This window comes from Megascapheus bottae, chromosome 2 (assembly GCF_031878675.1).
Source record: "Megascapheus bottae isolate mThoBot1 chromosome 2, mThoBot2.hap1, whole genome shotgun sequence".
NCBI classification, from domain to species: Eukaryota; Metazoa; Chordata; class Mammalia; order Rodentia; family Geomyidae; genus Megascapheus; species Megascapheus bottae.
In genome coordinates this window covers 93772647-93875272 of record NC_143510.1, presented here as the reverse complement: position 1 = coordinate 93875272, position 102626 = coordinate 93772647, and the positions used below count along the sequence as shown (strand labels likewise).

The 102626-nt window shown below is 58.2% G+C and overlaps 3 protein-coding genes and 1 pseudogene across 5 annotated transcripts; 1 reads left to right on the top strand and 3 right to left on the bottom strand.

Annotated features, from left to right (window-relative positions):
• Nucleotides 1–5969: 5969 nt before the first annotated feature.
• Nucleotides 5970–18368, bottom strand: Arhgap8 (Rho GTPase activating protein 8). Its single transcript, XM_090328872.1, has 10 exons — nt 18250–18368; nt 15464–15683; nt 14832–14918; nt 12469–12567; nt 11647–11757; nt 8826–8899; nt 8158–8235; nt 7316–7444; nt 7081–7184; nt 5970–6468 (listed from the first exon to the last, which is right to left on the bottom strand). The coding sequence occupies exons 1-10, from the start codon at nt 18326–18328 to the stop codon at nt 6160–6162; spliced, it is 1290 nt and encodes a 429-aa protein (XP_090184998.1). The 5' UTR covers nt 18329–18368; the 3' UTR covers nt 5970–6159.
• A 14654-nt stretch (nt 18369–33022) lies between these two features.
• On the bottom strand, nt 33023–64236 carry Prr5 (proline rich 5). Of its 3 annotated transcripts, XM_090328875.1 has the most exons (9): nt 64154–64236; nt 49541–49651; nt 42925–43005; nt 41412–41460; nt 39359–39416; nt 36377–36468; nt 35973–36113; nt 35041–35176; nt 33023–34452 (listed from the first exon to the last, which is right to left on the bottom strand). In XM_090328875.1, the coding sequence occupies exons 2-9, from the start codon at nt 49639–49641 to the stop codon at nt 33983–33985; spliced, it is 1128 nt and encodes a 375-aa protein (XP_090185001.1). In that variant the 5' UTR covers nt 49642–49651; nt 64154–64236; the 3' UTR covers nt 33023–33982. The 3 variants fall into 3 exon arrangements, with proteins under 3 accessions (XP_090185001.1, XP_090184999.1, XP_090185000.1); XM_090328873.1 differs by lacking the exon at nt 64154–64236 and having other exon boundaries at nt 49541–49833; XM_090328874.1 differs by lacking the exons at nt 35973–36113; nt 64154–64236 and having other exon boundaries at nt 49541–49833.
• Nucleotides 64237–67186: 2950 nt separating this feature from the next.
• Nucleotides 67187–69518, bottom strand: LOC150067675 (mitochondrial amidoxime reducing component 2 pseudogene; annotated as a pseudogene).
• Nucleotides 69519–95390: 25872 nt separating this feature from the next.
• Nucleotides 95391–99084, top strand: Rtl6 (retrotransposon Gag like 6). The gene has a single exon (XM_090328871.1). The coding sequence runs from the start codon at nt 95416–95418 to the stop codon at nt 96166–96168; it is 753 nt and encodes a 250-aa protein (XP_090184997.1). The 5' UTR covers nt 95391–95415; the 3' UTR covers nt 96169–99084.
• Nucleotides 99085–102626: the final 3542 nt, after the last annotated feature.

The following is a 102626-nucleotide window of genomic DNA, read 5'->3' as shown; positions in this document are numbered from 1 at the left end:
ACATCGGCCCTCATCAGACGAGCATGGGGGGGGGCTGACTGGCAGGGTCTGAGGTGGGACTCCACCATGGCTTTAGGGAACATGGTGCGGTCCTACTGTGGGCATGCTGTCCTACTGTGGGCACACTGTCCTACTGTGTCTGAGTGTGTCCCTCTAGGTATCACCACTGTGACAGGGCCATCAGGAGGCCACAAAAGCTCCTTCTACAGAAATACCACCAGGGGTCTGTCCCTCCTTCTGGTCCACGCTGCGAGGTGTGAGGACTGTACTTGCTCCCTGGGGGAAACTGATGGAGGCCAAAGGCAGCTCTCACCAGCAACCAACCAAATCCTGCTGCCTTGGCTGGCATCGCCCCGAATGCGGAGAGCATGAGCTGTGCTTACCGAGTCCACGCTGGTGCTGTGTCCCAGCATCCGGAACACACGAGCCAGCGCCAGATACCCATCTTGGGTTTCTTGAAACCTCAGATCTCAGCCTCTAAAGTAGCAGGATGATTACACGGGTAAGCTGCCTGTGCCCAGTTCTACATACGTATTTTTTTCTCCACCTATTTTTGTAAGAGAGAGAGAGAGAGAGAGAGAGAGAGAGAGAGAGAGAGAGAGAGAGAGAGAGAGAGAGAGAGAGAGAGAGAGAGACTTTGTATTTGCTGGAAATCCATACGGGGCAGATGTTTTATTTTTTATTTGTAGGAAGATTTTTTTCCCATTTGTTTTCACTTATTTAATATGCAGGGCTGCTAAGAGACTTTTATTTCTCTGTCAGTTTCAATAACTTGAATTAGTCAAGGAATTTGTCACCTACATTGAATTTTGTACAACATTGTTCATAATGTTTTTATGATCATTTTGCTCTCTGTAGACTCTGAAGCCATAATTAAGTTCTCATTCTTCGTTTGTGGTTTCTTCTTATCTTGATCGTGTCTAGCTAGGAGTTTATGAATTATACTTATTTTCATAATTAAACTTTCGGCTTCCTGCTTTTTGTCTGGGGACTGAACCAGCATTCTACCTCTTGAGCTGTGCCTCCAACCCTCTTGATATTACTTTGGTTTTGAGATAGGGTCTCATGCTAATTTTCCCTTGAAAATCTGAACTTGCAACCCTTCTCACTGGGTTTACAGGTGTGAACTTCCACACCAAATAGGTCCCTGTTGTTTACTTATGTTCATTGCTTCTGTGTTGGGATTTACACTGGCCATGGATGGTAGTTTCTTCTTCTCTCTCTTTCTTTCTTTCTTTTTTTCTCTCTTTCTTTCTTTCTTTCTTCTTTCTTTTGGAGTACTAGGGTTTGAACTTAAGGCTTTGTGTGTGCTAGGCAGCTATCTTATCGCTAAGTCACAGTTTAAGTTTTTTGGTTTTTGCACTGGTTATTTTTGAGACAGGGTCTCCCTGCCTGCCTCGCAGTATACCTGGGATGCAATCATCTTGTTTTGTCTTGTTTTGTTTTGTGGCTGTAGTTGAGGTGACAGGTGTGAGCCCTCGCACCAGAATCTTCCATTGAGATGGAGCCTAATGGACTTTTCCTCCGAGCTGGCCTGGAATCCAGATCCTCATGATCTCAGGCTCCCATGTGGTCTGGATGGCAACTGTGAGCCACTGCACCCACCGTACCACAGCGTCCAGCTGGTTTTTTGTTTTGGCCTTGGCGTGGCCTGGAATGACAATCCTGCACAGCTCAGACTTTCACCCGTGAGAAAGAATGACAGCCGGGAGCACTGGCCGTCTGAGCCCCTCTCTTCCCTTTGGGTGAGGCTTTCATGCCGTTTCCCAGGCGTGGACTTGTTAGAGTGGCAGGCATTTGCATGGAACTCAAATTCCATTCTTTCAATATGAACTTCTTGGATTTATATCCAAGTGGGGTTCTTTTTCCTTTTCCAAAAATGTCTATGGGCTAAGTGTTTTCCTAGAGGTCTTTTTTTTTTTTAAATTCTCAATTCTATTCTGTTATGGTCCTTGCTTACTTTTGATTGCTTCCGATTTACAGAGGCTCATTTTGTGATCAAGAGTGTGATCTGTCCTGGTGGGAGCGTCGTGAGCATAGGAACTGATGTCTTCTCGTGCTGTCGGTGTGCCGTTGTGAGTCGTGTGAATAACTGTTCGGTCAGCACACATCTGCTTTATCCCGGCCGTGAACCACAGGCTCGAGCCCATGCCAGCTGCAGCAGCACTGTCTTTGCTTTCCATGCTGGATCCATCGATCTATCATCGATCTATCTATCTATCTATCTATCTATCTATCTATCTATCTATCTATCTAATCTACCTACCTACCTATCTAATCTGCCTACCTATCTACCTACTTATCTAATCTATCTATCTATCATCTATCTATCTATCTATCTATCTATCTATCTATCTATCTATCATCTATCTAATCTACCTATCTACCTAACTATCTAATCTATCTACCTATCTATCTATCATCTATCTAATCTATCATCAATCCATCTATCTAATCTATCATCTATCTACTATCTAATCTATCTATCTATCTATCTATCTATCATCTATCTATCATCTATCTATCTAATCTATCTATCTATCATCAATCCATCCATCTAATCTATCTATCTATCTATCTATCTATCTATCATCTATCTATCATCAATCCGTCTATCTAATCTATCATCTATCTATCTATCTATCTATCTATCTATCTATCTACCTATCCATCCATCTACCTACCCACCCACTTCTGGCTAGTTTGCCAAAGCAGTTGTGCTCATTTGCACCCCACCAACAATCTGGGAGCAGACTGGTGGCCCCAAACATGACCAAGTCCAACTCCAGAGCTGGCCCCGTTTCCCTGTGTCATTCATTGTCCATGGCAGCTGTGGGCTCTGGACAGCCTGCTGAGCCTCTGAGGCGGCTTCCAGCCTCTGTCACTTTCCACAGAAGTGAATGCCCAGACACTCTGCCCTGTGCATCCTGGCAGCAGTGATGTCATGTTGCTGGTGCCGTCTGTCATGGTTTTAGAAAGACTGGTTCCACAGTCACTGCCCTGACGGCTTCCTGCTCTGTGGGCAGGGTGGGGAGCCAGTGGTATCCTACCACTGCTTGCTAATGAAGGGTGGCAGTGCCACCCTCATAGAGCTGTCCCCGAGAGGCCAGGGCAAAGAGCCGCAGGCCAGCGCCGGGACGCCTTTCAGAGTCAGGAAGTTTGCTCTCACCGGCAGCATGTCCCTGTAAAGCTCTGCATAATGCGTGAGCTCTGATTTAATGTCGCTGTTAATTCTGGGGCTCACAATGGTGGGCTCAGGGGAGAGCCATCATTTGTCTCTCTTTCCTTCATGTCCTTTGTGTTTTGCTCTCCTTCTTTCTGGCAATGGACTTCTGCTGTCGTGGTTCTGCACTGGGTGAGTGCAGATGCTTCCCCTGGGAGGGGCGGCTTTTTCTAGTGCTTTGCCCGGGGACCTGGGTTTGGATGCGGGGACCTGCTCAGGCCTAACCATGCTGGGTCTGAGATGGAGGGTTTGGGAGGATGAAAAGAAAGGGAAAGAGAAGGAAGGGAGGGAGGGAGGGAGGGAGGGAGGGAAGTGAGAGGAGTATGGGTTATTCTTATAAATCTAGTTACTCAGAAGGCTAAGATCAGAGGACTGAAGTTCAAGATCAACCCCAGCAGAAAAACATGAAACTCAATCTGCAAAATAACCAGCAAAAAGCAGGACTGGAGGCATGGCTCAAGTAGTAGAGTGAACTGAAGCAAGAGAGCTGAAGAGAGCAAAGCCCTAATTCCAATACTGAGGAGGAAATACATAAAGGAGGAAGACAGAAAGAAGAGGGAGGAAGGAAGAAAGGAAGGGAACATGGGGAAAGGAGGGACCAAAAGAGACATGAGGAAACAACAAATGGAGAAAGAAACCAAGAAAGGAAACAGGACCAGCGGTGCAGCAGAACAGAAAAGAAACGGAGTAACTAACTGTACCTCCACATGGTTGTTCCGGGGAAGAGTTTATTGTAAGAACCAAACCAGATGGAGGTGGCGGTGGAGAGAGATTCTAGAGGGAGAGGTGGGAGAGGAGGCGTGGCCCCAGGGGATGAGGAAGTGACCTCAGAGCTGGGCCCGCCCTCTGCCCCAGGTGCTCCCGTTCCCTGGGTCACATGTGCCAGGGCGGGTCTCTAGAGAGCCACGTGTGTGCGTGGAAGGAACACAGAGGGGAGGGGACGTTATCCCCGTGGACCTGACAGTAGCCACCTGCTTTCATGATGCAGCAAATGGATGTGGTGGCCAGCGTGGCTGTGAGTGACAGGGAGGGTGGGTGAGTGGGCACCGGCCTGTGGCCCTCTCAGAAGACATGGGCAAGGGACGGCCATCCGGGAGGCAGAGTCCGGAAGAGGGGCCCACCTCTGTGCCAACAGGGGCCGCAGCACAAGGCACTGGCGGCCATGGGGGAGGTGCACGTGACAGCCCCCGGGGCACAGGTGGCCACGGAGAGGTCAAAACCCCCTTGAACTCAAAGATCTGGAGAAGGGCGTGAGGTGTGTGCTCGGGACACCCAGGAGCAGAGATGTGAAAGCAACAGACTTCGCTATGACACCTGCGGCACTCGGGTTGACAAACGGTCCTTGCAGACCCCATGGACCCTGGGGGACCAGGAAGCATCCACGCGAGATCCGCGAACCCCTCCACACGGGGGGGGCAGCCCCGCTTTCCTCCCCTTTCTGTGAGCAGACAGGTGACCACAGAGAGGAGGCCACCCTCGTCGCGGCGGAGGATGTGTTCCGGCATGGAGCAGTGCGGCTGCGTGGATCCATGCCACCCTGCCCTCACCAGCTGGGTGGCTTTGCCTGCTCGTTCACTTCCCTGGGCCTTCGGGTCAGGCATCTGGCTTCAGTTGCAGCCTCCCAGGCCTCTCTCTCAACTGGTTTTGAGCTGGGCAGGAGAGGGGTGCTGTTTCTGTGTTGTTCTCTTGAACTTGGGGCGGGGCGGGGGTGCCGTGCCTGAGCTTTCTTGCTCGAGATTGGTGCTCCATCACCTTGAGCCACAGCTCCACTTCCCATTTCTGCTTTTTTTTTTTTCCCCCTGCCAGGGCTGGCTTTGATCCTCAGATCTCATTCTCCTGAGCCACCAGTGCCAGCTGGGAGGTGCTGTTTCCTGGGGCTTCCTTAAGTCCAGGGCCCAACAGGGGTGACCGTCTGTTTGCCTCGCCAGGCAGACAATGGCATTGTGGCCTTCTCAGGCCACAGCACAGAGGGGGCCCTGCAGGAGCGGGTGGCCGTGCTTCACTGGCCACGGCTCTGTGGAGCCCAGAGAGCTGTCCCATCTGGGAAAGGAGAAGTCAAGACGCATTCGGTGAGCAGCCGCCACAGTGCTGTGATGACTTGGTCCATTCCATAGAGTCCAGAACCTCCCTCCCTCCCTCTTTCCCTCCCTCCCTTTCTCTCCTTCCCTCCTTCTCTCCTTCCCTCCTTCTCCCCTTCCCTTCCTTCCAGCCTGCACTTTGCTAAGAGGCACATATGAAATGGAATAATAAAACTTGTTGTTGTGTGTTTTTTTCTCCTTTTCTGCTTTTTACAGGAGGGTAAAGGGAGCGCAGAAGAGGCACAAATGCAGGCACGAACTCCCTAGACATTATAGGGAAAATGAATTTGTGGGCAGGGATGGGATGGGGAAACTGAGGCAAAGCAAAGGAAGGTGTAACCCTGGCCAAAAGGAAATATATGCAGTACCTGAATTGTAAAATATCTTCATAATAAGAATAAAATTATATTGTTTAAAAAAGAAGCTGGAGCCGGGCACCAGTGGCTCATACCTGAAATCCTAGCTACTCAGGAGGCTAAAATCTAAGGATCGAGGTTCAAAGCCAGCTCTGGCAGGAAAGTTGGTGAGCCTTTTATCTCTAATTAACCAACGAACCAGCAAAATGCCAGAAGTGGAGGTGTGGCTCAAGTGGTGGAGCAAAAAAGCCAAGCAAGAGCCTCATGCCCTGAGTTCAAGCCTTAGTCCAGCGTGAGCATGCGTGTACACACACACACAACCAGAATTCAAAATAACCTCACAGACATTTATCGCAGCCTCTACCCTAAGAACACTATGAGAAGGGCCTGCGGGTCAGAAGCGCACGCTCTCTGCTGTAAGTGGGGAGTCTCTCTGGGGCCTGATGGTGGGGCAGCAGAGCAGGGAGCCTGGAGCACACCAGCGTGTGGTGAGCCAAGGATGTCAGCACCTCCCCGCTGCCAGGGGCCGTGGAGGGGGGACAGGCCCAGCCCGGGCCACGGGCCTCCCAGCACATCGGGGCAGCCGGTTGCCCTGTTCACCGGTGTCTGCGGGGCCCGGCGCGCGCTCCCGGGGGGCGTCCGGGGGGTTGAAGATCTTCTCGTAGTACTCGATGAGCAGCTCGGTGAACAGGTTCAGAGGTACCAGCGCGCTCAGGGGCGCGGCGCCCTGCGACGGCCAGATCAGGTTCAGCCCGAACACGCAGGCCAGGTTGGAGCTGCTCATCTTGTTAAAGATGCTTTCCTGGGACACCTGGAAGAGCGCGGCGCGCGCGGAGGTCACGCGTGGGCTGGGAGCGCCAGAGGCCAGGGCAGTGGTGGCCCAGTCCACCCTCACCACCCCTGGGGAGCCGAGGGCTGTGCCATGGGAACAGTAGTGGACTGGGGCCACCTCCCCCTTGGGGCCTCGGAGTCTCCAGCTCTGGCCCTGACTTGTCCCATGGAGTCTCGTTACCCCCTCCCCTTCCACTCGGGGACTCCCCACTCCTGGCCCCCACTTCCGGCCACCTCAGGGATGGGGTTGGGGGGGGCTGTACTGTGTGTTTCTCAGATGAGAGGCAGAGGCCTGGGAGATGGAGCTCTGCCCTGGGTCCTGCGGCTGTGGGTGGCAGAGGACTGACCCAGAGCCCTGGGGGCTCGGGGTGAGCTGGGCTCCATGTCCAGCTCCAGCGGATGTGTTAATCCCTGGAGCCCTGGTCCCGCCACCACGGTGACCTGCTCCCTGCGGGCCACCGTCCATCCACACTGGCTCCCCGCCTGGCCCAGCCTCTGCTCCCTATGGCAAGGGCATGGGTGAAGACAGTGCCAGGAAAGTGACAGTCCTGCCTGGCCGGCGGGCGTGGAGGGCCCGTGCCCTGGCCCTCACCTCATGCAGGAAGCCCATGAGGTAGCGCAGGACGGCGTAGTTGTGCTCTGGAAGGCCCTGCAGGATCCGGCGGCAGTGACTCACACGCAGGCTGCTCTCCACGCCTGCAGACACAGGGCCCGGATGAGCCAGGCTGACCATGCTGGCCAGGGGGCACCGGAGGACCAGGAGGCCTGAGGAGGCTGACCCGCGGGCCTCGCCGGGGAGCCCCAGGCCCCGCCACCCCAGCACGCACCAGTGATGCCCAGGATCTGCTCGTAGGCCTGGAAGGTCAGCAGCGGCTGGGGCAGCTCCCACAGGAATGTCTTCAGGATCACGGCTGGCACGTGGATGTCCCCGTAGAGGTCAAAGTTCACCGGCTTCCCTGCATGCACGGCCCAGGGCTCAGTCCGGGCAGGCTGAGCGCTGCTGGGGGGACCCCTGTCACCTCCTCCCCCCGGATGCTTGGATAACTGCACTCACTGCTGCAGCAGAGGCCAAGAGGATGCAGGCCACATGCCGCCTGGTGAGTGTGTGTGTGTGTGTGTGTGTGTGTGTGCCAGTCCTGAGGCTTGAACTCAGGGCCCAGGCTCTCTATCACTTAAGCCCCAGCCTCACTTGTAGATTTTTGGCGGTAATTAGGTGAGAAGGGTCTTACAGACTTTCCTGCCTGGCCCGGCACTGTGATCCTCAGATCTCAGCCTCTGAGTAGCTGGGACCACCTGCACCCCTGGGTTAGCATTACTTGGGGTTGTCCTCAGCTCCGATGCCAGTCTCCCACGGGAAGGATCTAAGCTGCCAGGAAGGAAAACCACATATCTACCAGGTGGTAAAGTGGCTTCGCGCTGCTGTCTTACCACCTCGGGCTGGAGTCTGGGCAGAGAGCCTCGGACACTTGGTTAGTGGCCCCACCTTGAACTTCTTCAGGGGCTAAGAGGGGGTGGGAGGGCTTTAGGGCCGCAGGGTGGGGGCGGGGCCTAAGTACTGGCAGTGCTGGGCCATGGGTGGGGCCTTGCCATGGTAGGGGGGCTGTGGGGGCAGGGGGCCATGGGCGTGGCCTGGGTGAGGCGGGGCTGTGGGTGGGCCTGGGCTTCTCACCTTGATCGTACAACCTCTGCACCTGGCGGATGGTCTGGGCGCTGGCCGACCTCCGGAACAGGCCCTCGGTGCGGAGCCCTGGCGCGGGAAGAGACATGGGGCATGGCAGAGGTTCCTGTAACACCCAGGGCTTCCAGAAGGTCCTGTGGCCCCTCCTGTGCCTGACAGGATAGCTCTGCAGCCTGGCTCTAGCTCTCTCCACTTCGTTCCTCCTCCTCCCGCGCCTGGAGCCTGGGTGGTCCCCAAACAGGTGACTCCCTACCAGGCCTAGCACCGAAATACCCGCAGGGCCATCAGCGTGTGGGGATGGAGGGAATTCAGAGAGGAAGAGAAAAGCTTTGAAATGACAACCGAGAGAGGAGGTGTGAACACTGGACGCAGGAGCCCTGTGGCGTGTCCACGCACACCAAGCCCACAGAGACAGGGCGCTCCCTGTATACCACAGAGTCACCTCTGCGCATGCTCAGAGAAGGAAATGACCTGCAGGACAGCCAGGGTGCAGAGCCAGACAGACTCAGGGCATGGCTGGAGGCGCTGTGCGCCTGCCCCTCTCGTGGCCACCCCCGTGGGTCCTCCTCCCCAGGTTGTGGGAGGCCCAGGATCTGAGGCAGGCCTTGGAGGAAGGCAGCGTCTACTCACACAAAGGCCCCGGGCAGAGCTGGCCTCACCTTTCTCTCTCAGGTACATCACGGTGAATTTCAGCACGGGCGGGATGAGTTCGCCGTGGTTCTTCTCCTTGAGGCTGCAGGGAGAGAACAGGAAACAGAAGGTTTCTCTTGCTCTGTGGATGATGTGGCAAACGTGAGGCTCCAGGTCCTGACGGGGTTCGGGGCTCCGCACCTCAGCAAGAACAGCACCACGGCACTGTGTGGCTAGAGGCCGAAAGAACGGAGATGACAGCTCCACACTCCAGGCTGAGTGTGGTTCAGGGAAGGCAGAGGAAGGCCCAGAGGCATCAGAGGGCCTGGCTGCGGGGGGACCCCATGAGCCCTGGGCTGGGGGTGGTTCAGTGGAAACCACTTGACAAAGGGTCTCACAGACTCTCTTGCACAAGCTGGCTTCAAACCGTGATCCTCAGATCTCAGCCTCCTCAGAAGCTGGGATTACAGATGGGTGCCCGGCACACAGTGAGACTTAAGTCCTCTACGACCAGAGGAACAGAACGGAAAGCCCAGGAGTGAGCCCTCAGCTCTAAGGTCAGGTACGTGACTGCCAGAGCTCTCAGGTGGGGAGAGAATCGTGATTTCAACAGATGGCTGACATAGGTGCAGAAGAACCTAGCCAAGCCCTACTGTACATCGCAGAGACCTAAAGCTGAGACGTGTCTTAAGAAACTGCAAGCAGGAAGTGGCTCAAGGGGTAGAGCGCTCGCTGAAGAGTTCCGGGACAGCACCCAGGCCCAGACCAGAGATCAAGCCCCACAAAAAAGAAAAGAAAGTATAGGCAGGGCACCAGTGGCCCAAACTGTAACCCTAGTTACCCCAGTGCAGGGGTCAGGAGGAACACAGTTCAAGGCCAGCTTGGTCAGGAAGTTCAGACCCACGCTCGACAGAAGTGCTCACAAGACCTCATCGCCACAGGTAAAGCTGGGTGCATTTATGTGCCTGTGTACGTGTGTGTGTACTGCAGGTGTGTGTGGATAGATGTGCATGTGTGCACACACGTGTGATTGTATCCCACGCAGCATCCTGGCCACGTGAGCTGGCGGGCAAGGTCTCAGCTCCCACTCACTCTCACCTTGCCAGCTTTAGCCACCCAGTCCATGGCGAGAGCATTCGTGCTTCGGAACTGAAATCAGCAAATTAACATTCGTGACTAGGATTTGGTTATGAATTTTAATGACTTTCACTCATTTGTAGTCCAAACAAATTACATATGTGGTGCTTTATTTAATATGTTTACTGCCATTTTAGTATAGTTATTGGCAGTGCAATAGCATAAAATATTAATTTAAGGGGCAATCACGTGGACTGTCTCGTAAAGCTGTACAAAAGGCCTTCAGTGATGGGCCAATGTCTCCTCCATTCCCTAGAGAGATGACACACCATTTTTGTGTTTGAGTATGTGAAGCTGGGTTTGAACCAGGGGCTTGTGCATGCTAAGTGCACACTGTACCACTGATTCACACCCCACCAGGCCTTGTTGCCTTAACGGCTAATTTTTTTTTTTTAGTATCTCTACTGAGGGTTGAACTTAGGTTCTTATTCTTTTGTTTGGCTTTTTGCTCAAGGTTGGCTCTCTACCACTTGATCCACTCCTCCACCTCCAATCTCTTGGCTTTGTCTGTCTCCTGAGTAGCTAGGATTACAGGTGTGAACCACCAATGCCAGGCCTCATCATCATCATTATTATTATTATTATTATTATTATTATTTTGTGCCAGTCCTGGTGCTTGAACTCACTATTCCTGAGCTTCTTTTGCTCAAAGCGCACGCCACCACTTGAGCTGCAGCACTACTTCTGGCTTTTTCTGTGTACATGGTACTGAGGAATTGAACACAGGTCTTCTTCCTGCATGCCAGGAGAGCATTCTACCACTAGGCCACACTCCCAGGCCCCAGGCTGCACTTCTTCAATCCATTCGATGAGAATTAGAAGTGGCTCTGAAGGATGCTGCAGACACAGCCAGGCTCGGGGGGAGCCTCCAGACAGAGGGACTGAGGATATGGTTCCTGGCTTGCCCCGGAACACTGCAGCCACCAGAGCAGCACTGACCCAGCAGAACCACACCACGGTGCCTGGTGTGGCACAGAGGCCTCAGAACTGTAGGGAAAACCATTTCTCAAGGGTCATGACAGCTGTGAGGCCCCAGTGCCCCAAGAGGGGCCTGCAGTCACTGCAGGTGTCTGCACTGTCAGTCATTTGTCAATAGTGCTGGGTAAAGAGTGACACTTGGAAAAGGACAGGCTTGTGGCATGAAGACAGGGAAAGGATGGAGAAAGACCATCTGCTTGATAGCAGTTTGTGCTCCAGATACATCTGGGGACAAACTGAAAAATACCAAAAGCAAAATGGCTTTTAACCTAGGTCAAACAAAAAACTACCAAAAGAAAAATTAAAAAACAAAACAAGATTAAAGATCACATGAGAAATAAGGAAGCAAGCAGAAGCAGAAGAGAGGCAAGGAGAGGAGGATTGAGCTCAAGGTCCTGGGGCCACCATGAGAAGTCATGAGGCACCATTCTGAGGCAGCAGCTGGGGTCTCCAGGTTTTAGTGGCTCGTGCTTCCTGCCTCTGGCAGACACGGTGCCAGGTACCTGGAGAGGATGGCAGTGCCCTGGCACCTGGCCCTTCCTCTTGCTTGGATACCCCATATCTGGTGCTCCACCATGGGTCACGCCGGAACCTCTCATGGTGAATCAGCTGACTGCCAGCCAAGGCCAGGAGAGCGAGGTGGACTCAGCCACAGGCTCCCTCCCAGGCCCAGGGACAGACACTGAGATGGCACGAGGCCCCAGGGGCCGGGAGCAGCTGTCTGTGCTCACTTACTATTGCAGGCTGACCCCAAACTGCTGCGTGGGCAGCGGGGGCCTTGGGGGCGGCGTCCTGGCGGGAGGGGACGGGAGGCCTTTGTGTAGTGTCTGAAGCTTCTCGTCGTACCTGTAGGCACAGCACAGACAGGTCATTCCCTGGAAGCCTTCGGGGATTTCTCCTCTACACAGCCGTCACTGACTGTGATGGGTACTAGCTTGGGGTCTAGTGAGGGCTGGGGCCACATTCCTGCCCCCCTCTCCCCTTTTTCCCTCTCCTCTCATGAGACCTAACCCCAGAGGGACTCAACTCCCCACTCCCTGAAAGGTCTCAGCTGGTGTGTGCACTGTGGCAGGGTTCTGCCCCTTTAGAGAGATGTGCTCTCACTCTCCAGAGACTCCGCTGTCCTGTGTGCCCTGACACGTCCTAGGGCCACAGTTGCTCGCTGTTTTCCTGGTCCTGCGCTTCACCGGGAACGACAGTGATGACCCCTTCCGCAGAACCCCGGCAGGATGCGTTCCAGACCCCTCACCCTGCGAATCTACTGCTCAGCGGCAGACAGAGTGTACAGCGAGGCGGCCACTGCAGTCACCACATCAGGCTAGGTTTTTAATCAGGGCTGCCAGCAAAGCAGCCATCTGGGGCACTGCCTAGGCGGCTCCTTCTCCCGGCCTCACCAGCCTCATCTTTTAAGTCCCAGCTTTGTGGATGCTGCAGATGTCAGGACCAGATCTGGCAGAGCACGCACATGGTGTGCAAGTCAACACGAAGGGGAACAGGGCCCAGGGGCGTCAGGCTGGGCGTCCTCGGGCCCCGCGTGGCCGGGGCGGCAGCACTCACCGCAGGACTTCCGGGGGAATGGGCAGCTGGTCACACTGGAGGTGCTCCCGGAGCTCGCTCAAGCGGTTGAAATAGGTTACTTTTTTCCCAAATTTGTGACTGAGAAAGGAAAAGCAGGAGGATAAGGCAGTTAGGCAGAATGGAGGGGCGGGGGGCGCGGCAGGAGGTCTGTGGGAGATGCCTCATTTTTCCTATTAGGGAGCCATAAACACTGACATGCGTAAACTCAAAACATCACAGACTCCAGGCACGCACAGAATCTGTGAGGCTTCAACTCCCCGGGAGAGGCTCATCTGCATAAAAACACCTGCCTCCAATAGTATCCCTCCCTGAGAGGCTCATCTGCATAAAAACACCTGCCTCCAATAGTATCCCTCCCTGAGAGGCTCATCTGCATAAAAACACCTGCCTCCAATAGCAGCCTCCCTGAGATGCTCATCTGCATAAAAGCATCTCCTTGACTAGCACAGAGGACTCAGACAGAATGTGCTGGGATCAGAAGGCTGGATGACTGGAGCCAGCCTGCCCAGGGCAGCTGCTGTGGTTTCTGGGTATGTGGGGACTTTGCATCCGCCCAGCTCCCCTCAGAGGCAAAAGACTAAACAAGATCCCCTGGAGACCCTACTTCTCTGACCCTAGTCAGGGCCCCAGGCCTTCCAGACAGCGAGCACTCCCACCTAGGCCAGGCAGAAAGACAACAAATTAATTCCCACGCCCTCCCTGCATTCCACTTATTCTGGTTATTAATGGGCTCAGTTTTGTCTTTCGCCAATTCACTCATTTTTATTTAATTTTCTTTCCAACAGTATTATTTCCCTCGTCAATATATTTAATATATGCTGGTCTGAGTGCAGGTAAAGAATTGCAGTCAGCCGGGAGTTTGGCCTAGTGGTAGAGTGCTTGCCTAAGCATGCACAAAGACCCAGGTTCGATTCCTTGGTACCACATACATAGAAAAGCTGGAAGTGGTGCTGTGTGTGATTCAAGTGGCAGAGTGCTGGCCTTGAGGAAAGAGCCCAAGGACAGTGCTCAGGCCCTCAGTTCAAGCTCCAGGACTGGCAAAAAAAAAAAAAAAAAGAAAAGAATTGCAGTTACCATAGAAACAATGTGAGGTACTGACCAAAAATCAAATCTATTTTGTCACTGTTGCAAGTCTGGACCTATTTGTATATTTTCAGTGTTACACACACACACACACACACACACACACACACACACACTCTGCATGCACTGGCTCCCCCTTGTGGACAAGGGATAATCCATTGGCATGCAAGGTGGCTTTTTCCCCAGGGTTATGCCATCACTGAAGGCTGGGGCTGCAGAAAAGCCCCCAAACCACCCTGAGCCTGAGGCCAGAGGCCAGGTCCTTCCAGGGTCCCTACACTAGTCTGTTGACCCTGAGAAACGCACAGCAGGACCCCATCCAGGAGTCTTAGCATTGTTCTGTGCTCAAAGGCAAGCCCCACACAGAAAAAGAACAGCAAAGGCGCAGCAGGTGGCCTGCCAGCAGCAGTGACAGACTTGTTCCTTGTTCCAGAACTCCTCCCCAAACAAGGTCTGAGCTCATAGTGAACCAGAACCATGCAACCAGAACCCTGCTTGTTTGCTGTGTGACCTGAGGAAAGCTGCACAACCTCTCTGAGCACACCCTGTGTCCCCAGGTCCCTACTTAACATCGGTACCCCAAAGATGGCTGATGTGGTATCTTCCCATGGCATGCCGATGGCATGCAAAACATGTCCTGCCTTTCACCATGACTCTTTGCCTGTCCTGTAGGGGCCACTGAGTACCCCTGGCATGAGGAACCCCTGGTGTTTGGTCCTGGGCAAGCCTCCAGCTCTGTGTGGGCTGCTGTCAGGGTTTCAAATTCACATACCACGTGCACACTTGTAAATCCAAGCCCTGGGGCTTGAACTCAGTGCCTGGGTGCTGTCCCTTAGCTTTTTCTGCTCAAGGCTGGTACTCACTACTTGAGCTACATCTCCATGTTGGCCTTTTGCTTTTTTAAATTGGTGTCTCATGGAATTTTCCTGCCCAGGCTGACTTCAAACCTCATCCCCGGATGAGGTTTAAGTTTAAGGTTTTGAGTTCAAGACGACAGCCTATGGCCCTGAACTTAAGCCCCAGGACCAGCATAAATAAGTAAGCAGAAAAACAACATAGTAGGTGCAATCCCTCACAGGTGTCATGGGCTGGCACGCCTGTGCCGTTGCCATTCAACATGGCATGGGCCCTCCTGTGAGACAGTGCAGGCCTCGGGGTGCGCAGGGCAGGGGAGGATAGGTTCCCCAATCGAGGGACAGAGGCTGGATGGGGTATCACGGGGCCCCTGTGCCCCTGGGGTCCCAGCTGGCAGCACACACCTGATGAGCGGTTTGAAGATGCCCCAGAGCACCTTGATAAAGCTGGTGGGGTGAACCACGTACAGTGCCTTCAGGTTCTTCTTGTACCTGAGGAGGAGGCGGGAGATGCAGTCAGGCCCGCGGGGCTCAGACACCCTGGCCCCATGTCCTCCACCTGCATCTCAGGAGGATCCAGCTAGGGATGGGGAACAGAAAACAACAGTTCAAACTCAGAGAAGACCCCGGACCCCCCCTCTCCCACCCCTGGCACCCCCACAGCCTGAGGGCACCTGGCTGAAAAGGACGCCCACCGGGGCCTTCCCAAAACCCCTCAGCCAGGGCAACACTCAGGGAGGGCACTGTGTGGCCCAGTACAAACCTAAATGCCAGGCAGGGGTGTCAGGCCACGCCAGGGCAGGGCACGGGGCTTCTTCCCATCCTTCCCTCTCTCCTGCCTGACTTCCCAGTCCCCTATTCTGACAGGGTCTCTTGGGCCCTGCAGGGAGCCCTAGCCCAGAGAGCCTCACCACCACCCCCCTTCCCGGGGAGAGGTCGGCACCCTGACTACTGGCACGGAGAGCTTCCAGAACCTTCCCTGCCTGTACCACAGCCCCCTCCCACCATGCCTGCCCCCGGGGGTCGGGGCCACCCACTTCCGGTCGAACTCCTTGTAGGCGCCCTGGAGCCAGCGCAGGGACGGCTTGTTCTGGCTGCTGAGGCCGTGGTGGAAGTAGACGATGGTGTAGTCCTTCTCCACGTGCCGGTCCAGCGTGTACTTCAGGTACTCCAGCAGCCGCTGGTGGTTCAGCTGGTGCGACGGCGGCAGCCGGCAGCAGCTGAAGGTGACCACGCATCTCCCCAGGTGGTCGTCCCCTGCGAGGCCGGGCCGGTGTGAGCCTGGGGCCGCCTCCCGGCCTGGCCTCCGTGTCCGGGAGGGTCGAGGGGCCACACTGGATCCCTGGGCCCCTGGGGTGGGGACCAGCAGACTCGGCCCCGCCCCGCCCCGGGTGTGGGCGGCTATGCCGAGGGGCGTGGCCCGAGGCACCCAATCACGGTGGAGAGGGCGTGGCCCGCGGGGCCCAACCACCGCAGGGGCGTGGCCTGGAGCACCCAATCACGGCGGAGAGGGCGGGGCCCGCGGGGCCCAATCACAGCAGGGGCGTGGCCTGGGAGCCTAGTCTAGGAGGAGAGGGGCCATGGCGCCCGCCCTGGGCGCCGTCCACTTGAGCCATGGCTCAGCCAGGGTCTTAGCGTATGCCAGGCAAGCAAGCACTCTACCACTAGGCCACACTCCTGGCGCAGGACACCATGAGGTCCTCAGGATGGCACCCAGGCTCCTCAGCTTGGACCCTCCTCACAGAAGACTCCTGTGCTCTCTAGTCCCAGGACCCTCAACAACAGGGCACGTGTGTGTGTGTGTGTGTGTGTGTGTGTGTGTGTGTGAACTCAGGGCCTCACACTCTCACTTAGCTTTTTCACTCAAGGCTGCTGCTGGATGCTTGAGCTACAGCTCCACTTCTGGGTTTTTGCTGGTTAACTGGAGGCAAGAGATTCTGCCTGGGCTGGCTTCAAACACAATCAGATTCCCACCTCTGGAGCTGCTGGGATCGCAGGTATGAGCACTGGAGCCAGGCCACAGGATCAGATTTAAAGGAGTCTAAGGAAGATGGAGCAGCTGCTCCCCAGGTGCCAGGTATATTTCAGGGGTTCAGTGTGGGGGGCACAGATTGCACTGGAGACCATAGACCAGTCCTGCCACACCTAAGCCTCTTCTGGGCAGGGCTGCCCTTGGCTGGCTGGCCCTTGAGTGGTCCTCAGGGAAGGGGTGTGGCACAGTGGGCTAGAGTCCCACCCCAAACAACTCATGCCCACATGGACCAAAGAACCCACAGGACTTGGAGCTGGTTAGCTGGCATCAGTGAGACCATCCTGGGTGTGGGTGGCCCTGCTGCAGGACAGCTGAGCAACAGAGGGGACCAGAGTGACACAACCACAAGCCCAGGGCCACCAGAGGGCTGAGAAGTGGCCAGGGGTATTTCTTCCTGAGTGCCCAGGAGCCAGCCCCATCTCCACCTTGGTTGTGTACTTCTGGCATCCTAAGCACAGCATCTACTGTTTCAAGCTCTTCAGTTTGTGGAAGTTCATGCCACAGCCTTGGGGGAGAAGGACTTGAATAAAGGCTTCTTATTAAAGTTACTTCTATCCAGGCACCAGTGGCTCACCCCTGTAACCCTAGCTACTAAGGTAGCTAAGAGATCTGAAGATTGCTGCTCAAGCCAGCCTGGGCAAAAAGAGTTTGTGACATCCTTATCTTTAATAATCAGCAAAAGCTAGAAATGTGGCAAACTATGGCTCAAATGGTAGCGCACCAGCCTTGAGCTGAAAAAGAGAAGCAAGAGCACAAGGCTTTTGAGTTCAAGCCCCAGTGTAAGCACATACACACAGCACCACCACCACCAACAACAACAGCAACACTTTGGCTGAATTATATCTGTCCTTAATGACTGCAGATTGATTATAAAAGGAGAGGTCTGAGAGGTTCAGAGTTGTCAGAGGCCCATACCCCCCAGTCAACTTTGTGTCTCCAGCCCTCTCCCAAGCCCCCAGCCACATGGCGAGTCTTTCTGACAGCACCTGCACCCCAAGTGAGCACGAGTCTGCTAGATAGCCATCATGAATGCAAAGACAGCACCTCCCCCAATTCCAAGGACTTAGCCACAGGGACAGAGCCATCTGGGATGTACAGGATGGGGCGGGGGGGGGGCAGGATCCTGTACCCACTCATGTCAGCCACACAGGAGCCCCCCTGCATCACTGGTACCCGGCTGTATTATATTATTTTCATACTAACTATAAAATTCCTAGCCAGGAGCTGGTGGCTCATGCCTGGATCTTAACTACTCAGGAGGCTGAGATTTGAGGATCATGGTTCAAAGCCGGTCAGTCAAAAAAGTCCTTATGGAGATAAGAAAGACTCTTATCTCCAGTAAACTGCTTTAAAAAAAAAAGCCAGAAATAGAGCTGTGGCTCAGGTGGTAGAGTGGTAGCCTTCGAGCAAAAGAAGCTCGGGGAGAGTGCCCAGGGCTAGAGTCAGACCCAGGCTCAGACCCAAGCTTAGACCCACACCCGGGCCCAGATAGGAGTTTCTGCCAATTATGCTTTGCCACACCCCAAAAATGACTTGCAGAGCAAGGAAGTTCTCCAAAACCTCAAACTCTGCTGAGCTTCCATTTGGCCAAACACACACCACTAGTTATCATAAGATGAGCAACATATCAAGACATGAGGGAAGAGTCCGTGGACGTCCTGCCCAGGCTGGCTTTGAACCACAATCCTCAGCTCACAGCCTCCCGAGTAGCCGGGATGACAGGCGTGCACCAGCAGCACTGGGCACCTCTGTAAGAGTCCAGCTCTCACGCTGTCCTGATGGGACACCTACCAGCCACCTGCAGGATGCCATGTCTGGCCACGTCGTAAAATGGGTGGCTGAGGCTCAGCGCAGGGTCCTGGCCCGCCATGGTCACCGCTGAGGGTCTGCAACAACGCACAATGCCGCTCGGCTCCCTGCAGCCCTGCAGCAGACACAAAGTTAGAGGTCAGGTGTATGCACAAGCTAGGACAGGAAAGAGAGCAGAGGGGCTCCCCTGGACCCTTGCACAAGCCTGCCTCCCAGCTGGCACCAGTGGCTCATGCCTGGAAACCTAGCCACGCAGGAAGCTGAGATCTTACAATCAAGGTTGGAAAAAAGCCAGCTAAGCAGGAAACTCCATGAGAGCCTTATTTCCAATTAACCACCACAGAAGCAGGAAGTGGAGCTGCAGCCCAGGCGGTAGAGCACCAGATGAGCTTAACAGCTTATACACAGCGCCCAGGTCCTGAGTTCAAGTCCTAGAATAGGGGAAGAGAGGGGGAGGGAGGGAGAGGAGATCACTTTGAAAAAATTAAAACTGGGTCTGGGAGTTTGGCCTAGTGGTAGAGAGCTTGCCTAGCAAGCACGAAAACCTGGGTTCGATTCCTTAGTATCATGTACATAGAAAAAGCCAGAAGTTCCAAGACATGTGAAAGGGTATCAATGTATGTGAATTAATGCACCTTCTATCTGGCAAATATCATGTAACCCTCTTATTAATTACAATAAAAAAATATTTAAAAAAAAAGAAAAAATTAAAACTGGAGCAGCAGAGGGAGAACACATGCAGCAGACTGTGTGGAAAATGAACTACACAACTTGTGGATTGGGACAGGAGGGAAAACTGGGAGAGGGGGGGGTAGGGGTGACATTGTCCAAGAGGAATAGACTCTGCCTGATTTATGTAACTGTAACCCCACTATACTAATAATAATTAATTTAAAAGACGGGTGTGGTGGCTCACATTTGTAATCCTAGCTTCTCAGGAAGCTGAAATCTGAGGATTGAGGTTCAAAGCCAGCCTGGGCACTAAAGAACCTGAGACTCTTATCTCCAGTTAATCTCTAGAAAAGGAGAAGTGGGGCTTGGCTCAAGAGTAGGGTGGTAGCCTTGAGCTGAAGAGCTCAGGGACAGCGTCCAGGCCGAGTCCAAGCCAAAACAACAACAACAAAACCCTAATAATTTAAAAAGACAATAGTCAAATGTGACTGCAGCTCTGCCCCTTGCATGCTGTGTGATGCAGCTGTGAGCCTGGGGATGTAGGATAGCGTCTTGGGAATCACCTCCACCATGGAAGAGCAGCCTGCCAGCTGAGCCTCTACACCGGGGTGAGAGAAGGCCGCCTGTCCCCACAGCGCCACAGGGCAGGACAGGGGCTGGCTGGGCTGGCAGTACTCAGCGCCTGGCTGGACCCAGAAAATCTTCCCTACCATCATCTCCACGGGGTGTCCTAGCGATGGTGATAAACCTCAGTCCCCCAGCTCATTCTGGCTGCCATTCCTAATAGTCCAGGCAGAAACCTTTGATCTACCAGGGCCGTTTGGGCATCTCTGACCTCATTCTCAGGCCAGACAGAATCATCCGTAGAGACAGCCAGCTATGGGCAGTAGACAAGAGGCCCACAGGACTGTCCTGTCCCTAGGAAATGATTGTGAGGCTCTTGTGCAGAAAAGGCTGCTCCCCCCCCTCGGGGTCTTACAGGAACATGGGGCGGGAGACACTGACTGCACCCAGCAGAGATGAGGAATTCAAATGACAAGCTACAGCCTGAGACAGGAGATGCCACCACACACACCAGGACTGAAGATTCACTCATAGCCAAGAATACTATTAAACCCTGGTAAAGAATAAGTACAGGGGGCCCGGGAGTTTGGCCTAGCGGTTAAAGTGCTTGCCTAGCATGCACAAAGACCAGGGTTCGATCCCTCGGTATCCCACATACACAACCAAGCCGGAAGTGGCAGAGACGAGACTGCAACAAGCGACAGAGAGCGAAAGCAAGCAAGCGGAGCCCAACCGAGTGGTGGCCGGAGCGAGCGGGGCCCGAGCGAGCGGGGCCGGAGCCAGCGGGGCCGGAGCCAGCGGGGCCGGAGCCAGCGGGGCCAGAAAGAGAAGGGGGCCAAAAAAAAAAAAAAAGAATAAGTACAGAAAAAACAAAGAAAGCAAAAGAATAAAAAATAAACAAAGAAAGCAAAAACCCAACAGCTAACATCAGATGAGACAGTGAAAGTTAGAAACTTCTGAACAGTGACCCCTCTTGCCACCTCTATCCAAGGCCCCAGGCACTACCATGAGAAAAAGAAATAAGGAAAAACCAGGACAAAACATTACTGATAGACTACATAACAGTTAAGTAGAAAAAGCCCAAGGAGGGCCGGGAGTTTAGCCTGGTGGTTGAGTGCTTGCCTAGCATGCATGAAGACCTGGATTCAATTCCTCGGTACCACATACATAGTAAAAAGCTAGAAATGGTGCTGTGGCTCAAGTGGTAGAGCTCTAGCCTTGAGAAAGCCCAAGGACAGGGCCCAGGCCCTGAGTTCAAGGCCCAGGATTGGCCAAAAAAAAAAAAAAGAAAGAAAGAAAAAGCCCAAGGAATCCATAAAGAAGTTCCTCAAACCAATAAACAAGGTGAGAAAAAAACATTAAGAAATGTCAGACGTGGTGGTAAACACCTGTAATCTCTGCTCTTGACAGGCCTGATTCAGGAAGATCTCAAGTTCAAGACCAGTCTGGGTTACCTAGCAGACTAAGTCTCAAAACCAAACCGACAAATAAATGACTAGATGTGCAAGCAAATAAGTAAGTTAAAAGGTTAGGAAAAAATAATCCATAAGCATGGATTGTGGATTTGGGATGCAAATTAGCAATATGCAACACCCTAGGTTTGATCCTTAGCACTTAAAAAAAAATCAGCTGTACTTCTGTGAGCAATGAACAAAGTGGAAATTTAAACTTAGAAAACTATTAATCCTGGTACCAAAAATTAGAAAACACTGGGGATAAAGTAAGAATATTCACACCTATAATCTTAGCTACTCAGCAGGCTGAGATTTGAGAATCGAGGTTCGAAGCCAACCCAGGCAGGAAAGCCTGCAGATCTCAGCCTCCTGAATGGCTAGGACTATAGGTGTGAGCCACGGTGCCCATGGTGTCCTGGAAGCGCGGTGCCAGCTGAGGTATACAGCTGTGGGAATGGGAGAGTCTACAGGCCTTCTCACAGCACGGGCTCAGTTCCAACAAGGGATTCAGGAAAAGATCTGGGGTGGACAGGATGCTGGTGGGGCCAGGGTTGGCTCTATCCAGGGCCCGCCTGCTCTGCAAAGGTAAACACCCACCTTGGTGACAGCCACACCCCCACAAACCTAGCAAACCTAGCAGGGTGACCATGGGACAAGTGGCCCCCGGAATGAGAAAGCTGTGAGTGATGCTGCTTCGAAGGTTTAACCTGGATCTAAGCCTCCAGAGCTAATGCTGCACCTGCAGGAAAACACCCCGGGCTTCCCAAAAGGCAGCACCAGCTGAGAGGACCAAAACACGCTGGGATGAGAGGCCTGCTGGACAGTGGGCCTGGATGCAATTAAAAAAAAAAAAGGTAAGGGGGGCCAGGCCTGGTGGCTCAGGCCTTTAATCCCCGCTGCTCTGGAGACAGACATGAGCTCGATCTCCGATGCTAGCCCAGACAGAAAGGTAGAGAGACCCCATCTCAGCTGATGGGTTGGGGGTGGTGCCCAGGTCTGTGGTTCCAGCTACTCCAGAAGCTTAGGTCAGAGACCTGAGGTCCATTTCCAACCCAGGCAAAAAGGTGGGATCCTGTCTGAAAAATAAAGCCAAGGGGCCAGGGCATGGCTCAACCCGAGGCTCTGAGTTCAACCCCCAGAACCCCCAGTAATAAATGAATAAATGAAGGAAGGCAGCTGTTTTAGAGGGAAAGAAGCCAAAGAGGGCTAGGTGTGGCTGTGTACACTGTAACCTTAGCACTTGGAGGCAGAGGCAGGAGGATCATAAATCCAAGGCCGGCTCAGGCCTCAAAAAGTAAGAGATGAGGAGCCGGGAGTTTGGCCTAGTGGTAGAGTGCTTGCCTAGCATGCACGAAGATCCAGGTTCAATTCCTCGGCACCACATACATAGAAAGAAGCCAGAAGTGGTGCTGAGGCTCAAGTGGTAGAGCTCTAGCCTTGAGAAAGTCCAAGGACAGTGCTCAGGCCCTGAGTTCAAGCCCAGGACTAGCCAAATAAAGGAGAGAGCTGAAAAGAAACCAAAGGCTGGCGGCGTGGGCAGAGTCACACAGCGGTCACGGCACAGGGCCACTCAGGCCAAGGTTCACTGCTCAGCCTGGTCCCTTGCACCTTGGCACAGAGCCAGGACTAGTTATGCCCACCAGTTGTCCACTGCAGCAGCGGTGCCAAACTGGCCTGTCCCCCCAGCCCCAGGAGTCGTTGAGGTCACCCCCGGCAGAGAAGGCCGGTCACCATGGGCTGCCAGGCCCTGTGACTCCCTGCCCAGCGCCAAGCTCCCACCACCCCAAGCCCCAGCCATCTGCTCTCAGGCTGGACATGGTGGCGTGGCTGTGGCCCTGTCCAGATGGCGAGAAGAGCACAAAGCCATCCGCTGCTGGCCAGCCAGGGTCCCGCGGTGGGAGGCCAGGCAGGGGCTCACAACTGTCCCAGCCACAGCCTCTAGGGCCTCCAGCCTGGGGTGGGTTCTGCTGTCACCTGACACTGGGGTGGGGAGGGTATGAGGACAGCCACGGCCCTGGAACAACCTCAGGATCACATTCACCCTCCTGGCAGGGGCAGGACAGTGAGCAGGGCTGGGGGGCCCACGGCTTCGGCTGGGCTGGCTCTTGGGACCTCTCCATCCAGGCCTCCCTCCTGGTGGTCTGGCCCCGGTGGGGAGAGCAGGGCCTCTTGCCAACAGGGTCTCAGGAGAAGGCCCCCCATCTCACCCCTCCAAACACGCGGGGCCTGGCAGGGGAAACGGGGCGCTGTCCAGGCTGGGACCCTATGCCCACACCCTAGGGCAACAGATCTGCCTTCTGTGAACCAGTCCCCTTCCCAAAACGCGGGGCTCCGTGGAACTTTCTCGCTGCTGTCCCTTGCAGCGAGCTGCCTGAAACCCAGCCTGGCGCTGTCCCTGAGCTTGTTTGGCTCAAGGGTAGAACTGTACTATGAGCCACAGCTCCACCTATGGCTTTTTGGTGGTTAAAGAGTCTCTTAGACTCCGGCCTGGGCTGGCTTTGAACCTGGATCCTCGGATCTCAGCCTTCTGTGTAGCCAGGATTACAGGCCCCAGCTACTGGCACCTGGCTAAGATTTTTTTTTTAATCCTACCACAGTGCCATGTGCCAGTTTACCCTGTCCACCCCTTGGGGTGTGGTTGCCAGTCCCCCTTTCCTGTCAGGCTGGCCCCGCCCCACCACGCTCTCGTGCCTGTGCTCAGGGCTCGGGCCAGCCTTCATCTCATGATCCTCCAGCTCAGGTGTCTCCCCTGAGCCTCACAGGACAGAGGCGGGCCACCAAAAGTGAAAGAACTCGACTCCGTAAACACACCTGTCACCTCAGCCTGCTTCCTCCCTCCCTGCCCCCTCCCACCCCCCCTTCATCAGGGTCCAGAACCAGATCCCCAGCCTGCTTTGCTAGTATGCAAATCAGCCAACTGTTCTATTTCTATTTCTAATTCATAGCAAAACGGCCTGTTGTTGTAAAATGGATTCGCCCATTCCACAAACAGACCCCAGCAATTATCCTAAGCTGTGGCCACTAATGAACACTTATGAACACTCACGCACCTGGGCCGATTCGCTGGGGGTCCCGTTGGCTGAGTGGTGGGGAGTGGGGCGGGCACACAGTGGCCGTGTAAGGCTCCCGCTCGGAGCTGGGCACCTGGCAAAGGGCTGGGGGGGCGGGGCCTGGAGGAAGGGCTCCCTGGCCACACTCACCCTGGCACCAGTGCTGACCCCCACCTGTGGAGGTCAGGGCGGGCGGGTGGGACCTCAGGGCCCTGGCCTCAATTTCCCTTCTCAGCTAAGCCACAGGTGGCTTCTGGGTAAAGGACCAGGAGCCACGGGAGCCTGGGTGGACCCTGGTGGAGACTCCATGAGGGAAATGTGGCTGATTCCGGGCAATCTGGGGGATAATTGCCCCTTACCTCTGCCAGCCGGTGCCCACAGCCCCAGGAGCCCCTGGCTTCTTGCTGACATCATGTCAGCATGTCTTGTGGGCCACCTAGGCCACAAGAGACCAGAATCAAGACTGAGGACTCAGGACAGGCCCTGGAGGCATGCCTGTGATCCCGGCGAGCGGGGGCAGACAAATCCAAGAGACTCCTGTACTGAATCAACCAGCAAAAGCCGGAAGTGGTGATGTGGCTCAAGAGGGAGAGCCAGCCTTGAACGGAAAAGCCAGGCAAGAGCAGGAGGTCCCGAGTTCAAGCCCCGGTACCAGCACACACACATGCACACGCACACACACACACACACACACACACACGCACACACACACACATTGGGGGTTGCTGCCCCTGCCTCTGCTCTGGGTACACAGAACTCTTCAACCTCCCCAGTGTCCTGTGGCCCTGACCAAGGACGTCCAGGGGCCCAGGGCAGGCTGTAGCCGCCCACTGCACCCCCTTCCCATCCCCCTACTGCCCATGGCTGGTGCCAGGAGTATGCCTGTTGCTGTCTTCCAAGTCCTTTGTGAGCTCAAGTCCTATTTCCTAGCCACAGGACTGGCTGGGGTCATGTAGCCCACGAAGCACCAGGAGAAGTGTTGCCCCATTCTCCCTGACTCCCCGAGGACTGTGTCCCCTGGGTCTGAAGATGAGGCCTGCATGGCTGGAGCCACCTCTGTCTTCATGAGGGCCCTGGTGATGAGGGGGATGTCCAAACCCTGATCAAGTCACACCTGATCTCCACTCTTTTCCACTACACAAGCCAATATATGACCCGGCTTATGGTTCCATTCAGAGCTAGCTCATCTCCAGCACATGTGCCCCTGCACCCTGACATGGGAGCTGTGTGGAGCTCAGGTCTTTCTGATCCAGGTGCTCAGCTAGCTCGTGGTGAGGGCTGTGAGGAGGAGCCTGGGGAGAGGATGAGAAGGCAGATGGAGCATGACAGAGCCCCCGGCTTGCAGTCTACCAGCCCCCAGGGCCGCCTGCCTGCCTGCTCACCTGTCTACTTGGTGTCTTCACCATGCACCCCTTCCATCCTCGCTCAGAGCTGGGGGCTATGAGACTGGCCCTCCACATCCCCGGGAAGTCAAAGCCCAACCTGCACACCCCTGAGCCAGACCTCGGGCACAGATCCCCAGCTCCACCTCTGCCATGCCAGTGCCACATCCCTCCTGCCACTAAGGCTTCCATATTTATTCCACCTTGGAATGAAGTTCAAAACCCTTGCAAGCACACCAGGCTGCTTCTGCCTCGGGGCCTTTGCACAGGCTTCCCTTCCACCTGGCAGCACAACCCTGAACCAGGTGAATGTGCTGCAGTTTGTGCACCACCACTGGCTGAAGTCTAATTTGTAACCCAGTCTGAACCACAATCTACTTCCTCATTGGCCTTGGAAACTAAGTGGAGCCCATGAAGAGTTTCCACCCACCCCCATAAACCATGCCTAGACCTGGTAACAACTGAGCCAGTGAAGATTCCTGTCCACACAGCCTCCGTGAGAGTGCTGCGGGGCACACAGGCTGTGGAAGCCACTGGGCCCCCAGTTCAGAGGCTCTGTGTCCCCCCCCACCCTGCCGCTCCACCTCATAACCCTGAACCCCGCCCCAGCCCGGGGCAGGCACAGGTGAGCAGCTCTGATGGGGAAGGGGTCCCTGTCCACCTGAATGCTTGGCCTTCAACCCACTGACTACCTACATGCCAGGTACACCTTAATAAATAGAAGGGAGATCTTTACGTGTCCATTACACCTTCATAATACCTTAATAACAGAAGGGAGATCTGTGTGTGTGTGTGTGTAAATAGAGATTGCCTGGTAACTGTTGGGGAAGATAGAGGAGGGTGGTGAGGGATGGGACAGGGAGGGAGAAGGAGGGATGAGGGAGGATGGGGGAGGATGGGGGAGGGATGGAGAAGGGAGGGAGACCAAGGCAGAGGCAGGTGGAAGCCAGGACTGACCAAGCCTGACTGCAGGGACCTCAAGATCTGCCCCAGCCCCCACTCTGTTTGAGAATCTGGAATTCTTTATGGATTAGAATAAAAAGGAATAAACAAAACCTTCCACATAAAACGCAGGGAGTCGGAGCAGAGCAGCCCCCCCTGCTTTAGAGATGGGGTGAAGGGTCTCGGCTGAGCAACGACAGCGCCCCGACCCTCTCAGGCTGCCCCTCCCCAGTTTCCCGAGCTTCCTTTTGTTTTATGGGCAGGTGGGGGAGGGAGGGAGCCGATCGGTGAATTTCTGGAATCCTGACTCGCCCGACCAGTTCCTGGAGTCACCAGGCCCCAGCCCACCAGCCTGAAGTTCTTATCTTGCATGGAAGGCAAGGACAGCTTGGCCTGTCCTTCAGAGAAATGTAACTTAGCACTAATGAAAGCGCTGAATTCTCTCCCTGGGGGACAGGAAGGGACACCCCCACCAGTCTCACGGAGGACACCAGGCACAGGGCAGCCACAACGCTCTCCGTCAGGGTCACCCGGCCTTCCCAGATGGTCACCTCCCCTACGTGATTCCAGCCGCCTCCCCACTGGAGACGGGAGGCAGTGAGGACCCGGGGGTCACAGGGAACCCCACCTCGCATGCATTCTCAAGGTCCACGGCATCACTTGCGAGGTTCCCGGCCGATGGCCCCCCCTCCCCCCGCTCCTGTCACACAGTGGACACTGGCAGTCCCTGTGCCCTGGGCTGGAGTGAACCAACGCCATCCTGGCCGCCGGCGTTCCGTCCAGCGAGTCCCCAGGCCTGCCTCAGTGCTCCGAGCCTCACTACCCCGTGGGCCTGGGCGGGGGCGTCCCTCGCCTGCCCACGCCAGCCGTCAGCCGCCCAGGGTCGTCCCCGCTGCCCACTTCCTCCAGGAAGCCCGCTGGGCGCCTGCCTTCCGGAGGGGACCGGACGGGGGCGGGGGGGGAGCGGGCGCCCACCGGTCGGGCCCCCCGCCCCCCTCCCCGTCCCCCCCCGTCCTCCCCTCCCCGTCCCCGCCGGGGACCGCGCAGGAGCGCGCACCTGAGGCCGGCACGGCGCGGAGGGAGCTCCGCTCGGGCTCTCACCTGGACAGCGCCACTCGAATCCCAGAGCCTCAGCCCTCAGCGCCCGCGGCCAAGGTCCAGGCCCCACCCGGCGGGCCGGCGGGGCCAGGCGGGGCCCGGGGGCGGCCCCTCCCCGGGGCGGGGCGGGCGCGCCCGGCCCGGCTTGGGGCCGAGAAGCGGGGGGCCAGCGCGGGGCTGGGGGGGCTCGGGGCCCCGTGCCGGTCCATGCACCCCGGCTCGGGCCTCGGTTTTCCCATCTGCGACACGGGATCGCCGCCACCTGCCTCCCTGCTCGGGGCGCGGAACCGGGGGCTCTCGGCGCCGCGGGGAGACGCGGTGGGGAAGGGCGCGCGGCGGCCGGGGGCCGAGGGGGACGGAGGGGGACGGGGGCCGCGCCCCTGTGCCCCACAGCCTCTCGGGGCCCGCGCGGCCCGGGGCCCCAGCGCGCTCCGGCCCGGTCCACCCCATGCACCTGGACGCCCGCGGCTCACCTGGCCCCGCCCACCGCGGGGCCCGCCCACCACAGGCCACGCCCACTGCCGGCCACGCCCCCTCGGCCAACGCGCGCCTCTGCGGATCCCGGGTCCCGGAGTCCCGGGTCGCGGAGGGCCGGGAGGACGCGGCCTGGGAGCTCGCGCCCTGTCCGCTCCCGGGGTCCCCCGCTCTCCTCGACGCCCGGCTTCCCCGACATTCTAGGGGAAGAGACTTCCTAAAGCCGTGTCCCCAAAGCGCCTCCCGGGCCGGGGTCCCCGCCGGCCCTGCGCGTCCCTGCGCCCCGGACACCGCCGTCCGCACTCCCCGGCCCGCCTGGGGCCTGGCCGCCTCTCGGCGCCCCGCCTTCCCGTCTCCTTCCTGTGCCAGGCCTGGCCAAACCCCTGGGGCCCCCCGGGCCCCCCGCCCGAGCGTGCGTGGTCCCTGCACACGCCAGGGCTTGAACTCAGGGCCGTCCACCCTCACTCAGCGTCCCCGACCCCCAAAGCTAGTGCTCTGCCCCGTGAGCCACACTGCAACCTGCAGCTTCTTGCTACTTAGGTGCAGATGAGTCGGCCCAGGCCGGCTTTGAACCTGGTCCTGCTGTTCTCAGTCTCCCAAGTAGCTGGGATTGCAGTGCGTGCTCTGGGTGCCTCGTGTGTTAAGGGCTGAGTTTGTACATAGATAAGACAAACAGCTTCCAGGGCCCGGAGTTTGGCCTCGTGGAAGAGTGCTCACCTAGCATACATAAAGCCCTGGATTTGGTTCCTCCCCACCACAAACACAGAAAAAGACAGAAGTGGTGCTGAGGCTCAAGTGGTAGAGCTCTAGCCTTGAGAAAGCCCAAGGACAGAGCTCAGGCCCTGAGCCCAAGGCCCAGGACTGGCAGGCTTGTGTGTGTGTGTGTGTGTGTGTGTGTGTGTGTGTGTGTGTGTGAGAGAGAGAGAGAGAGAGAGAGAGAGAGAGAGAGAGAGAGAGAGAGAGAGAGAGAGAGAGAGAGGAACAGCTTCCAGCCCATCTACAGCTGGCAACTCAGAATTAAGAAATTGGATGGAGGGGGTTGGCAGCCTGGCTCAGGTGATAGGGCACCAGTCAGTCAATGAGTAAAAGTGTCAGATACTGAGTTTGAGTCACAGTCTCTGACAAGAAAGAACTAGGCAGGTAGCTGGGGCTGAAATCTAGTGGCACAACAAACACTTGTCCCGTTACCGGCCAGGCTCTGGGGTAGATCTCCAGCAAAATCACAAGAAAAGTCGCAAAGAGAACCATGTTAGTGGTACCTCCTTTTTCTTTTGTTTTATCAAAATCTCATGCACATTTTCCAGCCATAATTTGGTGAGATTAAATACAGAGAATAAAGCAATGGAGGTGGGGGATTGTGACACATGGCATGCAAGTGTGTTTGCTGTTCATAAGAAGAGGAAAACGGTGGTGAAGGAAGAGAAGGTGAACCTCAGGCTGGCCTCCTGTAGTTCCTTCTTCTTGTAGTTCCTTCTGCGTCTCCCCAGTGCTATCTAATCATCCATCCAGCCCTTACTCATTTCCTTTTATTGTGCAACAAAACTCCTTGCATTTCAAGTGTCTTGCAATTGAAAAGGAAGAATAATCTCAGGGAATGGAGGGAGGACGTCTGCACGGCATTATTCGCACTTTTATTAAATTTGCTCTGGCAAATGTTTATGAAGTGGGAGAGTCGCTTTTCCCCCAAGCCACAAATTCCACCTTAATAAGTGAGCTGGGGAGGGAGGTAGTGGGGAGGACAGGAAGAAAGGAAGAAACCCGGAGACTGGGACTTTCCATCCGGAGTCCCTGGTCCACCCTCTGTCCCAGCGAACCCGGTGGCCTTGAGACTGACTAAGCCATGAGTCAGTGCCCCTGGCTGAGCCCTGGTGGGGCTGCAGGTGGGCCGAGCCAGCTGACAGTCCTGCACCCCTCCTCCGTGTCCTGGGCCCGCTTACAGCAGGCGGCGGGGGGGGGGGGGGGGGAGGGGGGAGAGGAGGGAGGGGGAAAAGGGGGTCACACTTCCATCGCTTCTGAGTCCTCTGGTTGAAAACGGAGGGTCCTGTTCGTCCCCACCCCACTTCTCGCAGGCCCTCACTGGTGGTGGGGACGCCCCCCTTACAAGCGGCGGCGTGCCTCAAGGCAGCCAATCAGATTACCCAGGCTCCTTCGTGCCCAGCGTGGGGACAGTGACAACCCCCACTGTGGAAGCACCTCTGGGGCGGAGGCGTGGGGGAGGCTTCAGGATTTGGGACGTAACCAGTATTATTTATCGCTGGGAGCTGTGGTGAGCTGGGTCCAGCGAAACTCCAGCCGTAGTAAGGGCGGAGCCGCACGAGGGCGGAGCTTCCGGTGGGGGCGGAGCCTACTGGGAGGGCGGAGCCTCATGCGAGTGGAGCCTTCCTATGAGGGTGGAGCCTACTGTGAGGGCGGAGCCTCATGTGAGTGGAGCCTTCCTTTGGGGGTGGAGCCTACTGGGAGGGCGGAGCCTCATGTGAGTGGAGCCTTCCTGTGGGGGTGGAGCCTACTGGAAGGGCGGAGCCTCATGCGAGTGGAGCCTTCCTGTTGGGGTGGAGCCTCGCGAGGGCGGATCCTACTGTGAGGGCGGAGCCTCATGTGAGTGGAGCCTTCTTGTGGGGGTGGAGCCTACTGTGAGGGCGGAGCCTCGTGTGAGTGGAGCCTTCCTGTGGGGGTGGAGCCTACAGTGAGGGCGGAGCCTCATGCGAGTGGAGCCTTCCTGTGGGGGTGGAGCCTCGCGAGGGCGGAGCGTCCAATGGGGTGGAGCCTCGTGTGGGGCGGAGCCTTCCCGTGGGTGGCGTATCTTTATAGCGTGGGTCCTCCCGTGGGCGGGACCCGCTGTGAGGTGGGGCCTCTTTGTGCACGGGAGGGGGGCTGAAAAGGTGGGGGCCCCCCTGTGTGTGGGCTGCAGTCGGTCCGCTTTCCCCTCAGGCCCTCTCCCTGTGAAGGAAGGGTGCTCTGGGAAACGGTTCTGGGAAGTCCCTCCACCCTCAACACCCCAACACGGCTGAGCCAGAGAAAACAGACACGTCGGAGAGCGGCGCTGAGCTCGTCATCACGTTCATCAACTAGGCGTACAAGCGTCATTGGTGATGAGGGCACTGTCACCTCAGGGTCGGGACCCCTCAGGCCCTGTCTGCTCTGGCAGGATCTGTCGGAGATAATCCCCAGCCCTGCGCCACACAGGGTCACAGTGCACTGTACCGAGTCTGGAAGGGAGGGTGACCACCACACTGGCTGTGCCCCCAAGGGGCAGCTGTGAGGTAGATATCCCAGGTCGGTCTTCCCCAGCCTCTGGCTGAGGACTGCTAAAGTCACAGGCATCTATCTATCTCCCAAGTCTAGCTGTGGCTCTGCATGCTGCACCTGTATGCGGGTCAGCCCCAGAGGTGCAGGTGGCCAAGAAGGGTCTCCTCCTGGTAACTGGCCCTGCTCCCCCACCCCCCACCAGGGAGTGAGGATGGCTTCCCCAGGTCCTGTGGGCCTGGACCTCTGGGTCTTGGTGCTGGCTGGGCCCGTGGATCCTCCTCCACCCCCACAGACTTGCTTCCTTCACAGTGGGGCCTACGGGAGCTGGGGATGGCTCACTGCCTCCTCCCAGAGGCAGGCAGGGAAAACTGCACGGAGAATGGCCTCTCACGCATGCATATTTGCATGCTTACATGCATGAAGTGCACACACACTCAGGATAACATTATTACCAGGAGACCAACAGTGAGCCAAGCTGGGGTTTTCTAACATGCCACGGTGGGGGCAGGGCTCATGAGAGGAGGCCCACGGCCACCTTCCTCTGCTTCTGGGGTGGGCTGGGGTCTTGCTGACTGAGGGAAGGGTGGGTCCATCACCAATGTGACCCAAGCCAAGTCCCTGTGTGAAAGACCCTGACCCATGCACTGCATCTGGAGATGGAGCCTTGTGGAAGAAGGTAAGGTAAAATGATGTGGTTACCGGGGGGTGGGGGGTCACAGGACAGGTTTCTTAGATGCCAGAGCCTTTCCTGTCCATCTTGTGGCTGACCACAAGGACCTGACTGGGCCCCCACCATTCTGGCCTTGCTCCTGCACCTCCAGCCTTTGGGTCACAGGAAGGCAGGCTTGGTGTCCCCTCTGGTCTGTGTCCCTGTCCCAGCTGCATCTGCGGGCAGAGGGGAATAGCACCTGTGGTCACTGCACTCACAGGCCCAGGCAGTGCCACTGAGACCCGTGGACCTTCCACCACTGCACAGGACACCCGAAGGACAGCTGTCTTTCTGGGGCTGTGTGAGCAGGAGTGTACATACAGGACTGTGTCTGGATGTGCTAGGTGGATGTGTGTAGGGAGTATGGGTGAAGAACCCAGACCTCAGTCAATGGCCTCATGTCACAGCTGGGACAGGACAGGAGTGTAACCTCTCAGCAATGGCTCAGGGAGCAGGAGGCCCATCTTTTCCCTCTCCTGTGGGGTGGCAGGGGGCTGAGCCATGGAACTCAGCTGTGATGTGTGTCAGAGCAGCTGCCGGGCCAGGCGTAAGGATGGAGGTTCACATCTGCCCAGGCACAGGAGCCAGGGTGGGAGGCAAGCTGCACACGTGCCTGGCGTGGGCCGTGTTCCTGAGAATAACCTTCAATGCCAGGCCACCAACCCCGTCTCGAGCCTGGCCCACACTGGGAGCATGGGACAACAGTGCAGACTGGGGTGCTTCATGTCAGTCTCTTGGCCGGGCCAGCATGAGCCTGGCTGCAGGAGGCCAGGTGTGGAACCTCTACAGCGGCTGGCCAGACAGGGCCAGTAGGCCAAGGGCCCAGGAAGAGATGGCTGCAGGAAAGCTGGGCAGGCATGCGTGGACATGGGGTGGGATGGAGGAGACAGACCTGCCCTGAGAGATGGACTCTCCCTTTTCCCATTGGACTGGGGCTCAGAGAACCCTGTGAGGTGGGCAGGAATAAAGCTCAGGTCAGAGAACTCAGAGGAAAGGTGATGGCACTACTGAACCCGCTCACCTCAGACTGAAAGTCATCTTACACCCTTGAAGCGTCAGGACTTCCCCAGGAGTCCAGAGCACAGAGCAAGCCAAACAAGCCCCCCCCTCCCCCCGCTGTCACTGCAGAGGGCCTCCGAGGCAATGTGCATTCACAGCCATCTCCCCGTTCTTCCAACAGTACATCTTTTTTTTATTTATCTTTATGTGTCAGAACTGGGATTTGAACTCAGGGCCTGGGCACTGTTCCTTAACTTTTCTGCTCAAGGCTAGTGCTCCACCTCTGAGCCATAGTGCCAAAACTCTCCTTGCCTGGGCTGGCTTCAAACTGAGATCCTCAGATCTCAGCCTCTCTGGTAGTTAGGGTCCAGGCGGGGGCCACTGGCACCAAACTCTTCAACAGATTTTGTTCCCAGCTAATGGTGCTATACTGCTCACTTCCTTTCCCACTCAGAGCCCTGCTGGTGGACGAATGAGATGAGGTGGGCATCAGAGACCCCACAGTTCCTGTGACTTGTGCTTTTGGCTTCCCTCTTGCTTCCATCCATCCCAGTAGTTGGGCCACCATCTGCGCCCCACTGGTCCTCAGACTTCCTTTCAATGTTTTTTGGGCCCTTCCATCAGGATGGGACAGAGAAACTGGATCAGAAAGCAAGCCTCGCTGAGGTAATGGGTAGGTGGCGCCAGGCGTGTGCCCCTGCAAGAGGGGAACCCCCAAATAAGGTCTCCGAGGGCTAGATGTCAGAAGGATTGGGGGGCAGGGTAGAAGAGCTGCATTCTACTTTCTCTGTCCCCAAGTCCAGGCTGCCCAGGCCTGCTGTGGGGAGACCCCTCTCCCTCTGGGTGGAGCCTGTGGGTGTGGTAGAATCCACCAGATTCACATTTTCCTGGGTAGGTGTGGACACTGAGGGCTGGGGCAGGTGGGTGAAGGGCAGGATTCCTGTCCAATCCCACAGGCCAAGTGCAGGGGAAGTGGGCGGGTCTTCTAGCAGCCTAGAGAATATAAAGTGATGGAGGAGTGACCAAGGGCTGGGGCGAGCAGGGGTGCGATGGAGTAAAAAAGTCTTGCACACGCGCACGCGCACACACACACATGAACAGGTGAGTAAAAATGCCAGGCCAGCCTCACACAACGCTCTGCCGGTCACCAGCCCCCTCGAAATCAGATGTCCCTGAGCTTCCCCCACGGCCAAAGTCAATGAAAATCCCTTCAGAATCTGAGTCCGCTGACTCTAGGATCCGGTCCACCAGAGTCTCAGGGCTGGAGGTGGGTGGGGAGCCCCCGCGGGCTGGGGCCGGCTCAGGCGGCTGGGCCAGGGGGTAGAGTCTGCTGGGGCAGGGCCCTGTGGGGGGTGTCAGGGAGGACCGGAAGGACCCTCCGGGGCCCTGGCCAGGCACATCGCTGAAGCCCTGGGGCTCCGGGCAGGAGGTCATCTCGGAGACGGAGTGCCTACGGATGCTGCCGCCCGCCGCCGCGCCCTCCGCCTCGTGCTCAGCCACAGGGTTCAGCAGCGGGGTGTTGTAGCTCTTGGAGCGGACGACCGGGTTCTTGGCCAGGGCGTCCCCAGGGCGGGACCGGGGCACAAGGCGCTTCTCTGCGGGGAGAAGCAAGGGTCACGCAGGAGCCCGGCCAAGGCCACCAGCCACGTGGCCTGTGCGCCCGACCAGCATGTGTGGTACCTGCCAGGCCCAGGCCGGTGCAGGCCCCTCCACCCCGACCTCCACCAGCCTCCCGGACAGGCAGCAGGGCATCAAGTCAGTGCGATTCTAGGCAGCACTCCGAAGGCTGTGTATTACCTAAGCCCGCTTGTGTGCCTCCATTTCTCCATCTGCTGAGCTCTGAGCTCAAGACAAGGGAGCTGCAGGCAAGCCTCGCAGTCCACTGCCTGGGGGCCTCTGGCTGCATTGGGGAGGAGGCAGAAGCCAGGACCCTCCCATCATGTTTCAGGCCTCCACTAGGGACACCTTGCAGTTTCCAGCAGTGACCACTAGGTGGCAGGGCTGGGTCCCACTGCCTGGCTGAGACATACCAGTGGGTAGGTTAACACCAACAGGGGCTGCCAGATTGGGGGGGAGAAAGGGCCGGCACCCCCGACACACTAGGGTGTCCAAGTTAGCCCAGGCAGGATCAGGACAGGTGTGCTGCATGGCTGGGCTTGATTCCGCACGGGACCCACGCCTACCCAGGATGCAGGAGTGAGTGAAGGTGTCCTCGCTGGAGTAGAGGCCATAGGCACCCAGGTAGGGCGACACCACCTTCTGGATGAGCGTCTCCAGGCGCAGGTAGTCCTCGGTCACACCCCTGGACTCATGTACCCCCTGGAAGGCAGGGCGGGGAAGCATCACAACCCCGTCCGGGCAGCCTGTCCTCTCCTCTCTTGGCACAGCACCACGGTGGCTTCCTTGGCCCCACAGTGTGGTCATTGTGCCTGCACCTTGACAGGATGCTCCAGTGGAAAAGGGCGCTGTGGCTAGGGAAGGCTGGGCCTCCCAGTGTCCACCCTCGAGTCTGGAGGAGTCCCTGTCACCCAGGCCCTTGCACCCAGAAGGGCAGGCAGGGAAGCTGACTGGGGTCGGGCCAGCCACCATCAAGGGTCAACGACTGACCCACTCTCTGGCCTCGCTCTCCTCCCACAGGCTGCCCTCTGGGATGGGTGCCACCCTAGCCTCCCTTTGTGGGGGAGAGGGGATGGAACAACCAGGCTTCTTCCTGGTTTATTCCAGCTGGGCCTGTGCTGTCAGGGTCGCCTCTGTTCACCACCCCAGCAGCAGACTGATCTGCTTCCGGCCTGGCGCCCTGACAGGGCTGGGAGTTAGGAGGTGCAGATGCGGTGCAGGCCAGCTGGCTTCCGGGGCCAGGCAGTGACCAGGTCTCGCAGGAAAGGAGATCCGCCACCCAAGGGCATGGGAAGGGCTGGGCTGGGAGGCTGCCCAGAGAATGAGAGTCCCCCGAGCCCAGCTTGGGCACGGGCTGGGGGGCTCCATGCGGCCCCTGGTGACAGCAGGATGCAGGCCCCCTCGGTGTGGGCTATCTCCGCTCTGCCAAAGTAGCTGGGTGCCCAGGGCCCTATCCGCCCTTCCCCGGGCTCTGCTGCGGGGCCCGGCCTTGTCCCACCTGCAGCACGAGCAGCATCTGCACAATGGCGGGGGGCACGCGGGCGCGGGCACGGGCGAGAGCGTCCTCCAGCCGCACGCTGAGGGCGATGGCGTCCCGGAAATGCAGCAGGGCCAGCTGGCGCACTGATGGCTCCTTGCCCTGCAGACACAGAGCCGTGTTCTGCCACACCCTGCTACTTGTGACCTCCCCTCCCCTCTGCCTCCAATCCTGCTCGTGGACCTCCCAGATCTCCCCGGATGACCTGCCCCAAGGGGAGGCCGACTGTCCCTTGGGGGAGCTGGCCTTACCTGCATCTCACAGGTGAGGAGCCAGGGGATGCCAGGCTCTGTGGCCCATAAAGGGTGGCATGGCCGGGCATTGCCACGGCTGCCAGGCCCTGGGCTCTCCTCCCTGTCACTCACCTGCACAGGATAGAAGATGGCCTGCAGCGTGGGCAGCACGTCACTGAAGAAGAAGTCCCAGGTCTCTGCCAGTGAGTCCAGCAGCTTCTGTCCTGTGGGCGCAGAGCGGTCATGGCTCATCCAGACAGGCACCAGACCTTCTCACCCAGGACCAACGGCCGAGGTGGGTGGTGCCTGCCAGGGCCACTCTGGGCCTCCAGCTCCCTCCACGTCACGTGGGGAGGGGACGGGCCCTGGCTGCCAGTGTGCGGCTAGTCCAGGCCCAGAGGCCATCAGTACAGGTTATCTTTTAGCTGCTGGTACTGGGGGAATTAAACTTGGCCTCAAGGTCTTGTTTTACTTTTTGCCTCAAGGCTAGCATTCTACCACTTGAGCCCCAGCTCCATTTCCGGCTTTTTGCTAGTAAACTAGAGCTAAAAGTCTTACAAACTTTCCTGTCTAGGCTGGCGCTGAGCCTCAATTCTCAGATCTCAGCCCGCTAAGAAGTTGGGGCTACAGATGTGAGGCACTGGTGCCCAGCCTCTCAGCAAGGGTCATATGCAGGCACATGCCAGCTGCCAGGTCCTGTCCCTCTGCCTCAGGTGTGCCCCCGCCCACCGTCCCGCACAGGCTAAGGGATTGGCCCACTCACTTCTCGTGCCATCTGACCCATGCTTACAGAGGAACTGCTTTGTGCCAGCCTGAGGCTGGGCACGAAGGACAGAGCAGCCCCACACAGAACGGCCATGGGAGATAAGGGTGGTGGACTGTCCTCCAGGGTGAACTACAGGTTGGGGGTCCTCTCCCTCTTGGGGCCGGGACCGCCCCTCCACGCTGACAGTGGGAGGCCTGGGAAACCCTGCAAGAGCAGCACCAGAGCCCAGGCGTGCATGGTCAGCACAAGGGCTTCCTGGAGTCGGGGTGGCTGGGCTGGGCTGGAGCCATGAGGGGCCTGTGGCTGCGTGGAAATCCCCAAAGCAGCTCCGTGGAAAGCGGCGTGGGACAAGCTGCGCACCTGGCAGCTGCGGGCTGGGGTGTGAAGGCCCTGCACGTGTGCCAGCCTGTGCTGCAGGAGGAACCCTGTGGTTGGGTCTGAGAAAGCAGAGGCCCAGTGCTGGTCAGCCTGGCTGGAAGCACACACAGCCCCGCACTGTTACCATGGAAACCACCAGGGCTGGGGCCCAGCTCTCCTCTGGTGGAGCCCAGAGGCCCCCTCCAGCCTGGCCATCCCACTCAGGGAGGCTGCCCTCCAGCCCTGAGGGGCCGCCTGCAGACACAGTCCCTTCAGCCCCTCTGCTGCAGGAAGAAGGGTGGCCTTGGGCGCTGGCCAGGACAGGTGGGCGCAGGCCGCTCTCCAGCCCTTGGGGGGGATGGGCTCTGGGAAGCAGATATTAGACAGAGTCGGGGGCGGTGCCAGGCTGTGCTCGCTGTAGGACCCCCTTGGTCCCCCCCACCCCAGCTGGAGTGCCCTGGCGCTGAGCATGCCCTCCTGTGAGCCCTCGGGCTCTGGCTGGTAGAGGAGGCCTGGGCCACGGTAGCACTACGCGGGTAGAGGCCATGGAGGGGACATGGTGGCAGAGCACAGGGGGAGCAGGTATGCCAAGGCTGCAGAGCATGGGGTGGGGTCACGTGATCACACCAGATTCAGCTCCCTGGGGAGCAGTCAAGGCAGACCCCAGGCCTGAATGCAGATCGCAGCACCCTCGGACGTGAGCTGGAGCTGGTTCCCAGGAATCGCTGCCCCGCTTAGCCAGGGTGCCCTCCACCCTCAGGGGCCTTGACTGCCAGCTCACAGCCAGTGCAGGTACTGCGTGTCACATGTCTCCCACTAGCAGTCCGGGGTGGCAGGGAGCGGTGACTCTGGGACAGGGTGGCCATGGCTGCTGTGTATCACTGCATGGGGCTACGAGGGTTCTGGACAGATGACTTCCCACGCAGACCCGATCTATCCCCAGACAGGGGCCACTGCACCCTCTGACCCACATCTGAGTCCCCAGCTGGGAGTCCCTGAGGCAGAGCCCGGCATCTGCCACATTCCTGGGTCCCCAACGCCCTCTGCCACACAGCAAGCCCAACCTCCAGTGCTAGGACAGACACAGAGGCCGCAAACCCGCCATGCTGTGGCTAGCTGAGAAGGCCCGGAGCTTTCCAGGGCTGTCCCCTATGCCACCTACTGGGCAGGCTGGCTGCACCCAAGCTGGAAGACACGGCACTGTGGGCAGGCCTCTGCCAGGCCACACAAAGCCACCGTTCTCCCGGCCTGGCTCCCGTGGGCCAGCATGGGTGGGAGGCAAGGCCCCGCGGGAATGTGCCAACTCAGCGCGTGCAGGCCGCTCAGGTGTGGAATGCACCGCCTCGAGGGTCACCTCCTCCACATGCGGGCTGCTGCCCACTGCCGTGCTCTCGCCTACCCCTGGCTCCTGCTGGGCCAGCCCCATCGGACAGTGGACAGAACTGGGTGACAGACAGGGTGCAACGCTCAGTTCCCATGGGGCCGGCGAGCCTCCGGGCCTCAGTCTTCCCCTGCATGGAATGGGCCAGCACCATCACCCAGGAAGGCCTGGAGGAGGCCCTGGTCTGGTGGGGTGACAAGCTGGCTGCCCGGGCACTGGGCTCTGCCACGCCACGGCAGGTGATGCAGACTAGATCAATAGTTTCTCACCATCCTCTCGCCTGCACCAGGTGAGCCAGGAGAGGAAAGTCACTCAGCAATCGCTCACAGAGCCTGAAGCTCAGGGCTTGGGGCAGGGAGGACTGGTGTCTGGGGCCACACGGAGGACCAGTGAGCAGAGCCTCTGGTCCCGGGAGGAGACCAGCTTGGCCCATCCCCTGAGGTGCTCGGGCACCTGGCAGGTCAAGGCCCTTTGCGCCCTGTGAGACCTCGGGGCCTCAGGAGGGCTGGGCTAGGAGCCCTGGAGTCACAGACCTGGGTTTAAATCCTGCTCTGCAGTCCCCACTCGGTACTGAGGACAGGCTCAGCCCGGCCCAGCCCGGGCCACTCACCCTCGTAGAAACGGATCTTGTCTCTCAGGATCACCATGCCTTTCGTCAGCAGCTGGTTCTGGAAAAAACACAGGTGTCACCCCGAAGGTCACCTGACCCAGAGGACCTCAAGAGCCCACCAACAATGCTGAGTGTCTGTGCTCACGCCTGTAACCCTAGCTACTCAGGAGGCTAAGGTCCTGGCTTGAATCAGCTTATGCAGAAAACTTTGTGAGACTCTTATCTCATTACTCAGCAAAAAGCTGAAAGTGAAGCTGTAAGAAAGCTAAGGGACAGTGCCCACGCCCTGAGTTCCAGCTCCAGAACCAGCACGAAAACCAAAGCCCCCCAGGAAGTGGCTGAGATCCGGAAGGCCAGTGGCTCAGAGGCCTGAACCATGCTGGAGGTGGACGCAGAGTCCTTCAAAAGATGGGCCAGGCACCAGGCTGAGCGGGGCAGGCAGTGCTATGCACACAGTGGCAGGGAAAGGACCCGAAGCCAGAAAGCCTGTCTTGCCAGCCGCCAACATGTGGGGATGGTGCGGATGGGGGCAGCGCAGGCAGGCTGAGACCCCAGGACTTCTGGGCGAGTTACACCAGCCAGGGCTGGTAATGACACACGGGTCCACCGTGGAGGCATGGGCAATCAAACGTGGCACAAGGCCTACACCTGGCTGAAACGAGTGAGGGGGAAATGTCCAGGGCAGGCAGATGAAATCCAGGCCAGGGAGAGGCCCTATGTCACCAGATGAACAGGGAACAAGTTGGGGTGGGGAGGGCTGCTAAAACGGGTGCATGGTTTGGAACAGGAATGTTCTGAAACGGAAAATACTTGCATAGCTCTGCAAACACACCACAAACCACCGACTCACATGATTTAAATGGGTGGGTGATGTACAATGTCTTAATACTCCAAGCTGTGAAGAATCCAAGCTAGCTGGATAGGGGGGGCTCCCGCCTATAACTCTACCTACTCAAGATCTGACTGTCTTGGGTTGAGACCTGAGGATCTTGGTTCAAAGCCAGGCTGGGTAGAAAAGCCCCTAAGACTCTTATCATATCTAATAAATTACTCAGAAAAAGCTGGAATTGGTGCTGTGGCGCAAGTGCTAGCCTTAAGCATAAGAGGCGCAGGGACAAAGCCCAGGCCCTGAGTTCAAGTTCCAGGACTGTTTTAAAAATGATAACTAGGCCGGGAGTTTGGCCTAGTGGTTAAAGTGCTTGCCTAGCATGCATGAAGACCCGGGTTCGATTCCTCGGTACCACATACATAGAAAAAAGCCAGAAGTGGTGCTGAGGCTCAAGTAGTAGAGCTCTAGCCTTGAGAAAGTCCAAGGACAGTGCTCAGGCCCTGAGCTCAAGCCCAGAACTGGCAAAAAAAAAAAAAGAAAAAAAAATGATAACTAAAAAAAAAAAGAATCCCAAGCTGGGTGTGGAGACGCATATCAATAGTCCCAGCACTCAGGAGGGTGGCTGAGGTGGGAAGACCATGATTTCAAGGCCAGCATAAACTTCAGAAAGGGATACTATTTCAAAAGTTCAAATCTTGCCAGGCACTGGTGGCTCACGCCTATAGTCCTATTCAGGAAGGTGAGATCTGAGGACTGTGGTTCAAAGCCAGTCTTCACAGAAAAGTCTGAGACTGACTCCATCTCAAAAAGGGAGCTGAAATCACGACTCAAATGATAGGGTGCCAGCCAAGCAAGCAAGACAAGTATGAGGCTCTGAGTTCAAACTCCAGTGCCAAAAGACAAGGCAAAACACGCACACGTACCACACAGACCCCAAAACAAACAAGACAAGAGGATCAGTAACTCAAAAATCCCTATATAGTCCCACAAGGTGAGGAAGCTCGGGCCCATCCTCCCCACTGACGAGGCGGGCGCCGTGCCCTGGGCTGTGTGCCCTGCCGGCCTGGCTATGTGACTGCAGGCAGGTGGCATCACCTCTCTGGCCCTGAGAATCGGATCTGTGTCTTGTCATTTAACCATCACAACCACCAGTGCTGGCTGGGGAAACTGAGTCCAGGTGAGGTCTCCTGTGCCATGGGTGGGGCTGGGAGCAGGCGCACCCACCTGCAGGTACTCGGTGAAGAAGGACCCCAGTTCTGTCTTCAGCAGCTGCCTGTGGGGAGGGAAACGCGGTGAGCAGAGGCTCCCCCTGCACTGGGGACCTGGTGAGCAAGCTGCCCTCCCCTGCCCCTCCCCCCCAGCACCTCAGCTACAGGCACCGTGAGAAGAATGGGAAGGCACAGGGCAGGGGCCACAGTGTCTCATGCTTCCTGGGACACCTGGCCAGGCTGGTGTCCCCGGGTGCCTGCCAAGTTCCTTGGGTCCCCTTCACACACCAGAGAGGCTCAGAGAGGTCAAGTGACTGATCTGAGGGCACACAGCACATAGTAGGGCGGGGGAGGGGGGGCCCGTGCCACATTCTACCCCACCCTCCCCATCCTACAGTGGGGGCAAAGGAGCAGAGCTGTGACGTGAGGAAGCAGTGACCAGCGTCAGAGACATGCCCTGGTGTCCCTTCTTTTCCTCCCCCATGAGGGACACCGGGTCCTCCAAGGCCCAAGCCGTCCCAGCAGCAGGGTTGTGTAACGCAGTCGAGCGTGGGGCGCCTCCGTGCCGCCCCTCCCACTCCAGCCCCCGCTTCTCCCCCGCGTCTCTTCTCATCTGTGGCCTGGGATCAGCCAGAGCACACAGTGGGCGGGGGGGGGGGGACAGCCATCGCCACACCTTGGGAAGGACCAAGAAGCAGGACAACCATGCTCCCACAGCTGAAATCCTCTGTGCCTTGGTGGGTGGCGTGGAGGCCGGGGAGGGGCCACAGAGAAGGCCACGGAGGTGACATGAGAGTCCGTGGCACAGAATGGGAAGCAGGATCAGAGCCTCCGCTGTGGGCATTGGGCTGGCTCTGGGAGGAAGTGGGAGCCGGAAGCTCCCCCGGGGGCCCAGCCAGCTGTCCCATGGGACTGGTGGCCACCCTGTGGTGAGGCTCCCTTCACATCACCTTCAGGGGGCAAAGTCCAGTGGAAAGTCCAGCGGATGGAAACAGCATGGAAGTTCTGCACGTGACCTGACCCTCAGTGGACTGGGGCAGCAGGCAAGGGCCCAGCGTCACCATTAGGTTCTTCAGGCTTCTTGGATGCTCATCAGGGCGCCATGCGCAATGGTAAGCAGCCATGAGAACGCCTAGGCTCCCCTGGCCTCCTCTTATCCCGTAAGGACCCTTTCAAGGTGGGTGGGGTGGGACCTCCCTTTCCATTAACCTATGGGCCGCTCTGCACAGCAAGGGAAGGGCTTTCCTGCCTGTTTTCCCAGCTGCCTGGTGTCCCCTGTCCTCTGCTGCTCCTTAGCCCTCACTTGCTGCCTGGGCACAGGAAACCAGGGTGCTGGAGCGTTGCTCCACCAGATGCAACATAGCTGTGACAGAGCTGCAGTGTCCCTTCTCTCTGATGGAGCAAATACCGTGGGGGGCCCCACTCAGGGATGGGGGGGGGAAACAAGGTCCAGGGGAGGCAGAGCAGTGGCCAGGCCGGGGTCAGGGCCTGGCAGCCTGGTGTCCCGTGTGGCACTGCCTGGCACTCACCGGACACCCTCGTTGAGGCTGAAGAGCTCCTGGTCCCGCAGCCCCTTGCGCTGGAACACAGCGATCACACCGCTGTGGATGCTGTGGGTGGGAGAAAGGAGTGAGGCCTGGAGCCCTCTCCACCCACCCCTGCCACCCAACCTCTCCTGGCCCACCCCTGAGCCATGCCTTGGCCTCCTGGGAGCAAAAGCCCGTGCCATGGTCAAATCGGCACTAACGTGGCCATTCCCACTCTGCTGGCCAGAGCCTGGCGCTCTGCTCCTCTACCCCCACGGCCACGCCCCATGGACTGCCTCCCGCTGCTGCCCCTGCCCTCATCTCCAGCCCCCATCCCCAATCTGGCCTGTCACAGCTCCCTGGCACACCAGTGGGACCCCAACACCAGCAGCTCACTGGCGCTCACGCACACCTGGAATTGTAGCTACTAAGGAGGTTGAAATCTGAGGATCTCGGTTTGAAGCCCGCCAGGGGAGAAAAGTCTATGAGACTCTATCTCCAGTTAGTCAGCAAAAGAGCTGAAAGTGGACTGTGGGTCAAGCGAGAGGATACCAGCTTTGAGTGAGAAAGCTCAGGCCCTAAGTTCCAGCCCCAGTCCCAGCACACACGCACACGAGTGCACACGCACACAAGTGCGCGCGCACACGCGCGCACACACACACACACACACACACACACACACGGAAGCTATGGCCACCGCTCTCTGTGGAGGCCAGTGTCTCAAGCTCTGTGGCTCATGGCTGTGCATACAGCGGTGAGGAGCTGGGCTCACCCTGCTCCGAAGCCTTCTTCCAGGAGCTGAGCCCTGAGCAGCGCCCCCCAACCAGCGCGGCACATCCTGCGCTAGCTGCACCTGGCTACACGGGAGGCACTGCTGCCACAGGACCTCTGCACATGCCTCCCACTTCATCCAATCCACTCCTTCCAGATCATGGGCCACGTTAGCTTCCCGAGTTAGAGCCAGGTATGGGTGGGCTTCTAGTCCGGGGGGGCCTGGGGGGGGGACAGCAGGGTCTCATGCCCTGTACAGCTGGGACGTGAGGTCTACGTCTGCTGGGGTCACCACTGGTTTCTCAGTGGTTGTGGTGTAGGCTACGAACAGCAGGACGGGGCATCCATTATGGCTCCCGGAAGGTGAGAAATCCACAAGAGGCCAGGCCCCCGAGGCAGCTGTACCATGCCGTCTGCCTGGACGCTGGGCCCTGTCTGCTGAGCTTGGGGTGGAGGGGTCGGTGGTCTGCCGGGGTGGCTGTGGTCTCCAACCAGGGCTGACGCGGCCCAGGCAGAGGGGCTGAAGGCCTGAGGAGGGTCGGATGCCAGCCTAGGAGGTTCTGGTCCTGCCATCCTCAAGGCCCCGCCCTGAACCCCATCTTTCCTTCCTCACCCCATGCCACCCCCTAAAGCCACCCTGCCTCTCCTCTGAACCCCTCTGCTGGAGCTCCTGCCCCTGGTCTGGGGAATCATTACAGCGGTGGCCCTCACTGGAGGCCAGAGGGCTGCCCGCTCCCTTGGTGAAGCCCGGGGAGGGGGTGGCAAAGGATGAGCTATGTGGCTGGCCTCTGCCCCCACAGTGGCACCGGGAGGTGTGTCTCTGCTAGACCAGGTCCCCCGCACTGTCCTCGGGGGGTCTCAGGTGCAGGCCAGGCATGACTCACCCTGGAGAGTCTATGGATGTGGCCTCAGTGGCCCCAAACCTACAGTGGGGAGACACGTGCCCAGGGGTGTTGCTGTAGGATGGGGGGATGCATCTGCTATGCCCCAGGCTTCCTTCCAACTACCAGCACATGGTGGCTGGGTTAGGGCCCAGGTGACAGAGATGCTGAGGCCCAGAGAGACCCAGGAGCCTTCTCAGAATCACACAGATCCATACCTACCAGGGCCACACTCAAGACAACCCTGGCCTAAGCTCTTTCCCATGCCTCCCTAGTCCTTCTGGGGTGTACAAGTAAGATCCCCCCTTCTCTCACTTCTCTCTCTCTAGCTCTACAAGGATACATGTTCTTTTCAAAGTGCAAGCAGAAAACCTCCCAAAACCTCCAAAACAGAAGTGAAACCCAGCTGCCTGGCCAGGGCCCCGGGCTGGATACTTTACAGGAGAGGTCAGGCCCCCTCTCCAGGAGGCCCCCTTCCAGTCCCCAGTACCCCTGTGGGGGTCAGCCCGTCCCCACTGCGCTGGGCCCGGAAGCTGCCAGGGACGTCGGTGACTCAGGCTGCAGCCTGCAGGGCTGGGACTCACTGCCCCAAGGCTGGCAGGAGGCCAAGCCCCCGTGGAGAGGAAGGGGCTAGGAGCAGAACTCTGTGCCACCCACCTGCCCACTGCCCACACAGGAAGCCAGGCTGCGGAGTGACTTCTGAGGCCCCTGCGGGATTAGACTGCCCCCCCATCTTTCTTGGGGCAATCCACTGGGCAGAACTGGAGGTGGGGGGTGTTATCACTAGGTCTCTCTCCACCCTGTGCCCAGAGACCAGGTTCCCACTGGCTGACAGGGACAGAGGCCAAGGCGTGGGTGGCCTGTGGCAATTGGAATAAGTGACCTCAGGGCCCTACAACCCACAGTTGTCCTCGGACAGTTCAGCCAGCAGCTTCCCAGTTTCCCAGGCTTAAGCCCTGGTGTCAGGAGGCTGTTCCTTCTGGGGGCTCCAGAGGTGAACCCTACCCCTGTCTCAGCACCCTGGGGTCTCAGCTCCTCCTCCACCTCCAGGTCTACAGCCTGTGACTGCGGGCCTCTCCCCAGCTCAGGGTCCCTGTCAGTGGCCTCCTCTCAGCTGTGAACCCCCCACCCACAGGCAGGCGCCTGGACCCTGCTGACCATGTTCCCAGCCTGACCATAGCAGACAGGCGGGGTGGGGGGAGCCAGCCACAGAACCCAGCCTCCAATAATCCTTCCACAGCCAGGGCCAGTGTCTGCTGGCCCTTTAAGACGCCCTTCCCCCAGCCCCCTAACAGTTGGTCTGCCTGAATCACCTGCGTCCCAGGCTGATCCTCTGAGCCTCAATTGCTCCATCTATAGACAGGGACCCCAAGTGCCGAGTCCCTCGTGGGTGGAGGCTTATGGGGATGGAAGGACTGGCTCAGGCCTGGGGTGAGGGCAAGGCCCAGCACAAGGTGTTGCCCACCCTGCCTGTGAAATGAGGCGCCAGTGTGCTGGGAGGGAGTAGCTGGGGACCACAGCCTTGGAGCTTAGCTCTCAGCACTTTCACCCACGCTGGCCTCACGGCCTACATGCAGACCCCAAGCCCTGACCTCCACAGCGGTTGAGGTTGAGGTAGCTCCTTCCCCCTCAGTGGAAGCTGATGGAGGGTTGTCAGACCGACCCTGGGGGTCGAGGTGCATCCTCTACTCTGTGCCCAGCACCTTGGGACCAGCTTTCTCCTTGTCCTGCCTGCCCAGGGCATCTCCAGGCTGGGACCCCAGGGGCACTGGCTCAGGACACGGGGATATCCAGGGGTCCCCGTAGCATCTCAGGGCTGCTGTGGGTCTTTGGCACCTTTTGGAAGCTTCCCAGGGCCCCCTCGCCAGGAGGCAGAGGCTAAAGCTCCCTAGGGGCTGCCACAGGTGACCATCCAAGGGCTGCTCTGGGCCCAGCAGCTCCAGCACGTGTAGTGCACCCAGGTCTTTCCTGGCTCTCAGGAATCACTCTGGGCCACCTCCTCCCCCAGGCAGGCAAGGGTGGCAGCCCAGGGCCCTTGGCTCAAGGGCTCAGCCTTCAGAGACTTGAAGGCCCCAGGAGGGGACACTGAAAAGTAGCCAGCAAGGCTGTGTGAGGTCACGCCATGTTCCAGAGCCCCCCACCCACCTAAGGTCTGGGAAAAGGCTTTATTCCAGCCTCACAACAAAACAGATACCAGCCCATGCCCACGCCCATGAAGCATGCCCTATAGTGGGTATAGTGGTGGGGTGAACCCCACGTCATTTCCACACTAGGATTCGTTAAACCATCTCCAGCCTTGTGACACAGCTGCTTATCTGTGCCCACAGCCCTGTAGGCGGGACTTGGTCTAGAAAGTTCCCAAGGCCCATTTCTACAAGGTTAAAGCTGTAGTGCGTGCGTGCGTGCGTGCGTGTGTACGCATACACAGGTCTATGGCTTGAACTCTGTTGGGACATTGTTTCTTAGCTTCACTCCAGGCCAGGCTAGCACTCTCTACACCCCACAGCTCCACTTCTAAATGTTTTTTGTTGTTGTTGGTCATGGGACTTGAACTCTGGCCCTGGGCGCTGTCCCCGAGCTCTTCAGCTCAAGGCTACGGCCCTACCCCTTGAGCCACAGCACTACTTCCAATTTTCTGGTAGTTAATGGGAGACGAGAGTCTCTTGGATGTCAGTGCCCGGGCTGGCTTTGGATCTTGAGCCTCAGACCTCAGCCTCCTGAGTAGCTAGGATGACAGCCGTGAGCCACTGCGCCCGGCTCCCACTTGTGATTTTGTTGGTCAGTTGGAGGTAATTTTATGGGCTTTCCTGCCCAGACTGGCTTCAAACCGCAATCCTCAGATCTCAGCCTCCCGGGTATCTAGGAGATACAGGTGCGAGCCTCTGGGACATGGCTGTTTCCTACTAAATTCTGTTTTCACATCTTGCCTGAATTTTTCTCTTTCTGGCTACCAGAATGGGGAGCGCTAGTTGAACATAGTGAACCTGGAGCGCCACGGGGCCAGGCAGGGAGGCAGGGGATAGCACCCCCACCCCCTCCAGGGCTGGGAAGGGGTGGGCTGGTTACCCATTTCCCTGGGAGAGCCCCTCAGTAGGTGCTCAGCCCTAGGCCTGGCATAACTGGGCTGCACAGGCAGTGGGAGCTCAGGAGCGACTCGAGCTGTGGTTCTGGTGAAGGCAGCCCAGCGTGGGCAACGCGCCTGCAGGAGAGCCTGCAGTCCCGGAGGGCAGGGGGCATGTAGCTCATGCAATGCCAAGGGCCAGGTTTCTTCCCCTCATTGCAATGTCCAGTCTCTGGACGGTCTCCTGACTTACTTCCCAGCTCTGGTGGGCTATTATCTGTTTCACTTGTGCCCAGCCCAGATTGGGCCACAAACAACAATGTGCCACTGGCTGAGGGCTCTGCTCAGGACAGGCTGGACTGTGTTTGTAACTCTGTGGCCAGATGAGGAGGCGGGTTAGAGGAACCTAGCAGACAGGCCCTGGGTCACTGCAGTATCCCTATGCACTTGAAACCTTACACCCAACTTGGAAATAGGGTCTTGGCAGGTGTAACAGAAGGAGGGGATCTTGAGAAGCTGTGGTCCCTTGTTTGTGGTGGGACAGGATGCAGCAGCTGCTGTCTTCATGAGAGGAAGACAAAGGCCGGTGAGGACGCAGGCAGGACTGGAGGAGGCTGCTGCAAGCCAAGGGCCCAAGGAGCAGGCAGAGGCACACGAGAATTCCCTAGAACCATCAGAGGGACCTGGCCAGGCCCCACCCTCGTCATGCCTCTTCAAGAGCCCTGAGGATACACTGCTATTATCTGAAACTGCCCGGTGACACTGATGTGGTCACACAGATAAAGGGGTGCACCAGCCAGCCTGGCACAGGCTGTGGTGCCCTGAGAGAGAGGGCAGTTCGAGCTGCAGGGGCAAAAAGGAGACCTGGGATACCAGTTTTCTACTGAAGGCTGGGGAAGACCCTTGGCCTCTCTGTGCCTCAGCTGCCTTGGGGAAGGGTACACCAAGGCAATGCTGTGGGTGCCCCAAGTCTCAGTTGAGAGGGGAGGGTGACCTCGCTGGCTGGGGTAGGCTGGAGGCAAAGTGAACGAAAGTCATGAGTGGGGCCTGGCACACAGCAGGGCCTTTGCTGCCTGAGACAGGAAGGAGCCCCAGGGACCCACAGGTTGCCCTGAGAGGCCGTGGGTAGGGCTGGCATTGCCCGGCAGTCTGCCTGGCCGTTGAGGGGAAACCTGTGCAGCGTTCAGGGGGCTTTCACTGCAGGGCCACACAGGGAGGGAGGGAGGGGGACATGTGAGCCAGGGCCAGTCACAACCTCATCTCTGCCAGGAGACCCCAGATGGCGGTGAGGGACAGCTTACAAAGTAGCTTAGGTACTTCGGGTGTTCTGAGACTCCACAGGGGCCAGAATCCGCTGATTCTGGAGCCTTACTAGGTGCCAGACCCTGCTGGGGAGGCTGATGAGGCATTTCCGCATTGAATGCCCTAACAGGAGTCTCTCCCTCATGTGATGAGAAGGGGGAAACTGAGGCAGGCTGGCCCAGCCTTCCAGCCGTTTGAAACTTAGCTGAAGGCAGAAGGTGAGCCTACGAGAGAACCTGCATGTCGGCCACAGGGCCAGGGGCCCATTAGAATCCCGGCGGCGCCTGGGGCGAGGCCTCCCCGCCAGGGCGGGAGCGCCCCGGACAGCGGGCGGCGGGCGGCGGGCGTCGCTCTCCCCAGGCCCACGGGCGGACCGCGGGAAAACTCCTCCTCGTCAGCTACGGCCCTTCCCAACGCCAGCGGCTGGGTGGGAGGCGCCCGCGGGGCCGCTGCGAGGGGAAGTGCGGGGAGCGCGGAGCCCGGCCGCCCGCCGCCCGAGGACAAGCACTTCCTGCCGTCCCGCCCGCGGGCCTCCAGGCCGGGCGCCCCGGCAAAGTGGCGGGCCCCGCCCGCGGCCCGGCCCCCGCCCGCGCGGCCGCCCTACCTGTTCCAGGTGGCGTTGGCGCAGGCCCGGCGCTGCTGCGTGCCCCGCTCGTCCGCGGCCGGCTCCCTCTTGCCCAGGTCACTGAGGCTGGGCGAACTCATGAACTTCAACCTGCGGAGAGTCCTCATGCTGACCCGGAGTCCACGCCGCTCTCCGCAGCCGCGCCCGCCGCCGGGAAACCTGGGCCGCGGCAGGAAGCGCAGCGGCCTCGCGGGGTCCCGCCCCGGCCCCGCGCCTCCGCCCCGGGCCGCGCGCCGGCCGCCCAGCCCGGTTAATCATTGCTCCCGCCGCGCGGCGGCGTGGAGCTCGGCGCTGGCCGCTCGGCCCGGCGCCAACGCGGTTGGGGGCGTGGCCTCCGGAGGGGCGTGGCCTCCGGAGGGGCGTGGCCACCGCGGCTCGGCCTTCCCCCGCGTCCCTCTCTGGAGGGGCGTGGCCGCTGGAGGGTGCTGGGCGTGGCCATACGCCGGGGGCGGGGCCGAGCGGCCCGCGTCCCCCCCCGTGGAGGGGCGTGACCTCTGGAGGGTGCTGGGCGTGGCCACACGCCGGGGGCGGGGCCGACGCTCGGAGGCCCCAGTCGGTGCCCCTCCCCCGCCTCCTTCGGAGGGCCACGCACACCCACAGGAAGCGGGAACGCAGGGCACACCCACATCATGACCCGGCCCCGAGACTCTCCCATCAGTATCTCACACCAAGTCACTCCCTTCCCATCGTCCGTCCTCAGAAGAGCCTGTATCCACACAGATCCTTCCAGACCTTTGTACTTGGATACAAGCTCCTCTGTTCCTCCAAGGGCTGAATCGGGGCGTTTGTTCAGTCCTGTGCCTGCCTAGGTCAGGAGCCCCACCCCACCTCGGCCCAGACAGGCCGTCCCGGATCCCTCCAGGCGTTGCCTGGCTGCCTGGGGGAGCTCTGGGCCGAGGTTTGGGAGACTGGAAGGTGGTGGAAGCAACCTCCTCCCCTGGCCTGGAGGGAGCAAGCAGGGGGCTGCTAAGCCCCTTGGTGTTTCCTGCACTACACAGAGCATCTGGAGCGTTTCTAGGAGAGAGGGGCGACTCTTCCTTCTCCCCATGAGGAAACTGAAGCTACAGGGCAAAGTAACATCCAGGGTTGTGCAATCAGCCAAAGCGAGCCAGGCCTCTGGTCACACACAGGGTCCCTTTACCCTGTGGCCTCAGGCCACAGTTGAGGGATTGCCACAGGCTCACCTGCCTCGCACGACAGGGGTGGCAAGTGCAGGTCCAGAGCTCTGCTTCCTGTATGGCCACTGTGTGGCAGATGTTAGCCCTGTCCTCAGGACAAAGGAGGCAGACTCACAGACAACTTCCTGCGCCCAGAGCCTCCCACAGAGCCTGGACCACATGACCCACTGCAGTGACAGTCCGGGAAGGTTTGGGCCTCTCTGGCTCCAGCTGCCCAGCGGGTCCAGGAGGGGGTCAAATTGGAGGTCAGCAGAGGAGGCACTGCCAGTCTTGGACAGTTGGGCAGGGGATGGCAGTGGGCAGATGACAAGGGTGCAGGTGTGGATGGATGAGGTCTGTGGGGCGGGGGTGTGGGCAGGACCGCGTTCCTTCATCCTGGCAGTGGAGGTGTGTCTGTGTGCACCAGGGCATGGGCCAGTGGGCTCCCAGAGCGGAGCAGCCTGGTGAGGGAGGACATGAGCACCAGGCTTCGAGCCCCCAGCCCGGCTCTACCGTGGGACAAGATTTCCTGCTTTATTGTAAAAAAGCTTGGCCAAGTGTGTGAGTGAACTCAAGGTGTCCTGGGAGGACCAGTGGTTCACGCTGGTTAGGGCAGTGGTCAGGGTGGACTCCCAGAGGCCCCACACAGGGCGGTGTCCCCAACCCTGGCCTTCAGAGCGTTCAGGGCTCCCCTAATCCCTGAACCTCCTTTGTGGCCTCTGAGAGCTAAAGCCCCAGGCCTTGCTCCTTCTTGCTCCTCCATGGCTAGCCTTGGGGTTCTCACCCTTTCGAGAGACTTCTCACTCTGCTCCCTCTCATAACTGCCCGGGTCTCTGGAGTACAGAGTTCTGGGGCCACCCTTCCTCAGAGGTGGTCAGAGCTGGCTGTGGGCAATGTTCCCATTGGCTTCCACTGTGCTGAGGACCAAGCCCAGAGCTTCTTGTCCTTCAGACAAGACGGGCATGCTACCCAGCTTCCTGCCTCTCCAGAATGACTTCCGGGGAGGGCCAAAGGTGCAAGGTCGCCTCCCCCCTCATTCTGGATTAGGCCTGGGAGTGGCCCTCTTGTGATTTGATTTTGTTTTCTACTTCTGTCCTCTGCCACGGGCCAGGAAGGCGGGGACTGCAACTTGCTCAGGCACACTCCTGGTGCCTGGCGCACAGTAGGTGTGCACGGATGCTTACTGGGATGGCTGGGTGCACCCGGGCCTCCAGGAGGCCTGAACCACATTGATGAGAATGCTCTTATTCCACGTGGCACTCACCAGAAAGTCACGCAAGTGTCAGGGCTGCCGGGCTCCCCATGGTTCCTGCCCAGCTCTGGGGACCCCTGTGCCTCCTCTGGGAAGTGTCTGTAGCAGGGGCACTGCTGCCCCCTGGTGGCAGAGCCCCAGACTGCCCCAAAGCCTGTGACAGAGCACCTGAGCTCTGAACCCTGGGGACCCAGCATCCCCGGAGGGGGCAGTGTGCCGGGCTCTTCCTCTGTAGCCTGTGCCTGTGGGCAGGTCCCCCCGCCCTGGGATGGCAGGGACAACAACACCCCATATGAGGCAGGGCGGAACCATCAGAGTCATGCCAGGGCTGGCAACTGTGGCTAGCACACGAAGATGGGAAGGGATTTGTGAGCCTGAGTGGCTGACGCGGCTTGGTGAGCTATCAGTGCCCAGGGCATGCTTGTGAGGGGGGCTCCCGGTGGCTCCCCTCGTGCTGAGCCTGAAAGGACACTCCTCTGGGAGCCCTGGGGCCAGTATTGACTTCTGTCATCACCGGGTCGTGGCTGGGAAACTGAGGCTAGATGGGATCACACTCAAGGGTGATCAGCCAGAAAGCCAAGGTGCCAAGGTGAGAAAGGGGCCACCCACCTTCCCTGCACACCACACACGTTTATTGAGCACATAGTGCCTATGCACTGCTTTGGAATGCAGTGGGATTCAAGAAGAACAGGGTCCCTGCCACCGGGGGGTGTGCTCACCATCATGTCCTGTCCTTGCTGAACCACCTGCGGCCTGGTGTCTGTCCCTCCTTCCCCGTCCTCCCCAGGGCTTCCTTCCCTAGGAGACCCCTGGGAGGTCTCCCTGGGGGGGGTCCATGGTGGTCCTGATTATGCGCACAAGGCCCCTTCCTTTCATTCCGGCTCCTGGGCTGGGGCAGAGGTCGTGGCAGGCACCGGCCCCTCGTCACCTATACCCTAAATTCATCGTGTCACGCCCAGCTCCACCTCCAAACAACATCTTTAATATGTGTTCAAAGGTTCTTCAGGGCAGGCATGTCAGAGCTCTCATTCTGGTCTGTCACTAGCTGGGGACAGCAAGGTTCCAGTGAGTCCAGGTTTGGAGTTCCCCAGACCAGATCTGCTCTCCCCACCCCTACTCCTGCACACCCTCCTGGCCTGCCCAGAAGCCCCTGGGCCTCAGTCTCCTCCTCCTGAGGGCCTGGAGGTAAGCCAGCCCCCGCCCCAGGGAGCACCCTGTGCCCCACGGGTCACAGTCCGGAGGCCCTCTAACTTCACACTGCCCAGGCAGGCTCCGCCATGGAGCTCTGTTCCAAGTACGCTGGCTGACACTGTAACAGGCGAGGTGGTTGGTTCTGGGGCCAGGGCCAGCTATAGGTCAAACTCAGGTGGCTCACGCTGTCATCCTAGCTACTCAGGAGGCTGAGATCTGAGGATCCCAGTTCAAAGCCAGCCTAGGCAGGAAAGTCTGTGAGACTCATCTCTAATCAACACAAAAAGCCAGAAGTGGAGATGTGGCACCAGACAGGATAGCACTCAAGCCTGGGTTCAACCCCAGGTCTGGCACAACACAGAACAAAAGCACTCAACTCCCTCCCCTTACTAGGATATGTGTCACCAGGGATCCGGCACACACAGCAGCGCTGCTGGCCCGGGGCTGGTGGGAAAGGACAAGGCCAGCCCCACACCAGACTGGCCCGCTGTCCCCAGAATGACCTCCTCAGGAGACTAGAGAAGACCACCTTCTGCCTGGTAGAGTCCTGGGTCCTCAGACAGCCCACCAGCTGCGGAGACAGCTGTGGCCCCGATGCCCCTGGTGGCTGACCGTGACCTAACTGGGGCTTGGGGCTCTTTCCGGTGTCATTGGCTGAGATGAGGCACTGTTGGAGATGACCACTGTCATCAGAGGAAGGACATAGACGCCCAGGGGCCACGTGACAGCAGAGGCTGACACTGGAGAGGGTCCTACATGCCAAGGGCCCTTAAGGACTGGGGGCCACCAGACACTGGAGGAGGCAGGAAGCCCTCAGCCTTCCCATCTCCTTCCTCTCAGTCTCTGTCTTCCAGAATTAGAGACTGACCCCACGCTGGCTCTGGCATGGACCCCTGGGACCCCTGCTGTCTCAGCACTTAGTATTCTGGAGAGGCCCCACAGTTCCCCGCAGACACCCCAGCCAGGGGTGCCTCTGCCATAGGCACAGTGCTCTTGGCACACTCATGACGCTCTCTCCCCGCACACACCCTGGGTGCTTGCAGCCTGGAGGCAGACCATCATAATACCCGCCGTGTTGACATGCCAACTGAGGCCACTCAGTCCTGGGGACGCCAGCTCCACTTTCTGGTCTACGTGCGCCGGGCACTGTGCCTAGAAGGGCCGGACAGCAGCAGTGCTCACGCAGGCTGGGCGGCAGCACTGGTGTGGGCTCTGGGAGGGGGCAATCTCTTCTACTCCTCAGTCCAGCAGAGACTTTCACCAAGTACCTGCCATGTCCGCAGGCACAGCTCAGCCCCACACCACCAAGGTGGAGGCCGTTTCTGCACCTGGAATCACCCGCACGACTGCGACTCCACGCCTCGCCCCTTCCCATCCCCAGCCTCCCTGGGCGCAGGTCATGGACCAGAACCCTCCGGTGGCACCTAGACCTTCGCACCTGAGGCTGGCTGGGAGTGGCCAAGGTTCTGGGGCTCTGGCTCCCAGCCAGGCCAGCAAATCACACCCTCTCCCCATTCTCCGTCTTGCTGCCTGAGGGCTCAGGACATGGGAAGTGGAGTTGGGGCTCAAGTGGTAGTGTGCCAGCCTTCTGGAGAAAAGCTCAGTGCCAGGCACTGAGTTCAAGCTTCAGTGCTGGCACACAAGTGTGTGTGTGTGTGTGCATGTGCGCGTGCGCGCGTGTGCAGATACACACACAGTTGTGAGCCTTTCTTTCTCCAGTTTTCCCTGCTCTTAAAAATAAACTTCACTGACCAATCAGAAGTCGTTTCAGACTTGGTTCTGACCAATCAGAACCACTCACTGGTTCCTTCATTTCAAGAAGACAAAGGACTCAACTGGAGCACACACTTGGAATCCTGGGATCACAGAACTCCCGTCCTCTTCTGTGGGAACGAGGTGGACGTGCAATCCTCGAATTGCAGCAAAGATCTTTAAACTAAACCCCTGGTTGTTTTGTCTTTGGACACTGATATCTACGGCTAGCCTGCCCCCTCCACAGGTGGCCAGGCTGCACCAGGCCCAGTCTTCAGACTGCTCTGGGGCTCCCTTGCTGGCATCAGCTCTTCCTCCTTTGACCCAACTTGGCCATCACCTCTTAGCCCTCTTCAGATTGCGCCAGCCTCCTCCCATCAGACTGGAAGCTGCACAGCTGGCTCTGAGTGCACACTGGGGAGATAAATAACTATGGCTTCCTGTCGGCTCCCTGAAGAATCAGGCCTCCTGCGAGCTCTCTCCCCAGACTCCACGGCTCCCATCGTTCCCCTCTGCCCTCCTGGCACACTGGTTACCTGGCTTCTCCAACCTGCAGTCTGGTCCTCTTCCTCGTCCTTTCTCTCTCTGCACCCTCCCCTCCTCTGGACTTGGCCTTGGCCTTGGACAAGCTCTGCTGCCCAGATCCTCCCCTGGGAGGGTCCTTCCCAGACACACAGTGCATACCCTCTTACTTCTCAGTTCTCAGCACCAGTGCCAAGCCTCACCCACACCTACACTCAGTCCCACAGCAAGGCTATAGAGTCCCCCTGCAGATGCTGCTAGAATCTGCCTGGTGCCAGGTACCCGCTGCCCAGGGCTGTGTCTGTGGCACTCATTTCTCCAGTGTCAGGGGCTTGAGAAGGCGGGAAAACCGCAGAGGGGAATGAGTTGCCACACCAGCAGGGAAGCTGGACTCCAGACCCACAGGGGTGACCTCCCTTGGGGCACAGCTTGTGGAAGAAGCTAATAAACATCCACAGTGAGGCAGAGATCTGAGGATCCCAGTTCAAAACCAGCCTGGAGAGGAAAGTGTTTGAGATTCTCATCTCCAATTAACCAGCAGAAAGCCAGAAGTGGAGGTGTGGCTCAGGTAGTAGAGGCCAGTCCTAAGCAAAAAAGCTAAGGGAGAGCAGGAGACCCTGAGTTCGAGCCCATACACACACACACGCACACATAGAGCTTGAGACTTGAACAACGTGAAAATGCCCTTCCTCCCTATGTCCTAGAAGGGCAGGTGAGGCATTCCATACATCTCCCTCTGGTCCGGATGGGGCAGCCGGGCATCTGTCTAGAGATGGCCAGCGCTCCACACAGAGACATCGCTGAGCCTGCAGATGCGTGCTGGTATCTCTGTCGTACTCCACCAGGTGTGGCGGTCACGCCACGGGTGTAGTGGCCACATCACAGATATAAGCCCGGTTCCAGGGACTCAGGCCACTCCCCCCGCGCCCCCATGGAGCCTCAGGGACAGAGATGACACAAGCCAGCTGTGACTCCTCCGGTGCCTGAGGGCTCTCTTGGCTTCTAGCGGACTCAGGCTATGACCACTGCTCTTGGCCATCAGCACGAAGGCCTGGGCTTTCCCAGGTCAAGCAGATGACACTTCGTGGCTGGCTGACCCTTGGGAAGGGCCGTGTGGCCAGCTCTCTGGGACCATGCCATGGTCTGGCAGGCTGTATCTGACCATCGTCCCAATCTGCTGAGTGTCCCAGAGGCCTGGCGTCATCTCCAGGGCTGCAGGGCTCTCAGCGCCATGGTGGCTGAGGAAAGTGTGGAGAAGCTGGCAGAGGAGAGGAACGCTGGGGAAGTCAGGTGTGCGGGAACACGGTCTCCCCAGGCCGCTGGTTTCTTCCCTAAATCCTTAGCACACAACCCCTGCCCCTGAGAGCCAGGGTGGCCACGGTGGTCTTGGCAAACCCCCAGGGCTTGCCATCTGCCCTGGGTGTCTGCTCCCTACTCCCGCCTTCCAACCAACACTACTGGGGTTCCATTGTGGCGGGCCCGCTCTGATCCTGAGGCCAGGAGCCCCAATGCCTGCTGGGAGGCCTGGCACACATGCCTGTCAAACAGACCCCAGGGCCAGTGTTGGGACAGTGCCGTGCTGCCCTCTGGAAGGGACACTGGCAGCCAGCAAGCTTCCGCAGAGGAGGCCCCAGGACAGGGGTGGGGGCCAGGCAACAGCAGGGGAGGCCTAAGAGGGCCTGGCCGAGTGTATGCACTGGAAGACAAGATTTGTGCGCAAGGCAGGCAGGCAGGCAGACAGCCAGGGGAGACAGGGGCTTGGCGGCACTGGGGCTCGGAGCCAGCCTGGCTGCTTGCAGGGTCTCTCCCACAGCCATGTGGTCCGCTCCCTCTTCCTCTCACACTGCTGTGCCAGGGGGCCGGGAACCGATTTCCCTGGAGAACCTGGGACACTGTAGAGACACTTCTGCCCAAACAAGTCCATCATTGAGACCTCCCGGGGCTTTCCTGCCGAGCCAGCTCCTAGGCCGCCAGGCCTTTTAGAACCTGGAACCCATTCACAGACACCCACGCCTGTCAGGCCTCCACGGTCCTGACAAGAGGCCGACTGAGAAAACAGTCTTTTCCCAATCACAGCTCTGAGAATGAGGCTCAGAGAGGCAGAGCAATCTGCCCGAAGTCACAAAGCACATGCCCAGGTCCAGCTGCCTGAATGTACCCCTCTACACAAGAACCCCAATTGTTCTCTGGAGCCCTGACTGCTGGCCAGGGCCCTCAGAATGTGTTTTATGAATGGATGAACAAAAGACATGCCCCAGCTGCTCTGGCACCCCATGTGGCCGTGGGAAGAGGCCATCTGCCACTGTTTTGTTGTTGCTGAGACTGAAAATCAAAAGCACAAATGAGAAGTCACAGTGCTGGGTCAAGCTGGTTCTGCTTCTGCTCCACTCCGAGTGTGGCTTCCTGGGGACAGGACCTCGGTCACCAAATCTCCGCTGGCTGCAGCAGCATGAGGCCTAACCAGCTGTACCCCTAAGGGCTCAGTGTCCCAACAAGCATAGAAGAGGAAACGGGGCCCCCCACCCTGCAGGGCTCTGAGGGCAGCCAGGAAGGGCAGTGGGAGGGGGGACCCAGGGAGCCTGCTTCGGCCTGCTGTACCCCCTGACCGTAGCTGAGGTCAGGTTTGAAGCCTGCTCAGCACGGGTGAGTTAGGTACCCGGCCTGGGTGCCCCAATGGCTTACATATTATGAAGCATTGTGTGGCCAAAGGGCAGAGGGCCCCAGAGCTGGCCAGGGGCTCCCTGAACCCCGGGACAGAGAGCAAGAGAGGCTATAGCCCGATGGAGGCCGCACCTGGCTTCCTTGCAAGAGAAGGCTGGCTGCCAGGCTCCTGATAAATCTTTCAGGTGGTGGCTCACCTGTCACTCTACCCACACGGGTTGTGTATGCAGGAGGACTGTGTCCAGGCCATGGCAAGAAGAGAGGACTGGGGGCGTGGCTGGGAGTGTTCTACAGCTCTGCACCTGGCTTACTCAGCGCTCCTCAGTGGACAGAAGAATCCCTGGTTTGCAGATGGAGAATCTGAGGCATGGAGTAACCCTCTCAGAGTCGGTGGGTGTCCATGGAAGAGCAGGACCAGAGGTGGGTGGGGGCTGGGTCCTGCATACTGGGCCTAAGGGGCAGGTGAACTGGGCATGCTGCCCAAGTTGTTCTTGCAGCCAGTGACACAAGACCAGCTCAGCTGGCACCCAGTGGGGGAACCCCAGAGCCTTCCAGAACAGAAGGGGAGCCTTCACAGTCGCCCTCATAGAGAGGCGCCCTTCCCTCCAAAGGGCCTAGGACCAGTGGGAAGGGACAGCCTGATCCCTGCTCCCCAGGATACACGTCTGAGCTGGCCCTGCCTCTCCCCTTGCCCAGCACATGGAGGCTGGAGGCAGCACAGCAGCAGCCCTGCTTCTGGGCTGGTGCAGATGGCACAGATGACCCAAGTGGAGTGGACACCCACTCCTCCTCACCTGTCCCTTCTTGGCTGCCCAGAGGTGGTACCAACACCAACACTGATGCCAGTGCCATGAGTCCACCATGGAGGTCAGGCTGGCCTCGCCACACTGCTCAGTGGTGCAAGACCACACTTCTGTCAGACCACGAGACCACGCCATTGTCAGACCATGAGATCACACCACTGTGAGACCATGAGACCACACCAATGTGAGATCACGAGACCATGCCTCTGTCAGACCACGAGATCACACCACTGTGAGATCATGAGACCACACCACTGTCAGACCATGAGATCACACCACTGTCAGACCGCAAGACCATGCCTCTGTCAGACCATGAGATCACACCACTGCCAGACCACGAGATCACACCACTGTGAGATCATGAGACCACACCACTGTCAGACCATGAGATCACACCACTGTCAGACCGCAAGACCATGCCACTGTCAGACCACGAGATCACACCACTGTGAGACTATGAGACCACATCACTGTGAGATCACGAGACCACACAATTGTCAGACCAGGAGACCACACCTCTGTCAGACCACGAGACCACACCAATGTGAGATCACGAGACCACGCCTCTGTCAGACCATGAGATCACACCACTGCCAGACCACAAGATCACACCACTGTGAGATCATCAGACCACACCACTGTGAGACCATGAGATCATACCACTGTGAGATCATGAGACCACACCACTGTCAGACCATGAGACCACGCCACTGTCAGACCATGAGATCACACCACTGTGAGATCATGAGACCACACCACTGTCAGACCATGAGATCACACCACTGTGAGACCATGAGACCACGCCACTGTCAGACCATGAGATCACACCACTGTGAGACCATGAGACCACGCCACTGTCAGACCATGAGATCACACCACTGTGAGATCATGAGACCACACCACTGTCAGACCATGAGATCACACCACTGTGAGATCACAAGACCACACCATTGTCAGACCAGGAGACCACACCTCTGTCAGACCACGAGATCACACCACTGTGAGATCATGAGACCACACCACTGTGAAAACCATGAGACCATACCACTGTGATATCACGAGACCACGTCACTGTCAGACCATGAGATCACACCACTGTGAGATCACAAGACCACACCATTGTCAGACCAGGAGACCACACCTCTGTCAGACCACGAGATCACACCACTGTGAGATCATGAGACCACACCACTGTGAAAACCATGAGACCATACCACTGTGATATCACGAGACCACGTCACTGTCAGACCATGAGATCACACCACTGTCAGACCGCGAGACCATGCCACTGTCAGACCACAAGATCACACCACTGTGAGACTATGAGACCACATCACTGTGAGATCACGAGACATTGCTTCTGTCAGACCATGAGATCCCACCACTGTCAGACCATGAGAGCACACCACTGTCAGACCATGAGACCATACCACTGTGAGATCACGAGACCACACCACTGTGAGACCACACCACTGTCAGACCACGAGACCACGCCAATGTGAGACCATGAGACCACGCCACTGTCAGACCATGAGATCACACTACTGTGAGATCACGAGACCATGCCACTGTTAGACCAAGAGACTATGTCACTGTCAGACCACGAGATCACACCACTGTCAGACCATGAGACCACGCCACTGTCAGACCATGAGATCACACTACTGTGAGATCACGAGACCATGCCACTGTTAGACCAAGAGACCATGCCACTGTCAGACCACGAGATCACACCACTGTCAGACCATGAGACCACGCCACTGTCAGACCATGAGATCACACTACTGTGAGATCACGAGACCATGCCACTGTTAGACCAAGAGACCATGCCACTGTCAGACCACGAGATCACACCACTGTCAGACCATGAGACCACGCCACTGTCAGACCATGAGATCACACTACTGTGAGATCACGAGACCATGCCACTGTTAGACCAAGAGACCATGCCACTGTCAGACCATGAGACTATACCACTGTCAGACCACGAGACCATGCCACTGTCAGACCATGAAACTATGATATTGTAAGACCACCATACTGTGCCACTGTTAGATCACATAATTTTGTATTATAAGTCCATGAGAACACACCATTATAAGACCACAAGACTGCGATTGTCTTTGTAATGAGATAACACCACTGCAATACCACCAAGCCACAGCACTGCAAGGCAGTAAGACCATGCCATTGTAAGATCTGACTGAGAAGGCTGGTGATAGAGTGATAGAGTGCTTACCTAGCATGCACAAAGACCCAGGTTCGATTCCTTGGTACCACATACATAGAAAAAAATGGAAGTGATACTGTGGCTCAAGTGGTAGAGCTCTAGCCTTGAAAAGCCCAAGGACAGTGCTCAGGCCTTGAGTTTAAGCCCCAGGACTGGCAAAAAAAAAAGATCAGATTGAGGTCATAGCACTAGACCACGACACCACACCATCATAAGACCACAGAGCTGTAAGACCACAGTGTTCCTAGACCACATGTTCCTGCACAGGGCTGCAAGATCACCAGACATGTCCCTGCGAGAGCACATACAAGCTGTCATCACTGCCAGGCTGGCTGTGAGCCAAGGTGGGAGGGCAGCACCATCACTGAGGGCTTCTGAAGTCACAGGCAAAGATGCCCCTGTCCCTCTAGCGCTACACCTGCAAGCCCACATACTCAGGTGACAGAAAGGACGATCTTGAATTAAAGACCAGCATAGGCAAAGAGTGAGACTCCATCTCAACAAACAAGCTGGATGTGGTGATATATGCCTGTAATCCCAGCTACCTGTGAAGCAGTTCCAGGTCAGCCTGGGCAAAGTTAATGCGCCTCTGCTTTTAAAACAAAACACACACACACACACACACACACACACACACACACACACACACACGCACAACGGGTCAGGGATTTCAGTGGTAGGCGGGCTGCCTGTTCCGCATATGAAGGATCTGGGTTCCATGCCCAGGAATGAGGGGTAAAACACATCTGTCCAGTATGCACTCCCTCACCAAGAATCAAGTCTAAGACATCAAAGGAAGGTGGCAAGAACACAAAGGGTGGCAGTGTGGCCAGGGGGTCCCTCCTGGCTTCAGCAACTGCACAGAAGTCCAAATTCTCCATTACCAACCCTGGAGACGACTGGGCCTTTTCCAGTGCCCTGTGGCCACATAGGCCTCAGGGGAAGGACTCTGCACAGAATGCTTGCCCCTGGGGACAATGGCTGTGTGCACACAGCTTGTGTCTGGCTCCCTTCTCCCTTCTGCAAGGGTCCCTACCTAAGGGTTCTTCCTGCCACCTGCAGGCATGGACAAGGGGGCAGCGAGGAGCGCACGTGTGACCGCTGTCTTGTGCTTCCTGGGGGTCTTCGTGGGGGAGCCTCAGGAGAGAATACCACCCACAAGCACAGACACTAGTAGGGCACCTGCAGGGGCCAGGCCGTCTGCCCTCTTTCCCCACCATGCCCACTGTCATCTGGGTGGCACCCATCATCCTCCAGGCCTGCCTTGAGCTCAAGGCTGGCATCATGTCACATCCCTTGCTTGGCATCCCCAGAGGGTTCTGACTGGCCAGCCCCAGCCTTTTAAGGCGTCCATTAGAACCAGAAAGCCATTAGTGGCCCCTCGCTTTGCACGCATAACTTGCTGCCGCCAAGGAATGAAGTCCATGCACCGTCCCCATCACCAGCAGGCAAAGCAGTTTCGAGGGACACCCCTCCGCCCACCTGCAGCGGTCACACCCACCTAGCAGCCTCCTCCTTGGACCCCCTGGGCTACCCCAGCATGGAGGGTGCAATGATTCCATTCTCAGATCAGGCCACTAGGGACCAGAGAACCACAGCAACCTGCCTGGGGCCACTCAGCCTACAGTGGGCCAAGGATGCTCACTCAGGCTGGCTGGGGTCCACAGCTTCTCCAGCCCCACAGTTCAAAGGAAAGGCTCAAGGCTCCCCTCCACCCTACACCACATTACCTGAAGCTTCCCTCCAGGACCTACGCTCTTCAGCCTCCAGAGGCCCTGAGGTGGTGGTGGGAAGGTTGGAGGGGCCCTTCTTGGGACTGAACCATTACCTTCCAGCCACAGGGTGGGAGGTGACCTTGTCCTTCCTGGGCAGTGCCTGTTTCTACCCCGTGGGGCTGGAGTGCTGGCTGCACTGTAACATACCGCCTCCTGGGGCAAGGGCGTTTCCTTCAGTGCCGCCATGGAAAATGTTCTGTGTGCTCGGGTCCCTCTGGGGGACCCCAGGCTTATCCTGGGGGAGGCCTGGGGGAGGTGGGCAGGGGTCACAGGATGCCCTCCCTCCAAACCTGGTGCTAGGACCTCTGGGGCCTGGGCCCACAGGCACAGAAATCTCTCTCGGTAATCACCTGCTGTGGTCACACTGCATGCCCCCAGCCCGCGTGGTCATGCCACAGGCAGGGACACAGAGGTGTCCTGAAGGGAGGCCCAGGGGACCTGGCCAGGACCACAGCCAGGGCTGCAGGCCCAGGATTCATCCACATCCCCCTCCCTCACCTCTGCTCCAAAGGGAAAATCTTAGAAAGCGCCAGGCCTCCACTGTGAGCCAGCCACTGACTCCACACTTGCCCAGAACCACCCCCCCACCACAGCCCTGCCCAGTGTCCCTCTGTGTCAAGGGGCAGAGATGGGGTCCTCTGAGGTTCTTCCCGCAGGGACCCTCCCCGAAGTCCCTGAGGTGCCCTGCCCACTGCTGCCTCAGATCCACTCCACTGGCCATGCAGGCAGGGCAGCTCCGAGGACCTAAGCCAGAGGCCCAGGAGGCCTGGAGGCCGGTGTGTGTGGGGGGAGGTGGGGTCGCAGGGGACCAGGCCCGGCTCTGACACTGGGACTCCTAGACCATCTTTGTCTGCTCTCTTAGGGGGCGGTGCAGGGGGAGCTGCAGCAGGGAGGGGGGCGGGGGGCGGGTGACCGGCTGGGCAGGGGCTGGACGCCACCCAGGGGTCCCACCCAGACACCCGAAACTCCCACCCGAGAGGGGGGCGGGGCGTCCCGGGGGCGGGGGGGGCCCGGACCCCTCCACGGCCGCCCCTGCCTGGCGGGTCCCGCCGGACCCCTGCCCCACCCACGGCCGGGCACGCGCGCGCGCACGCGCACACACACGCACGCGCACACACACGCACGCGCGCACACGGACGCCGCTCCGCTGGCGCCGCCCGGGCCTCGCCTTCCGCAGGGCGCGCGCACCTACCCCATCCCGGACCCCGCGACCCTCGGGGCCGGGCCTCGGGGACCCGCCGCCACTCACCTCCGTCCCCGCGCTGCCGCTGCCACCGCCGCTGCCGCCGCTGCCACCGCCGCTGCCGCCGCCGCCACCGCGGCCAACGCGCAGAGCCGGGCTGGGCCGGGGGCGGGGCCTCCGAGACCACGCCCAACGCCACGCCCACAAACGGAAGCCCCACCCCGTCGCGTGGCCACGCCCCGGAAGGCCACGCCCCCATTCTGCGCCGGGCTCTAGATGCTGCGAGTCCCGGGGCAGCTCTTGGTGGACCTCGCGGAGGCTGCAGGCTCGGGTCTGGGCTGGGTCGACCCTGGTGCCCCGGCGGCCGCATCCCTCTGTGCATCCTGGGCTGGGGAGTCTGCTGTTCCGAGAGAGGCTGTCGGTAGAAACGCAGAGCCCACTGGCCTAAGGCTCTGTCTGACCAGACCACTGCCCTTCCGCAGTTCTGAGACGTGTGATGGTTGCCCCAGAGCGTACCTGACGCCACCCCAGACCTCATCCCAGACCCCATCCCAAACCCCACCCCAGATCCCAGACCTCAGACCCCACCCCAGACCTCACCCCAAATCCCAGACCCCATCCCAAACCCTACTCCAGATCCCAGACCTCAGACCTCACTCCAGACTCCGTCCCATACGGTACCCCAGACCTCAGACCTCACTCCAGACTCTGTCCCATACGGTACCCCAGACTTCAGACCTCACTCCAGACTCCGTCCCATACGGTACCCCAGACTTCAGACCTCACCCCAGACCCCGTCCCATATGGTACCCCAGACCTCAGACCTCACTCCAGACCCCGTCCCATATGGTACCCCAGACCTCAGACCTCACTCCAGACCCCGTCCCATACGGTACCCCAGACCTCAGACCTCACTCCAGACCCCGTCCCATACGGTACCCCAGACCTCAGACCTCACCCCAGACCCCGTCCCATACTGTACCTCAGACCTCAAACCTCACCCTAGACTCCACCCCAGATCCCAGACCCCACCCCCTCAGCCTATTAGATTTGGGTTTTACACAGCCACCTGGACCCGGGAGCACCATGGTGGCAGTCTGGTGTTGGGTGGAAGGCAGGAGGCCCGGCTAGGACTGCACTTCCTGAGTTCAGACCTTCCAGTTACTGGTTATTACAGGCTTTCATGCGGAGAGATTGATTCAAGGTTTTGGAATGAAATCATGTGAATATTTGATCTCTACAAAAACATTTCCTCACTGGATGCCAGTTGCTCAGGTCTACAGTCCAACCTACTTGGAGATTGTGATCTGAGGATGGAGGCACAGAGCCAGTTGGGACAAGAAAGCCAAGATGGAGCTATAACTCAAGTGGCAGAGTGCTAGCTTTGGAGCAAGAAAGATCAGACCCTGAGTTTAAGCCCAGGACTGGTGCACACGCATAAAGCATGCATGTGCACATGTTCCCCCCCAGTACATTTTCCCCTCCCAGCCAGCCCCCAAGTGCAGGGCTCATGGACTGAGACAGGTGAGGACACTGTAGGAGAGGGCTGGCCTGTCCAAGCATGAGTTAGCCCTTGGGGGGGGGCAAGTGTGTTTGGAGGACAGGCCAGGGCACTTCAGGGGGAGAAGGGGACATCTGGACAGCGGCCAGCTGGAGCACAGGCCGGGCTTGAGCGTCAGGAAGTTCAAGGCCCTGGGTTTAAGGCTCATTACCACCCCAAATCAGACAGAACAAAAAGAATGTTCTAGAAACACAATCACATGGTACATTATCATTAGGCGTTGCCCATTTGCACTCAGCACATATTAACTGCTTGTTCTCCAGGGAGATGGAAGGGTCTGTCCGTGGAGGGCTATGTAAATCAGTTTGTTTAGCTATTCCCTTGCCTAAGTGGAATCTGGCTTATTTCTAGTTAAAACAACAAATGTTAAAAAACAAAAGCTGCTGCAAACATTTGTGTATAGGTTTTCCTGTGAGCATACGTTTTCCTTCTCACAGGAAAAATGCCCAGTAGACATGTTGGGTTCTATGGTAGTTGCATGCTTAAATTTTTTAGGAAATTGTGTTTTCCAGATCTGTTTCATATCCTCATGAGCAGAGTCGGAGCCATCGGTTTCTCCATTTGGCGCTGTCACTGTGATTTCACTTACTCCATGTGTTGAGTGTGTGTGTGTGTGTGTGTGTGTGTGTGTGCGCGCGCGCACACGTGCTCACGCACGTGCACATGCATGCACTGATATTGGGGACTGAAGCTTTTGCTTGGTGTTTTGTTTTTGCTCAAAGCTGGCAGTCACTCGACCACAGGTCTACTTCCTGACTTTCGCTGGTTGTGTGTAGATGAGACTCATGGACTTTCCTGTGAGGGTTGATTTGGAACTATGATCCTCAGATGTCAGCCTCCTGAGTAGCTGGGATACAGGCGTGAGCCACTGGCCTATTTATTGGTTGATTGATTTAATTGATTTGAGACGAGGTTTTTCTCTGGAGCTCAGGTTGGTCTTGAACTGGAGCTCCACCCTGTCTGTTGGTTGACATTCATGAGGGGATGGCGTTTGTTGTGCATTTCTGATAGGATTGACAGTGGGGAGGGTCTGCAAACACCTTGAGAACTCACTTGTCACCTGAGCATTTTTTTTAAAATAATCATACAAATTTGTTTATTTAAAAGCTTTCATTACCTAAAATTAATACACCCTCATTTTGCCAAACCATTTTTGATCATGTTTCTTGCACTCATTTGGGGGCATCCAAAACCCCTGAGAAAGCCAAAATTAGAGGTTGGTTTTCAGGGAAAGAGAGGCTAAGGCTTGATGGGATTTGCTGAAATATTGCTGATGTTCTTGGTAAAAAAATCAGCAGAATTTTCCTGGTTGCTGAACGCTGAATAAACAATAAACATTTCTTGTCAGTTGGCCACTTAGTCCATGGATCATAATTCAAACACCCACAGAACAGTTATTTATTGAGATTAAAAGCAATCAATGAGAGCAGGGCATGGTGGCACATGCCTGTAATCCTAGCTACTCAGGAGGCTGAGATCTGAGGATTGTGATTCAAAGCCAGCCCGGGCACTAAAGTCTGAGAGACTCTTGTCTCCAATTAACCACTAGAAAACTCCTTCCTGTCTGTGACTCCAGTATCAGGGCCCACTGCGGTCATAATGCATCTAGAGCAACATAGAGCCTTCTTCAGCTCCACATCACCAACCACCAGCTCCCCCAGGTATCCTCCCCCAAAAGGCCCACAGCCTGTCCCTACGATGTTGGGTCTGAAGTGCTCCACTTTGGCTTTCTTCTGCAGCCTGGTGTTTTGCTCTTCCAAGGAAGCACTGGAGAGGATGTGGACTGAGCTGTTATTTGGATGAGCCACCTGGTAGTTCTCTACCGTAGGTAAAATCTTCTTCGATACTCTTCCCTTCATGCTGATTTCAAATTGAACTAACCTGTATGCTTGTGTTTTCAAGAACCTGGTGAACCACTGGGCTACCTCATCCCCTCAGTCTCGGCCTTCAGGGTCAAGGCCGAAGAGCCTGCAGTCGTGGAGTTGAGGAAGGCATCTTGGTAGGCAAAACCAGCTGGTCCCTGTCTACAGCCTGGAAGATCAGGCAATCATTCTCATCGGGGAGGGAGGCCAGCACCAGGCCAGGCTCCTGCCCTGCTGTCACCACCCTCCTTCATCAACCAAAACCTGTCCCGCAGGCTGCCGCTCACAGCCCAAGGCCAAGCACTCAGCCACTTCTGCCGCCCGCACCCCCATGCAGGACTTGACCGGGGAGATGCAGACCTGGGCCACGGTGCCCACCTGCTGCCATCGCAGCTGCCGCCAGCCTGGGCTGTGCCCAGTGCCAGGCCACAGCCCCCAGCGCCACCGTGGCCAGGGGTAGCGTGGTGACACCAAGGCACATGGGGAGCCGGGATGCGGGGAGGCTCCAGAGGAGCTGTCCACCTGAGCATTTTTACCGTGTGGGAGCCGCTGTGGGCCATGGAGACACCATGGGTCCTGCCTCTCCTAGAGCACTGAGCTCCCCACCCTGCCAGGTGTGTGCCAGGGGGCTTCCGCCACCCCCCAGCAGACTCATGAAGTCACCCTTCTGGGGGAGGGGGCAGAGCCTGTGTGTATACATGGGTGTGCATGTGTGTGGATGTGTGTGGCATGATGCATGTGCATACACATGAGGTGTCGTGTGTGGCATGTGGGGTGCATGTGTATGAGGTTACATGTGGGATGTGAGTGTGGGTGTGTATGCACATGCACGCGCATGTGAGCACGTGTGTGTGCAAGGACAGAGTTTGGCCCCAGTGTCACACCTGAACCTGCATCTTCCCCGGGCAGGTGGTATGCAGGATGCATTTCTGAGGCCGTGGCTCAGCCAGCCCCCCTCTGTCTCCTTATGGCCTCTAACCCAGACAGCTCCCACAACCCTAGCTTACCCCTCAGGGCCTCGCTGTTCCTCCTCTCACACCCCAGCCAGAGCCCAAGTCCTCCCCACACCCTATCCTGAGACCACTCTGCAGCTCCATCAGGCCCTGGCCATGCGCCCACCACCCACCTGGGGCCATGGGCGGGTGGCCTCCTCCTCAGAGCCTCAACAGAGGGAGGGAGCCCGGGAAGAACCCACTTAGGAGGAGGGGGCTGACCATGGGGCCCGAGGCGGGCCCCTGGTGGCAGGGAGGGGCCCTGCAGCCTGTGGGAGCAGCTGGAGGGTTGGGGGCTGGGGCAGACAGCTGCCTTCCTGCCACCTCAGCCAGGTTTAGCACTGATTCGTTCCATCCGATTCCTGTCTTCAGGGCTAGCTGGGACCTATGACCCCTAGAGGTAGGGGCAGAATTTTGGGTGCAATTCAAGATGCTTTGGGGACTCCTGTGTCTGCTCCAGTGAGGCAGCATCTGCAGCTGGTACTTGGTGAGAGCCAGATGTGGACATGGATTGTGCCCTGCTGTGTGGTATGAGGCCCAGAGAACATTCAGGGAGCTGGCCCTGGAAGACCACCCCACCCTCCACCATGTGCTGGGGCAGGGCAGCCCCTCAGGACATGGCCCAGCCTTGCCCGGCCCTGTCTCAGGATGAGCCCTGGAGGCTGCTTCTGAGCTGCAGGCAAGCCGAGGGCCAAGTGCCTGACCGGGAGGTTCCAGGGTGGATCCTTTTGCTGCTGTGTTGATTTGGGGGTGTCTAGGTCCCCCAAGGCCTCCGTGGTCTAGCTCAGGGACCTAAGTAAGGCAGGAAGACATAGGCAGAGTACATGGAGTCAGTCAGCAAAGAAGCCCTGCCAGGCCTGACCTGACCTTTCCAGGTGGTGGACCTTGTGTTTTCCATGGTGGGGTCGGCATGGAGCCCCTCTCCCCTCTCCCAGGACCAGCTGCAGGTTTGCCACCCCCGAGGGGCAGCGTGTGGCTGCAGTTCCCTCGTTCTCATTCACACTTCTGCTCGACATGGTCAGTTGTCCAAGCACTGGCCACGGTCCCTGCAGGTGGTGGGAGGGCTAACTCAGGTCTAACTGCAGGGGACCAGTTCCTGGCTAATGGGACTGTGGGCACCGCTCCCCTGTCTCTAGTGCTGTGCTGTCCCTCCCCCCCCAATGTGGCTTCATGGGGGGTGAGCGAGGGGTAACGCAGCCCTTCCCACACTGGTGTCCCTCCCAGACCCCTTGCAGGCCCTCAGACAGGCCAGGTCCCAACTGTCCCAAGCTTTAGATACGTTTGCCTTTGGCCCCCAGGGACTGCCCTGGGAGCATTTGTCCAGGCAGGGTGGGGCAGGCAGCCTGGGCAGGCACTGGCCTCCACTGGGCTTCTGTTTGTCTCTGCCAGCAAAGGCCTCCAAGGGCCATTGGCAACCCCATGGAATGTGCCCAGGAAAGCCTGGTTTCCTCCGAGGTTAGAGATGTACTGACAGTTTCGTGCCATCTCTCCCACCAGAGCATCACGGCAACTTGGTGGGGTGGGGGTGGGGTGTTGATTGACTTCTGTCTGCAAGCCCGTGGGGGAGGGTGGAGCCAGTGACTGAGCAAGAATGAACCCGGATCTCCCCTACCCTGCCCCTGCCTCAGCAGCCAGGGCTGGCAGAGCCCATGGCCGCTGGGCGCCTGGCTCCAGTTTTCTTGCCAAGAGGCGCCTGGCGCAGCCTTTCTGGAAGCAAAGGCCTGATGTTCCCCCAGGAGGAGCCATGGTTCTCCAGATTGGGAGGAGACGTGGAGACGAGAGGACGGGGATCAACCCCAGGCCCCCCAGACCGCCACTGTTAGGGGACATTTAATGTGGAAAAGGTTTCCCTGGCTAAATGGAAACTTCTGGGCAAAGAGGAAGATGTGTGCAGCTAGTGGAGGCTGGAAGCCTGAAGCCTTGGCACCACCATTCTGGAAAGCGGCAGGAACAGCCAGGCTGGGGGAGAGCTTATCCTCTGAGTGCCCATCCACCGGCAAAAAGTCAGGCTGAAGATATGGCTCAAGTGGTAGAGCATCAGCTCTGAACAAAACAACTCTTAGCTTTTGCACTCAAGGCTGTACAGGACTTCTACCGCTTGAGCTATATGCAGCTCCACTTCTGGCTTTTTGCTGGTTAACTGGAGAGAAGAGCCTCATGGACTTTCCTGCTTAGGTTGGCTTCGAACCACAATCCTCAGACCTTAAGACTCCTGAGTAGCTGCGATTAGAGATGTGAAGCCACCAGCTCCTTGATTCGAGCAGTTTTCAAAAGCGTGGGGGAAATGTCAATGAATGCGTTTAAAGAAAAGGCAAACAGCCATGGACCTGGGCTTGGCACTGCCCTCCTGTAACCCCAGCCCCCGGGGGGAGGGGATGGTGAGTCTCAGCAGAGCCAGCGGAGGTGACACATTGTGACAGAGGGTGGCCTGCAGCCACCTGCAGAGATGCGGGAGAGATGGAGAGAGAGCTCCCACTGGCCAGCTCGGCACTGTGGAAAGTTTTCTGTTTTTTCCCGTTCTCCGGGTGAACATTTTCCAGACACCCAGGAGAAGCCACGTCCTGGTTTTAAGTTTCTTGTTTCCAGCCGAGGAACGCGTCAGTGCCTTTATTCCCCCAAGGGCCCGGGAGGCCTCCTGCCAGATTAAATAAACTGCCCCGACTCTGAATGACCCAGGGCCCAGTCGAGCTTTACTGTAACCTCTTGTGAAAGCGGCTGTGTGGGGCTGAGAATTTAGGACGGCTCTGCCCATCTGGGGCCCTCCGTGCCTCCCTGGCCTGGCTCTCACGTCCCTATGTCCGCCTTGTCAAGCCCCGCCCCCCAGCTTTCCAACTCCCGTCTGTCCCTCTTGCTTCTTAAAAATGAACCCAGGACTTGAACCCCTCCCCAGGAGCTGTGGCACCCCCAGGTTCCTTCCTCACCTTGGATTTTTAGTTTATTTCGTGCACTGACGTTTGAACTCGGGGGCCTGCCCCTGCTAGCCGTGGTTACCCCTTGAGTTACGCCTTCTGCCTTTTCTGCTCTGGTTATTTTCTTCTAGTAAGGCCTCACTTCCCCTCCACTTGGAGCTGCCATGGTTCAGTCCACACTTCCCTTTAGCTGGGACGACTAGCGGGCACCCCGTGTCTGCAGGATTCTTTGTGGGGGCCGGGAGCATGGCCTAGTGGTTAAAGTGCTTGCCTAGCATGCACGAAGACCGGGGTTCGATTCCTCAGTACCACATACATAAAAAGAGCTGGAAGTGGTGCTGAGGCTCAAGTGGTAGAGCTCTAGCCTTGAGAAAACCCAAGGACAGTGCTCAGGCCCTGAGCTCAAGCCTAGGACTGGCAAAAAAAAATTGTGTACGTGTCAGTCCTGGGCTAGAACTTGGGACCTGTATGCTATTTGTGAGCCTTTTTTTTTTTTTTCCTCTCAAGGCTGGTGCTTTACCACTTGAACCATAGCTCCATTCCTGGCTTTTTGGTGGCCAATTGCAGTTAAGAGTCTCATGGATTTTCCTGCCTGGGCTTGCTTTGGACCTCAATCCTCAGATTTCAACGTCCTTTGTAGCTAGGATTCCAGGTGTGAGCCACTGGCATCTGGTGTGTAAGTTGTTTTTGCAGTAGGGTCTGGCCTTGTGCTGGGGCCAGCTTGGGCTGCCATCCTGCTGCCCGGGACTCCCGTCTCTGGAGGACAGGCTCCGTAGCCCAGCCTTGGGCCGGGCCTGGGACCACTCTACTCCGCTCCTTGGGCTGAGGCCCATCTGCTCCCATGGGCCGCGTTCACCGCCTGCGGCTGGCTGGGATGTGCACTCCATGCTCAGCTGATTAGGAGGCTTGCCTTGGTCAGTCTGTAGCTGCGAGGGTCAGCAGGGATGGAGGAGCCACCTACCAGGATCCACCCAACTGTCCACCCCAAATCCATCCAGCACCCACGCGTCCAGCCATCCTTCTCTCCCATCCCTCTCTTCCTCCCTCCCTGCATCACCCGTCCATCCACCCATCTACCTACCTATCTACCCTCCATTGTCACTCACCCCTCTCTCCCATGCCTTTTATCCATCATTCACCCATCTGTCATCCACCCACCATCCTGCCATATGTCATCTATCTATCCATTCATTCATCATCTGCCACAGGGCCCTTCCCAGGCGCCTGTCCCTCAGAGGTTGCGTACTGCCTTCTCGGCACTGGCCACGAGGGGGCGGCAGCACACCACACATTCCCTTGACTTGGACAGAGGCGCTGATTGCCCAGTCTGCGCTGGTCAGACACTGCCCCCGTGGGCATCATGCTGGAACATCCTGCCCATGCGGGGGTCAAGGGTGTGGTCTGGGGTGGTGGCCGGCCCACAGCTGTAGTCACACAACTGTGACCGCCAGGCACAGTGGCACACACCTGTAGTCCCTGCTACTCGGGAGGCTGGGATGGGGCGATCACTGGAGCCAGGAGTTCAGAACTGTCTTGAACACCGGTGGGGAAAGTCCAGGACTGGCCACACCACACCCACCTTAGGAGCAAGCTAGGACTGCCAGGCACCAGATGGGCAGTCAGTCCAGGTCCCCAGGTACAGAAGAGGCTCAGGGAGAGGCAGAAACATGAAACAGCCCGCTGGCCAGCCTCCCAGAGCCTCCCCCTGAGCGCTCACCACAGCTCAGGAAGGCTAGGTTGGCCTGCAGTGCTCCTGGACCTGCGTTTCCAGCTGACCACACCGGGAGCACTGGGCGCCAGGCTTTTCCAGGCTCAGGATGGCTCTGCAGCCGGCAGGGGGCGCCATCACCCCACCAGAGAGCCAAGCACCGTCCCTGCCAGAGAGGTAGCTTTGGCGCTTGGAGAGGCGCCTTCTGAGCTGGCATCCTTCCTGGGCCTCCACTCCCCCCCAAGCTCCTGGGGAGTAGCTCTGGGGTGCCACCAGATCTTCATGGTGGCATGTGAGGGGCTGGAGAGTAGGAGTGCTGTTCACGATCCCGCAGGGGTCCCCACCACCCGGCCCTTCCCCCTGCGCTGTCCGTCTCCCGGGGGACAGTCAGGGTCCGGCAGGCGCTGCTCAGCAGGGTCCATGTGGAGGTGTGTGGTCAGTGTCCCCGAGCCGACAACCGAGCAAGCCGCAGCTGCTGGTTGCCTGTTTCTCTGCCTTCCTTTCTTCTCCTTGTCCCACTCCCTAACTCATGGAATCTCAGCTGAAAGGGAGCCTCCTCCCAGAAGTCTGCCCTGACTCGCTGGCCTGGGGCTGGCTCTTCCCTTCCAACCCCAGGCAAAGCCTTTAACGTACACACCGGGCATTCCTGGGGTCCCTGGCTTGCGCGGCCTACTCTTCCAGCCCAGCACGGGGCCTGGGGAGCCCCGGGTCCAGCCTGGCTCTGGGCAGGAGTTCTGGACAATTCTGCGGCCCTGGGGGGACCAGGCAGCCTGGTGCCAGGCACGAACCCAGCACCCCAGCACCCTGTCCCCCTCGTGTCCTAACATGTCAGGAGAGACAGCCAGGAACCCCCCCCACAGGGCAACCAGCTTCATACTTTCTGGTATCATTTGAAATCTTTTAAACAGAATCCCATAAACAAACACAAATGTTCTTAGTTTCGAACAATCCAAAGCATTAAGTGTGATGGCTCCGCTTCTGTTCCGGACCTGGGGGCAGGGGTCCTTACCCACGGGCTGCCCTGGCCTGGCCCCCAGGGGTCCTGGCAGGGACCAGGGTGGCTCTTCTGAGACAAAGGAGTTTGTGGGACTCAGGGCCATCCCCAGAGCCAGCCGTTGGCTCTGGAGGAGACAGCAGGTGCCCAGGACAAAGCAGCTCGGTTGCCAGGTAACGAGGGTCACCATGGCAACGCTGCCTCCTTGGAGACTGGAAGCCTGGTTGCCCCCCACCCTGTGCTGGGGTGGGTGATGCTGGTGCAGGGCTGGGCCACGACCACTCTCCCGGCCGTTCCCTGGGCTTCCCTCTTGCTGCTTTGGCTGGGGGCCTGGGGCGAGGGCCAGGCCAGGCCCAGGGTCACTCCCAGCTCCTCAGCAGATGGGGTGGTCCACCCAGCTTCTCCATCTGCAGAGCGCGGACGCTGGACTCTTCCCTGTCCTGCCCCAAGCCATGCCAGGCTCTGCGTGGTCCAGGGCATGCCTTGATGCCTGGCACAGAGCCAGACACAAGCCCGGACTCAGTGATGGGGGAGGGGCAGGAATCACAGAGGTGGAGGGAAGGAAAGCTCTGGGGCAGGAGGCGGAAGAGCGGAGGTCCACTCCTCTGCTTCCGAGCTGGGTGACCCTCATCTGTCCCTTGGCCTCTCTGGGCCTTGCTTTGTCAGGAGCAAGTCTCCCTGACTGTGTCCTCAGGGACCCACAAAGGGCGGGGGCTGGGTCCCCCAAGGAACCCCGGGACTCTGCCCTGTCATGGAGACGGAGGTGGGGTGGCCCTGCTCCCTCCACACCCCTCACGCTGCCTCCTCGCACCCCTCTCCCCAGCAGCTGCTTACCCAGCTTTGATTTAATGACTCCATTACTCCCTCCAGTGCCCCCCCCCACCCGCCCACAGCAGCCCCCGCTCTTTCCTGTGCTGTGTGACCAGGACCCCACCCCGTGCCCTGCCCGTGCCCAGGTCGCCTCATGCCATCAGTGGAGGTTGTCAGACAACACTGTGTGAGCCAGTGGTCAGGTGGGGGGGGTCCAGTCCAGTTCAGTTCCCCCAAAATCACAGACCTGGGAACTCACTGGGGGCTCGGCTACTTCCTCTCCCACGGCCTCAGTTACCTCATCTGTGGCCCAGAAAAGGGCTACAGCAAAGGACTGCCAGAGGCAGGAACTCTCAGGGCCCTGTGCCCCACACTGGCCTGCCTGCCATACCAGCCAGAGACCGGTGGCCATCTGGGGTCTTCCTGCCACCCACTCCTGTGTTTGGTTCTTTTCTGTCCTCAGCCCATTCTGCTCCCCAGCACCTTGATTTCCTGATTCCCTAGGGCACAGGTTTCTGGAGAGGCCCCCATGGGTGCCCTGGCCAAGGAAGGCTCTGCCAGAAGGCCCAGCCCTGCCCGTGGTGGGGGAGAAGTGGAGATGAAGCGGCTGGGCTTTCCTCAGCCCATTAGTTGCCATGGAAACCTCCTAGCAACCACACCAACAGGATGTGCACAGCCAGCCCGGCAGCTGCAGGGAGTGGGGGCTCCCTGGAGCCCCCTGAGGGCTGCTGTGGGCCAGGAGGGCCCATGGAGCAGGAGGGGGGGGCTGGGGAATCGGGGTGCACGGTGATGGGAGCGGCCCTTTGTATTGACCACACTCTGTATGTGTGCATGCATGGGTGTGTGTGTGCCTAGGTGTGCTCACACCAGCACTGGGGCTTGAACTCAGGGCCTGGGCACTGTCCTTTAGCTTTTTATGCTCAAGACTGGCACGCTACTACTTGAGGCTTCCAGGCAGAGGGACATGGCAGAGCCTGCGGGCAGCAGGTAGGAGTAGTTGTTTCCAGAACATATAACTGTGTGTCCGGGCTCTTCTTGGAGATAAGCCAGGGACCGGGGAAGAATTCCCAGGGCCGCTCTGGCCATGTGGGGCCCAATCTGCAGACAGGAGGAGGGCGTCCCCAGCTCTGGAGTGGGGGATCCCCGGGCTGACCTGCCAGGTGTCCTGGCAGCAGCCTGAAGAGAGGGGTCACATTCTACCAGACAGGACTGGAGAGACAGGGCAGCGCTGGGCTCAGCTGGACACCGGAGCCCCTGCCCTGGCCAGTCCCAGAGCGGATCCGTAATTAACAGGGATCAGCCAAGCGCCGCTGTGAATTCTGTTCCCATGGCACCGCCGCGATCAACTTGATGGCTGTTCCTGCAGTCATGGTCATTGTTACACTTATGATTGTTGCTTTGATTATTGTTATTCTCTGACACTCTCAACTTCCCCAGCTGCCAGCCAGCTTCCCCGGTGGCTGTGCCGGCTCTCACTTTCTCACTCGCGCCCCCTGTGCCCTGGGCCATCCAGGCCCCACTCTTGCAGCCTGCAGCAAGAACTGTCCGGGGCTGGAACCCTGGATTCTGGAATCTTCTCGGGGCAAGAGAGCTCGGGGTGTGCAGGCTCACGTGGCTTCATTCTATGCAGTTGTCCCCCCCTGGAATTCCTCCTGCCCCCCGGGGGGAGGGTAGCCCTCCCCTCTCAGATGCTGGCACTGAACAGGGGGGTGGCCAGGTAGGGAAAGCCGGTGGTGATGCAGGAGGGAGGAAATGGCTCCCCCAGAAGCCAGCTTCCATCCAGCTTTCACGCCATGCAGGCGCAGGTGGAGAAGGGTGTCTGCACTCGCCATCTGAAGCAGGGGCTTGGTCCTGCTGCATTGTCAGGGTGGCTGGGCATCCGAGCAGAGCCCAGAGCCTGGGGTCGTGTGGAGGATCTGCTCGGGTGGCCTCCACCCCCAGGAAGGACCCGCAGGCCTGGAGACAGGCGCCCGAGCCCCCCACAGGGTGGGGTGGGGGAGATGAAGGTGGGGTGCAGAGGCCAGGCGGGTGAGGTGGGGGAGGGAAGTGGGGGGAGGTTCCCTGTCCAGCTTGAAAAAAAATACTTGAGGAGGATGGGGTGGGAAGGGAGGGGGTGGAGGGGACCTGCCTGGGAGGCCTTGTGAGTCCAGGTCTTGGCCCTGGTCAGGTGAGGGTTTCTGGGTCACCCAGTGGGCACTGAAGGCCAGGATACCAGCGTATTTGGGGTCCACCTTTGACCATACCCCGGCCCTGGGTGGGAGCTTCCTGCCTGATGGGGCTTTGGTTCTCCTTTCCCCTCCTCCCGCCATCACGGGCCCCAGCACCCGGAGCTGAGTCCCCGGGCCCTGCATCCCACCTCACTCACTGCAGCCCCCTGCAGGCCCCTGCAGCCCGGGCTGGCCCCCAAACTTCCTCCCCAGGTCCTGTAGCAGCCTCTCTACTCCATCCTTGCTTTGTCTGCCATTCTTCTGGACTCCTGGCCTCAGTTTCCCAAGTTTCTTTTCCCCTGGGCAGCCCATTGGGGGAGGGGGGTCAGCCCAGCTGACCAGCAGCATTGCTGTGACTCAGTGTCCTAAATCCCACTCTCTGAATTGCCACTATCGTTGGATTCTCTTAGGTTGCTGCTGGAAAAGCCTGTCACTGGGAGACAGTCCAGGAGCCTGGAAGTGCTCCTTCAGTCTGTTGCCTGGCAGAGGGAGGGAGAAAGGGAAGGAGGGAGGGAGGGAGGGAGAACCTCTGGGGCCCAGCAGGGACAGGGAGCATGGGAAGCAGCCTGCATAGATGACAGAGGCCAGGCTGGGGTGGGGGTGGGGAGCAGCCTGTGGACTCTCCTGACCTTACTGTCACTGTACAAGGCACACGTGCTGGCTCTGTGCCCAGGACCCCGCTACTCACTCAAAGGCATTCGCAGTGACCACAGGCCCTTTGAACCTCCCATTTCTGGCATCACTGTGCTCACTAAGGTTTCTAGGCATTATGATTTTAAAAAATGTGAAAGCAAAGAGCCAAACCACAGCCAGGCTTGTGTGGACTGGAACTCTGAGAACCTTCTGGAAGTATCTGGACCTGGGGCTGCTAGGACTCGTAGGGAAGAGGGGTACCCCTCCTTCTGACATTCCGTTTTAATAATATTTGAAGTATTCTAATTAAAGGCTCCATGCTCCCTTTGAAATACTAGCAATTACAAAGATGAATAATTGCATAATAAATATTAATTTGCATGATGGTAATGAGGCCCCGAAGCATCCCGTTGTTCAGTGAGAATTTAGCTTTTTTCCTCCCTGGCTCGGGGAGGGACAGGGAGGAGATGTGGGTCCATCAGGGACCACTTTTGGATGGGCTGAAGGGCCACTGGGACTAGGAACCAGACAGCACCTCCAGCCTGGGCCATTGAGCAGGGAGGAGGCGGGACTTCCTCCACGTGGGCCTCAGTTTCCCACATTTGCCAGTGCCTGGGGACTCCTCAGGTCCCTGCCAAGCAGACAGTCTGGAGGTTCTGAGCTTGTCTTGCCGAGGTCTCTCCCCCAGTCTAGGACCCTGAGACCCACTGCTCCCCCTGAAGCAGTCCCCCCAGGCACAAGCCTCTGCTTTAGTCTAAACCCAGCCTCCTCCTCCCTCTGAAATCAGAACTCACCTACTGCTGCCTGGGGCTGAAGGAGCGTGGCCTTGGCACCCCAGCCCCAGAAGGGAAATGGGGGTGGCTCTGCCGATCAAACACAAAGCCCCGGCTAGATGCAGCACAATACCTCCCGCCTGGTGCCTCTGCTGCTTCCGCAGAGGAGGAGGCTGGGGGCTGGAGGCCCAGGGCTCCTCTGGGCCACTCAGGGTTTGGGTTCCCTCTCTGTAACTCTGGTGGCTTTCATCTGGCCAGCGTCTTTCTGGAGTCTGGACCCTCCAGCCTGCTTCTCTGTTATCTCCCTGTTGAATTTTGCCCTGTGTGGACTCGGTCCCCTTGGAGCCCTTGGCAGCCAGGCGTGGCCTCCACTCTGGGTGGGCCTCATGCAGCCCCAGCCAGTGCCCTCCCTGTCCATCCCTGCCCTGTCTCCTCCCTGGACACAGGGGATGGGCTGGGTCACCTCCTGGGGACATTAGCTGAAGAGACAGGTGCGTGGGCAGAGCTGCTCTGGGGAAGGGTTCTGGAAGACGTGAACAATGTGCTGGGAAGTGGACTGTGGAGCTGCCCCTCTGTGGAGAGGGGCCTTGGCTGTGTGGTGTCGTGGCCGGGTTGAGTGCAGTTACTGTTAATCAGGGAGCACCTGTCACCATGACAACCGCCCAGCTGGCGCGTCTCCCCCATGTGTCAAGCGGCTCAAATGTTGGCTCGCAGCATCTGGGGACGATTCTGCAAGGGTTCTGCAGGTGGGGAGACTGAGGCAGAGAGAAGCCAGGACCAGGGCCTCAAGCCGGGGGCTCTGGGGGTCTTTCCCGGTCAGGCAGGGAGGTGCCGGCCAGGCCATGCTGGAGTGGGGCTGACGGAAGGCAGAGCTGACTGTGTGTCCTTGGCCAGCGTTGGCCCTCAGGCTGCTGGAGCGAGGAGTGACCCCCCATCTCCGTCCTCCCCGCCATTCTCCACAGCTGGCTGAGCCCCACTGGCCAGTTTTGGCATTGAGTTTCCGCCTTCCCTCAGTCCTCCCTCCCTCCCCATCATGGGACTTGAACTCGGCCTGGATGCCGTCCCTGAGCTCTCTGGCTCAAGGCTACCACCCCTACCCTTTGAGCCACAGTGCCACTTCTGGCTTTTTGGTGATGGATTTAGTGCCCGGGCTGGCTTTGAACCTCAGTCCTCAGATCGCGGCCTCCTGAGTAGCTAGTTTCCTCAGTCTTATAGGGGTGGGGTGGGGTGGGCAGTGGAGGCGGCCAAGGGGTCTCAGCCCCCCACAGCCGGGGGCCAGTGTTGTCCCCGCTCACAGGTCCCGCTGCACTTCAGGCTCAGCGACTCACCTGCTGGGCAGGTGACAACAGGATGACGAGGGGACATGTGAACCCAGTCTCTGCCCAGCTCCTGGCACCATGGGCACCAGTTCTCTCAGACCACACGGGCTTTGCAGGGACAGAACTTTCCTGTGTCCACCCAGCTGCCACAGGCTGTGTGAGGGGAGGAAGGATGGCTGTCATTCCTAGTGTATTAGGAAGCCAGGATGGCCAGGGGGCCTCGTCTCCACAATTCAGGGGTGTCATGCAGCCCCCCTAAGGGTCCAGGCCCAGCTGGACACCCAGCACCCACCCTGGAGAGCTGCCAGCGCCCTGTGCTGCTGCAGTGGGAGGAGGCACTGGGGCTCCGTGGCTGGGCGGTGCCTCCCGCAGGAGCGGGCACGCGTGCAGCCTAACACCGAGTCACCTGGCCCGTGCCCTCACACGCTGCCAGGCGTGAGTGCCAGCCCCATTCCTGGCCTGTGAAATGTCAGCAGCTACTAAATAGCTGTGGCCCAGAGTGGCTCCGTCGGGCAGAGGGCAGAGTTAGGGCTCCGCAAAGCAGCAGGCGCAGCTGGCCGAGCATGATGACATTGACGTCGTCATTTGGTGTTCTCCTAGGAGTGTGGACGGGACAGGCGGGGAAAGGTCTGGGGTGGCCCCTCCCCCTCCAGCCTCCTGGGCCTGCCCATCTAGGGACAGGCGACATTTGTCCCTCATCCACCAACAGATGACACTCCACCAGCAAAATCCTCTCTCCTCATTGTCTTCTTTGCCTCCCCATTTTCATACTGTTACCAGTGCCCCATGGGGTCCCCCCAAACACCCTATGTCTGTCTGTCCCTCTTTCCCCGCTCAGTAAACTTGGGCCACATCCTCCCAGCCCTCCCTCATGACACTGGCCTGGGCCTTGATGGGGTCCCCCCTGCCCCGGGGCTTCTCGCCTCGGACTCTCCTCAGGAGCCCCACGCAGCCCCCCCGCCCCGCTCCCTCACGTGTCACGTGGCCTAACCCCAACTCATGGGGTTACCTATTCCCTGGGGCTGTCCCACGCCGACTCCAATTACCCTCTTCTCCCCCGCTGTCTCCCAAACCTCACCATCCTTCTAGGATCAGCCTGATGTCTTCCTCTCACTCCCCCAGCAAACCCTGCTGGCTCTCTCCTCACCACGAGCAGGAATCGGGCTCTCTCCCCAGCTGAGTCGGCTCCCATCTGGTCCACACCTTCCTTACCAATTGCTCGGACAATTACAGAGTTTGGGGGGGGGGGCACAGGCCCAGGGCACCACAGGTTCAAGACCCCCTGCAGCCTCCTGGGGCAGAGCAGGCCCGGGCCTCCCCTCAGCCTCGCCACATCTCCCTCCTTCTCTCTCTCCACACTGTGCCCACCTGCCTGCTCCATTTAGCCTGGAAATTGCATAGTGGCAGCTGATGGCTGGGGCTGGGGTCGGGAGGATGGCTGGGCCTGCTGGGGGCTGGATTCCTCAGGAGAGGGTATGCTTTCTTTTCTTTTTTTCTGGTGTCAATTCCAGGCTTTGCTCAAGGCTCGCGTTCCACCCCTTGGACCCCAGCCCCGCTTTCCGGCAGTTCTGGTGGTTAATTGGAAATGAGTCTCGCAGACTTTTCTGCCTGGGCTGGTCTTGAACCTTGGTCCTCAGATGCTTGGCGAGGGTGGGGGCCTGAGCTTTAGGCTTTCTAGAAAGAGACCAAGGGGGAGGGGTGGGGATTGCAGTGACTGACAGCATTGGGGACTCCTCCCGGCTCTGGTCCCGTGCTCTGGTCTTTATGTCTCCCCACCATCAAAGTTGCTGTGGATCTGGGTGGACAGGGCAAAGGAATGGTCAGCCCGGGAGGGGCCCTGATCCAGAACTTCTCAGCACCTGTCCCCCCCCACCGCCATCTTCCTCTGTTAAGGTCTTCCCTCCCTCTCAGCCCCATTCCCTCCTTCTCTCCCTCCCCCTTCCCTCCCTCCCTCCCTCCCTCCCTCCTTCCCTCACTCTTTTTCTGCCTGCCTCCCTCCCCCTTCCCTCCCTCCCTCCCTCCCCCCTTCTCTCCCTCCCCCCTTCCCTCCCTCCCTCCCTCCCTCCTTCTGTGTTCTAGGTATCAGTCAGTGTAACCCAGGTTGTGCTGCAGTAACAAACAGATCCCCAAGTGGGGATTTAACCTCTCCTGTCAGGTGACAGCTCTTGCTTCCTCACCTTCCAGAGGACAAAGCAAGCCACATGGCCACCCCGCTTCCTGGGGACTGGAGGACAGCCAAGGTGGTGAGCAGCCTGCAGTCCACACACTCAGCAGAGGACAGGGGCCGCCCTGTGAGGTGCCAGTCCCACACCCGACGCCGGAAGTTGTTAGCGTAATCACTGAATGAAAAACAGAAGCAACCAGTAAGCCCAAGCGTGCCATTGCAGTGCTCGCTTAATGGTAAAAAACGAGTCTTTGCAAGTATTGAGTGGACGATGGTCGATGTCTATTTACCTGTGTAGTCCATTAGCTCTGCTTGTGAACGAGTGGATGTCCTCTTTTCCCGCCCTCCCTCCCTCCCTCGACCTTCTTGACTGTGGTTTTGGTAGTCACATTATTATTTAGAGATGCTCAGAGTTAAAATGTTCACCTTGACTGCAATTGCTCTGTGTGGGCAGCTAGCTGCTCATTTGAACGCCCTGGGTAGTGGTGGTGACTGCCGCGTTGATCGGAGGGTTTTATTGTGGTTTATTTATTTCCCCCCAGAGGGGCTGGTGTGCGAGCTGAGTGCCTGTGCCCATGGCTCCCAGAAGGGAATGATAACTGCCTGCGGTCCCCGCACCCCGTGGCTGTCTGCCGGGCAGCCCTGCTACAAGGTAAGTCTTTGCTTCCTGGCAAACCATTCTGATTCCCTTTCTCCATGCTGGAAAGAGTCTGCTTCCCTGAAGCGTGTAACTGTGCGAAGAAACACGCATGGAGCATGGGACTGAAAGTTTTCCTGCAGTGCAGGAAACTCTTCTCTTTTGCATTTGGGAGTCTTTTTCCTCTTCCCCTCCAGCATTCTCTGCTACCCAGCGCTGGCTTATAGCAGGGGTAGCCATTGCCAGGACTCTAGAGCCAGGATGGCAGGGAAGGAGGGGCGAGGCCCAGAGGGAGAGGCACTTCTAGCCTTCAGTGTTTTCTGGACCGGGTTGTGAGGTCCGGATGTGTAGCAGCCCCATTGTGACCTGTGGAGGAAGAGGTGCACTCAAAGTAGAGGAGGTGGTGGTCTGGTCTGGACGCAGGGCCTTGACCTCTGGCAGGAGAAGCAAGGCTGTTCCCCTAGAAGCTCATGTAGGGATGTACTGTGTCCTTGGGCTGCAGAACAAGTGACCACAAACAGAGGGGTGATGGTGGCGGGAGTGGGTGGTCGGAATGGATGGATCCTCATAGCTTTGGAGGACAGCTCTGCTCTGGGGCAGCGCCTGTGTGGTTCCCAGCTCCTGGTGACCACAGGCCATCCTGGACCCCAGACTCCACCATCCCCGAGGGGCCTGTCCATGTCCCCTACTAGTAAGGATGCCACGGGTCCCCGGATTCTTAGCCTCCAGTCCAGGGGTGCAGTGTGAGGTGCGGGCGCTGGGGGGAGGCACACCCCCAAGGCCCCGGGGTGTCCTGCAGGAGGGCGGCCACAGGAGCCGCTCCGGGGACCAGCAAGCGAGGCTGCAGCTCACCCCCCGCCCACCGCCTGTTTAATTTGATTTAGGGAGGAAATGTCTGGTTTTCCAGTCCGTTCACACGGACGCTCTTTCCTGCCCGGTGTGCGTTGGCATTAATGTAGAAAAATGAGACTCTCGGCTGCGCTCGGGGCGCCCCCCATGCCAGAGCGCCTGACACGTTCATTAAACCTGATAAATACTCCAGTCTAAAGATAACTTCCAACAAAGGAGACAGTCACCCCCTTATTAGCCCGCTACAAGCTCTGGCAAATCGCCTGGAAGGCGTCCCAGCTCCCTGGGGCAGCCGCGGGCCTCTGGCACTTTATCCAGGGTAGCACGGAGGCGGCTGGGGTGGAGGGGAAGCGCCGTGCGTGGCTTCCTGCCGCTCCTGACCTGCTCGGCCTGCGCCTTGGCTCTGGCCCAGGACCCCGCGAGTGTGTCAGGGCACCTGTGACCCGCACCATCACTGAGGCATTTGAGGGAAGCCACTTCCACAGAACCAGCCACAGAGCATCGCCCTTGCACGCCAGGTCACCATTAGCCGTGGTTAGTTCCTTCCTGTGTCCAATTCCTGGCGGGTGTGGGAGCCAGGAGAGCGGCCCTTTCTGGGTCTGGCACCTCGACGGCCGCGGGCAGGAAGTGGCATCCTGGCAATCCTTCCTCAGTAGCAGAGCCTCTTCCTGCTCCCGGGGGAACTGACTGACGCTGCCCGAACAGAACAGTCTGTAGCTGTTCCAGCCACCCCGTGGACAGGCCTGCAAGCTTTCTCCACCCCTGCTCTGTCCTCAAGGTCACCTTCATGGCTGCTGCTGCACCATGTGTGGCGTTTGACCTGCCTATGTGCCATGCAAGGAGATAAACCATCACCTCAGTACGTTGTCCCCAGTGTCTAGGAAGCCCATCCAGTGACTTCTACTGACGCCAGCTACAGGGACAGCTGGACATGGACATAGGCATCCAATGGGGCCCAGATTCAGTCACTCCAGAGGAGGGAGAGGGCAGAGGGCAGAGGGCAGAGGCAGGGCCCAGAGTCTCCATCAGCCTCATGGCTGAGTCCTCTCCGTAACTCAGGAGTCTGTGTGTTGACTTAAGCCTGCAGGCCGCGTGAGAGTCAGGCTTATCTGTGTTCTGTGCTTCCTAGCAAAGGCAGATGTGCAACAAAAACGCACTGAAGGAGTGAATGAGTGAATGACTGACAGCGCAATTGGAGGAAATGAAGGAGTATATGAATGAGTGAATGAGTGAACAAATAGAGGTGTGAATGACTGGATGGTGGAGTGGATGCCTGAGTGATTAATATATGCACAAATGGACGTATGAATAACTGAAGGAGTGAACGAATGATTGAGTAATGGAGGAATGAGTGGGTGAAATAAATAGGTGAGTGAATGAATGAATGTGTGAATGAATTAATGAATGTCTGAATGGGTGAATGACTGAATGGGCAGCACTCCATTGACCCTGGGCATCCTGGTTCCTTTCCTTCCATGGGCCTCAGTTGCCCCATCTGTGGAGGACGGGGCAGAACCCAGCCCTGCTGAGCGGCCTCCACCCTGAGGTTGATTAGCTGTGGGCTCCTGTTGGACCGGGCCCCAGATGCGCTGCGGGGTGACGGATGAGACCCGAATGCCAGCGAGAACCTCAGGGCAGAGCGGAGGTGGTAGGATGCAGAGGCGAGGGAGACCTCAGCCGAGGGCGATGGCCGCCTGGCTCCTGCAGAACGCTCCCAAAGGCGCTGCAGGTGGTGGGGTGACCGAGTCTGTGCCCACGGAAGTGGCACATGGAGGCCTACGAGGAGCAGCCCATCAGCCTGTGCGTGCACGCGTGGTGTGTGTGTGTGTGTGTGTGTGGTGTGTGTGGTGTGTGGTGTGTGTGTGTGGTGTGTGTGTGTGTGTGTGGTGTGTGTGTGTGTGTGTGGTGTGTGTGGTGTGTGTGTGTGTGTGTGTGGTGTGTGTGTGTGGTGTGTGGTGTGTGTGTGTGTGTGTGTGTGGTGTGTGTGTGTGGTGTGTGTGTGTGTGTGTGTGTGGGCCTGGGGCTTGAACTCAGGGCCTGGTCGGAGTCCCTGAACTTTTTTACATGAGGCTGGTGCTCTACCACTTGAGCCATACCACAGATCTGGCTTTTGGCTGCTTAGCAGTAGAGTCACGCAGACTTCTCTGCTCAGGCAGCCTCAACCCATGATCTCAGCCTCATAGATCGCGAGGATTCCTTGTGTGAACCCTCGGCAGCTGCTCACTTGGGTCTTTTAGTATGCTCTGAGAACCACGGTGCAGGAAACTCTGCCCCACCCCAGGGCCTTTGCACATATGGTCCCCTCCACGGGTGCTGCTCTTAGTTCCGGTGTCATTTCCTCAGGAAGGGGTGAGGGGAGTTGTGGGGGGGTGGGGTGGCCTGCAGCAGCTGGTGACAACTTCTGGCCTTCTCCCCTGACCTGTGTGTAGGAACTGGAGCGCTCGCTCGCTGGCTCTTGGCAGCAGATGGGGTTGGCATCTGAAGACGACCTCTGGAAAGAGGCTGCTAATGACGCTTCTATTTTTAAGAAAGGCCGGCTCCCCTGGTGGCGCCCGCGGAAAGGGCAGTGCCGCGTGACGCCAGCTTTGATGAACAATTGCTGCTCGGAGAAATCTCCCTGATGCTCCTTGTGAAAGGCGCATCAATTATTTCCCCGCAGCCCTCTGGGCGCAGGCTCTGGTGCTCCTTTTGGTTTATTTACCTTTTCCAGGGTTTTGAGTCTTGTTCTACAGCCTACCAGAGACAGTGGTCAGAGGCGCCCCACGCCGGGCCCAGACCCTTCTCCGACAGCCCACTTCCCTCACTGTGGACAGGTCTTGTCTCTGCCTGGACCTACTGCCAACTCCTCCGTTCACCCACTCCACAGATGAGGAAACTGAGGCCTGGGCAGGGACTGCGGGCGTGGGCCGGCACCCCGCTAGCTCCTAGGCAGGCCCTGAGTGGCGCTGCGTGCAGACCAAGGGCTTGGTGAGGAGATGGGGCTCTGCTCTCCACCTGTCATTGTGTAATGAGTCGCCTGAGCCCACACAGCTGGCAAAGCCCACGGAGTTGTTTCTCGTGTTTCCCTGGCTCTGAAGCCCAGGCTGCCAGGCCAATGAGTCCTGGCTGCATGGTGGGAGGAGGGTGGAGCACTGGGGACCCTTCAAGTAGAGCGATTTGAACTCAGGGTTACAGGCCTGCTAGGCAGGTGCTTTACCACTTGAGCCAAGCCCTCAGCCTTCCTTTCCCCACTTCAGTTATTTTCCAGCTGGGATCGTGTGTGCTTTTCCCAGGTCACCTGGGCCACGGTCTCCTATGTCCACCCCTTCACAGCACGGGTGACGGGCGTGAGCTGCCACGCCCGGCTCCACGCTGGATTCTAGTTACAGGCTGTGGTGCTGCTGCCATGCCCACGGCCAGTGCCACAGGGGAAGCCAGCCCAGGGCCAGGGGCTCCATTCAGAATCAGTGTCACAGCAGTGAGGGGAGGTTCCAGGTGTCTGCACAGCAAGGCCAGGAGGCCAGGGCAGAGGCCAGGGGGGAGGCCAGGGGAGAGACTGGGGGGAGGCTAAAGGGTGGCCAGGGGGTGGGAAGGGGGGAGGCCTGCGTTGCCTATGCCCCACCAGCCAATGGTGACTCACTCCAGGTGTCAAGGCTGGGAAGTCACAGAAAACAAGAAGAAGCAGTGGGGACTCTGAGCAGCCCTGGGCTCCTTCCAGTTTGTGCAGCCCCATGGGGCTGGGACAAGACTGAGTGTGAGAAGGTTCCAGCACATGTACCCATCCCCCCACTCACCCACGTATCCACCCTTTTATCCACCCTTTCACCTACCCATCCATCCAGCCCATCCAGCCACCAGCCAGCCATCAACCCACGCACCAGTCCACGCACACATCCAACCATGAATGCGTGTACACACAAAAGGATCCACCCGTCCATTCACCCACTTGTCCACTCTCCACCTACCTGCTCATCCACCCATCCACTCACCAATCAATGACCAAGTGAGGCATCGCTTGATCAGTTGATTGATCCATGCATCTACCTCCCACCCTCCACCCATCCATCCATCCACCCATTCTCCCACCCTTCCATCCTCCTCTACCCCCTCCACATACTGCGAATGAAAACTAAAGTTAGGCTTTGACCCCGGCCCTGACCACATGCACTCTTTGAGCCCAGGACCTACCCTGAGTTCCCTCCATCTCCACTGGCCCTTCTGGTGGACAGACAGGTGGTGACCGCCAGTGGGCTGGGCCCGGGTTATGGGGACCCCAGGGTGGTACCTGGAGCCGTGGCAGTGTCAGGTGAGTCCAGTGAAATCTGAAGGTGGCGGGAGGGAGAGCGAGTATGAGGCCCTCAAGCTGAGCCTGGAAGAAACAGCCAGCCAGGGGAGTGGGGGACTCGGGGCTAAGACAGATGGCCTGGGCTGGGTCTTCCATTTGAAATCAGGCGGGCAGGGAGGCAGCCCCAAGGCTCCACCTGCCAGGGCTGGGACCAGCTGGGATTGGGAGCTGATGTGATTTTCCCTGTGGGAGGTGGGCTTCCTGGAGGAAACGCCAGATCACTGGGTTTTTGCCTGGCCCTGGTCTGTCTGCTTGCCCACTGTGAGGTCCTTGCGTACCCTCTGCTAGCTCAGCAGACCTCAAACATCAGTGTTGGCTTGTCCTTGCCAAAGCTCCAGGTTCAAGGACACAAATGAGAACTGATTGCCTGAAAGATGGGAGCGTGGGGCGGGGTGCTCTTTCAGATAGCCCAGGGCTCCAGTCTTGCCTGGGCTGTCTCCTCAGAAAGGTGTGTAGGTACCCAGGCTCATAGGCTGGGTGTCCTGGGACTTGAACCCCAGTACTTCCATTCCTGGCTGTGTGATCACTGAGAGAGACACCGAACCTCTTCATATTGTTACATTTGCATTTCCGGCAAAGGCACCCAGGGCAGGTGCAAAGGCACTGAGACACCTCTTGTCTGACCTTGTGCCCTGGGAGGGGTTTGACTGCCAGGATTCAAATTCTGCCACTGGTTAGATGCATGATTTAGACACTTGGCTTCTCATTTCTGTGCCTCAGTTCACCTGTGGGGGCGACAGGAATACTCTCTCCCTGGCAGCGCCATAGGGTTCAGGGCTGAGTTAAGTGTGTACAAGCTGGGAGCCGAGCGGGGGTGGGGGGTGGGGATGGCACACAGGACTGGCTCTGTGAGCATTTGCTGACAGGAACGTTGCACACTCAGCCTGCTGTGGCTGCCTCCTCCTTTCTCCAGCTGAGCCCAGCTGGGGAGCCAGGCCTGAACCCTGGGTCTTGACAGCTGCCCACGACCTTCTAATTGGCATCGGGAAGGAGCTCTTTCAAAGCCCTGCTCAGAGTCCGGTGGCAGCCGCTGTGGGAGTTTGGAGCCAGCCTGGGCTCTAGCGAGCACCTGGTCCAAGTCGACGGTGACTGGCACCAGCACAAAGGCGGGGACACTGAGTCACGCGCTGCTGGGCAGGGATGAGCAGGTGTCCTGGGCAGGATGGGGAGGGGGTGACGGTCCCCCAGGAGTGGACACCCCTGCCTCTGAAGCCATGGGTTGAGGAGCGCGCTTTGGCTCCAGCTCAGCCGTCCCCGAGGAAGGGGATCCAGCCGTTTGCAGGTGCAGACAGCTGGGCACTGCTGGCCCACAACGCCCAGCGCTCCTATTTATTTCTTGAAGGTGTCTGCACCCGTCCCACCGGTGCACTCTGATATATGTAGAAAAACAATGGCGAGCCTGGCTTTTAGAGTCACTTCGCTGTGTGTCCTCAGGCAAACTGCTGTACCTCTCCGACTTCCCCCTCTTGTAAACCTCCATAGAAGAGAAGACAAGGTGACACAAAACACCCTTTGTGCGCCCTGGATGTTTCCGCCACGTTGTTTGTGAGGGTTTGTGTGGCAGTAAACCGTGCAGCCAGGGAGGAGGGCGGCTGACTTCCTCGTCCAGCCTGACAAAGGCGTCCATCCGTAGCCCAGCCTACTTCCTGTGGGCACTGCCCAGCTCCCACGACCATCTCCGCCATCTGGACAGAGCGGTCAGATCTCAGTCTGGACACCAAGGCTGAGGTTGGCTCAGGGCTGGGGAGACGGAGGCGCAGCCTGCGTGTCCTGCTGTCTGCTGCTGGCATGGCTGGTGGCCATTTTCCAGCATGGGGGCAGGGGAAGGAGGAGGCCCGGGTGCTGAGGCCAGCAGCCAGGGAGGCAGCAGTGAGCCAGCCCCCAGGCTTTCCTAAGAGCCCCGGGCATCCTGACTGCTGTACCACTCAAAGCCCCACTGCTGTGGCAGAGCCAGGCCCTGCTTGCACTCCATGTCCCGGACGAAGCCACTCCATCTCCTGGGTAAGGCACAGACTTGGAGACGGGGTGGTGGCTAGGCTGGAGGCTATGCCAGGCCGGCCGGCACCCAGGCTTCCACCAGCAGAGCTGGGCCCTGCTTTAACTCCCAGGATGGTCTCCTGTGCCTCCACCTGAACCACAGGCCATGGCGGGGGCTTTGCCTGCCTCCCTGCCCCCCACTGACCCAGGGCCTGGTACTGTCCCTGAACTTTTTCACTCAAGGCTAGTGCTCTACCTGTTGAGCCACAACTCTACTTCTGCCTTTTTGGTGGTTGATTAGAGATCAGAATTTCGTGGTCTTTCCTGCCCAGGATAGTTTTGAACAGGGATCTTCAGATCTCAGCTTCTTGAGTAGCTGGGGTTACAGGTGTGAACCACTGGGCTCTGGCTCCCTCACTGCCTTTGCCCTCTGGAGCAAGGAAAGTCGCCTGCTCCAGCCTTGGATCAGGATACCTGAGGAATTACTTTCAAGACAGGGTCTCATTTTTGGCCTGGGCTGTGTCTGAACCACGATCCTCCTATTGATATAATTCCTGGTGTAACTGGCATGACAGGCATGTGCTACTACATATGGCTTTGGGTATCAAGATGGCATTTGTACACCATTTGTCCTGGGACCGCATCCTCCTAATCTCTGCCTCTCACTAAGCTGAGATGACGTGTATGGTCTGCCCAGCCCGCCTTGAACGGCTCTTTTCACAGAGCTCCAAGCCCGCTCACTATGTCTATCTTGTAGGAATGGAAACGTTTTCTATGTTGATAAGTATGTACGTGACACAGTGTTCAATTGTCAATACTAATTAAGCCCTTAGCACTACAGTAGGTGTCTATATCTCTGCAAGTCACATCGACACACAACACATATACACAATATACAACCCGCAACCCACAACATTGACATGCTATCCCTAAGCCCAGGCAAGACCTCATCTCAACCAATGAAAAACTGGGCCTGATGCTTCAGGCCTGGCCTCTCCTTGGGTCCCAGGTGGTTCCTAGTGTCACATGGAGGCAGAGCTAGGAAGACTGTGGTGGAAAGCCAGCCTGGACACAAGCATGAGACTGGATCCCAGAAACAAAGCAAGAAAAGGGCTGGGGCTAAGTGGCAAAGCAAAACTGCTCTCACTGTCGCTATGTATTTGCTTGATCCAGGCCTGGGAATTTCATCATCTGTATAAAAGCTTTGTTTCACAGATGCCTGGAGAAAAGGTTTTACCTTTTCAAAAATAAAACAAAACAAAAAACAAGGAGAACAGCTGGAGCTTTCTGGGAGAGCATCGAAGTTTTACAGGCGGAGCACAAAGCCAGCCCCCCCCCCCCATGAGTGCTTCTAATAGCCTGAAAGAGACAAACCCACCGAGTTCTGAGCTGTTATTCTGCAGCAAAAACAGCCAAGGTACACACACACACACACACACACACACACACACACACACACACACACACACCCTGGATGGCCCAGGGCCCGGACACCCCTAAAGCCAGAGCCAGCTCCTGCCCGTCCTGGCTGCCTCCCTGTGGACCCCGGCCCTGCCTCCCCTCACAGTGGGTTGTGCCAGCAAGCCGTCTCCCAGCCTCAGATCCCCACAACTGATTTCTTAGCCACAAATCCAGACAAAAAGGCCAAAAGCACCGGTAGACACAGTCACATCACCCACCTGCCGAGGCTTCAAAGGCAGGCGGAAGCACGCCATGGCTCCACGTCGATTCCAGAAAGTGCACGGCTCAGAGAAGTGTTAGCGGCCATCGCCGTGATCCCAAGGAGAAGAGCCGAGCTCAGTGCACAGCAGCGCTGCTGAGTGGTGCTGGAAGCAGCTGCAGACTCCCATTTTGATGGGGTCCCCTGAACTGGAGCCGCTTGGGAGGAGGCAGTGGAAGAACGGCTGGGAGTGTCCTGTGAGGCCAGGACTGGGTCAGTGGTGCATCCCGCCTCCTGCGAGGGCCACTGAGGGCGGGGTGGAGATTTCCTGGTTCACCCCCGGGTGATTGGAGAGCGGGCTGTGGGGGATGAGGGGACCAGCGGAGGCCCAGTTATAATGCATCTGGGTCGTGAACTAGGACAGACGACCCATAGATCTCAGCAGCAGCCCTGGCCCGTTCATCTTCACTACGTACAATACTCCAGGTCCCCGACTGGTTAACAGCTGGGGGCAACAGCAGCATTTCAAAGTTGATCAGACAAACATGTAACATTTCAGCCACCTCTGACCTACCACTTCAGATGCTCCATGTGGATGGAGGGTCAACCTTTCCAGAAAATTCTGCTGTATGCCCGGGTCTGAGAATGCCCGCTGAATACCAGTCTTCTTGCGAATGAGCTCACAGGGCTATTTCCAGGCCTTACCCCCTGGATCCCCCAGGGCACACAGGCGGAGATTTGGGGGCCAGACATCCCCATCATACCCATTTTTCTCCTTTTTAAATTTGTGTAGAATTGTTTTCCAGCCTCAGCCCAAACAAAAATCACAAGCTGTGTTCCGCCCAGGGGGAGGGGGGAGTTTAGTTACATACAATTTAGAACAGCTAGCTGATAAAAAGCAACATTCTTGCTACAGTGAAGCTGGGGCCTGGTAACTGTTTCTCAGCCCATCTTCACAGCTACTGGGGGAGGCGGAGATGGGAGGGAAGATTTGCATTCAATGCCAACCCAAACAACAGAAAGGAAAACCATGAGACCCCCATCTCAACCAATTAGAAAAGCTGGCATAGCCTTGCATCCCAGCTACATGGAAAGGAAATAGACCAAGGTTGTCCATGGCCAGAGTAACAAAGTACGGCCCTGCAAAACAGATAACTACAACTAAGAGGGCTGGGAGATTGGGTCAAGTGGGCCTGCTGAGCAAGCACAAGTCTCCAAGTTCAAAGCCTGGTTTGGTAAAAAAAGAAAAAAGAAATGGGCAGAGCAGAGGTGTTCTTGAGCTTGAGATTAAAGCATTATTTGTATTTCCGTCCAACTAACCTGCTATTTTGTAATTCAAGGCAGAAGCTGTAGATGTTCATGTTGCAAATATACTTATCAAGATGGCAAGAGAATCTGAGCTACAATTTTGTGAAGTTAGTGTCAAATACAAAAACAGAGTGGAGCCTGGCACAAATCCTTTTCTTTGTCTATTTTTGGCATTAGACTTTTGAAACGCACGAACCTTGAAGATTTATGCTGAACACTGACCCCCTATCTTACAGCAACATTGAACATTTTGTAAAGACATTTTCTGTGGCACTGTGGTCAAAATCTGTTGGAAATCTTTAATCAACGTGTTCAGTAAATGAGTGCCAAGAATTTCAAACTTTGAATTGTTCGTGGATTGTAATTATTAGAAACAATCCTTGCCAGGAGCTAAACACTGGCAATGTAGCCTGACAGAGGCGGGGTGGGAGATGGAGAGATTCAATGCCCAGACAACTCTGGGGTGCTGAGTCCAATTTCCCTTTCATTCCATCATTGTTTCTGGCATATGTCAGCATGTGGGCTTGATCTTTTGATATGATTTCTAGTTTTAATTAGAAAAATTTATATTTTGCACAGTGGTGGTAGGAAATGAAGAAGGTCTACTATTTTCAAGGGTCTGAAGTGGATGAACTATTTCAAAAGAATAACAAACATTTTGAGGGAGATGAATTTTTGTTTATTCATCAAAGAACATTATTACCCAGAGTGCAAGTAAGAGGGCAGAACTTAGAGACATTCAACTTGGATTATGTACATTTTTAAAAATTCTGTTTTTATTTGTATTGATTGATTGGCCCGACTGGGGATGGAGCTCAGGGTCTTGCTAGGCAAGTTATCTATTGATATAGCGCTCTACTACTAGGCTACACTCCTGGTCCTCCAAGCCAATCTCAGTGTGTGTGTGTGTGTGTGTGTGTGTGGCTCAAACTTGGCCTGGGTATTGTCTCTGAGCTGCTTAATTCAAGGTTGGCTCTTTACCACCTGAACCACAGCTCCACTTCTGGCATTTTTTTGCTGGTTACTTGGAGATGAGTCACACAGACTTTCCTGCCTGGGCCGGCTTCAACCTATGATCATCAAATCTCAGCCTCCTGAGTAGCTAGGCTTATGGGCATGAACCACCAGTACCTGGCTCCCGATTTCTGCTTCTAAAGTTGGTGATCTCGGTCAAGGGTAACCTAATTTCTGCTGCCATCTGGCCTGGGAGCTCTTCTCGTTCTTCCCCTGGTGCCTCGGGCTCTGTGTCCCCAGCTGGACACAGAAGCACCGTGGAATACAGTGTGCTCTGGCTACACCCACGTCTGCCTCCATCCTAGGCCGGCCTGCGCGGTGAGGAGGCTGCCCCGGGGAAGCTGCGGCAGCGCCCGGGCCCTGCGGACTGCGCTCGGAAAGGCTTCATGGAGCATCTTCTCTGCAGACGCGCTGGCCCGCCGCTCTGGAACGCCCAGATAGCTAAGGTGCTTCGGGCTGACAGCTTGCGGGGGAACAGGCTGGGAAAAACCGCCAAGTGTGGTTCTGAGAACTACCGAAAGGGCCATGGCTGAGTAAGCCGTGTGCACCCCCAGACCCCGGCGGAGCAGCGGGCATGCGAACTCAATGCAGGTCCCGAGGCCAAGGCCGCCTCTTGTGCAGCGGGACCGGGAAGCGACCGGGCGCTGCTGCCGCAGTAGCTCGTGCCTCAAATAAACACAGAATTCCTAAACATGGACGTTCCCCGAGTCAAACGCCTCCAATCGTCCTTCGAAGACTTCGGGATTGTTATCACGGATGTACGCGGCATTCCAGATGCAACAAGAAAAGGCAGCTTCACTGAAAATAAATAAATAAGCGCCACGCCCGCGAAAGCCTCCGCGAGCCCCCTGGACGCGTCCACAGAACCCAGGCCGCCCCAGGCAAAGAAAGCGGCGAGGACCACGCGGCTGGTCGTCGATTGGCTGCTCATCAACGGGTGGGCGGCCCGTGGATCGGCTGCTCGTCGCGGATTGGCTGCCCGTGGATGGGCTGCTCGTCGCGGATTGGCTGCTGCGGAGGTCAAGCGGCCGCGGCCCGGAGGCGGGTCCTCATCGCCACTTCCGGGGGCCGGGCCTGGAACGTCGCGCAGCCCGGGAACCCGGGCGGTCTCCATGGTAACCGGCTCGGCCCGCGCGGTCCCGAGGCCCCGCCGCCCTGCCGGCACCGCGCCGACCCCGCCCGCACCGAGGCCGGGCAGCCGTGACCGCGGTGCTCCGCCTGCCCCGCCCCGCCGCACCTGCTGCAGGCTGACCGGAAGCGGCTCCCGCGGGCCGCCACCGCGGGGGCGCCTCGGCCCGGCCGTGCGGTGCGCGGGCCGAGCGGCGGAGGAGGCGGCGGAGAGCCAGGTACGCGCCCGCCGCCCCGCGCGCCCGCCGGCCACGGCCGCCCCGCCGCCGCCGGGGCAGGTGCGCCGCCTTTGTTCTCCCCCGGCTGGGTGCGGGCGCCGCCCCCGCCTGTCCGCCTGAAACCGTCTCCCAGGCCCCGGGGCCGGGACCGGTGGCCGCGGGCCGCCGGCGAGGCCTGCGGAGGAGCCGGGCCCACCGCGCTGCGCCGCCGGCCCGCCCGCCGCCGGGCGCGCCCCGCCCCCGCGTCCGAGGCCTCGGGGCCCGCGCCCCGGCCGGCCGGCATGGTGCAGCCGCAGACGGCCCAGGCGGAGGGCCCGGGCCCGGCGGGCGCCCCGGCCACGCCGGCGGGCCCCGTGCTGGACACGCTGACCTCGCTGCGCCTCACCAACTCGGCGCTGCGGCGCGAGGCCTCCACGCTGCGCGCGGAGAAGGCGAACCTCACGCACATGCTGGAGAGCGTGACGGCCGAGCTGACCCTGCTGCGCACCCGCGCCCGCATCCCCGGCGCCCTGCAGATCACGCCGCCCGTCTCCGCCATCGCCTCGGCCGGCGCGCGCCCCGCCACCACGCCGCCCACCTCCCTGCCCGAGCCCTTCTCGGGGGACCCCGGCCAGCTGGCGGGGTTCCTGATGCAGATGGACCGCTTCATGATCTTCCAGGCCTCCCGCTTCCCGGGCGAGGCCGAGCGGGTGGCCTTCCTGGTGTCCCGGCTCACCGGCGAGGCGGAGCGCTGGGCCATCCCGCACATGCAGCCCGGCAGCCCGCTGCGCACCGACTACCAGGGCTTCCTGGCCGAGCTGCGCAGAACCTACAAGAGCCCGCTGCGGCACGCGCGGCGCGCCCAGATCCGGAAGACGGCGGCCTCCAACCGCGCCGCCGCCTCCAGCCGGGCCGCCGCCTCCAGCCAGGCCGCGCGTGAGCGCCCGGGGCTCAGCCGCCCGCCCGAGGCCGTGGCGGGGCCCTGCCCGGTCCATCCAGCCTCCGATGGGACCCGTCCAGCCCCGGCCCTGCCCGCCCGAGCACGGAATCTTTAGGGCTCCACTCCCAGCCGGTCGCACCTCAGCCGACCCAGGTGGCCCTGACTGCCGCAGAGAAGAACCGGACCGCCCGCCCACCCATGGCCTCGCCCCGTGGCCTCGCCTGTTCGAAGACTTCCCTCTGCCTTGGCTAGTTGTAGGCGGTTTTCCTGCCACCCTGTGGGCTCCCCACCACCACCACCACCCACTGCCCGTCTCTGTGCGCTTCCTGTCCCCACTGGCTGGGTCCCCGCAGGGCAGTGCATGCCTTCCTCTTGTTGGCCACCTCGCTGGTCCCTTCCCCCCCACACTTAGCATGCCTGGGGACCTTGCGACCCCAGCCTTCTATCCTGGCTACTCGCTACTCCGCTTTGCACTCTGCAAGTGCCCTGTGCAGCTGCCCTGTTCCTGCCAATGTCCTCTAGGCACAAGGAGACCAGGCTGGTCCCTGACGTGTATCTGAACCCTCCTGCACGCACCGGCCTTGCCAGGGGCCGGGCACCAGGGAGCCTTATTCTTGTTCTTGGTGACCAAGTGAGCCTGCCACTGAGGGGTGCAGCATCTGGGGATGGTGGGATGGCTTCCCTCTGTCCCCCAGTCCCCCTTCCTACATGCCACCACCTTCTTACAGGGCCACGAGCTGGGGACATCGGAGCTTACCTGTGCTGTGGCAGTTCTGTCAGGCTGCCAGCGACTCATTTGTGACATCGGGGCCTGTGTGTGATGACAGGCTGGGGCAGGGCGCTCGTGACCCCGGTGCTGCCCAGGATCTCTGGTGGAGAGTTTGCATGTGGCTCAGGTCCAGGTTGCTGTGATGGACCTGCTCTGGTTCCAGACCCTTCCCTGTCCATCTGTGTGGTCTTCGTCCTGGCCTTTCAGCCTCTCTCGCCATCTCATAGTCTCCAAAGATGCCTGCTTTGGGCCCTCCCCCAGCTTGGCTACCATGTCCAGCTTTTGTCCAGGAGCAAGGGATTATCATCTCAGGAGGCCGGCTCCTCTGAGAGGTGGGGAGGCCAGTAGGTCTGGATGGCCTTTGTAAAGGCAAAGAGCTGTGGACTGTGCAGCCTGGTCGGGAGGATGCAGAGCTGGCAGGTCCCCCTGTGCTGAGGTCCAGAGCTGGGCCGTGAGGGTGGACCTCCATGATTTCTTCACAGCAGATGACCAAGACCTCATATTCTAGGACTTTGGCCCTGTGGACTGTGTGCCCTGCTGTACTTAAGTGCCAAATGGACCGTGGGTACATGGTCACCTGGGCATCTCTCGGTTCTGCCCTTGTCTGTGTGGTCCTGGCTTGAGCAGGGGCACCGCTTTGTGCCCACCCAAAGATGGCTGTGACTGGGGAACTAGACCTGAGCTCCCGGGGCCCTCCCTGTCTCCTAGGGTCGTCCCTTGGCGGGGAAGAGGCTGCGGCTCTGAAGCTCTCTTTGCTGTGTAGGGAAAGGGGTTCGCAGGCCACAGCACCCATACATTTTAAATTCATTTAAGCCGGTTGCCCTGCTGCACCATGGTCTGGACACAGGCCTCAGGTCTCTGGGTCAGCCCAGGCTGCTCCGCTGGCCGTGGTGCTGGGCTTCCCGGTGGGGCCTGGATGGGAGTGTGCCTGTCTCTTCTGTCTCCCTCAGCTGTCCTGGCAGGTCCTGAACCTGCAATCCACAGACCGGGGAGGTTTCTACCTGCTCAGCCAGGCCAGGGGAAGAGCCCCACATGCAAGCTGGGGCCTCTGCATGCTCTCAGGCTGTCTACCCGCTCTGTAGGGTGCTGTTGGCATTAGATTCCTGACTGCCTCCCTGGCCAGGCCCTTTGTGTCTGGGTTGTCTGCCCTGTGTGAGCCACTGGCTGGCTGGGATTGGTGATGGGATTGTATCTTGCTTCCTGGTGCTTAGTGTTGTGCCTTGTGCTGGCGTTCTGTGCTGGGTCTGGAGCCTGGGGAGGGGGAGAGGGCCCAGGGCCCCAGACTCCTGGCACCTCAGAATCAGAAGCCTTTGTTGGAGGGGCTGACCTGGGAGACAGTCTCCACGTGAAGCTGGCCTGAGGCCTACACAGCCCAGGGGAACCTGCAGAGAGTGGGATCCCAGCAGGGACGGGGGACCTGCAGAGAGTGGGGAGCGGGTGGAGAGGCTTTGTACACACTGAGGGTTTCCACTCGTTCTGTGTGGAGAGGACAGTGAGGATGGGGCAGTGGCAGGTCGTGCAGCTGGGTCTGTGATCCTCCCTCTCTGGTAAGTCAGCCTGTGGCACTGCCAGGCATAATGGCGGTGTACAGCATCATGACCTGAAGCATTCTGGTGACTTCTACAACCATGACACATCCGCAGAGCCCAAGTGGGCTTGAAGTTTGCAGGCCGCCCGGCCACATGCCCATCCCGGCCTGTCTGCTGTTGCGGTGGCCGTGGCAGGCCTCGTGTTGGGTGTAGTGGGCCTGACCCTCACTCGGTGGCATGAGGACTCCCCACGGGAGGGCCCAAAGCCACCGGGTTCCCCTTTCCATGTTGGCTCCAGACACGTGGCTCATGAGGCGGCCATCAGTGATGCTCGGAGCAGAAAGCCACGGTGTCGCTCCTGGCCTCCATCCCAGAGGCAGACCGTCCAGCTGCAGAACACGAGACCTGCCAGCTCCTTGCGGCCTGCGGACTAAATGGCTTCCACAAACTTCTGTGCCCACCCCTGGGTATTTGTGTCTCTGGGCTATTTGTTAATTTGGTGGTGGAAGCTGGCACTGAGCTTTCGTTCGTCTTTCCTCTTCTGTGGATTCTCCCTTGCCTGCTGACTGAGCTCGTGAAACACACTGACCTGGCGGTGTCCACCTGCTGAAGCATTGCCACGTCTCACTGTGCGCTTTTAGCTTAGTGAAACCTTGACGTCTCTGTGAGCCCAGGTCCACTAGTGGCCGTGGGAAGCAGGCAGGCTTATTTGGTCTTTATTTCTGGTTCTGGGATTTGATGCTCTGCAGTGGAATAATCACACTTCCAGCTCCCTTTTTAAAATGGTTATTTTGAGATAGGGTCTTGCTTTTTTCCCAGGCAGATGCCTGGACTTCTGCGTTCTGCTTTCCACCATTGCTGAGATGACAGGAACATGCCACCACACCCAGCTTTTTATCTGTTGAGACGGGCTCTCAGATCTGTTTGGGCTGTGATCCTTGCATCTCACTAAACTTCCTGGGTAGCAAGGATAAGCAGGCCAGGTGTTATTTTGCCTATTGATTTGGCTGTATGCTTTGCATCTGTAAGCAAGCCTGACGCACAGGAAGTCCCCGGTGGTCCTTCGTTGCTTTGCATATATGAACAAGCTGGGTCCTGGATCGCATGCACTGTTACAAGTACTGAGAACCCCGGCCTGGTTTTGTGTACGCAGGCGTTTATCTGTACTTGTGGTATCAGAAGTCTTCAAGCATTATTAAAAATAAAACAAAACGAGGCTGGGCATGGTGGTTTGTTGCTGTAATCCGGGTACTCGGGAGACAAAAATTGGGAGGATGACAGTTCAAGGCCATCCCCGGCAAAGAGTTTGAGGGCCTCCACTTCAGCCAGGAAAGATGAGCTAAGTGTGGTGGCCTGTGTTTGTATTCCAGCTACACGAGAGGTGGGACGTGGCTCAAGTGGCCGAGCATCTGCCCAGCAAGCCACCCTACCCCCAGCACTGCAGAAACGAAAACACCGCAGTCATCCACACAGCGAAACACTGGACTGGCTTTAACTTCTTAAAATTAAAAACATTGTCAGGAAGGTGATACGTCTCTCTCTCTGTGGGTTGCAGTTTCGTAAGTCAGGTGGAGTGCATTTCGTTTTGGACAGTATCCCCCATGCCTTGCTCTCCAGTCTCCTCCCCTCCCCCTCCAAGTTCAACGCAGTGACCAGTGACGGCCTCTGCTGCATTTATTTGCTGTTTGATCCTCCATTTCTGTTCCAGGACAAAAAGAAAAATAAAACAACTCTTGTTTCCATCTCCTGGAGTTCATTTCGATAAATACTATTTTGTATGCTCAGCGGCTAGCTTTTTAGTTGAAGGCCCGAGCTCCACCACCTGAGCCGCAGCTCTTCCGGCTGCTGGGTGGTTCGTGGAGATAAGAGTTTCACAGAGTTACTTTCCCGCTGGAGCCGGCTTTGAACTGTCATCCTTGTATCTCAGCCTCTTGAGCGTAATACTGTATGTGAATGGACGCCAGCTTCCCGCGCCAGCCCCACGTGAGGCAGTGGCGTTGCTTGTGCCCACTTCCCTGGGTACCCCCTTCCTGGAGGGGGTGGGGCACTGCTTCCAAAGTCAGTTGCCCTGGGAGAGCCGGCGGGGTGGCAGCCATGGCCCTTAACCCTCATTCTTTTCCCTGTTCATACAGACGTCTTTTCTGGGACTAATTTGGCTCTGAATGCCTTCTAAAGACTAAAACAACTGTCCTGAGAGCAGACGCTCAGTTCCTGTCCCCAGGGACAGCACACAGCCAGGGTGGGCCTTCCTGCCCAGCGGCCGCCTGCTTCCCATGTCTGGTTTCCCGATGGAGCGGGGTCCAGCCCTCCCTGCCCCTGGTTGTCCTGTGAGCTAGCCCTGGGGCGGAACCCCAGCTGTCAGCAGTCGAGTGCCTGGCCCTGATTTCTCCCACCTGCCTTCCGTGATCCCTGCCAAGGGAGGCCCTGCTGTGTCCTGCCACTCACAGATGTGTCCAGTGTCTGCCTGGGGCCCTGGCCCTCGGTGCAGTGGCTGGCGGGATCATGGTGGAACACAAGCCCTGGCACTGCCACGTCACATCTCTCCTCCGCGGGCTCCGCTGACCAGGAGCCGTTGTCAGAGGTGAGGGCACTGGAGGGGTCACTTTTTTTTGTGGGTCATGGTACTTGAACTAGGCCTGGGTGCTGTCCCTGAGCTCTTCAGCTCGAGGCTACGGCCCTATGGAGAGGTCGCTTTTAACCCTTTCCAGCCTCTGGAATTTAGGAAAGCAATCCCCTACCTCCAATGGCAATTGGAGGAGAGCGGGAGAAACATGCCTGAGTGCTGCGCAGTGGAGAGGAGGTAAGTGCCATTGGGCAGCGGGCCTGGAGGGCGGGGGCAGCATGGGGCAGCGTGGGGCAGGACCGGGGGCATGCGGTGGCTGTGTGTGCATGTCCTCCTGCACTGTAGGTGACTGTGTTACCTCTTCCTCAGAGCTGGACCACCCTGGGTGGACACGGAGGGATGGCAGAAAGCGGGGAGACCCACATTCCCCCAGGGCATTTGAACGAAACACTGAGGGGTTTGGAGGACAACTACAGTAAGAAGACCCTGGAACCATCAGAAAGTTAGGACAGATGAATGAATGAATGAATGAATGAAGTCAGAAGAGGGATGGTGCTGACTGCAGTTGAGTGGGTTTGGGAGGAGCTGGGGTGGCTTCTAGTGAGGAAATTCTGATAAACCCAGCAGCTCATCCAAGTGTGCAAAGTGACCGAGGAGGCCCCGGGGTCCTGGCTGCCCAGGGTGGGCGGGCAGGGGGGTGGCCTGCCGGTGGCTCAGGCCCTTGGAGGCAATGTCACAATCTGAGAGAATGTCACCGCGCGGTGTCCTGCCTGTGTCAGGACTCTGGAGGCTGAAGAGTGGTAAGGGCAGGAGGAGAGAAAAGGAACCCAGGTGGCTTCATGACAGAGAGGTCCCGCGGAAGCCAGGCAGGAGGGATGGTCGGGGTGGCTGGAGGGCCTCAGGCGTAGCCCTGCCCAAGAGAAAGGTTGTCCACGTGCGTGTTTAGCTTTCAGATCAATACTGTTCCACACTGTGTGAAACTTTCTCAGTCTGAGGATATATCAAACACCTCTCTCTCTCTCTCTCTCTCTCTCTCTCTCTCTCTCTCTCTCTCTCTCTCTCTCTCTCTCTCTCTCATACTGGGGCTTGGTTGCTTGGCTTTTTTGTTTAAGGCTGGTGCTCTACCGCTTGAACCACACTTCCATTTCTGGCTCGTGCGTGGGTAATTGGAGGTAAGAATCTCATGGACGTTCCTTCCTGCGCTGACTTTGAAGTGCAGTCTTCAGATCTGAGTAGTTAGGATTACAGACGTGAGCCACCCACAGCCAGCCAGCCAGCCCTAGGACTTTTACCAGTCTTCAGGACACAAAGACATTCTGACTTCTTTAAAAAAAACAAGCACACAAAGGAAAAAAACTCCACAGCTTGGAAGTTTTACTTTTCTCCCTTGGACCCTGAATGGTGATGGCGGGTGGATTTTGCTGGTTTTCCTATACAAACTTCGCCAAGAGTTGGGGAACCATTCCTGGGTCTCTTGGGATTTCCCAGGACTTCCCATCTCCCCCTGGCATTGCTTTAGAGTGATGCTTTGAAACCAAGCTGCCAGGCACAGCTGGCAGCCTGGAATCTTCCTTCAGTCCACTCCATCTATTTCCTTCCCACACTGCAGCCTTGGTTCCTGGAGCTTCATGCTTCCTTGTGGGAACTCTGAATTCGGGGGGACAAATTCTGCAGGGACTATCTTCCCTGTGGCGATTGCCCCCACTATTCAC

Bases quoted from the DNA above. Each gene is read 5' to 3' on its own strand.
- Arhgap8 (XM_090328872.1), bottom strand. From the start codon at position 18,328: ATGGCGGGCCAGGACCCTGCGCTGAGCCTCAGCCACCCATTTTACGAC. The intron at 15,684-18,249 runs GTAGGTGTCCCA...CCGGCCTCGCAG, and splicing joins TGGCATCCTGCAGGTGGCTG to GGGACGACCACCTGGGGAGA. The intron at 8,900-11,646 runs GTAAGTGAGCAC...CTCTCCCTGCAG, and splicing joins TTTGGGGTCAGCCTGCAATA to CCTCAAGGAGAAGAACCACG.
- Prr5 (XM_090328873.1), bottom strand. From the start codon at position 49,668: ATGAGGACTCTCCGCAGGTTGAAGTTCATGAGTTCGCCCAGCCTCAGT. The intron at 41,461-42,924 runs GTGAGTGCCAGG...CCCTCCCCACAG, and splicing joins AGCCTCAACGAGGGTGTCCG to GCAGCTGCTGAAGACAGAAC. The intron at 35,177-35,972 runs GTGGGACAAGGC...CCTGCCTTCCAG, and splicing joins AGATGCTGCTCGTGCTGCAG to GGGGTACATGAGTCCAGGGG.
- Rtl6 (XM_090328871.1), top strand. From the start codon at position 95,416: ATGGTGCAGCCGCAGACGGCCCAGGCGGAGGGCCCGGGCCCGGCGGGC.